Here is a 121889-nt window from a genome sequence, read left to right as displayed (position 1 = left end):
GTTGTTGCTTAATGGCTTTTTTTCTCTTTTTTTTTTTTGGAGCCAAAAGTGACCATGTTCAGACAAGAGTGCTGAGTTATTAATGCTAGCAAGGTTAGCAAGCTGCATACATAGCTAGCTGACACTGTCAGCATCCAACTTTCAATAGTGGCTAAAACTATCACTAAAGATGCTTTTTTCTGACTGTAAAATTGGGAATTTTAACATGGGAGTCTATGGGGATTGCTTTCGGAGCCAGCTTTATGTAATGGCATTAAAATATATATCTGTCTGCTAAATGTACATTTAGAGCCAGCATAGCCTTAGAAATCTGTTTTGCATACATAAAAGTTTTTAAAAATATGGCGTAACTGCCCTTTAGAAAACAAGGCTGTTCCCCTTATTTCCAGTCTTTATGCTAGGTCATGCTAACTGCCTACTAAAGCAAATAGTCATGTGAAAAAATGTCAGTAAATTCTTTTAGCACACCTGTGAAAATGACACGCATTTTCATTATAGCCTACAGAAGATTGATTCAGGTAGATGGTAAGGTGACTATAAACAGCAGCAATAATGTAAGTCATAATGAAACTACTGGGAAACATTTATTGAGTTTTGTTTTTTTTTCTTTACTGAAAAATCTTTGGAAAGCACTCAGTCATGTCAAAATGTTTAGCTTTACAAATGATTCGTACAGCGTTTTGAATACATTCTTATGTCAACACGTGAACACTGAAAGCGCCCGAACACTCTCCTTGGGGATCTACTATGTCACATCTGTCATTTTATTAATATATGAGATTATGGAACCACATCTGATCCTCATAACCTCCATCACACCCCTCACCCATCCATGACTCCACGGCCTTGTTTGGTCATCACAGTGATGGTTTACGGTTTCCTTGTTGGCGCCCTGCAGCAGCAGCGCCACCCAGCCCTGTGCCCTCCATCTGCCCCTGCTGGGGTGGCATCCACACGCATGACCTGAATACCACACTTGCATACAAACCTCACTCAAAGTGAGTTGATTGCAAGTTCTATGTTTGCATGCTTGTTTATCATGTGGTGGGTGTGGAGGGTGTGTTGCTCAGGTGTAAAAGTGACACCAGAGTGCTGTGCATGAGTGCTTTGACATCACAGTGACACACATGCATATATGATCTTATCCATATAAGTCTGCATATGTGTATATGTGTCTGTGGTTTCACCAGGTCCAGTGAATAAAACTGCCCGCTGCCATTCTTGAAGACTTTGCACCAGGTTGCTTCCTTCATTAATCTGTCTCCTTTCACCAGAGACGTTTGTATCTGTGCGCATGTGTGCGTGTGAGTATACATTTAAGCATATGTACTTGTACTGTACCTCAAAATGAGTTCATCATGTGTCTCTCATTGTCAGTGTGTGTGTGTGTGTGTGTGTGATTGCGCATGTGTGAGTGCACCATGTAATACTTCACTCTTTCCCCTTGAGGATTAGACCATTCATCTCCCGAAGCCCCTGTGTAGGTGTCTCACATGGTGCTAATGAGGAGAGGATGGAACAAGGGAGAGTCGGTGAGTGAGGAGGGAAAAAAGTAAAAATAGACTTTCAGGATGGAAGAAAAGAGGTGACAGTGATAGATAATCTCTCTGCCCAAAAATCGAACTATTGATGAATGAGGGATTGGGAGTGATGGGGACGTGGGCGGTTCTTTTAAAGAAGGACAGAGAAGGTAGAGATTTGTGTGCTTGCGATGCTGCAGGGAGGGAGAAGAACAGACGGCTTTTTTTTTTTCCCTGAAAGCAAAGGCAGGGACTCTTCCCATAGCACAAATCAATTTAAACCAGCATGAGACATTGATTATAGCTGGCTCATACCTCACATGGTAGCAGCAGACATCAAACAGACACTGTCAAACTTGTAAAACCACACGTGTGTGTGTGTGTGCATGTGCGTGTGTGTGTGTGTCTTCCTTCCCACTGTATATGTGTGTTGTTCGGAGGACCAGATATCTCTCCACTTCCCCAGTTACTCAAACAAGGGGATGGCTGCTAGGCAACAAAGCCACATCACATCACATCAGGCAAGCTGGGAGAGGGCGAGAGATATAGAGGGTGAGAGAGAAAGAGAAAGAGAGAGAGAGAGAGAGAGGTAAAGGAGGAGGGAGTTTGGAGGCAGAAAACTGTGCTGGCAGTATTACATAAGCCGGCAGCCCAGTCCCACTGCTCACATTTATGTGGTTAGGCACTCGGAAGTGATGTCCATTAGTCACAAGTGACAAGGCAGGTGAAGATGCAAAATCCAGCAGTGATTTTTAAAAGCCACCATTGTTTATAATGGAGGGCATTGTGAACAGATGAGTCAAAAAAAGAAAAAAGAGACACATATATGTGCATGGATGAGGGCCTACTGTACCGTACAAATGGAGCAAGCAGAAGATGGACCGACAACATCCCAGAGGGATCATTCAAAACAAACACACATGCATTAAAATGCTTCGTGTACGGACACATAATGATGCCTTATGGAATGACGCGTTAATGCTAGTTCCCATTTGAAGATGAACAGGAGGAAGTGTTTGTGCTTGCGTGTGTACATAAAAGCTATGCCAGTCAACGCCATCATCAAAAATACATCAAAGACCAAAATAATGATGAAGTGGAGCTGCTGCTGTGATGAACAGCACGCACATTATCCACCTATCTGCACTGCCACGTATATATGACACAATATACACTCCATCTCAAGATGTAACCAGCACATCTCTGAACTTATGAACCCAGTGACTGTGATCATTAAAAATATCCCTCATCGTGTCACTATTACTGATGTACTAATGACTCCATAGCAGATGCATGACATTACTTATGTCAGAATAGTAATTTTCTATACACCCCTCATTCACGTGCAAAGAGCTGAAGTCCTCTGTTTCTTTATGTGCACAAACTGCATTAATACCAATGTTGGTGTTTTCACATCAGTGCTATCATTTGATTATCAAAAATATGCTAGGAATGTTCATATAAGTACTGTGGGGCAGTTAAACTGATAATTACCAAAGTGACAAAGGAAAAAATTAAGAACTTTTTCCACTTGAAGTGAAACTGATTTGTTACATGCCTTCTTCTTTAAAATATACTTGAAGTAATACCTAAAATTTAGAAAAACACACTTCTTGTCAAAAGTTAGATGAGTCAAATATGAGCTAACCTTAGCTTAGCTACATGAGAAAAATATGAAGCACAGGGAGACAGCTACCCTGGCTCAAAAGCACTCAAAACAGCAAAGTAAATAAAAAAATAAATATCACACACTGCAGCTACAGGGATGGGTACACCAACAGGGCTTAGAGCAGAGGTATGGATTCAGGAGACAGACACCCTCTCTAGTTTTAAGATCAGATTTAAAACTTTCCTTTTTGATAAGATTTATAGCTGGTGCTTAATCTGGTGACCTTGAACCATGCCTTATGCAGTAAATTTGCACGCTCACTGAGGCTGGTTATGACGGAGGTTTCTTTCCGTTAAAAGGGAGTTCCTCCGTAGTGTTTTTAAGCTTCTATTTTTGTGTTCCTTTTCCTGTTTTAGATGAACATTTCCTGGCTCCAGAGCTGAGCATTTGGATGCACCGACTTGGTCAACTTTTTGTTGTTGTTGTTGAAAATAGATGCTGGCTTGTCTGCAAACACTTGCCATTTACTCACTGAACTGTCCTGAAACTTGAAAAAGTGTGACGCAAACCAGAAGTGAAGGACCACTCGAACCAATATGTTCCAAATCACACAAAGATGCACTTTTAATTTGAAGATAAACTTTCTCCACATCCAGGATGTGTCACACATTTCACAGTTTCACTCCCACTCAGCCCGTAGTTTGTGACTGTTTGCAGACAAATTGGCATCTTACATGCAAACCACAAGTGACCGTGACAACCTGATAACGATAGAGGCAAATTTCCTAATGGCAAAAAACCAGACCAAAAGTAATTATTGATTTAAAGCCCATTTTTACATTGTCTTTCTTCAGTTTATCATAAGATTTTGGCCTTTTGGCAAAAAGCCAAACCCAAAGTTTCAGTCCAACCAAGGCAGGAATTTCAGAGCTCTCTGGGGATAATGATGAAGGGCCGGATGGGACTGGAGGCCTCCAGCTCGAGGGCTGTCAAGAAGCAGTCAGGAGCCTGGCTGCAATTCCGAGACTGAAGAGCCTCACCGAGGCCACTCCACGCTTCGTGGGAGGTGCTGTGGATCTGAACCGCATCACGCAGAACCTTTTCACCTAGATAGACACGCCCAGTTTTCACCAGCAGACGGCCCTAAATGGACAGAGTGATGGAGACATGCAGGAAAAAACAATTTTAGAAATAATGTCACACTTAATAAGTTATATTCAAAGCTCTAAATATGCACAGAAAGAAATATCCTGTTTAGAAAACAAAACTGGATTCAGCAAAAAAAACCCTTTGGAATTAAAAAGTAATTAAGGAGTAAAATGTTATTTAAATGTTTGTTTTAAGGGGAAGATTGCTAGCTGAGTTTAACATGGTAAAACTAAATAATAATCACTTTGAAAGAGTCGCAGGATAAACGCTGACCTTTGGGTTGCTCTAATGTTCACAGAATGGAGATTTTACATTTAATTTTAGTACCTAGGCATATTTTGTTTTTATCCTAAATATCTACCATCAAAATGTTTTTATGGCATGATAAGATCAAGCTAGCAGATGGTGGCTTTTTGCTAAAAACCCAAATCTTGGATTAGAATGCCTGCTGTCCAGCAGACGAGTCGGGACGGCAAAAAACAAAAACGGAAACACAAGAGTCGTATTCAGCTGGGATTGTACAGCTGAAGGGAGAAAATCCACAAATGATGAGATTAGGAGCAACCTTCTACAGAAAGATGATGCAGTATGTTAGTATGCAGGCACACACGGTAACACATGCACAAAGAAACACATGCACTGATGAAAACTGGTAGCGTGCTTATGGTTAGAGAAAGACTGCCTGAAGGAATCCTTTAAGTAGATGCGAGTTATTTGCACTTCCTGCCCACGATTTGCTGACGCAGACTGTGGCTTTTTGAATGACTTAACTGATTTGGTTAGTGTAAATACAGAATAACAAATCCCAGACCATCACACTGCACTCCTTTCTTTTAGTAAAAGTTCAGTGTTTCCCATGGATTTCACATTCGTTCTTCTGCTCTGAAAATCTGCTGAGTTGAATGAACATAAAAAGGACTCTGCTGTCGACATCCATCTAAAGGACTTGCTGGAGAGGCAGGCAGCTATTGCTCTCTTATTCGTTTATTATAAAATATATTATAAAATAAAATATACAATTATAAAATAATTGTCACTTAAGACACTTTCAGAGGGGAACCTTAAAACTGTATTGTTTAGCATCTGTGTGCCTGCTTTTAAGCACATATGCAAACCCAACATCAATAATGCCACAAATAAAATTCAAATCTGTGAGAAATCTTTAGCTTGGTGTGGGCTAATTTGGACCCCATTTGGAATATAACAAAATTCACATATTCCCAGAGTGCTGCATTTAACTGGGTGAGTAAATGTCACAATAACAGACAAAAAAAACTTTGTAAATCAAAGTTACAGGGAACTGAAAAAAACAAAAGTTTATAATGCAGCCAGCCTGTAGCACTGGTAGTATTTGTTCATCAACAGCTAGCATAATGTTAGCCAGTGGCATCCCTCAGAGCAAGCAAGGCAATCAATGTTTGTCTAGTGAAATCTAAAAATAAAGATCAATTAAAACATACCAAAGTAAAACTGAAACAGTAGTCTGTCATAAAGCTTCTGGCCTGTTTGCATCCACCCTTAAACTAAATTACATCTTGTTGGCTATTGACTCTGGAAGCAAGATTAACTCTGCTTCACTATGATCCCACTAAAATCTGCATGTCACTAGTGTTTTGTAGGTGTATCTGTGTCTCACTGGGCTGTCCAAGCTGAGAGGTCAGCAGCCTTTTCTAGTTCTTTGCACATGTGGATAAACCTCTGGTCTTCAGCAGGACACTGATGGGAGACTAGCATGCTAATCTGGCATGCTAGACAAGCTGTCGAGATCAGTTACCATCTGCATATTGTGTGGAAACAGAGTAAGTAAATGAGCTTCTGTAATTTATCATCGTAACTGATATGTTTCCTCTTACTATCCACCTGGGAGAATATGTGTAGAGGAGTTGGGACACAGTGTGGGAAAAAAAAAAGAATAACTCCTTTAAATGTTACCAAGGAAAGCTTTGATGATGGAGAAAGGACTTCAACCATCGCGGGTTTAATAAAACAGACAAGTTGAACAGGTGCAGACTCCACCAAGACTTTAAGAGTAACTCTGTCTGAGAAATCAGTTGCTTGACTGAATGTACTATGTTAAACCAGCTGCTTTGCTAACGCACAGCCTTCATTTTTTTTTTTACTGTTTTTAATCCATCCATAGACATTGATGATTAACCATGTCACACAGTGTTCAAGCCTTTTAATTCAGCTGTATTTTTTTTATTATATATATATATATATATATATATATATATATTTTTTTTTTTTTTTTAATGTACTTTAAAATCAAAGTCATCACAAGCCACTGATGTTAGCCATGCTTATGTCTCACTACACACAAAAGTCCTGTTCTCTAAGTGAAACCACAGGTAAGTGCAACCTCAAGTGTTTTCTGATTATAGGTTTACTCATTGCCATTATCAAAGCATCAGTAAAAGACAGCTATAGGAGTTAGCTGCCTACATGCTGTGCCAAGCTGAATGCCTCATATAACCATTATTTGGGATATTCTTTCACTGATGTCAGGGGTAGGAAAAAACTGTCTGAGACCGCACATTTAGAGCAGGTTGAAGCCTTAACTTTGGGCTCACAAGGATTAGTTGCACATGTTGCACATACACTATATGAGAATATCTCCCTGTGTGTCATTCTCAAGCTTGGGTCCCCTTCCAGAGGCCTGGGAGTTCTGCGTAGTATCTGCAGTCTTCTGTTCAGAGACCTCAAATGTTGTGCCTGGAATGTGGTGGAGCCACTCTTCAAGTTTTAGGGTTACAGCTCCTAATGCTCCTTTGGACCACTTTGGACTTTATTTTCCACATTTGCTCCAGTTGTTCCTTCAGCCCTTGGTAGTTGTCTGTTTTCTCGTGCTCCTTCCTTCTGATGTTGCTGTCTGCCTGGATTGCCACATCTATCACAACTGCGGCCTTCTGCTCCTTGTCAACAACTACTATGTCTGGTTTGTTGGCCAGAACCTGCTTGTCTGTCTGGAATGTGAAGTCCTAATAGACCTTAGCCCTTTGGTGGGGTCTCCCATCAGGACATGGGGACTTTGGGACCATATATGGCACAGATATTCCTGTACACTATCGCAGCCACTTGGTTGCACCTCTAAATGTATGCAGTCCTAGCTTGCATCTTACATTCTGCTACTATGTACTGGATGGTCTCCAGCACACTTTTGCAGGTAACGCTTTCTTTTAAGGCCCGCCCTTAGGCCGTAACTATCCTTTAAGTAAATTTTAGTTATGTGTAATTACGCCGTAATTATTTTTACTACGGCAGAATTAAAAAATAATTACAGCGTAATTAAAAAATAATTATGGCGTAATTCCACATAACTAAAATTTACTTACAGGATAGTTACGGCCTAAGGGTGGGCTTTAAAAGAAAGCGTTACCCTTTTGCACAGTCTGCAACTTGGATCCTGTTGGCTGTGGTAGATGCCTGCCTCTATGAATCTTGTGCTTAGGGCCTGTTCATGTGCTGTCATGATCAGTGCCTCTTTGCTGACTTTTAAGCCAGTGTTTTTTAACCACTGGTAGGATTTCTTGATACCAGCCACTTCATTTATCTGTTGATTGTTCAGGACCCCATACAGGGGCTTGGTCATCCATATCGTTCCTTTTCCTGTTCCTCATCACAGTCTATCTTCAGGGGCCTGAAGAGGCATTCTTGGAGCAGCTGATCTTGGGGGGCCATTTTCCTGATAATATCCTGAATTCACAGATGCGCTGGGTTTCATCCTGAATTGTGTTCTGACACTGGCTAATCCTTGCCCTTGCTCTTTCTGTTGTTCATAGAGCCTCAGGGTGTTGAACTTTGGGTGGAGGCCTCCGTGCATTTGGAAGAGTTGTCGTGTCTAGATATCAGTAGCATCTGTCTCCTCCTGTGGCCAGCTTTTTATTCCAGCTGGGTATCTGATGACTGGTGGGGTGTGTGTATTGATGGCTTGGATCTTGTTCCTACTGTTCAGCTGGCTTCTCAGCACCTTCACAGCCAAATATGTCCAGAAGGTAAGACATGTCTTACCTTCTGGACGTATTTGGCTGTGACCAACCTTTGTGGGTCTTTATCATGGTTCCTGTTGGTCTGTGGGATACCAAGGTCCTAGTAGCTGTCCTGTATATCTGCTATTCTGCCTTCTGGTGACTCCACCCCTTCAGTCTGGATCGCCTTCCCTCTCTTTGCAACTGTTCAGCCACACTTATCCAATCTCACTGTACATTCTGTATAATGACAAATAAAGGCATTCTATTCTATTCTATTCTACACTGAAGTGTCCTCACTGTAGCTCCTGGTAAGGTGGATCAGTGAGTCAATGTCTTGCTCGCTCATGGGTGGCATACAGCTTGATGTCATCCATGTGTAGGAGGTGGCTGATGGCCACTCCACTCCAATCTTGTATCTGCTCTTAGTGAAGAGCTGGCTTTGGGGTTGAGGCCTATGCAGAACAGCAGCGAGGACAGTGCCTTGGTATATTCCATACTTGATGGTAACTTGTGTGACTGCCTTCGAGTTGGCCTCCAGTGTTGTCTTCCACAGTCCCACTGAGTTCCTGATGAATGTTATTAGCACAATATTAACCTTATACAATGCCGACCACTCCAGTATTCGTGTGTGGGGCACTGAGTCGAAGGCTTTCTGGTAGTCAATCCAGGCAGTGCTCAGGTTGGTCTGCCGGGTTTTAGCGTCTCAGTGTACTGCTCTATCAACCAGGAGCTGGTACTTTGGCCCCTCTGGTGTTATTTCCAATGTCTTTCTGAGCTGTGCTCATGTATTGACTCATGTGCCTACTCAGCTTGGTTACTACAATGCCTGAGAGGAGCTTCCATGTTATGAATAGGCAGGTAATCGGCCGGTAGTTTGATGGTGATAGTAACCTTGTGGGAATCCTTCATGATCTGTGTTAGCCACCCTGGATGGATTTTTGGAGAACAGGCCATTTATTTTCTTGGCCACTATTTCTCTGGTGTATCTTTTCAGTGTAGTTGCCAGAGCTGTGAGCCTTTGTTTGGTAGTTTCTCGAGCCTCAGTTATGGACATGATGTTGTACCCCTTTCAATCCGTCCGTGTCTCTCATGAGACCATTCTGCACCTAACTGACTAACATCCTTCTGGGCTACTCTGATTTTGACCTCCGGCCTTTTTCTCCACACATGTTCACATTTGCAAGGATCTCCTCTGGTGGGACCCTGTTAGTGAGCTGGGGAGGTTGTGCTCTTAGTTGAGTGGCTACCTTGAGTCTAGCCACAATCTTCATCCTCAGCTTAGTAGATGCATCTGTCATTGCAGGTGGCTGAGTATTATCTAGTTCATCAACTAAACTACTTGAACTACTGTTTGTACTGCAAATGGGTTTTTTTTTTGATATATTAGGCTGAAATAAACAAAAAATCATGCAATTGTTACATTTACACAGATGATACTAAATTGTTCAGAACATTCAAAGACATTGGCATGGTCCTTTACAAAACATGGTTTCCTGAAGAGCTTATTTACAGTGGAGTGATGGTTGACTATTGCCCTAGGCTAGGCCATGAGTGGTGGGTATGCATGCAATATTCACACTCACTGGTTTTACACTTTATGAATATACTGTATATACTATATATGCACAAAGCTGAAGGAGGAAGGAATGAGCAACAACTGTCATTACATGTAAACTCTAAGGATGTACAAACATAATAGGTGATTATAGTCATTGCAGCGAAACGCATATATTAAAAAAATGTATGTGAGAAAGAGAAGAACATTATGGATGATAACTTTTAACACCATGTTAAAGGTCATACCTCTTAATGCATAAGTTCTGTCTCTGTGGAGCAAAGCTCCACTGGGAGTCCAGCAGACTAGAATATCACACAACTGGCCAACAGCATGGAGTCAAGTCTGCCTCACACACAAACATCCTCTACAGGCGCACACACATAGGCAACCTACAGTGTCACATGCACACTCAAGGTGACAACAGGCAGCCAGTCTTGCACAATCATCCCTTGACTTACTTTGACTATCTGTTACACACACACAAACAGACACACACACACACGCATTCACTGAGCTGGCCTGAGGTCAGACAGACGAGTCTTGTTATGCAGTCTCTGCTCACAAGCTTGAGATTAATTGGGCTGAAATTCACAAAGCTGTCTAGGGGCTCTGATGCAACTTTCAATAAGAGTGCACACTCTGTCTTCCTTCTTTCCTCTGTTCTCATTTTTCTCACTGCTGCTCTGTGGAAAACATGGAGGAATAATAAAACTGTTGGTATGGAGAGAGCCTCTCACAGGATGTGCACACAGCTCTACAAGCTTGTGTGTGTGTGTGTGTGTGTGTGTGTGTGTGTGTGTGTGTGTGTGTGTGTGTGTGTGTGTGTGTGTGTGTGTGTGTGTGTGCGAACATATGTGTGCATGAATGCACACATGTGCGTGGGTGTATGATACATTCCTTGCTGCTGGTTTAGTCACTAGTTTCCACATTTCACTGTCTGTGCTCTTGTCTCTAAACTCACATGGGTTACATTGTTTCTACATTTTTGCTTACTGGACTAACACACACACACACACACACACACACACACACACACACACACACACACACACACACAGCCTTCCATTTGTACCCTCTATATCATGTAGACTGGTAACCATGGATTCTCCTAGGTCAGCAGCTCGATCAAATTAACTGTACTGTACTAGATATACTTACTGTACAGTATGTACAGTATAGTGTTTTACTGGAAGCCAATTCAATGTTGTTACGGGAAGTCACGGAAATAGTTCATCTTTTTCAGGAAACAATCATTGGTTTTCCTTTTTTTAAGTAAGCTCATAAGAGTTTTGTTCTTTTTTTTTGTACCAGAGCTGGCTATGGAACGTGGTAAGCTCAGCTTTGTCATGTCCTGGGCCGTTGGCCCAGCGTTTTGTGTTAATTTATTTCCTGAGTGTGTCCTCCCCAGTATGTTGTCATGTTCCCAGTGTTGTGACTCGTCTGCGTGTTCCTTGGTTTATCACTTCCTGTTTTATTCTGTCAGTATGATTTCCCTGTGCTTCGTGTCTAGTTTTGCTTCCCCCCCGTGTGATTAGTTTCATTTGCCTCACCTGTGTTCCCACCTGTTTCCTCTTCCCTCATTAGCCCCTTGTGTATTTAAGTCCTGTGTTTTCCATGCCTGTTGTCGCGTCGTTGATGTTTTGTGCCCGCATGTTCCTGTGTTCCCTGTGCCTGCCCTTCGTCTCCCTGTGCCTCCCTTCCAAGGTTTTTGTATTTGTGTTTCCCCCGTTGAAATAAATCCCCTTTTTAGTTATGTTTGCTTCTGGAGTCCTTCATGTGAGTCCTTCCTCGTCCGTTTCCTCCCCGGCCATGACAAGCTTAGCATATAGAGCTTGAGGTGATATGTGAGAACAATTTGTGATTCAGAGGAAGTTATGTTTCTAAGCTGTTTGTTGACAGTTTATCCATCCACCACTGATATTCCTGTATGGTGTCTCCGGCTACAGCAGGGGTTAACAGGAGAAACAGCCAATGACAGATTCTGGTTTTTCTCTCTGTATAGTTGATGAATAACCTGGCAACATTACGGCCCAGTCACCACATAATGGTGGATTTGCTTGTAAAGGCTATAAACTGAAATTCAACTTTTGACCAGTTGTCAAACTGACCTATTGCGTACTGTCTCTGCTGTTCTTTAAGGGTCTAATACACAGTAACTATGTGCACACACATGAACACAGAAGGGGAAAGAACAAGATCAGATGTGCGATTTTCACCAATTTATCACAGTTAATCACTGTATTATCACAAAGAGATTGCATGTAATTGCCAACTTGGCCCCTTTCGATTGCAAACCGGTAGCAGACTGACTCCATCATATTGCCATTTTATCTTCATCTTCACCAAACTTGCTTTGAAGACAGAAACTTGTTGCAAGTAGTCGCAAACCTGGCCCCCCATTTTCGAAGCAACCATTTCAAAGGCAACAAGATTGAATAGTCATTGTTCATTTTTGCAATAATTTTGACTGTGCTGCAGTCTCCAGTTACTGTTTTCCCTAGCATGACTGTAGCACTATTGGCCAGACAAGATTTTAGAAAAAAATTGGCAACATCCTCTTTGGCCGTGAATGCACAGATATGAGACTGAAATTAATGTCCTTGGAAAGGACTGAACTGTTCACAAGAAATAGTTTTAGGGAAAAAAGAACAGGACAGATTTCCACTGAATGTGAGAACAAGAAGAGAAATTCAGACACAGGACATCCACTAATCAAAGGCCTGGCACTCTCCCTGTCCACATGACTGAGAGAAACACATTGAAAAATGCTGATGGTTAAGCCATTGTTGCTCAGTGTCACTGGTGTTTGTGTGTGTGTGTGTGTGGGTAGGTGGGTGTAAATGAGGCAAAGTGTCTTTGGATCAAATTTGATTATAAATCCAGCCATTACAAATAATAAGGGAGTGGGAAAGTGAACAAACACATTAAAAAAAAAAAAAAAAGACATTTCAATTGCCACCAAATGTTTCTGGCATTCCACTGAGAAAACTGATATCTAATAGTTGGTCTTTAATTACACCCAGCCATCTGTCGTCGGTTTTACCTAAAGCTGATCCCAGTGAGCTTGGCAGCACAGGTTTGTTTCTTTTTGTGCCGTTTAAGTACAACCGAACTGAGCTGAGCCAAACTCTACGAGTGGGCACTAGTGTTTTCATCAGTCTTTCAAGCCAAATTTTTTTAAGCAAACTTTTGAAATGCTTCAAACTACAAACAACATTTAATTAAGTGCATTTCCATCAACTAGACTGAAGAGAATGAAAAGAGGCTTCCTGGATGTCACAAATAAACAAACCCAACAGAGATTTGATTATAGGATTGATTAGCATTGGGGAAATTAGTTTTTGTTCTTTGGTGTCAGCAGATATTATTCATATTCCATACTGTGCAAAGACAAGAAGAACACTTTGTAATATTCTACCATACCAGCAATAGCTAAGCAGCTCCGCAGAGATTTATTTAGAATAATATCCATCGAATAACTTCTTTATTACCAAAAACTTTTTCTGCCTCAAGTGACCATTACATTTTTTTGGTTACAATGTATTTTGCATACAAATACTTGGATGCAACTATAAAGCCACACATACGTAGATGAAAAGGGTTTCAGCAAAAGTGTCACTGGGTGTGGAGACACTCAGCAGAATAATAGTTGTATGCTTAAGAGATATAAACACAAAATCAGTTTGTGATAAGATGATCATATGGATTGTTTATCAGTTTAAAAGAAAAAAAAAATCAACATCTTCTAGACAGCGGAGAGACAACTGACCTCTAAATTTAGACTTGCAATCTGCTGCTGTCAACCATGCCGCCTACAGACCTGTGACTATCCACTATGACTATCCAGATGACTATATATATATATATATATATATATATATATATATATATATATATATATATCATGACTTAATCCCCTGCCTTTCAACCAAGAGGAGTGCTTTACTTGGACTTCTGATCCCATCAAATATTTAGTCTGGACGGGCAGGTGAGCCAAGGCTACTGTATTTACCTCAGCCATGTTGGCTTTGACTGTGTTTCATTGTTATTTCCTTAATATACAGTTTACTTTTTTTTTTTAGCAGTTCAGCATTTTCAGAACCATGTTTAATTTAATTATGTGAGAAGACCAATGTCACTCTCATAAGTGTCAGTAAAATATAAAGTTGTAGGCAATAGCTGAATAGCTTTAGCTTAACATACAAGAGGCTTCCAGACCACAATAATTTTTGCATTCAGTTCCAGCAGCTGTTCGAGGTTTTTAGATGTTTTTTCTGTCCACAACGCAGGAACTCTGGACCACTGCAGTTTTTATAACTATGCTCTGAGTATTACTTTGAGTGGTGTAACTGTATGTTGATTAGTCAAACAATTAATGTAGCACTGGTACCTATCACTAAAAATATCTAAACACTGATACACAAGAGCTCTTAATGTTACCCTTAAAAAAAATGAAAAAAAGAGCACAGAAAAACGAACCTCCAGTCCAATCCAGGTTTTATCAAGTCTATGTGAAGAAATAGAACTTGATATTTTCTAAGAGTAAAATATAAAACTCGTGCAGTTCCCTTCAACTTGCTAGGGGTCGTCCACCACTTGGAAAGGCAACGTAGAGTCAAAATGAAGAGCCTCAAATGTGATTATAAGAAAATAAAAGAGTAAAACAAGAAGTGTCGTTGCATTACCAACTGCTGGCCAGCCATTACATCACTTTATAGTGCGAATGCAAAAGGTCCACCAGGACCTCCACAGTGAGTATGTAACTTTTGGGAGTATAGTGTATGTTTGTCTGATACCACATACAGTCCAATAATTGGGGAACTCTTCAGACATGCACAGTGACTTTTCAGACAATACCTAACATAGGTGAAAATGTCTAGTTGGATCAGACACGAGCCGGTGTTTGTGGTTTTTGCTGATGTGTGAAAAATGCACCGATATTCTGCTAGAGTGTGGGTGCCACGCATGCTGCCCCCTGAATTCTAGGCATCTAGGCAGCTTCCTCAACTAAACTACGTGGAGTATTTCCAAACAAATCTGAGTTGGACTATTCTCTGTTGTGTTTTACATGTGCAAACTGTGGAAAATATTCTGACCTGATTCTCAATTCTCAATTGTCTAAAGTTCATGTGTGAAAAAGTCTTAAAATAACTCGGAATCTAAACACCCACCGGTTGTGATTTTATATTCAGTGTTTAAATACTGGAGTGGTAATTCCTATTCCTAGCTCTCAAAAAGAAAGGGAATAAGCAAGTTTTGCTAGAAGTGTTTCTTAAGGTGTCTAACACATACAGCACATACACTGAAGCTACAGTTGATTCCTTCAAGTGAATTCTCACCTTACTGCACATTACATCACCTAGATAAATATATATCAGAATAAAAGCCGACAAGGCACACACTAACTCGCACATCCACACTGACGTGGATAGAGAGCACCTGGAACGAAGAAGAATGAAAGGCAGAGTAGAAGTAAGTAAAGGGAAGAAAGAAAGGAAGGGAAGAAGTGCGAGTGAGCGAGAAAGAACTAAACTGAGAACAATGAACAGAGAGAGAGAGAGAGAGAGGAAGGGGGAAAAAAGGAGAGGCGTCAAAGAAAAAGGAAAAAATAAGTGAGTCCAGATGAGCCATACATAGCAACGGAGGTACCAGCCAACTCCCAATCGTCTTTCTGTTTGCAGCACCCTCCCGACTACCACCACCACCAACCCACCCAACCCTTGATTTTTTTTCATCTTCTCACTCTCTCACATAGATTCAGTCTCTCTCTCTCCCTCTCTCTCTCTCTCTCTCCATGGTTATCAGAGGTCGTGCTCAATAGAATATATTTCCCTGGTTGCTAGGCAATCCCATAAAGCGGCGAGAACGAGCAAAGTGATATAAATAATGTATTTGCATTATCTAATCAGCTGACAACCACCCCCACCCACACACAGAGGGTGAGAGAGAGAGAGAGAGAGAGAGAGCGAGTGAGACAGGGATGGGGGGGGGGCATTTGATAATTGGAACGCGATTAATTCAGTAAGCGCAAAGCCTTCGTCCTTGAGAGTATGCATGCATATGGGAAGCTGTGTGTGAATATGCTTTTGCTGGAGAGGGGCGAAAGTAAAGTGTGCGTTTGTGTGTGGCTGACTCAGAGCAGGCTTCACTACAGAACGAGAGAGATGAGATGTGGAGGATGTTGGGAATGGGTCAGATTCATTGCATACCAATGCCGGAAGCAAGGCTGGGCCATGTTTCAGGATCAGCTAACCATCAGAATACACACACACACACACACACACACACACACACACACACACACACACACACACACACACACACACACACACACACACACCAGCACAGATGTACCACGTGCCACACATAAGAACAAGTCGACCAAATGCTTACCGTAATGAGGTTAACAGCACAAACAGGCAAATGTGTAACAGCTACTCCCATGATAGACAAATATAATACATGCTGAGATGTAGCCAGTGGACTGTAGCGACCAAGAAATAACTGAAAATCCTTCGTGAACCACACACACACAATCACGCTTACACACACACAGCATACCATAGTCATATACTGCTTTCCCTCACTACCACACCCTCCATCCATCCAAAAATACTCTGAAACCGGCAGCTGACCAGAGCAGTGAGTCACTGTCTGATCACTGCATTTCTTTGCCTCTCTTACAGGGAAACCATGTGGACAAAGCTGATGCTAACATATAAATGTGGAGTGAGTAAAGTGGTGTGCAGTGAATAAGGGAAGATGGTAGCGGTGTGTCACTATGTACCACACTGCAGGGGTTGGTGAGCTTCTGCATGGCTTCCAGTAATGGGTTTCCCTTACTTTAACTTCCCTTTCCTCATCTAATGCAAGAACCGTGGAGAGAATTATGACTTCACCCCACTCTAGTTGGAATCGGAGAGTCTATCCGATGCTGTGTTACACCTCAAAAAGGCCTTTGGTGCTGTCATTGCTGATCTGCTCATATAAGAGTAACTTATAAAATTTTGAGGACTGATGTCAATCAAAATGTCTTTGGTTGGTAATTTTGATGATTTGGCTAATCAGACCTAATCACCTTTCAATTCTGGTGTAGTGCTCAGACATGCGAGTGGTATTGATGTTCTAAATAGCGTTGATGTTCTAAATCTCATAGGTTTTTTCGCAAAAACTTTGAGTGATGTGATTTCAAGTGGAACATCAGACTCCTGAAGACTCAATGTAGGATTCAGTGAGGCAGGACAAGAACCCACAGTGGAAACCTGGTGGGCTGTTAAAGACTTAAATTCTAACAGCAAACCATCTCTCTTAAGTGAATCACTATAAAATGTTATTTAATAGTGATTTTAAATTGTTCCATTCAGGGTACAGTAACAAACATATGTGAGAGGAGTCCAGTATGAACTTATGGGGCAAAGTCAGCAAACTTTTAAAAAAAAATTTTAAGCATTTTTTTTTTTTTTTTACAAATGTTTCTACACATGCAGTTTTAATGTCACAGTGACCTTTCAAATGAAAGTTATTCAGACAGTGCCTCAAAATAACTGCCTGGGGGACTTCAAGAAGCTGCTGATTGGTGAAACTAGCTTCCAGAAGCAATCACATGATAGACATACCCTGCGTTATCCTCTTTTTTGACTCAAAAGAGGACTATAACTTACAAAATTGACATCATGTTGTTTCAAATATGACGTGAAACTATTAGGCCATAAACCCGTCAGGCAAGTGTTTACTGAGGAGACAGATCAAGTGAGCATTTTCCAAAGATTTCAAAACATACACTCCTTTTTGCAATCAGAGGTGTCGCCCCCTACTGGATATAAGAAAGAAGGCAGGTTTAAGGCAGTTATGTATTGGCTTCACTTTTTAGGAAGTAACATATCTTTTGCAGTTCATATGACAGCCTGGACGCGCATGATAAACACACTAATAATAATGGTGTCATCATAATAACACTGCATTTTCACAATATATATGAGTTTTACTTTTAAGCCACAGAAAGAATGCATCTGTAGTGTCGGTACCATCAAAACATCTTCAGGACATTCAAGGAAAGTACAGTGCGTACTTTTGCAGAATAATAACTCAAGTGTAAGAATATCTACCAAGAATATCATCAGAATTCCCCTTAAGGCACAGCAAAAAATGGGCCACTGGCACACAAAATATCCACAGCAGATACTGTATAAAAATAAATGGATGAAAGAAGAGCCACACAGTAGCACAGAATAACTGTAGGTCGATTTCTGGCAGGCTGATGCAAGCCACAAATATGGGCAATGCTCCAAATAAAATGTCCCACACACTGTCCCACTTAGGCTCCATAACAATGCAAGAATGCAGCTATTTACCACATTCCCCCATTAGCATGACGAACATATACTCCACAAACTTTAGCATTCTATGTGCAGAATTTTTGTATTTGGGTCAGTTTGTGCCTCCTTTGTGCCTTTATTCAAGTGCACACATATAGTTTACTCCAAAAAAAAAAAAAAGCTCAAGTAGTCCACATGTGCTCCAAATCCATGGAGGAAGGCTGGCATACACAAACACAGTCATGCCTATACACATGCACATGCGTACACATCCTCAAACACTCAGACCGAGAGCACATCTGTCCTGTAAGAGACCCAGAGTAGGACACTGCCAGCTGGCTTTGTTTCAACTTCTCACCCCCTGGGATTGGTTCTCCCACAGGCCAAATATGGAAGAGATGCGTACCTCTGTCTAACCCAGTGGGACTGCACTTCTACACACACAGACACACTCACATGCATCCAAAAGTGTGCTGTAGGAGCAAAAGCACTAGCCTTATGTGGTCACAAGAAGGCTAAAGTGATATCAGCCAGCACATCTCTGGTCACTATGGAGACCACAGTCATTGTGTGTGCTTGTGCGTGTCAAGTGGTGCAAGTCTTGGATTTGAGGAATATCCCTCTCTGGTCCCTTCACCGTGACAACAGAGTAAGTTCAAAGGTCAGAGAAGCTGCGGTTAATCCTGTGGATCATCTGGAAGACAGACTGGGAGAGAGAGAGAGACCAAGCGAGAGAGTGGGTGGAAGTGGGCGAGAGAGGATCTTTACAGTGCAGCAGTGAGAGAGAAAAAGGATCTGCTGGGATGAAAGGAATGTGGGGGAGTGATCAGGAAAGAGAGAGCGAGTCTTTAAGCACTATTTTTCATTTGCTGGTGATGGACCAAAATTTGTTTGCTTCTATTTTCTGAAATTTTAGGTTTGCCTGCAACGAAGCAACACATCTCAGAGGATGACAGAGCTGTGCTGTGATAAATGAGACTGAAACTCACAGTACCGACACAGTATAGGGAAGAAAGAATACATGATTACAGTATGAACAGCCACTGCTGCAGACTATTATTAGCAGCAAATAGCAAACTTAAAAATAAATTGCTCAATTATACAAGAAAAATCCAAATTAATTCAATTCAATTCAATTTTATTTATGTAGCGCCAAATCACAACAAACAGTCGCCTCAAAGCGCTTTGTATTGTAGGTAAAGACCCTACAATAATACAGAGAAAACCCAACAGTCAAAACGACCCCCTATGAGCAAGCACTTAGTGACAGTGGGAAGGAAAAACTCCCTTTTAACAGGAAGAAACCTCCAGCAGAACCAGGCTGAGGGAGGGACAGTCATCTGCTGTGACCAGTTGGGGCTGAGGGGAGAGAGACAAGACAAAAGACATGCTGTGGAAGAGAAAGAAACAGCAGCCTAGGCCTATAGCAGCATAACTAAGGGATGGGTCAGGGTCACCTGATGGATGTTTCTAATTTTCGAAATATTACGCAAATGCAAAAAAGCGGTCCTACGTATTTGTTTAATATGTGCATTGAAGGACATATCCTGGTCAAAAATGACTCCAAGATTTCTCACAGTGTTACTGGAGGCCAAAGTAATGCCATCCAGAGTAAGTATCTGGTTTGACACCATGTTTCTAAGATTTGTGGGGCCGAGTACAAGAATTTCAGTTTTATCTGAATTTAGAAGCAGGAAATTAGAGGTCATCCAGGCCTTAATGTCTTTAAGACATTCCTGCAGTTTAACTAATTGATGTGCATCATCTGGCTTCATTGATAGGTAAAGCTGAGTATCATCTGCATAACCATGAAAATTGATGCAATGCATTCTAATAATACTGCCTAAAGGAAGCATGTATAATGTAAATAGAATTGGTCCTAGCACAGAACCCTGTGGAACTCCATAATTAACCTTAGTGTGTGAAGAAGACTCCCCATTTACATGAACAAATTGGAGTCTATGAGATAAATATGATTCAAACCACTGCAGTGCATTACCTTTAATACCTATAGTATGCTCTAATCTCTGTAATAAAATGTTATGGTCAACAGTATAAAAAGCTGCACTGAGGTCCAACAGGACAAGAACAGAGATGAGTCCACTGTCAGAGGCTCTAAGAAGATCATTGGTAACCTTCACTAATGCTGTTTCTGTACTGTGATGAATTCTGAAACCTGACTGAAACTCTTCAAATAAACCGTTCCTCTGCAGATGATCAGTTAGCTGTTTTACAACTACTCTTTCAAGAACTTTTGAGAGAAAAGGAAGGTTGGAGATTGGCCTATAATTAGCTAAGACAGCTGGGTCAGTGATGGCTTTTTAAGTAGAGGTTTAATTACAGCCACCTTGAAGGTCTGTGGTACATAGCCAACTAATAAAGACTGATTGATCATTTTTAAGATAGAAGCATCAATAATTGGAAAGACTTCTTTGAACAGTCTAGTAGGAATGGGATCTAATAAACATGTTGCTGGTTTGGAGGAAGTAACTATTGAAGTTAACTCTGAAAGATCAACTGGAGAGAAAGAGTCTAAACAAATACCAGCAGTGCTGAAAGCAGCCGAACATGAAGAATAATCTTTGAGATGGTTATGAATAATTTTTTCTCTAATGTCTAAAATTTTATTTGTAAAGAAATCCATGAAGTCACTACTAGTTAAAGTGAAAGGAATACTCGGCTCTACAGAGCTCTGACTCTTTGTCAGCCTGGCTACAGTGCTGAAAAGAAATCTGGGGTTGTTCTTATTTTCTTCAATTAATGATGAATAGTAAGATGTCCTAGCTTTACGGAGGGCTTTTTTACAGAGCAACAAACTCTTTTTCCAGGCTAAACGAGCATCTTCTAATTCAGTGAGACGCCATTCCCTCTCCAGCTTACGGGTTATCTGCTTTAAGCTGTGTGTTTGTGAATTATACCACGGAGTCAGGCACTTCTGATTTGAAGCTTTCCTTTTCAGAGGAGCCACAGTATCCAAAGTCGTACGCAGTGAGGATGTAAAACTATTGACGAGATAATCTACCTCACTGGGAGCAGAGTTTAGGTAGCCGCTCTGCACTGTGTTGGCACATGGCACTGAAGAGTATAACAATGAAGGAATTAGCTTCAGTATAACTAAATTTCTGAGGCTAACAATATAGAAATTAGGGATTTATTTTGGTTCAAAAAGAGCCAAGAAGCTGCCATTGCTAATATTAGCAGCTAATAAGTATCTGATGAAATTATAGCCTTTATATAAAGATTATATAAAGGCCACAACATCAACTTCTGGTTTGGAAAGTCCAGTTGCGAAGCCTCGAGCTGTTCAACTGAGTCCATAAAGTCATCATAAAAATGTTTACTGAGGTCATAGATGAAGGGAGCTGACGGCTGCGTTCACACAGATTTCTACTGCGGTCTTGCAGACACATGACCACCAATGACAGTACTTCTCTGCCATTTTGGATGTGTGACAATCATGGCGACAATGTGGGATTAATTGAATAAGGCCCCACACACAAAGCTATGGCCATATTATACACTGCTCTTAAAATGTGACATAAAGGATTTCATCCTGATACCTAATGGCAGTCAGGGTGCCGTTGCCTAACCTGTAGAGGTTTGTAGAGATCCCTGCATGGATATGCCGCCCCAGACCATCACTGACCCACCACCAAACCGGTTATGCTGAACAATGTTAGAGGCAGTATAATGTTCTCCACGGCTTCTCCAGACACTTTTGCATCTATCACATGTGCTCAGGGTGAACCTGATTTCATCTGGGAAAAGCACAGGGCACCAGTGGTGGACCTGACAATTCTGGTATTCTATGGCAAACGCCAATCAGGCTCCACAGTACCGAGCAGTGAGAGGACATTGGGCCCTCAGGCCACCCTCATGAAGTCTGCTGGAGGTCATTTTATAGCTCTGGCAGTGCTCACCTGTTCCTCCTTGCACAAAGGAGCAGATACCGGTCCTGTTGATGGGTTAAGGACCTTCTATGGTCCTGTTCAGCTCTAGAGTAACTGCCTGTCTCCTGGAGACACTGACCCCAGCCAAATGCAAAACTGGTGAAAAAACAGTCAGAAAAGATGATGATGTGTCCTCCACCTGTAAAATAATTCCTGTTTTGGGGGGGTTGTCTCACTGTTGCCCCTCAAGTGCGCCTGTTGTTAACTTCATTAACACCAAAACAGCTGAAACAGATTAACACCAGCTCTGCTGCTTAACTGACCAGATCAATATCCCAGAGGTTTAACTGACTTGATGCTAAACCCTGATTAAAAAGGGTTCCTTTAATTTTTTTTGAGCAGTTTATATAGTTTGTGGTTGAAATATACAACAACTACAAAAATGTCATTAAGTGGCATTAACATCATCATCTCAGAGCAGCACTACACTCGCTCCAATCCTGTGAATAACCTTAAAAACAAAATAGCCTAGGGATTTGTTGAGTCCACCCACAGTAACACCTGATTCAGATTAATTGATTGGAAATTGATCATTCATACCTGGAGATATTAAAACGTGTTACTCAGTGTAACAGTTGTTCTTCCATAGAACATCAGGAAAGAACATCACTGTATAATATTCTAAACAGCTTCTCACAACAGCATTTTTATCAAGAATTTATACTCAAAAATATAAAATGCAGAGATTCAAATTGTTGCTGTTGCTAATGTAGCTTATGTGACATAGTTTATTCAGACTGAAAAAGTATACAAGTATTGGTGTTAATGTGTCGTGGTGTGAAAGTGTAATCCTACCCTTTGGGTGGCATGTTTGTGAATATTAAAGACAGCTGATGTAATCTAATTGAGTAAATTTAGGAAAACATTTAACTTCATTTGACATTCCAACACAATCTGAGTCAGAATGCGCGAGCTAATCTATGGCAAGTCTAGTTTCATTCAAAAGCTCTCGCATGAAATACAATTTAATGTAATTTAGTGAAGCCAAGTAAAGCACTGCAAATGTTTCCATGAACGTGTGTGTTCAGCCGTATGCATCGATTAAGTGCACGCACATGTTCTGCCCGCATATTAGGTCAGTTTTGATTTAATTTACTCAAATAAAGTATTTAAACATGTAAGTGTAGCCATTTGTGCGTGTGTGCGTGCGTGTGTGTGTGTGTGTGTGTGTGTGTGTGTAGGTGTGTGTGTGAGAGAGAGCGAGAGAGAGAGAGAGAGCTTACTGACCACCATGTTTTTATGTGTGACACAGCATGTTATACAAGTCCTAACTTGATTTTCAGCATCTGAAGGATCCACTGTCTCTCACCATGTGCACCAGTATGCGTTCTCCTGTAGGATGGATAGCCAGGGCCTCGTCATACAGCCCTTTGGCTTCGTCCAGTTGGCCCCGGAGCTCGGCCAGGCGGCCACGCTGCAGCAGCACAGAGTGAGAGTTGGGGAAGATTGAGCTGGCCTCAGCTATACAGAACTGGGCCTCCTTTAACCGACTGTCTGCCATGAACAACTCTCCTGCAGGATGAGATGGACACAGAGGGAGAGACAGATAAGAAGGAAGCCAAGAAAGGGAGATGGGGTAAGACAGGAGGTGATCGCGGTAAAACAGAGAAAGTAAAGAAAGGAGAAGTATCATAGGTGGAAAAGTAAGAAAGGCCAGAATGACAACATGCAAAAGGAGGAAAAACAATGAAAGAAAGGAAGTGATGAAGCAAAGATGGAAAGGCAGAGAAAGAAAAGAGGAGAACAGCATTTAATCCCCTTAGTAACCATGTGACACTGACTGAGATGAACTTTGCTGTGAGTTCAGCTGCATGGTAAAATAATATCTGTACAGTACTCAAATAGTACACACACACACACACACACACACACACACACACACACACACACACACACACACACACACACACACACACACACACACACACACACACACACACACAAAAGGCAGCATGAAAGTGAGAGTCAGAGCAATGTATTGGCTGGGAAGTCATGAAGCTCTTGCCTAAATATGGCCATCACATATTAAAGCTGCCTGCCTCCTTTCTTTGCTGCTGGGAAGATGAGGACAAACCCCACACACAAATGTTTACACACACACACACACACACACACACACGCACACACACATATAGAGTCAGAATCACGCCCACAAGCACTTTATTCTCCAATAAGACCTCAAACACAGAGCTGACCAGAGGACCTGCCCCTTTAGCCTGGAGTAGACCAATGTGTAGAGCAGACGTTTTAGTGGGAGCTGTCAGTCATCTAGGTGAGAGGACATTGGGTCAACAGCCAGAGAAGGAAACCCTTCAGCTCCAAACACTGACAGCCTTGTGTGCCTATGCTACAGAGAGTGTGTTGTGCAAATATACTGAAAGAGCCGTCTGCTCCTGAGTCCAACGAACCCATGTGTGTGTTTGGTAGCGGATGTTTTGTTTGTTTACCTGTGTCTCAGAGATGCACAGATGGGAAATACTTAGTGCACGCATGCTACCTCTGTGAGATGAAAAAACAAACCAAAAAAAAAAAAAAACCAACCCCTTTTTTCTTGCCTCGGGGTTCCTTTTCATGGCTTCATTTTGGGGAAAGAGGTTTCAGTGAGTGGTTATGTAAGGCTTTCTCCTGCTGCTCACCCGAGCTTGTAGGAAAAAAACTATTACTGCCTGCATGCACAGAGAACATTTATACATTTAGAGCTAAGTATGTGTGTGTGTGTCATATACTGCTAAATGTATTCCTTTTAAAGAGCTCTGTTTGTGTGTGTGTGTGTGTGTGTGTGTGTGTGTGTGTGTGTGTGTGTGTGTGTGTGTGTGTGTGTGTGTGTGTGTGTGTGTGTTTGCTGTTGGGCCAAAGAGAATGCAAGATTAGGAGAGGAAGTGACCGATGAGAAGAGGAATGCTAGGAAAGAATGGGGGGGGGGGATTGGCGCCCAGTCTTGAGTTAGGGGACACACCCTTGGTTTCGCTGATACACACACACACACACACACACACACACACACACACACACACACACACACACACACACACACACACACTCAAGCAAGAATGTTCTCTTTTGCCTGTTCTCAGCAGAGAAAAAGCAGGGTTCAGAGGTTAGACATAGAAAATAACTGTCAAATTACACAAAGCCACAGGGGACACGACCCCTTGCCTGTTCCATCCGACTCCTTTTGCGTTGTAAAGCAGTAAATACAGTGAAGGCATCTTCGCTGTATGGATTCCCATTCTTGCTCTCATGGCTCATCCACAGAGTGTTAGTGTGGAGCACCTCTAGTCCTCTTCCATCATTTCTTGTTAATGCTCTGCTCTTCTGTGAGCTTCCACAGACAGACTGAAGGCCAGACAGGTGGAGGTAATAGCGGGATGCATCGCTGGCATTCTGTCCTTAACAGCATTGGCCAAATATATTTAAGTACTGAGCGCTCTCCTACACAAAGCAGGCAGTATTCGGCAACGATGAACCTCGCTCAGGTGATGGCTGTAGACACCCCAGTGATGAGATTAAATTATTTAATTTTAAACATAAACAAGGTCACAAACTGAGATTCTCTTCCCAAAGCTGTTTAATTAATCTGCTACACTATGACACTGCATTTTCCAGCCTTTAATATATAGCAAAATTAATATTCTCTGCGAATTTCTGCGACTGCTGTGCCCCAAACAAAAATGTGCGCTCACGTTGTACCAAGTGCATAAACAATGTCTCACTCCCTTGAGATATTGGAATTCATCTGAGCTGATAAGCAGGTCAACAAGCTGTGGAAGACAGTGAGGATGCAGCGCTTTCATTGTAACATCACACATTCATTAAAAGGTGCCATCAGAGATTGTATTTGTATTTAGGTTTAATCTGGATTTCTTTGGTGAGGCTTTTGCCGGCGCAGAGTGGAAGGTTTCCATCCATTTTTCCACGCTGGATCCGTGTCTTCCTGTTTGTGTAAGTGAGTTGTTCGCTGCCCCTTTTCTAGTTACTTCCTGTTTTATTTTGAAGAGTAGACCCTTTTGTGGCTTTTTTCTTTCTTGTTACTGTCTTCACTGAAAACACCTGTGCCGTATTATCCCCTTTGCTTGGAGGGTGTATTCAGTCCTCACGCTCCCCCTCAGTCTTTGTCAGATCCCCATCTTTTCTCCTGCCTGTCTGGGAGTCCTCTATTGTGTTTACTCCTGGCTCCCCATTTTTTGTTTGCTTAGGTTGTCTCTTTGCATATGCTTTAGTTTTCAGGGTTTCCTGCCAAGGACAGCTTTCTGTTTTACTGTAATGTTATTAAATGTTATTATCTGCATTCAGTCCTAAGGGATCAGGTCCCGGGTCTATTACAGAATGTTCTCTGCTCTGTGACACGACCAGAACGATCCATGTACAGTGTAGAATCTTTAATCAAAACGATGTTTTAATGCTAAAATATGATGACTGTTTTTTTATCCATGAATTACAAATAAGTCCTAATTTTAGTGGTTGACTGTTACGTTTGATCACTTTCTGATTTCTCAGAGAAGTTCAATGTACCGACTCAAATCTGGGTATAAGAACGTCAATTCAGTTTGTGATCGTTACACGTGTGCATCACCAATTCACAGATGGGACAATGAATAGTGTCAAAGTATAGTAGTAAAAACAAACTAATATGTCTGCACGTTGAACTTAAGGAGCCTTCAGCTTTCAGGTCCCTCTCCTGTGGAACCAGCTCCCAGTTTGGATTTGGGAGACAGACACCCTCTCTGCTTTTAAGATTAAACTTAAACTTTCCTTTTTGATCAAGCTTATAGTTAGAACCAGGTGACTCTGAACCATCCCTTAGTTATGCTGCAATAGGCCTAGGCTGTTGGGGGGTTCCCATGATGAGTGTTTCTTCTTCACTCACCTCTTTTCACTCTGTTTTAATCATTAGTTGTTAATAATCTCTGGCTCTCTTCCACAGCATGTCTTTTGTCCTGTCTCTCTCCCCTCAGCCCCAACCGGTCTCAGCAGATGACTGCCCCTCCCTGAGCCTGGTTCTGCTGGAGGTTTCTTCCTGTTAAAAGGGAGTTTTTCCTTCCCACTGTCACCAACTGCTTGCTCATAGGGGGTCGTCTGATTGTTGGGATTTCACTGTATTATTGTCTTTACCTTACAATTTAAAGCGCCTTGAGGTGACTGTTGTTGTGATTTGGCACTACATAAATAAAACTGAATTGAGTTGAATTGAATTGGATGTGGACTTAACAGCTGATATTTCCCTCACCATGAAGTCAGCACTTCATGGTGAGTATTAGGCCTCAGTGTAAATTTTCTTGTTATTTATTCATTTATTTTTGATTAAATATCAGCTAAACTAATTACATGAATTGCACAGAAGCTTTATTGCTTATTGATAAATGTTAGCATGCTAGCATACTGAACCAACAGCGTGAACAAGGTAAAGAATCTCCACCCATCCATCCATTTCCTTTCGCTTATCCAATTCACGGTTGTGGGAGGGCTGGACTGTATCCCAGCTGCTACAGGGCGGGAGGCAGAGCACACCCTGGTCAGGTCACCAGTCTGTTGCAGGGCTAACACAGAGACAGACAACCATTTGCACTCACAGTCACACCTATGGCCAATTTCAAAACACCAGTTAACCTAACCCAGCTAACTGTATTGGACTGTGGGAAGAAATCAGAGAGAAACCACACATACAAGAGGAGAACATGCAAACTCCACACAGACAGGCCCAGACCAGATGATGGATTCAAACCCAGGAACATCTTGCTGTGAGGTAACAGTGCTAACCACTGCACTGCCCAGTAAATACATTATCTACTAATAACATGTTTTTCATTGTCATTTCAAGTGTTTTAGCAGGCAGATGTGGCTGTGGCACCTTTTTCTACTTCAAAATTTGTATTTAAAAAAAATGAAACTGAATAACTGGAATGGTTTCATTGCCTGAAATCAAAGTCTTGTCTGTTTTGAAACTAAAAAAAAAAAAATAACTTATTAAGCTTAATAACACTTGGGTAAAATATGAAATCTGCTTCACTTGTCCAACAAAGTTAACGCAATATTTGCTGTTATTTCAGTTTCATTTCACCTCTAAATTAAAGCACATGGAACACAATATGGTTCAGGTAAGTGGCTGGCCTTGTATCTCAAATGAGGGTGAAAAGAGATTCCCTGCTAACAGAAGGAATTTCAGATCAAATTGTCCAAAACATTCCAAACCATAAAGTTTCTGAAATATTGCTTTGACTCATGTGTGCTGCTGTCATACCAGCCTGCAGCCAAATGCGTTCCAGGATGGTCCAAATGTAAGTGGGTCCCTGGCGACGCGTAGAGCTGAGGTCTGACACCTCAGACAAAGCCGCTTCTAGACGGGATAGCGCAATCGATGAAGGGCTCTGTGAACCTGAAGTAAACAGGTAAACATGGCAGCTGTTAGAGCTGCAAATGATTTCTCAACTTTGATATTAAAACAGCTAAACTCTGGTTGCAATGAATATGCATATGTTAGAAACACTGGATGATGATTTCTACTCCTGTAGAAAAAAACATTAAAATATTACAAAAACATTAATTGGTATTTTCTCAAAAAAAAAAAAAAAAACACCTAAAAACTTCCTGTGGCTAAAAAGCAACCTGTTCTAAGCACAGTTGTAAAGGTGAGTCACATCATTGATATTTAAACAGCACGTCTGCTTTCCAGAACTGGGTTGCAGACAGGCAAACAGGGTTTTAATCCAGAATAGGTCAAAAGCTGGGGGATTTAGACTGACCTACAAATTCACCTTTCTCACTGCTATTTACCCAAAGCCAAAGACAGAACAGGATGTGTTTAATTTAAACTAATCAATTCAGTATGCTGCAATCCAAATATGCACAGTGGCGTGTCCTCTAAAAGATTTGAGGGAGCAAGTAAACAGACCAGTGGAGGTGTCCTGGAAGTCAGGCAGGGTGAGGTGGATGGAAGGTTTCCTGCCGCTAGGGCTGACCTCTGTCCTGTCGGCCATCGGTATACTGCTGCTGTCATCTGTCTCACTGTAACACACCAGAGAAGTTTTATCTCCATGAGATTCCACCTGTGATTGCACTTAAATGAGAAGTCCATCTTTTTAAAAAATCAAGTCGATTTTTCTTTCCTATAATACACATTTGTGTGTTACAGGCCCCTCAGTAATAATGAAAAGAAAAAGCAAAGGTGGGGGATGGCCAGGTCCTCCACCTGCTTTATACCCTCTGTGGAAAAAAAGATAATTATTCATGCTAAAAGTTTCACTACTGGCGGACAATGTTTTGATCTCCAGATGCTCCAAAATATTATGACTTAACATTGTGAAAAATCACAAAATGATAAAACTCTAAAATTAGGATTTGAAATCAGAAACTGAGTTGGGAGTAATTTTTTAATATTATCTAAACTCTGTGAATAGCTAGGCAAGCATAAGTCACAGTGCTTTGAAAAAATATTTGCTTGTCCTGATTTTTATTTTATTTTTTTTTTTGCATATTTGCATATTTATCACGCTTACATCTTTTTGGATCATCAAAAAATAAAAAATGAAAAAATTAAACAAAAATAGCCCAAATGAATTTGAAATGCAGTTTTTAAACGATCATTTCATTTATTAAAGGAGAAAAGCTATCCAAGCCTACCTGGCCCTGTGTGAAAAATTCATTGCCTCCTAAACCTAATTACCAGTTGTGCCATCCTTGGCAGCAAGAACTACAGTCTAACATTTGTGATGACTGTCAATGAGGACTTTGACTAGGCTGCTCCAAAACCTTTTCTTTTTTAGAGTCATTTAGAGGTTCATTTGTTGAGTGTTTTGCACCATTGTCCAGCTGCATGATTTAATTGCACTTGTGCTTCAGGATTTTCTGGCAGAGAGCAGAATTCATGGTTCCATCAATTAAAGCACGTTCTTCACTTTCTGAAACAACAAAGCAGCTCCAGACCATCACACTACCACCACCATGTTTGACTATTTCTTTGATATTCTTTTTATGAAATGCCGTGTTAATTTTACACCAGTTTCAAATCAATTCAATTTTATTTGTATAGCGCCAAATCACAACAATCAGTCGTCCCAAGGCACTTTATATTGAAAGATAAAAACCCTACCAAGACCCTACAGACACCTGATCCAGCCCTAACTATAAGCTTGATCGAAAAGGAAAGTTTAAGTTTAATCTTAAGAATAGAGAGAGTGTCTGTCTGCCGAATCCAAGCTGGGAGCTGGTTCCACAGGAGTGGGGCCTGAAAGCTGAAGGCTCTGCCTCCCATTCTACTCTTAAGTATCCTAGAAACCACAAGTAAGCCAGCAGTCTGAGAGCAAAGTGCTCTATTGAGGTGATATGGTACAATGAGGTCTTTAAGATAAGGTGGGGCCTGATTATTCAAGGCCGTGTATGTGAGGAGAAAGATTTTAAATTCTATTCTAGATTTAACAGGGAGCCAATGAAGAGAAGCCAATATGGGAGAAATCTGCTCTCTCTTTCTAGTCCCTGTCAGTACTCTAGATGCAGCATTTTGGACCAGCTGAAGGCTTTTCAGGGAGCTTCCAGGACAACCTGATAGTAGTGAATTACAATCGTTCAAACGAAATAATTAAATAGCTCTTCAGCTTCACTCTGTGACAGGATGTTTCTAATTTTAAAATTTTGTGCAAATGCAAGAGAACAGTCCAACATATTTATTTAATATGGTAAGGTAACGCCATCCAGAGTAAGTATCTGGTTAGACCCCATGTTTCTAAGATTTTTGGACCAAGTACAATAACTTCAGTTTCATCTGAATTTAGAAGCAGGAAATTAAAAGTGATCCAGGGGTGCCTGGGTGGCTTAGTGGTGAAGCCAACAACCACATACATATGTTGTGCTGCGGTGCAGGCGGTGCGGGTTCGAGTCCCGGCCTGTCGCCAATTTGCCTGCGTGTCTTCCCCTGCATCTCTCCCCCATTTCCTGTCTCTCTCCACTACCAATAAAAAGCTGCTGTGGCAAAAAAATGCAATTAAAAAAAAAAAAAAGGTCATCCAGGCCTTTATGTCTTTAAGACATTCCTGCACTTTAACTAATTGGTGTGTGTCATCTGGCTTCATGGATAGATAAAGCTAGGTATAATCTACATAGCAATGAAAATGCATGCAATGCTTTCTAATAATACTGTCTAAAGGAAGCATGTATAGTGTAAATAGAAATGGTCCAAGTACGGAACCCTGTGGAATGCCATAATTAACTTTAGTGTGTGAAGAAGACTCCCTGAACCGGAGTGGGCTTGCCACCCTTTTCCTGCTCAGGACCATGGCCTCAGACTTTGAAATGCTAATCCTCATACCTCTTCACACTTGGCTGTGAACCGCTCCAGTACGAGCTGGAGGCCACCACCTACTGAAGCCAACAGGGCTACATCATCTGCAAAAAAGCAGAGATGAGATTCTGAGGCCACCAAGGTCGAAGCTTTCCACCACTTGTCTACACCTAGAAATTTCATCCATAAAAATTATGAACAGAATTGAGGAAATCGACAAAAGGCAGCCCTGGCGGAGTTCAACACCCACTGGAAACGAGTCTGACTTATTGCCGGCAATGCAGACCGAGCTCTCACTGCAGTAGTACAGGGACTGAATGGCCCGCAACAACAGGCCAGACACCCCATACTCCCGCAGCACCCTCCACTGGATACCTTGAGGGACACGGTCGAATGCCTTTGCCAGGTCCACGAAGCACATGTAGGCTGGATGGACAAACTCCCACACACTCAGATATCCTTGAGAGGATCAAGAGCTGGTCCAATGTTCTGCAACCAGGATAAAAACGGCATTGTTCTTCTTGAATCCGAGGTTTGACTAATGGATAAACTCTCCTTTCTAGCACCCTGGCATAGATCTCCCAGGGAGAGTGAGGTTGATCCCGATAGTTGGAGCACACCGTCCAGTCCCCCTTCTTGAAGATGGGAACCACCACTGCAGTCTACCAATCCAGTGGCACTGCCTCAGATCTTCATGTTACATTGCAGAGGCATGTCAATCAAGACAGCCCTACAACATCCAGAGCCTTCAGGAACTCAGGATGGATCTCATTCATCCTAGGGGCCCTCACCCCCAGTGATGGACAAGTCATCCTCTCTTCCCCAGACTCTGCTTCCTCTATGGAAGACATGTCAGTGGGATTAAGGAGGTCCTCTATGTATTTCTTCCACTGTCCTACTACATCCTCAAGTGAAGTCAGCAGCGCCCCACCCGCACTATACACCATGTGAGCAGAGCACCACTTTCCCCTCATGAGTCACCTGATGGTTTGCCAGAACTGCTTCAAGAAAGTACGAAAGTCTTTTTCCATGGTCTCACCAAACTGCTCCCAAACCCAAGTTTTTGCTTCAACCACCTGAAATGTGTTCTGCTTGGCCTGCCGGTACCCATCAGCTTCCCCTGAAGTCCCACAGGCTAACCAAACCCAATAGAACTCCTTCTTCAGCTTCATGGCTCGCTTCACCTCAGGTGTCCACCATCTGGTTCAGGGATGACCACCATGACAGGCACCAGTCGCCTTGCAGCCGCATCCTCATATCCCCTCAGCTTGCTGCCTGTATGTTGGAGTTTTCCCTGGTGGACAAAATGGTCGCTTCCCTGGACCTTTGGGCCAGGGAATGGGCCCTGGCTGCTGATTGCATTTATGCGCCAAATGACAGTTCAGAATACCCAGCCTTCTTGGAGTTGCTGGGTGGGGTGTTCGAGGGTGCTTCATCCGGCGACTTCGTTATACTACTGGGAGATTTCAATGCTCATGTGGGCAACGATAGTGAGACCTGGATGGGAGGATTGGGAAGAAGGGGCTGCCTGATCTCAACCCGAGTGGTATTCTGTTATTGGACTTCTGTGCAAACGACAGTTTGTCCATAACAAACACCATGTTCAAACATAAGGATGTCCATAAGTGCACCTGACACCAGGACACCCTAGGTCGCAGGTCGATGATCGATTTTGTAATCGTATCATCAGATCTGCAGCCGTATGTTCTGGACACTCGGGTGAAGAGAGGAGCTGAGCTGTCAGCTGATCACCACCTGGTGATGAGTTAGATCAGGTGGTGAGGGAGGGTGCTGGACAGACCTGGTGCACCTAAATGTATAGTGAGGGTGCGCTGGGAACGCCTGGCAGAGGCCCCAGTCCGCTAGATCTTCAACTCCCACCTCCGGCAGACCTTCAACCGCATTCCGAGGGAGGCTGAGGACATTGAGTCCGAATGGACCACGTTCCGCATCTCCATTGTTTTTTGATGATCTGCAACATGTAAGTGTGACATATATGCAAAAACATTAAGAAATCAAGAAGGGGGCAAATACTTGCATTGTACTGCAATTATCTAGTTTCACAAGCAGAAAGCTTCAAGGGTGAAAAATGAAGATAACCCTGAAGTGCAACAAATCTGCAGTTCCTTGAGTGGCCACTTGGAGCTGGCTTTTAAAGTGAGTTTGTTTGTTCCACTTGCCTCTGCATTTGGGTCCTTAACCTGCAAACCATGACTTGTGGGGTAGTAACCTTTATAACTCACTCTTTCAAACATGAAGCCTTAAAGTTATTGGGGTGGCCAGAGACATTATTAGAGTGAGACGTGAATAGAAACCTAGCAAAGACAAAAAAAACCAATAAGCAGATGAACAGTGAAATATGAGCTAATCACGTTGTAACACTGATGCATACATGCAGAGGTTCACAACAGAGTAACCAGTGTGGTGTCTACCATATTTGTTTGCAATCGTAGCAGAAAGTGCACTTCCTGAATTTCCACCAAGCCATTTATTCAAGTGCCCTGAGGGGATAAGCCAGAGACATTTATCAAATCAGCGCTCTTGACTGAGCCATTAGTGAAACCTCAGCTTTGTGGAGGAATAGTAAAAGCATAACTTGCAGGAGAAAAACATGTTTTAAACCTTAAAGTCCCAAAATGTTTGAAGCAGTTTTTGTCAGACTGAACTGGTGATTCGATACATGTAGTTTTTAATTCTGATGATTATTAAAGTCAAGTCAAGTTTATTTCTATAGCACATCTAAAAACAAACAACAGCTGCTATCCAAATAAACATTAAAATGACCTTGACAGCCCTTCTCCCTATTCATTTAAATAGAGATTTCAAAATAATTGCCCAAAAAAACTACTGGCGTTACCCACAAGCTTCTACAAGGAGTTTAGTGTGGAAGCTCTGACTGAGAGTTTGATGTAGACTCAGGCAGCTGTAGCAGGCAGTTGTTTGCAGCAATTCATCAGCTAATTTGAGCCATGGAAGTTGACCTCTCCAGTGTATTGGTTGTGATGTTGAATTATGGAGCATTTTAAGGAAATTATCTGACAAAATATTATCGCCTGTTGTGAGGTACAGACCTTCTAAAATGTTTTCCTTCTGTTTGCTTTTCTGGTGAGTGAACTTATGTTTAATGTTCAGTAGCTAGTAGTAGGTATAACTTTGTGTAATGTATCAATACCTGGCTAAACAAATTAGCTAGCATTAACTGATTAACCTAGCAACCCAAATATGGTCACTTCTGGTTCCAGAAAATAAACACAGTGAGAGCCAAAATCTCAATTCAAAATGGGGCTGTGCAAACCAGTGGGTAACTTCATGGTGGCTACATCTATCTTTTATGAACAGTGTATGGGAATTAAAGCCAACACACCTTTTCATAGTACATTTAATTCATTTGAGAAAACCTAAAAACCCCTAATTGACTATGTTAGATCCAATCTTTTTAAATCTCTGCATTCTTTTGAACGTCACTGACTGTGGCATCTAACATTTAGACATGTGCGCTAGTTAGCAAAAGAACGAAACATATATCAGAATTATTTGTTGTACTAGATGACTAGACTAGATCATCCTAGCTCAATTCAGGAACTCTATAAAGACATTTCTTTAAAAAAAATTTCATATTGAGAATGCCTTTAGTGTTCTGTTATTATGAAGGATAATAAAGAGCTTTGCTGTATGTCAGTTCTGCTACTCAAAACATGAAAAAGGTCAACATCTCAAAAGCACTCAGGTCACAGGTAGAAGAACATATCAGAAAAAGCATTAATGCATGAACACACAACCACACACACACACACTCAATAACACTGCAGCAGAGGAAGCCGCCCCCTCCCAGCCTCATCATGCACAGCGGTACAGAAAACCTTTGAGCTGAAAGGTAATGCACATTCTACAGTGCATGATAAGCAAAGTAGCACCAATGGATATCTCTCTTGTGCATGCTCACCTGGAGCGGCTGACGTCATAGCGGCTTTGCCAGTGTTGCAACATCTCCTCACAGGTCTGCAGGGCTACAGCCGGGCCGAGCAGCATCTGTTCAAGCTTCACCTTTGTGAACAGCAAACTGGAACGAGAAACAGACACAACTTATTTTTGTTTAAATTCAAGTATTTGTTTAAAGTTTTATTACTAGACCCATGTGCTTATATAACATTAACTCATACGGACAATAAATTGTACACTGAGTATGTTAAATTGGACGCCGTGAACCTCATCAAACCAGTTCTTATTGTTACTGATTGCATTAGCCATGAACATATAACAAACGTTCAAATATGGGAACACAAAAGAGCAGTAAAGCTACCAGATACCATCCCATGCAACAGACTTTAACCTTATTTGGTCACAAGAGTTGGAAAACACATCAAAAGACATAAATTTGCATGCAAGCACACACTCATGTAGTTGTGTGTTTGTGCCACTGCAGTAGCTGGATAAAGTGCTTAGAGCCCACAAATATCTTACATGTTGAATAATGCACATATGGATCAATAGAAACAGAGAGAGAGTAAAGATAGTCATCAACAACAAGAGTTGTGTGTGTGCATGTGCTGAGAGGCTATTGAGCAGAGGCTGTAGTGTTTCTCCTCGGCCCTTTTAGTTGAAGACAACTGGTTAAGTGATGTGGGAGTCTCTGATGTGTGTGTGTGTGTGTGTGTGTGTGTGTGTGTGTGTGTGTGTGTGTGTGTGTGTGTGTGTGTGTGTGTGTGTGTGTGTGTGTGTGTGTGTGTAGTAATTGCCAGAAGGGGCTCTCAGAGGATGTGGTCTGTCATGGGCATCATTCATCCATGAGTGTGAGGACAGAGAGAGAGAGAAAGAGGCAGAGAGACTATGGCGTTTGCCACATCTGACGCCTGGCTGTCCACTGCCTCTCTGCTGTTGAAGGCTCCTCCAATTATTCTGTGCTCTCCTGTCAGAGGGTGAGGGGGCTTAGGGGTGGAGAGGGGGAAGAGATGGATGAAGTGATGGAGGGAAGGTGAGGATCAATGGCTGAGTGAGAGGAGCTTGTGTCAGGGGAGAAAACTCTTGTTGAAATGCGCCTCGTTACTGACTCACGGGTCGGTGCACGACTGGGGGAAGGGAGTGTGTGTGGAGGGTGTGAAGCAATGATGGAGGGATTTTTGAAAAGAAAATGTATGAGTGTGGGAGGAAGGAGGCTGGATTTACTGACATGCAGATGACAAGTGCTGCTGAGGGACGCTGAGTTAAGGACACGCCTGCCAGTAGGAGTCCACCAGAGTGTGTATGTATGATTGTGTACATATCTCTAGGCTCCCCATTACCAGTGTGACAAAGCGTTTAGAAGCACTGTGATGATGTAAACCCATCTAAGTGTTGAGATGTGACAAAGTGTGTGTGTGGGTGTATATCACGTGAACAGAGAACTGGCTTTCTCCGTGTAACCTAGAAGTTTGTAATTATTTTCTAACAAAGCTGCTGTCCACATGGGTCTGGAGTTTCCAATGATAGATGTAAAACTTATATTGTGTAATGTTTGTAAAACAAACACAGATGAATTACAGTAATCTTGCATTTTTATTTTCCCAAACAGTTTCAAATTGTCATTAATGAAACCCACTTCAAAATAAAAAAGTTTCAAAATAAAAGTTTGCAACAAAATAACAAATGTACAAGTTTCCACTGAGCATCTGACCACTTGAACCTGCTGCATGAATATGGTTAATGTAGCTACACAACTAACACTAGAAGGACACTCAGTAAAGTGTATACCTCGCCGCCCACCCCAAATTTTCTATGTGCCAACACTACGCTGCAATAGATAGATAGATACACCCAGTGCTGTCATACTTCATCATCAAGTACTAGATCACAAAGAGTAGAATATATATATATATATATATATATATATATACATATATATATATATATATATATATATATATATATATATATATATATTATGGGTGGGACTTTAACGCGTTAATTTCGATTAATTAATTACGGGGAAAATAACGAATTAAAATTTTTAACGCATTTTAATCGCACTTTGCACCGTGGACGAGTGCACGAGTTCCAGGCATACAGATTATATCGACGCACGATGTCAAAAATTCAGGGGCCGCATCCTTCGAAGGACCCGGCCCACGTAGATGGGTCCTTCGCAGCCCACGAAGACCGCAAAGGCCAGAAGTGAGCGGCTGTGGAATTGGACGAGCTAGCCTTGATATCAGCGTCACCTGCTGTCACCTCTGCGTAGCTCATGCCATCTAGCAACCGTGAGTGTGAAGCACAGCTGTGTAAAAGCAGCTGGTTAAACGGAGAATGAACTTTTTCTTCTTTTTGTGGTTTAATTTTAAGTATTTAATTCAAAATAAGCTGTTAAAGCAAGCATAACACATTTCAACACCAAGGAATACAGCTGAGCTAATGATTAATTTCCAACTATATTAAGTGAGACATTAATGTTGACTAAAACTATCCAGTTATGATGCTTAACTTTAATTTCAGGAGTCTGCTTATCGCAGAACGAACAAAATTTTGAAGTTTAAGCTTATGTATATTGATTCATTCATGAACCAAACTTAAATTAATATTTCTCGTTAAATATTTAAATGTGATTAAAATGCGATTAATTTCAATTAATTAATTACAAAGCTAATTAATTAGATTAATTTTTTTATCGAGTCCCACCCCTAATATATATATATATATATATATATATATATATATACAGGATCCAGTTACCATCACAGTGGCAGACATCCAGGAAAGAGTCTCACATATGAAGAGCTGGACAGCACCAGGCACTGACATGATACACGCCTACTGGCTAAAAAAACTAACTGCACTCCACGAGCGCCTGGCAGCACAAATGAACCAGCTGCTAGAGGCTAAGACCCCCAGAAAGGACCGTTCTCATCCAACTGACAACCCATAACCTGCCTCAGTACAACATGGAAACTCCTGTCAGGCATCATAGCAGCTAAGATGAGTAGGCATGTGGCACAATACATGAGCAGGGCCCAGAAAGGAATAGGCAGAGATACCAGGGGAGCAAAACACCAGCTGCTGGTAGATAGAGCAGTCACTTGAGACTGTAAGATCCAACTGACCAACCTGTGCACCGCCTGGATTGACTACAAAAAAGCCTATGACTCGATGCCGCACACATGGATCCTGGAATGCCTAGAATTGTACAAGATCAACAGGACCCTAAGAGCCTTCATCAAGAACTCAATGGGTATGTGGAGAACAACAATAGAGGCCAACTTCAAGCCCATCGCACAAGTCAACATCAAATGCGGGATTTACCAATGAGATGTTCTGTCCCCACTACTGTTCTGCACAGGCCTGAATAACCTAAACCAGATCATCAACAAGACTAGCTTTGGATACCGGCTATGGAATGGAGCAAACATCAGCCACCTCCTCTACATGGATAACATTCGGAATGTCATTCGGACTGGAGAATTGTAGTTGGATGGTAACTAAGAGAGGAAAAGTAGTCAGAACTGAGGGGATTGCACTACCAGAAGGCAACATTGCAGACACTGAAGACAGCTACAAGTACCTTGGAATCCCACAGGCAAATGGGAACCATGAAGAGGCCGCTAGGAAAGCTGTAACCTCCAAGTACCTGCAGAGAGTAAGGCAAGTCCTGAGGAGTCAGCTGAATGGGAAGAACAAGATCCGGGCTATCAACACCTACACTCTGCCAGCTGTCAGATACCCTGCTGGGATAATAAGTTGGCCAAAGGAGGAAATAGAAGCCACTGATGTCAAGACAAGAAAGCTTGTTACAATGCATGGAGGGTTTCACCCCAAATCCAGCACCCTGAGACTGTATGCTAAGCGGAAGGAAGATGGCCGAGGACTAGTGAGTGTCAGAACCACTCTCCTAGATGAAACAACAAAGATCCATGAATAAGGAAGATGGCCACAAAAGGATCATGTGCTTAGTGAGTGCCTCAGGCAGCAGAAACCTGAGAAAGAAGTGGAGGAAGAACAGGAACCATCATGGAAGGACAGGCCTCTGCATGGCATGTACCACTGGCAGATAGAAGAAGTGGCTGATATAGAAAAATCCTACCAATGGCTGGACAAAGCTGGACTAACAGACAGCACAGAGGCACTAATCATGGCAGCACAGGAACAAGCTCTAAGCACATGATCGCTAGAGGCTGGGGTGTACCACACCAGGCAAGACCCCAGGTGCAGGCTGTGCAGAGATGCCTCTGAGACAATCCAGCACATAACAGCAGGGTGTACGATGCCAACAGACAGGGCATACATGGAACGCCATAACCAAGTGGCCAGCATAGTATACAGGAACATCTGTGTCGAGTATGACCTGGAAGTCCCGAGGTCAAAATGGGACACTCCCCCAAGGGTGGTTGAGAACAACAGAGCTAAGATCCTGTGGGACTTCCAGATACAGACAGACAAACTTGTGATGGCTAACCAACCGGACATCGTAGTGGTGGACAAACAAAGGAAGAACGTCGTAGTGATAGACGTTGCAATACCAACATCAAGAAAAAGGAACACAAGAAGCTCGTTAAAAAATACCAAGGGCTCCAAGAGGAGCTGGAAAGGATGTGGAAGATGAAGGTAACAGTTGTCCCCGTGGTAATCGGAACACTCGGGGCAGTGACCCCCAAACTGTGAGAGTGGCTCCAGCAGATTCCTGGAACGACATCTGAGATCTCTGTCCAGAAGAGTGCAACAGCTAAGATACTGCGCAGGACCCTCAAGCTCCCGGGCTTCTGTTAGAGGACCCGAGCTTGGAGGGAAAAAAGACCACAGGGGCAAGCTGGGACGGATGGATGGATGGATATATTTATTCACTTTATGTATCCTAATAGCAATTCTGGTTCAAAACCTTTTGAGTTATGTTGCAGACAGACAAACAAACAAAGAAACGGGTGAAAACATCATCTTCCTCCACCTAATGGTGGACCAGGTAAAAAGGCCTCTGAAGACAGCAAGGATATCCTGCTATACAACCCTTGTTTACTTTAATGAAGTTGAAGTTATTGTATATTGAATACACTCACCAGCCACTTTGTTAGGTGCACCTGTTCAGGGTGCTCTTTAATGGAAATCTCTTATCAGCCGTGACATGGTCAAGACGACCTGCTAAAGTTCAAACTGAGCATCAGAATGGGGGAGAAGGTGATTTAAGTGACTTTGAACCTGGTGTGGTTGTTGGTGCCAGATGTATTGCAGCTCTGCTGGGATTTTCCCACATGACATTTCCAATTATGGCAGGACCTCAGCTGATCTCTTGTGTCTTTTCTGCATGAATACAGTTCTTTTTCACTAATTTATTCCAATTGCTTTTGCTTGATGGTTTTGGGCAAATTAATGTATACTTTCAGATTAAAAGCTTGCCAGGAAAGGGACGTGATGCCCTTTGAGTTATGTTAGGTTTCAGTAGCACCAAACATCATGATGAACATCGTATGAAAAACAGCAATGTAAAGTCCAACTGTTATAAAGGAAACACTGAGAAAAATTGGAGTTTGCAATAAAAACATTTTTGACTAGCAGCAATCAGAAAACAGGGTGAGATCAAAATATAAAACTGGCAAAATTAGGACGAAATCTCGCCCCCACTTCAAATACAGCATTAACAGGAACATGTTTTACAGGATCAATTCACTGTGAACATCAAAAAAATATCAAACTGATCGAAGTCATCCAAGGATAGAGACTTTTCCTCTATTATAATCAGTGCTCTCCCTCACAGCTCCACAACAGACAGATTTCATCAAGATTACAACATTCAGAACTGCACATGAAATTACAAAGGCTGTCATTTCCAGCCTCCTGGGAATGAGCCTGGTGTGTGCAGAGTGGAGTGTTTGAGGATGCATAGCAGTGAGTAGTGTAGCTCAGAGTAAGAGCTCGGTGGTGGCTGGCTAAGAGCGGTGAGTGCCAGCGTAAACTCCATATAAAAATAGCTAATAATGTTCTTTTGAAAAAGTGGTACATGTACAGTATTACTCATTCTGCACTCCCACAGATCAGAGTGTGGATACTCTACAGGCAGATGGGTGCGCGCGCACGCACGCACACACACACACACACACACACACAGTGCACGTGTGCATCACACTCGAGTATATATGCACATACACATGTACACAGTATACACATCCATAGAGAATAACACCCAAGACCCTGGGCAGACATACTTGCTCAGAGCATACAGTAATCCAGGCATGCACGTGCAGGCAAACACACACTTGTGCAGAGTCATGCACACAAGCACGCACTCCTGCTGCAACATCCCGTTAGATGAATGCAGAATCAAAGGCTGGGATTAATCATTCTCTTTAGTACAAACTGTGAGACCACAATCACTGTCTCTACTTCTCTTTCTCCCTCTCTCTCTCTCACACGCACGCACGCACACACACACACAACCCTCCCCCTCTCTCCCTCTATTGCTTCAGCTCTCTCAATCTGTAGCAGAATCCCATTTCACATCGAAATGCATGCCTGTTTACTGAGTGATTATAATTTCAAAGAAAAGGGAGAAATGGAGATTTAAAAAACAGAAAGAAAGAAAGAAAGAAAAGAAAGAAAGAAAGAAAGAAAGAAAGAAAGAAAGAAAGAAAGAGGATGAGATGGAGAGAGAGAAGAAGGCAGAAGCCGGGGGTAGAGGATGTGGGAGAAAAAGGAGGAAGGAGAAATTGTGTATGCTACAGCGAGCTGACAGTTTGCTGTGGTGCAGAGAGGCAGTGGCAAACAAGAATCACACACATGCATGCACTCGTGCAGTGACACACAAACATGCGTGAGCAAGATTATGATCTCACACACATGTTTGCATCCCCTTCACCCACATCCCCTTCACACAGCAGACAAGTATGCACACAAACGCACACTGTCGCGGAATGCCCGGCACTATGCACGACGCGAGCTTTGATCTCTGATGCTCGCTCACGCATTCAAAGCAAATGATATTCAATGAGCTTGTTACTGAGAAAACACCTCCTTTCGTACCAACTCTGGATCTTGTTCTCTGACGCTGAGGTCTCTAACTGGGCCTCAGTCCAGATGGTCCTAAATGTTAGGATATATTCTAGCATGGATTTAAAAGCATGTTTATGTGTGCAGTGGTTGATTCCGTTACTTCAAGTAGTGCTATCATTACTGCAGCTTCAATGATACGTTGTTTGCAAAAGATGCTCACGATCTTGTTTTTTTTTGTCTCACTTGGACTATTCCTCTCAATCTGCATGAGGCATACATAGTCTGGTGGCTCACGTGGAGGCAATGATGCCTTATTATATAGATTTGAGGTATAGTGTTAGCATGCGTCTTTAAAACCTGAGCTAAAAAAAAAAGCTTCATTGACATGCATGGATGCAGACTGGTGTTAAGCCACTGCGCAGTCAAACAACAATGTCATCTGCATAGACATTTATTTTAATTTTCAGAAGAGTAGAAACTCAGTTCATCTAACTTAAGTCTTTCAAATCCCACCCCTCCCCAATTACCACAGGTGTACCTCAGGGTTCAGTTCTGGGGTGCCTCCTGTTTATTACTTATCTTCTTCCCCTCTTCTCAAATTTAGTATTAATTTTCACTGCTTCGCAGATGACACCCAGCTCTATTACCCACCAAGCGTAACTCGTCACTCCCACCCTCCTCCCTCACCACCTGCTTATCTGAAATCAAATCTTGGTTCACCACAAACTTTCTTAAATTAAACAGTGATAAAACTGAGTTCCTTCTTGTCGGAACAAAATCCATTCTAGCCAAAGCTGACAGTTTCTCCCTCACAACTGACAGTTCCTCAGTTTAGTCTGGGTGTCATCCTCAACAGCACTTTATCTTTCCACTCCCATATGAATAATAATACCCAAACTGCATATGTTCATCTCCGAAACATTAATCATCTCCACCCCTCTCTCTCCCCACATACTACCTCCATTCTTGTCCACAATCTTGTTACCTCCTGTATTGATTATTGTAATTCTCTTCTATTTAGCCTTCCTCTCAAATCCCTCCATAAGCTTCAGATGGTTCAGAATTCAGCTGTTCGCATTATTACCAAAACCCCCTCATTTCACCACATCACCGCAGTCCTACAGCAATTCCTCTGGCTCCCAGTTAAATTCCAAATTCAATTCCAAATTCTTTTGTATACATTCAAGGTCATCCATAACCTGGCTCCTCCCTATCTATCTGATCTTCTTCTCATCACCTCCTCCTCCCGCTTCCTTCGTTCTTCCTTTTCCATCTGCCTTACTGTACCCCCAGCCTGCCTCAGCACCATGGGGAATATAGCTTTATCCCACTCTGCTCCCAAACTGTGGAACTCTGTCCCGCCTGACATCCGTAATACCAACTCACTCCCTGTCTTCAAATCACAACTCAAAACTCACCTGTTTAAGATAGCCTACCCACTTTAGTTCCCAGGTCATTTTAATTCAATTTCTCATTCTTTGCTTTTATGTGATTGTGGGTTTTTATCTCTGTAAAGTGGCTTTGGGTGTTTTGAAAGGTGCTTACAAATAATTTTATTATTATTATTACTATTATTATTATTATAAAAGTACTTCCTGCTTTACACATACAGTCAACTCAATCACGCAACCTGGTTATAACTTGCTAGATACGTAGCTAACACTGTAACTAAATTTGCCAGGTTTTCCTCATTAACTCATTGCTTAAATGCCAGCTGGCTAAGCTTTTAGGTAAATTTGCCAGGTTTTCTGTATGTCATAGATTGAATTTTGATTGGGGAAAAGTTTACTGACTGAGGCAGATACAGGTCAGTGAGTTGTGCCTCTGGTAACTAGATAGAGTCTTCTTGTGGCTCCAATTTTGGTCTCCACCAACTCCATCTTAAGCTGTTAAATCTCTACTTAATTTGACTGACGTTTAATGCAACATCACTTTAAAAAAAAAGAAAGAAACAAAGAAATCTTTAAAAAAAAAAAAATCCAGCTCTGTTGACTAAAATCAAGGTAAGAGAGTGGAAAATAAGTAGTTTAATAGTTGCTACCTGCAAAACCATAATGTTGATGTGAAATACTCTAAAACGCTGCATTTAACTGAGGAGAGCACACTGTCATTGCAAATCCCTCAATATTACGCTGATGTAAAAATATCCATCAGCGCACAGCTCATAACTTTATCTCTGTAATCCAATTTACTCCAGCTATCACTTTAGCTGGAACGTTCTGTCTGCTATTATGTACTTAATAATTATTGAGTGGCTAATAGTTTGGGCTTAAGTCAGTAGAGCCAGGATAAGATTTCATGCCTGTCCACATCTCTACTGTATGCCCCTCTGTCCACTGATCTGCTGGCTCAGTTCCAATATGTATTACTGACATGGCAGTAAAATTATTGCTAGTAATTTATATCCATAAATCTTAGAGGGAATGATATGATTGGTAAACCACCATTAACAATTTCTGTTTTTCTTTCAGCAAATTACCAATAAATACATCTGCATCCCTCTTTCTCTCTTTTTTTCTCTGACTCAATGTCTTTGAAGCGATCCATAACAACAGTTTGGAAACAACAACTGATGCTGCCTGCTCTACCCATATGACCTCATGGTTACCGGGGCGATGGGGATTCCTGGCGCAGAGAGTGATGTGATTGGCTGAGCCCAGAAAAGAGCTCTTAAATGGGTCAAAGCAGTCAAGAGTCTCTACGGAGGAGGTGTGTGTGTCTGTGTGTGTCTGAGAGTGTGATTGTGCAGCTAGACGGTGAGAGAACGCGTTTGAGCTTCCAACTGTACCTACAGTACGGATCGGTAAATCAACTCTGTAATCACCAGCGTCTTTCCTGCATCCTCCCACTCTATCTGTGTGTTTTCTTCCTTCTGTCAGGCTCTTGTGTCCTTCCTTCCCTTTGTTGTTGGATCAAATTTCTTGTTTGTTTGTTTTTTTTTCCCTGCATTTCCTCTCTCTGTCCTGATGTATGGATGCACCCCATCTGTCTGTGCTGCGACCGTGGAGGCCAACACTGACCCCAAATGGCTGAATTCTGTAATGCTTGACTGGGCTTTGAAATAGAGAGAAAACACTTCAGAAAGATGATGCAACATGCTTCCATATTATTGTTAGTGTGAAATAATTGGCCGTGATAGTTAATGTTGTCTATGTCAGATACAATAGAGCTTTCTCCACTGCTAATGAGCATGTTTTTTTAGATGTTTTTGTTCCGGATGACTAGAATTATGTGTGTGAAATAATGTTAGCACAGAAAACAGAGTTGTAGGCTCATACTGCTCCTAACGCTTTCCTTTCAAGCTCGATTCTAATTAAAGATCTTAGACTTTCTTATGATCTTGAGTACTTTGCCTATTACTAAGCCTAAAATCCTCCAGGTATATTTTATCGATTAACTCTTGCATACTTTATAAGTCTTGATCAAAAAAGATTCTGCACAAAGGTGAAATAGTGCATGTGATTTTATGCTGTAGCTACCAGCCCTCAAACCAAAGGTCAAAGGTTCAAGCCCTTAAACCTGTGACACGTCCTTTCACTTCACTAAATTCCTCCATGCCCAAAATGACTTGACTTTAATTGTCAAAGTGTGTTTGCATAGCGCAGCAGACAGGTGGGTTTATGTGTTAGGACATCTAAGCACAGCCAGGACAGCAGTGCTGAAGCTTGGGTCAGAGCTGCAGTGTTAAAAGGGTAAGGGTGTATGAGGGGCATCAGTACCGCAATGCAGACTTCTACTCTGGCACGTCTAAATAAGGCTTCAAGTGTGTGTGTGTGTGTGTGTGTGTGTGTGTGTGTGTGTGTGTGTGTGTGTGGTGTGTGTGTGTGTGTGTGTGTGTGTGTGTGTGTGTGTGTGTGTGTGCGTGTGTGCTTGGCCTCCAGTGTGGTGGAGCAGACACCCTATCCCTACGGAGAGGACTGGTATTAGGACAGAACCTGGCTGCACTGCTCTCTGGAGCTACTCTTAAACGCGCACACACTTAAAAAACAATCTACAAAGTGTTATCGATTGTGTTATCCTCAGTCCACCAACATTTTCTGTTGCGTGTATGTGTGGGATGGTGTAGTAGGTTTTACTTGAAGTTGTCAGGGTGCTGGCTGAGGGCCAGGGTAAGGGTGTCCAGAGCATGACGGTGGTGTTTCTGGGCACTGAGCAGCAGGGTGAGCAGGTGGAGGGAGTGTAAGTCATCCCCACGGAGAGATAAAGCTGCTTGAAGGGGTTCCATAGCTGCTGATACCTGCCAGATACACATCTAATTTCAGCTGCAACCTGCAATCATCTGTGTTTTTATTAAATACGCAGTTTGTCAAGAAAAAAAAAAGCTGCAGTATTGTTTGCTCATACCTGACGTACGATGGCCAGCTGCAGAGCCAGGTACATGGCAATCTGTGCATCCTGAGGGTCCAATGAATGAGCTCTGCAGAGGAAGGACAAATAGGTCTTCAAATGATGTCAAAGACAAAGAAAGAAAAGTGAAAATGATGCTTTTCTGTAGATCGAACAGGATTTCTCTGTGAGGGTGGACTGTTCAGTTGCGTGGCTAAAACATGTGATGGATGATGAAAGAAGCCTGACTTACTTTTTCAAAGCATTCAGTGCTTTTTTGGTGAATTCGTTTCGATCTGCAGTCAGAGAAGCTGCAGAGAAAATGGGAAAATCTCAATTTTAGATTTTTAAAACATATTTTAGCAGTAAATAGGAGTATAAAGTGAAATATAATGGGTCAACAAAGGTAAAAAATGAGTTTTGAAATTTAGGGCACTTATGTGAGGGACTGGGTCCTGACCAGTAACTTGGACATTGCCGAGACAGTCACGGTTATCTTCCCATGGTTCAAGAGTTCCTTTATAAGTATATTTTTTTATAATGTCCAATGCTCCAACGACCTATTTCAGATGTCTCTGAACTCTGTATGATGTCAATGAGAGTGGATATCCCTAATTTGGTCATGGCAGCCACACAGTTCTGGATGTGACCGTGAATGCCCCGCCCACCTGTTGCTCAGTTCTTTTGTTTGGGAGCCATTCCAAAAAAGAAGAAAAAACAAAGAAAAAAATGAAAAATTGTTTCAGACAGTGGATGAACTGAGGAGCTGCATCAAGGCCCAATATAAGGCAAATATGAATTATTGAATTAGGCAGTGCTACTCTAGTAGAGTCCAAGAATGAAGAGATGCAGAGTAATAAGTCCCATTTAAGCTCTAATTATTACTAGACAACTAAACTATTCGCTATTGGAAGGAGACGGGATTTGGACTGTGTCCTCTGGAAATCAAGTGAATCCAGCATCACCCCTGAACTCAACTGAAGTTTTTCTGCTTGCCTTCACCTTTGAAAGACAACAGTCATTATTTGCATGGCCACAAGATTCAGTTTTTTTTTTTTTTTTACAGAGAATTGGACCAAATGACCATTGATGATTTTTGGACAATATATTTCCCATATATATGTGTTTTTTCAATTTGTGTGCTCAGATTTACCATCAGAGGCCTGCAGACTGCAGCAGAGTCCCAGAGCCAGGTAGGCCTTGGGCAGAAATTCTCCTGCTTCCTCCCCCATAGACACCACACTCTGGGACAGAGCCTCTGCCTCCTTGATCTGAACACATACATAAACACATTAGCCTCTTAAGGATGTTAGTTGAAATGAATATGCAGCAGAGGAATGAAGAAAAACACCCAAATTAAAACACCACCAGTCCTCCACTCTACATGCAGCTTTTCAAGCTACATGGAGATCGGGCTGCTCCAAACTGTCTTGTTGTCTTCTGTCTCTTCATGTAATCCCCAGCTGACTCCATGATGTGGAGATCAGTGCTGTAGGAGCCATACCATCTGTTACAGTTGACTCAGTTGACTTCTTGTTCTTTTTGTGGCTGAGGATAGCTCTTTGAGACTCTGACCGTGAGGTTGGGATCAATCAGACGCCTCCCTCATGGCTGAGCGTGATGTACAGGGATCTAGTAGAAAGACTAGGTTTGTTATCACGGTTAGAAAATCCGGTTAGACTATGAAACTGATAACAAACTTATAGCATAAAAAAAATTTACTGGGTGAACTGTGACGTTTTGTGCATGAAAACTTTGCCAGCAAAATGTGTCTGAGGTGCAGCAGGGACGGATGTGGGTTTTGTGTGAGGACAGTCAAACAGCTTCTGCTTGAAGGACGGCGCAGAGTTTGCTGAAGGACACACACGCTCGCCCACACAGGCAGCAGCAGACTGCAGGCGGTGTGTGGCTCAGCTGAGCCGAGGTACTCAAAGCTGAGGAAAAAGTGTGTCACTCCGTGTGAGGTATGGCTGTTGGCGGGTGGGCAGGTGGGTAGGTGGGTGTAAGGGGGGTAATGCCTTTGACAGCACACCAGTGCAACAGCAAGCAAACTGCTCTGACACCCTCCCTCCGCTTCACGTCCTCCTCCTCCCTTCATCCTCCTCCTCTGTTCTCTCTCTCTGTCTTTTCCTCTGAATCCAGTCCTCGCTAGTTTAAAGCCTGCACACAATAGCCAGCCATTTACACACAGAGCCTGTCTGTGCACGTTTTAGGAAGATTATGGGGTTGTTTTTTTTCCTCCTCCCCTGAATGCTGTGGAAAAAGAACATGTTACCGTTGTGGGTCAAAAACCTTGCATTTGCAAAACTGCTCTTCAGGAATTTAGAAAAGCAGCTTCACGTTGAAATCGTGAGCCACACGGTTCACGGTGATGTCACTGGTTTGGGGATTTCATATGTTTATATATCTATAAGAAAACTATGAAAAACTGAAAAAAGAGCAAATAAAATGTTGCCAGTGACAGTAAATATCAGCCCAGACTGTCCAGCGGAGCTGATGGTGGATAACTGTGGCACATTTATGTAATGCCACACTGCACTACAACCATAGTGTCCCATTGTGATTAAGGCTGTAAGCTCCTTAGTGTCTCCGGCCTGCCATGATCTCCAGCCACTGACAGATGTGCTCTCTCCATTTGCCTCTGTTAGCTCCTCTTTTCTAATCTCTGACCCCTTTCTCTCTCTAACTCCCTCTCTCCCTGCACACTAAATACCACTGTTGGTGTTACTTTCTCCCTCCTGCCTAGATCATGAACTAAAGGAGCGTCCAAGCTGGCACGAGTTTCACAGTGATGTGTAACTGCCTGAGTGACCCCAGTGTCAATCCTGAAACATTAAGGACCCAGTGATGCGTACACACTACCTCCAGTAGCTGCACTATCCCATCCTATGATGCAGCTCTACCTTTTATGTTATATTCTCATGAGTGCGAGCTGAAGCTAAGCTTGTGCGTGACGGGGAAAATGACATTTGAAAAAGAAAATCTTCACATGACTCTGCAGTGGTATGAAAAACTAAGCACAGCCTTAATGCTGCCATAGGAATTTAGAAGGTAGCAGCCAGGCGCTGCTAATCAAATGCACTTGATGAACTGATCATCAGCAAGTGTGAGCATCTCTTAACAGTTGCAGCCACAGGACCTGGGCAGCTTGCAGTCACTGAGTCAGCCATGAAGTGCTCTGTATACCAAAGTATTCTAGAGTCCAGGTCCTGCTGGGTCAGAATTGGGTCATACAGCAGGACAATGATCTCATCTATACCAGCAAATCTATAACAGAGTGGCTGAAAAAGAGAAGACTCAAAGTGATGCGATGGCAACAGGAGGTTAATGCAGCAGCCGATGTTGGATAGTTCTCGTGACCTGCTTTGGCAGTGAAATGAGTAGTTTTGAATGAAAATTATATGTTTTAATAAGTGATCTCTAACCAGGGATTTCTCAGCATTTTGGTTCTCCACGAATTGACTTCAATCTTTTCAAATCTTGATCACATGGGGTTCAAATTGCCTGTGATGTAATAATAGTGAGAAATAAATGCCTAATAATGACTGTGATTTCATGCATGAGGTAGGAAATTATATTTTCTAATATTAAAGTATTCCACTATTGGATTACCGTGGGTGATTAGACATACAATTATTTTAGGTGATTTTTTTTCCAAAGGGTCTGAGAGAATCACCCATTTTTAAGGTAATGTAGAAAATGGCCAATACTCTATACACAAGAGATCTGATCTGATCCACATATGCCAGTGGCTGACTGCTCATATTTATTATATATATATATATAACTCTTTGATAAATGCTTGTAATTTTTTAATTAAATATATCAATAAGAATTATGCATTTATTAAACAATTTTTAAAATAATGTGGTTTCACACGAGAGCTTCTTTTAAGTATAAAGTTCTCTGCTGTTTCACAATGTTCAGAGGTCTGTGGGGGCAGGCAGGGTCAGCAGCGGCCGACAGAGGAAGGAGAGCCCAAGCCAACAACAAATCAGCATCTCAGTTGCATATAAGCATTAATAATTATTATTATTACTACAGCCATTAATGATGCTTTCACAGTTTTCCTGAGGAAACAGCTGATGACTTTTCCAGTCCTTCTAGATCTTGTTGGCCAAAGGGTCTCTTTCCATTGTCTTGGCTTGAGCTTAAAATAAATTTTGTGTGACAAAAAAATAATTTTATCCGAATAATTTTATTTTCATAATTGTTGAAATCCAAAATTGTAATAGAAAATATTGCTAACCACCTAGCTCAGTTACAGAGCAGTAACTATTCACTCAGCCACAGGCGGCTTCAAGGATCTCACTGAGGATGTAAAAATGTTTTTAAGTAATGCCCACAAAGTAGGGAAAACAATAAAATGATATCAAATTGCTTCCAGCTTGTAATTCCCACTTTTCCAAATAACATTAAGAAACACCAGTTAAGGACACGATGACATGTCTGCTGGATAGAAAGGCAAACCCCCATATGACTGCACATTAGCTGCAAGAAGGTTTATCTGACATGAGCATCATAGCGTACCATTCCATCATGCAGCTCTGACGCACAAGCTGAAGCTTTTGGACGAGTCCCTGCAGGTTCATGACACTGAAAATCTGTGAGGAGATAAAGAGCTGTGCTTACTAGTCAAACTAAAACTATGGAAACGATCAAGAATCAATGACATATATAATTTGCCTGTGGCTTCCCACACTGGTACAGACTGTTTTGCAGACAAGCCCACATTCTGTCAGCATCTCTGTCAGTTATCAGCATTCACATTATCAACAAATAGCCCTCAGCCATGCTAGCTGCTCCTTGCCTTGAGCTAAATGCCAACATCAGATTGCTAATACACTCACAGGGGCGATGCTAACATGCAGGTGTTACCATGTTAAATGTTAAGCTTTGAGGGCTGATGCAAGGCTGCAAGAGACCGAATCTATGAGAGTAATTTAAAGAAGAAGCAGAATAACCACTGAGAGCAAAATAATAACAATTAATAATCTTTAAAACATTATACATTTGTTGAACATAAATAATATACTTGTTCTTCACTGGGCTCCTTAGAACCCGATTATGTCACCTGCAAAATGGTTATTTAATCTCAGTGATCTTGTTGTTGGAACTGCTGGAAGCCGTAATGGTAATTAAACATGTTTAAATTATTACACAGCCTTACTTATGACCTTTGACTTATGAGAGCTTACAAAGCTCATGAGCTCTCGTCTTATCATATCTTAAATGTTCTTATATTTCATTAAAAATGACGTCTATCATTGCTGGATGTCATCACTGACAGTCCAGTTTCCTGGCACTCTCCCGTGGGTGGTGGAGAAGTTGGATTGTTTTTTCACTGCAGTGAGTTTCTCATCTGGTGGTGACACGACCCTTGTCCTCCACCTGTTTTCTTCTTTTTCCCTGTAGTCTGTCAGTCTTTTTTAAATGAACTTTGATTCCAAATATATATATTTTTTTAACATGAGCCACACAAACTCATTTTTTGTGCAGGGTAAGAACGTCTCCATGCAGATATCACTAAATGAGACCTGATGTCCTGTCAGGCAGACAGCCTCACATTTGACTCTGGAATACTTTGGTATACAAAAGTGTGACTCAGTGACTCTGAGATGCAGCTCTTGGGTTTTTTTGCAGTTTCCTCCTTGGCATTGCGTTAATATGCACCTGAATACTCACAACCTGCAAACTCCCAAAATGTCTGCTTTTATACAGGTGCTCACGCTTGCTGATGATCAGTTAATCAAGTACTGACTAGCAGCAGTTGGCTACTACTTACCCTCTTAATTCCTATGGATGCAGTAAGGTTGTACGAAGCTTCTTACCTGCTGCTTTTGCATAGTTAATAAATAATGACACTATATAATATTTCATGTTTGTTGATTGTGTGGTTCTATGGACATTGTTCTTTTGTGTTTTTGCTTTTTTGTTTAACTGGAAGATTTTTGCTTAAAAAGTAGCACCAGAGAAAAAAGTAAATCAATCCAATTTAGTGTTTAATACTAATTTCTTTTGATGGTTATCTGGGAACCCTGGATACATCCCAGGCTGAGCATATACAGTATTTGCTATTCTCTGTATCTACTCTCTATAGTTAGGTAGAGCAGTCAAGGAAAAAACAGCTCCAATTACAGAAAAATATACATGCAAAATTTAAGCAGCAACAAGTATGGCTGGGAAATGTAGTCCAAACATCACAGCAACACTTTAACAACACACATATAGACAATATATACAATAATTATACTTATAATAATTATTCTAACTGTCTAAGCCTTATAGATTTGACCCTTAAACTCTGTGTTGGGGTGTTTCATGCATACAGAATCTTTGACCTTCCCAACAAAGGAAAATCAATAGATTTTTCTATCAAAACATCAGAAAAATAAATAGACTTCTGTCAAGTGAGGCTCTTTGAATCAGTGATCTGCAGACCAATCGTGCCTTCCATAAGTAACCCTCAAAAAGGCCTGTGCTGAGCCAGGAAGAAATGGATTTTAGTTGATGTTTGTGCATTTTTTGATTTATTTTTTATTTTGTAATTTATACATGTTGAGTAGATGTTATGTGTGTATTCACCCAGTGCAGCTGATCAATGCAGACTTTAGCTGCCAGCAGGGGGCAATGAAGGGTCCTCTGGTCTCATCCTGGCACATTCTTTAAACACAGACACAGCACCAACTCCCTGAAAACACACCACACACACACACACACACACACACACACACACACACACACACACACACACACACACACACACACACACACACACACACACACACACAAGGAAACGTCAATGACAAATTGTGATTAATGTGCACACAGCAGCCACTTATCATGCAGCCACAGATGACACGGATCACTTTTAAGTGAGTGTATCAAACATACATCAACCAGCCTTACACAGCCCTAATAGACCCATTTAGACACACAGTCACTTAATACATGTAGGTCAATCATTAATGGACCACGTGCACACGCATGTGCACACTCAAGCCTCTGGCCCTAAATAGAAGTAGATCTGACAACACTGAGGCAGCCCCCTCTCCTTCTAGGGAGCAGCCTATTTCTAGAGTTCCCCATTGATCTGCAGTCACTTTATCCTGCAGATCAATTTTTCACACACACACACACACACACACACACACACACACACACACACACACACACACACACACACACACACACACACACACACACTTAGAGACTCAGATGACTGTGAGGTATTCTGAGGACTCCTATTTGAAGAATGTGCCTTTTTAACATTACAATATCTCATTGCCATGTAGTTGCATACCTGCGTATGTCTCACATGTAAGAGATGGCTTACATTAAAAGATAGAGAGAACAGATAGATGCCAGGTATTCCCATGTCAGTTTAAACAGGAATATCTGAAGTGTGCAGATCTAACAGAAGTCAACTGATTTGCCAACCCAAGCAGACTCAGTTGTTATTGCGATGTGTTGCACGTGTGGACATGAGGGGGAGGAAGGAGCACCACAGTGTGTACAGGACAGAGGCATGGCAGGAGATAGATGTCTCCTCTGGGTGTGGTGTGCTGGATGATTTAAAAGGAGAAATGAGCTCACTTTCCGGGCCGCCATGAGTGAAAGGCCCAGCTGGTGCCACAGGTGAAACTCGCTGAATGAAAACTTCATGGCTCGTTCCAGACACTGCGAGGAGAAATGCAAACGCACAAATATGCTTTAGTTATGAAACTTTGTACAAGTAGGAAGTGTAAAGTGAACAGTTCAGGTTGGACATTAAATGTATGTCTATTTTTTTTTCTCCTTTACAGAGTCACTAAACTGAATGGCCACTGTTCGCAGCCGCGTTTCTCTAGCTTGAAATCGATTGTCAGTCAGCGCTTACCACCCACTCTGTGCTGTTTCAGTACATAATGATGTGAGTGATGTGTGTGTGTGGACAAGCACAGGATGGCGTGGAGCGCCGCTCAGTCAGATGTTGTCAGTCATGCAGACGTGAGCTAAACCAAGAAAAAGTAGTAGGATTAAATAATGTGCACTTATTAGAAAGGCTGCACACAAAGTAACATGCAGACAAAGATGCCATGCTGAATAGAGCATCGGCACACAATACCAGCCTCTGCAGGATTTAATTAACTAAGAGAGTGTGGAATATGTAGCTAATTGTAGTCCTGAATGGGCTCTATATTTTCAAACATGAACTGAAGCGTGTAAGAAATGTAATGGTTCAATGCAGGTCTTTATAAAGCTATATGAAGCTGCAATTGTCTCTCCTGCTTCATAGCGGTGCTGGCCCTTGTTAACCCTGCTAAATCAGGCCCCCAAACCATTACAAATCCCTATTTAACCTCTGTTTAGAAGGGTTAATGTGTAGAACTCAGAGGAAGGTTCAGCCAAACAGTAATTAGGAAACAGAGGTGAAAAGATACAAGTGCATTAACTCTCCTACTGTGCAGTACTTTGAGCTGCACTAGTCGATATCAACTGGCCTAAATGCCAATGTGCAAACTTAAGAGTTCTTTGCTATCAACAAACAATGAAATGATAATTAACCCCGTGACAGTTGTCAGCTCAGACAGGCCTCAGCTGCCCAACAAGCCTGGAAATTAGAATTGGAAAAGTGTTTAAGAAAATTGATGAAAATACTTAATTGATTAAAGATTCCTAACAGCTGGTTTGTTAATTCAGTTCAGTTCAATTCAGTTCAATTTTATTTATATAGCACCAAATCTCAACAAACAGTCACCTCAAGGCGCATGATATTATGAGATAAAGACCCTACAATAGTGACAGACAAAAACGATCCCTTATGAGCAGCACTTGGCGAAAGTGGGAAGGAAAAAACTCCCTTTCACAGGAAGAAACTTCCAGCAGAACCAGACTGGGGGAGAGCCAGAGATTAATAATAACTCATCATGGGAACCCCTCAGCAGCCTAGGCCTATTGCAGCATAACTAAGGTATGGTTCATGGTCACCTGATCCAGCCCTAACTATAAACCGTCTCTGAATGGTGCTTGGATGTATACACTTGTGTAAAGAGTGCACAAGTACGCAGGTGTGTCATTTACCCCACAATCGCCCGATTGTGGGGTAAATGACACAATCTTGATCCTGGAAACTGAGGCTCACGTTTGGCTTGACTCATTGCTTTGTGTTGTTTTCACTTTTTGTTTATGGTCACTTTCACCAGCTGTTTAGTCAGATCTAATCACCAAAACATGACTGGGTTAAAGAAAAGGTTTGGGTGGTTTAGAATAAAATTCAACAAGCTTGTCATGAGGCTGTCACATAAGGTGGGAGACGCCATCTGTGTCGACTTAAGGGCAGCATTTGAAGCCGTGGGACCGGCTGACTGACTGACCAACCGTCTGTCTGTCCTTCTGTCCATCCTCTTAACTGCTCATTCAACTCAGGGTCACGGGCGGATGGAGCCTATCCCAGCTGATTCTGGGTGAGAGGATGGGGATACACCCAGGACACTAGTCCATCCCAGTGACTGCCCTAATGACATAAATAAACATCAATAATAACATTACCAGTGACTAATTAATATTATTAAATACTATATTTTAAGTATGAAAAGTAAATTTACTAAATTTGACTGACTCCAAATTTACAGTTATGGTCATTATAATTTACAGTTTTTCAGTCCGGTGCGATACTGAAAATATTTCTGCTACTGCTCTCACTGGACATCAGGAGACAACCGTCTCCCTGCACCTCCATTAAAATTACATTGTTCTGAGCAGAGTAAGCAGATATCATTCAGTTTGTTTAACACAAAATTGTAACTTTGCGACTCAGATTGCTGAAGATCAGCTTCAGATAAACTTCTTAATGCATTTTGTGCACAGAGTGAGGACTGTGGCCATTGACTCTGACCTCCACTGAAAGGAAGGGAACTGAAATGCTTTGTGAGCAGGAAGAATGATTACAGGGCCGCGGGGGGGGGGGGGGGGGGGGGGGGTACTCTTTTGGATAAGGGGCTATCATTTTAATGCTTGGCCTATACTTTAAATCACCACATTTTACAACTAAAAGTACATTTTTGAAATCTACTACTAATAATATGAATACACTCTTTCATGGTGTGAAATTAAAACGTGATTTCTTACTGCAGTGACATCATGGACTGAATGATGCTACAGTAATGGCCTTATTCATGACGTCAAAGACGGAAGGTATTGACTGGCTGACACCTGATTTTAAATAAATGGCCCATGCAGGCCTCATACATCAGCAAATTGATCCACTCGTGTGGGTGGATCTACCGCAGTGTGTGTGTGTGTGTGGTGTGTGTGTGTGTGTCTGCTCTGTGTGTGTGTGTGTGTGTGTGTGTGTGTGGTGTGTGTGTGTGTGTGTGTGGTGTGTGTGTGTGTGTGTGTGTGTGTGTGGTCTCCCATATAAGATGACTGATGCTATGAATCAGTGAGACTGGTGGACAAACCTAATTTGAGACAACCCCACTAACCTCCGCCTCCCTAACGTCCCACATCTGGGTAGAAAGTCACATTAGAGGGGAAACAGAAAAAAAAAAGTGAGAAAATGGAGGAGGAATTCAAAGCCAGAAAAGGAGGAAGGAGCAGAAAAGAACAGGCAGTGTGGGGGATGGTGAGAGATGAGGAAAAGACTGAGAGGCAGTGAGAGAAAAAGACACATAATCCCTGTGCTCTAAGTGATAAGGACATTCATTAAAAAGTTTGGCAAAGGCAAAGCTCTCACTAACACATCTCATCTCTCCCTCTTTTTGCTTTTCTCCCCTTAGACCTCCAGCATAGTGTGTGTCTTTACTGTGTGTGTGTGTGTGTGTGTGTGTGTGTGTGTGTGTGTGTGTGTGTGTGTGTGTCAGCACACCTCAGAGAGCATGGCGTACTGCCCCCTCCTGACCATACCAATGGTGAGCAGGTCATAGACAGAGGTGGCGTCCTGCAGGCTGGCCTGGCGAGCCTCGGCCTGATCCGGTAGACGGCTGATCACTGCGTCACCACTGGCCTGGATAAAGAGAGACACTGGATGAGGAAGCGGATGGAAAGGAGGAAGACTAAGCAAGGAAAGGTGGGAGTAAGAGGCATCTATTCTGTGTGCGTTTTGAAAGAAAAATAAAACTGAGGACAGTGTGTGTGTGTGTGTGTGTGTGTGTGTGTATACCTTACCATGGACTCTGTGATGAGCAGCAGCAAAATGGCCTCCTCCACCACGTCCTGAGGACAGAAGCAACTGCAGGGACACAGGAAATAGTACCAAGAACAGGAAGTTTATCCCTTTCTCTCACACTGACACACACACACACACACACACACACACACACCACACACACCACACACACACACACACACAAACACACACACACACACACACACACACACACACACACCACCTTTTCCAAAGGTAGACTGTTGGGAGTGTCAAGTTCCTATCTCACCTGTGGAGCTGTAACATAATACAGACCACCCTGGATATATCACTATACAGCAACTATCTCAGATGTCTCTTTCTCTCGCCCTCTTTCACACACACACACACACACACACACACACACACACACTGCTCTCAGCTTTTTTCTTCCATTCATCACTTTCTTTGCCCCTCTCCCTCTCTTGACGGCTCCGTGTCCTATTAAAGGACACATTTACCAGACACCATTGAGGCCTTTTCAAAAGAGGTAACTGATGACAAAAGCCGTGAACAATACTGAAGCACAGCCTTTCCTCGGGGTGAAACCTCCTGTTCCTCCTCTCCTTCAAATCTCAGACGTGGATTTAGATCTTCACTCATGATAGTGTGGGCTGGATTAGTCATGTTGCGGTGACTAAGTATGGCTTACAGGGCCCAAGCAACGAGCACAGGATCCCTGCAAAGAGGGTGGTGCAGAAACTAGACAACTATATGGCCATGCATTGTTGTGTGCTGTTGCATATAACCAGTTTGTTGAGTCTGGATTGGGCGAGGGATTTTTCTGCTTTCTGTCATGACCTGTGTTACTATGCTGATATATTATGTTACATAAACATTATGATAAAAGAAGCTGCCTGTAACACAAACAAACAGCAGCCTGCCGTCTGTGTCAAAAATGAATTAATGAATGAACTGAACTTCAGAGCGCTGCTCTGTGCGCTTTAAACATCATCCGAAGCAGGTATTCAGCAAGTGTGAATTAAGCCTGGGATGTGATGACCTCTAGTGGCAGGACAGAGCTGAACCACAGGTGCACTGGAAACCACCTGGGCTCAGCTTCAGAGGACACAGAGGACTTAGAAGACCACATGATTCTTTTTTTTCCAGACAAAACTTGTTTAAATGTAAAATGACAAGTAATAGCCTTATTTGTCTCCCATGCTTACAAATCAGGTCAATTTATTAAAGAACACAAAAAGATTTGTAAAAGAAAAAGGAAAAGGGAAAGGGAAGAAAAGGAAAAATAAAGCAATGTCTGGGAAGATCAACAAAGGAGGTAGCCCATGTGCAAGACTGATTAACACGTAAGACATGTTAAACCAAAATAGCAAAATTTCATTAAAGGCATGACATTATTAGGTACACTTTTTCAATATTGTTTTTGTGGCCATTTTAATACCCAATAGAGTGTGATCCAACCAACATATAGTTTATTTTCCTATGTCACATTTGTCCCCTCACCCACATTCCCCCAGACCCTAAGAAGGATCAGCAGCTAAGAAAACGCAGGTGTATAATCCAAGCACCGTCAGACTGCTTCTACAAACACTTATGAAAGAACGAGTCGCTCTGAGAGCTCAGTGAATTCCAAAGTGGTGCCGTAATAGGATGCCAGTCCAGTTGTGAAATTTCCTTGTTACTAAATATTCCACAGTCAGCTGTTAGTGGTAATATAACAAAGTGGAAGCGATTGAGAATGACTGCAATGCAGCCACAAAGTGGTAGGCCATGTAAAATCACAGAGTGCAGTCACTGGATGCTGAGGCGCATTGTGTGAAGAGGTCACCAACTTTCTGCAGAATCAATCACTACAGACCTCCAAACTTCATGTGGCCTTCAGATTAGCTCAAGAACAGTGAATAGAGAGCTTCATAGAATGGGTTTCCGTGGCTGAACAGCTGCATCCAAGCTTTACATCACCAAGCACAATGCAGTGGTGTAAAGCACGCCACCACTGGATTCTAGAGCAGTGGACATGTGTTCTCCTCCAACGTGTTGAGTTTGGTGTGAAGAACTTGACTGGCCTGCACAGAGTCCTGACCTCAACCCAGTAGAATAACTTTGAGATGAATTAGAGCAGAGACTGTGAGCCAGGCCTTCTCATCCCAACATCAGTGTCTGACCTCACAAATGTGCTTCTTAAGAAATGGTCAAAAATTCCCATAAACACTCCTAAACCTTATGGAAGCCTTCCCAGAAGAGTTGAAGCTGTTAAAGCTACAAAGGGTGGACCAATATCATAGTTAAACCCCATGGGTTAAGAATGGGATGTTAAGTTCTTGTGTGTGTGAAGGCAGACGAGTGATACTTTTGGAAATACAGTGTATGTCAAAGTACTGCAAGTGCCAAGATTGTAATAGGATGGCAAATTAGACAAAAGAGATACTCATGGTCTCAAAGTAGTAAAACAGACACTCCTTAAATATTTAGCTTGACTAAAGTAATTGTGCTTAGTGCACTGACTAAGTGGTATAACAGGATTAGAAAGGACTGAAACGACATTGCAGCAGAAAACAAAGATACTGAAATAAAAAACAGACACTATACAAACCAGTCTGTGCTGTAGCGTTGTGGCGGTTTAACGGTGGGGTAGATGGCGTCTTTGGAGGCAGCAGCTCCTTCCCTGTGAAGCCAGGCTGAGGGTGGGGGGCCCAGCGGGGGCCAGTAGCTGTCCTCACTCACAGAGCTCAGCAACACTTCTGCAAGCTTTCTTGCTGCAGACTAGGATGGAACCACAATGAATAAATGTTGCATTAATGCAATAATGGGATACTGATACTGTGGGTCCTGTAAAATTTTAAAGAACACCTATTTTTCCAGCTCCATTTTTTTTCATTTTTGAACTCTGCTAGAACAGCTTTGTATGATTCACAGTTCAAACAACCTTTATTTATCTCGTACTGGAGCAGCAGTATGAGATAAATAAGTGTGTCTGAAAAAACCTGCTTCACTCGCAGTGGAACGGTTCGCAGCCGAGTGTGAAGAGGCTGGCATGAGAATCAGCACCTCTAGTCTGAGGCCATGATCCTCAGCTGCAAAAAGGGTGGAGTGCCGTCTTTGGTTCAGGGAAGAGTTCCTGCCCCAGGTGGATGAGTTTAAGTATCTTGGGGTCTTGTTCACGAGTGAAGGAGAAGGGAGCGGGAGATCGACAGACGGATCAAGGCAGTGATGGAGACGCTGCACGCTGCACCGGTCTGTCATGGTGAAGATGGAGCTGAGTGTAAAAGCGAAGCTGTCGATTTACCGTCAATCTACATCCCCACCCTCACCTATGGTCATGAGCTTTAGGCAGTGACTGAAAGAATAGGATGGCCAATACAAGCGGCAGAAATGAGCTTCCTCCTAAGGGTGGCTGACCTCTCCCTTAGAGATAAGGTGAGCTCAGTGTAGAGCCACTGCTCCTCCACATTGAGAGGAGCCAGTTGAGCTGGCTCAGGCATCTGACTAGGATGCCTACTGGGTGCCTCTTGGTGAGTGTTCCACTTCTGTCCCGTGGGGAGGACCCCGGGCTAACCCAGTCCTCCACTCTGGAGGATTATCTCTCGGCTGGCCTGGGAACCCTTGGGTCCTTCCAGATGGTGGAGGTGGCTGGGGAGAGGGAAGCCTGGGTTTCTCTGCTTGGGCTGCTGCCCCCCGCAACCCAGCCCCGGATAAGCGGAAAAGAATGGTTGGATGGATGGATGAACAAACTGTTTTTAACTCCCTTCTCCCTCCTGTTAAGTCAACTTTCTTCTGATTGGCTGCCCCTCGCAAACATGTTTGGTGAGGCTTCATTGCTTACGTCCACAATTGTGTAACTGAGATGATTGTATTTGGGAGATCTGCTCTCAATGGCATCATACAGATCCTGAACTTTGGCTCACATGGATTATTCATATCTAATTATATCCGATTTGAAACATTGGTCATGTTTAATATGATCATCCACCGCTGTACTGGTTTTATCATACAACAAAAAAAAGGGAAAAGAAGAATTAGTCCACTTTAAATTTCCATCATCTGTGTGTGTGTGTGTGTGTGTGTGTGTGTGTGTGTGTGTGTGTGTGTGTGTGTGTGTGTGTGTGTGTGTGTGTGTGTCTGTGTGTGTGTGTGTGAGACAGGTGGCTCACCTTTCTGAAGCTCTGAGACCCTCGTGACTCCACCACCCTAAGCACCCTGCGCAGCTGGTGAGCACCCTGTGCGAGATGACTGACACACACAGTAGGTGTGTATCAGTGTGATGTATAGGTTGTGAAAGAGTAACATTAAACAAAAATAAACGTGCAGAAGAAGACGCTAGCAGATCTAACTGTTAATATCATAGTGTTACAATGTTAAAGTCCTTCTGAATGTTTAAATTAGGATCCATGCTGCCAAAAGCTTTGCTTTGACTGAAACATTCAAACACTTCTTTAAATTTTCCCACCATATTTACATTATTGTCACTGGATGAGCAAGTAAAACGCAAATATTATAGTTTTCACAGAGGCAGGATTCACTGCAGAGATATGTGTACATATGTGACAACCAAACATTCATCCAAATGCTCCTTACTTTTTTATGTCTAAGAGCAACACTGCCACCTATTGATCACAGATAAAAATTCATCTGTGCTGCACTGAGGTCAAGTGGTGCTGAAAAGCTTTGCTTGATTTCTTCTCCTCCTCTTCGCTCTAAACAAGACTAAATGAGAGAGTGCTCACGATGAAGGGACGAAACTCTGCAGTGCACAAAACAAGTTCCAGTCTGTGACTACACAGGCCAAGTGCCAACTACACAAACAAAATCAAATGGTCTAACTTGCACTCGTGTCAAAAAGAGGTTTAAATAACACTGTCAGAAAGGGGATGAGCGTATCTACAGGTTTGTCTCCTGGTATATTTTAGCATTTCAACAGGAGGACAGTTGTTATGGTTGATACACTCACCCCCTGTGCAGCAGACAAAGGTAAGCACTCTGTAATGCAGCCTGCAGGAAGTAGCCCAGTTCAATTCAGTGGCTGAATGAAATACAGTGACTTTGGCTGACTTGACGTGGGGTGTTGTTGCAACCTGAAAATACAGATACAAAACAGTTTTAACAATGGAAATGAATATAAGTTACTGTACGTTAAGAGAAATACATTTAGCTTTCAGCAGCTCCAGTACGGTGCCAGTGGTGTTTGTGTCACACTGAATGAACACAGATGAAATCAGTCAAAAGGATTCAGTATAAGAGTCACAGTAAAAATGATCCACAACAGGTAATCACTGAAATAGTACAAGATATTCAGACATATGTGTACTGGCCCTTTTCACTGTATTAGGGGATCATTATTATAGATTCATTAGCACACAATCAGTGCTTTAGTTTTGAAAGTGGTTGAGATGAAGACCATTACAACAATTCAATATTCATGTGTTCAGTTAACAATGCAATGGTTCATCTTGACAGTTATACAGCCAGGAAACACTATCAAATATTGCATGTTTGTGCTGAAATAGTAAAGAAGTAAAATGACTAAAAGCTGAACTAAACACAGCTGTAAAGACCCACCTTATCCAGCTCCTGCAGGTAGGACAGAGCTGCGTCACAGGCCCTGAGGTAACAGGACAGGCACTCCTCTTCTCCTCAGAAGACGAACACGAGACACAGCAGACAGCGTCTGGTGATCCAGAGACAGACCTGAACACACGGCGAGACAGGGGTCAGTTTACCAGCACCTGCTTCCAGTGACTAACAAAGCAGGAAGCAGGCAGGAAAACATCACAGGAGTCACAGGAGTAAAATGTGCCATTAAAAATGTAACTGCTCTAGCTTTAAACTGCTCAGGTTAAGTTGAAAATGTAATGTAGGAGCTGTGGGTGACTGGAAGAAGCCGATTCAACTGAGACAATAAATCATTATTAGTATTACTCATAACAGCTTGATATTAAGAAACATTTTAAAATGTGTCTATCGGGCGTAAATACTGAGATCCATTATGTAAAATGTAGGAGCCAGAGACTGAGCACCATGACATGGAATAAAAGCGGTGATAACTCAGCCTCTACTGCTTCAATTTGATCCATTCTTGTTATTCTGTCTGCACCTGCAATACTCAATTGCTTAGAGAGGCTTCACTGAGATAGAAATGTTCCGAAAATAGTACATGAACTGCAAAAAGTAGAAAGCACGAAATAACTGAGTGACTTTTAATGACATTAGTCTGTTTAAATGAGCTCCGCTTGAAGGAACATGGCAACAGAGTCTGTCCAGACTGAAATGTTTCAGCGTGTGCTGGATGGCTTGACAGCATTCACGAGTCCCAGAGGATGAATCCGATCTTTGATGATCCCCCCGAATTTTCCTCAAGCACCACCATGACATTAATATTTGTGAGTTTCAAGTAAAATGTCTCAGCGGTATTTGGATGGAAATTTGTGCAAAGTTATTGTCTCCCTCAGGATAGATTCTGATAAACTATAGCCATCCCAGCTGTATGGTCATAGCGTTTGCAATTAAAAATAAGACATTACCTGGAGAACAGTAAGTGTCTTGCAGTGGAAGCTGAGTTTCTTTCTGCATTTCTAAATTCATGACGATCCCGCCTCAGAGTGATATTGACAGACATGTTACTTCTAGGCTGGACTATGTCATATTCCTAAAGGTCAGTTTTTCTCAGTAGCTCTCTGAAAAAGCCTCCAGCTGATCCAAAATAGTGCGGAGTATAACTCATATTTCTATTAGCTTCCTTTTACTGGCTCCCTGTAAAATCGGGAGTTGAATTCAAAACTTTTTCCCATACAGCGAGCTAAATCACCGACCTCTGTTACATCTTAAAGACCTCTCATTGCCATGTTATCCCGATAGAACGCTTTGCACTCAGAGAGCAGGCTTACCTGTGGTTCCTAGAGTTCCAAAGGTAATGAGATGCGGAGGCTCCTCTCCTGTGGAACCAGCTCCCGGTTTGGGTTCGGGAAGCAGACACCCTCTCTGTTTCTAAGATTAGGCGTACAACTGTAATTCTACATTTAGAGTTAGCTTATGGGACACTGAAACATCCCTTAGTTGTGCTGCTATCAGCACAGGCTGCGTGGATAATCCCTGAGGTGTGCCGCACACCTCATCTTCTCGTCTCTCCCTTCGCCGTCTGTGCACATCACTCTTAGATGCCTTTAGCTTTGTGTCTCTTCTCCCCCATGGTCTCTGTTTCTTCCTCTTTCTCTGCAGGTGTCTCTGGCTCCTGAAATACATTATTCTCTGTCTAACCCACCCCCAAAACTAGTCATGGTAGATAGCTGCTCCTTCCTAAGCCTGGTTCCACCAGAGGTTTCTTCCTGTTAAAAGGGAGTTCTTCCTTCCTGTTGTCGCCAAGTGCTTTGCTCAGAGGGAATCATTTGCTTGTGTATTCTCTCTAATGTTGTGGGGTCTTCACCTTAAAGTGACTACTGCAGTAAGCTGGTACTGTAGACATAAAACTTTATTTGAACACTGTGTTTTACCTATAAATGCATTGCTGATGCATGATTACAGAAGGGCTGTTCTGTCCAGATGACGTCTTCTAGTGGAGCTAATTGTACAAACAACTGGAGGGAGCAGGAACTATTCTAGAGCGCAGGAGGCAGTGATGGACAGCAGCTCAGGCCAGGCGCCAGGCTAATCAATAAGTAGACATCATCATCCAAATATTCACATCTGACTTCATTTATAAAGCAATAGATGGAAAAGCGCAGGGAGGAGCTATGCAGCCCCACAGGATTGGATCTGTTTTCTAAGTGTTTGTGATTAATATCATTCAGTGGGCTTCAAACCAATCAAAGGAATCTGACAGTTATTGCCACAAATTCTCTTTAGTTTCATGAGCACGAGGTCACGTCCGATCATCAGGAAACAGGGAGTGTAGCCACATAATGATGATGATTATGATGAGTGAAACAAGATTATCCCGTCCTCCAGTGTAATGTTCTGTGAATGTGATCTTTGACCTTTAGTAATGCTGGTGTTCAGTGAGTCACAAAAGACAAAAATACTTAAAACTGTATCTGACTGGAAAGAGCATATTTTTAAAATGACTCCAAATTAAAATGGGATGGGGGGGGGGGGGGGGGGGGGGGGGGGGGGGGGGGGGATGCGTGTTTGGGCTTGAGGCAGCTTGACTGCATGTGTGACTGTGACTAACTGTAAATTCCTCCTTCACATATGACTCACAATTGTCGTGTTTAAAAAACAAGCATCTGTATGGAAACTGTCGAGACAAAGACCAGAGGTGGGAAATCCGTTCCAGGAGAGCGTTACGTTGTTAATTTATTCCGAATCTTCTCCCTGAAGGTGTCTCCAGGACAGTGCAGGCAGTTGGAAAGAAAATGCACGAGGAAGGGCAGGACCGCTTCGTCGGCGTCATCTGCAAGCTGAAGTTAAAAACTCAACCAAGAACACCGAACGTTACCGACGTAACTCTGTGCCCAATCAAGCTGATGTTTTCCAGCCATGTAACATTTGAATCCACAGTTTGGCCTGCTGCTTCCATTTCCACTTCCAAGCCCCATAAAAGGTCATTGTGATTTAGGGCTGTAACAACTCCTATCAGTGGAGTTAGATAAGGGATCATTAAGGAAATGTATGAAGAGAGTAGGTCAGGCTTGCTGCTGGTGTTTTTCAGGAAACCTGCCAGTTCTCAGTGCTGCCTTTGCTTACTGAAGGTCCAGGAGATGTGCTGTAAATGTAAACTGTGCAGAGGTGTAGCAGACGTCCAGAAGCCATACTGAAATACTGACGCTTTATGAAGCGCAGTTTATTTCATGTAGATCGCTTTAAAGTGAGACCACTGCACAGCTTTCTGCTCTCTACATGATGATATGGCTCAGTAGAATCCCCTATCTAATAAGCAGTAACATGAGACTATATATAATGTATGCTTGCCACCTGGCAAGCATTGGTTAGAACTGCAGGTCTGTCTCAGCACTCATACCTGGCAGTGCAAGTAGTCAAGTTTCTCCTGTGTGACATTTTTATAGTGACTGTGGCAGTGCCAGAGTGCCGGCTATTACTCCAAGGATTTGGAGGTTTATGGGAGCTCACTGGGACAGGCTTCTTTAATAAGGACATATCATCACTCTTTCACACAAGCACTGTAGGCACAGCCAAGCTCCAGTGACAGTTACAACCAGCTGGCATTAAAATCCCACATTCAGGAGCGGCGAGACGAGTGATTACAGTCAACGAAGCGTTAAAGTAGAGCTATCTAGAGGCATGTTTATAAGAGGAAAAATGACATTTTTTTTGTGGATTTTGTCAGATATATTTTTGAATAATGATCTTATTTCTAAATTAAGAGAAACGTTTTTGCTGTTAATTCCTGCTGAGTCCAAACAAATCAATTAAGGTCCGAGCAGTTGGAGTTCAGAGACTTTACAGCAGTATTGTGTGTCCTCGGCACAGACTCTACACTTGGCGGCTAGCAGTCTTCTGCTGCTGGTGCACTGCTGCCACCAACCGTCAATTAGTCAAATAGTGTAAAACCAGTAGCAAGGTTGTACAGCATGTACACGCTGATCACCCACAACTCAAATCCACTGAAAGGTGACGAGAATAACACTCACTATCACCTTACAGTGAGATGCAATGGGCTGCCCTGTGTCCTTGTATTCATATGTTTGTTACTTAGACACATCCCACTCACCTACATATTGTTGCAGATGAGGGGCATGCCTAACATGACGAAGAGTCCAACATGTTGACCTGGCCTCCAAACTCCCAATGATCTACACCCCGCAACCCACTGGACCCAAAGGAGCTGCTGCCAACATCCTTTAAAATTAAGTTAAAATTATCAGGCAGATCATTTTAATGTTAGATCTAATTGGTATATATTTGCCCTACTAGATCTTAAGTCCTGGTCCAAACTGAGTTAGTTCAAAATACTGAGTTTCTCTTTGATGCACCTGTCAAAAAAATCTGGCTTTGCAAGTCTCTTTTTTTTAATGGTACCCATTAAAACAGCTGCTGATCATGGCAACATGAAGAAACAAATCACCCAGCAGATAGTAGTATAGGACAGGAGGTGCAGAAAGATTCTGTACACCACTTTATTCAGGTAAAACTAAGGGAGGAGCATGCACAGAAAAACTGCACATGCATCATTGTGCATCCTACAGATGCAGACAGGATTCTGAGGAGAGCTTATCTTTGTTTTCTCTAAATAAGTTTGTTAAAACCTTTGATATGTTTGACTTCTTGTTTTTTTTTTTTTTATCTTTCCTGATACCAAAAAATGAACCTATTAAAATAGAAAAAAAGGAAGTTTTTGGTTTGTTTTTTTTTGTTTTTATTTTACCTTTAATCACGAATGCCTCAGCCAGCAGGCGGAGGTGGTAGGTCGGCTGGTCATCCTGCGTCAGCTCCTCCAGCCCCACCCTGGCACACATTCCCTGGGCGTCGCGGTAGCGTCCCTGCACGTAGTGCACTTTTGCCATCAGCAGCAGAGCCTCATTCAAGTACCTGGGCTGCAGGACAACAATAAAAACAAATGAAGAAGCCACACAAAGTGAAGGCTTTATAGAAGAAGCTTTCAGTGCTCTGTGCAAAAATGGTTTTAGGACTTTATTTGATTTAATGAGGAAAGTAATTTTCTACAACTACGATGACCCAAAGTAACTGAGATTGGACTAACTGTTAGATGGCCTCGGCTCAGGATGGTGTTGAGGTGGCCTTTGGCCTTGCACAGTTTGGGCTGGGTTTTGTCCACCAAAGGCTTGGACCTGCGTAACAGATCCATGTTTTCCTGCAGGCACTCCTCCAGCAGCGCCTCGGCCATCAGCAGTGTCCCATAATCATCTAAAAAAGGCGGGGGGTGGGGGGGTTGGGATTGAAAAAGTTCACAACGAGCTGAGTATGCTGAGGGTCTAAGCTAAAGGTCGCAGGTCATTTGTTTCTGTAGCCAAAGCAAACCTCCTTCAGTCCATTCAAAACAGCAATTCCCAGGGACGGCAGTTCAAAATGCCTGAGTCCTTAGGTCTATTTAGAATCTACAGTTTCCATTTCCCTAATATTTTTCTTAAATAGCTTCAACCTTGGAATAGCAGATAAACACTCCCATCCACCTACAGTCAATTCAAGTTTACATGAAACAACCCTTCTCCTGATAGGGCCTTGCCACTCAGTACTGTCCAGTAGTAAACCTCAGTTTCTGTGTACACACACACTCGATTAAAGCTTTCCTGTTTGGCTTTTTCACTGTGTGTCTGTTTTCCAGTGCCAACTCCATGAGCAGTGTTTATGCCCCGATATACTTGACATATTTTCAAGTTTGTTTTATCAGTACAGTCAAGGCTGAGCAATCTGCGAGGGGAAAACAGCAGGATGTGTTTCAGCTTGTGAGCACAGTAAGAGCTATTTAATGACTGCACACTAGTTGAGCCAAGACTTTGGCAAGAGTCAGTGTTGCAGTAAAGTAACAAAGTGCCGAGATTAAAAAAAAAAAATTCTTGTTTCAGTGGAAGAAAAAATAGAATTTAGCCTGGAGTTTGCCTCACACTCTCTCGAACATCATCGGTGCTCTGATTATCTGATTCTCTCTATTGTCATTTTAGGAACAGTCTTATCATCTCCCACTAACTGCCTCCTCTTCAGTCAGCAATTTCCTTAGATTGCAATAAACATTTGACTCTCCAGAGAAAAGGAAGAAAGGGCTTCGTTGTTCTTACTGATGAGTTTTACTTTGTGTGAAACTGGAGAAGAGTAATAAGTCTGGCTTCAATATGTTAACAATGGATCTATTTATGAAGAGGACCTCACAGTGATAAACACAAAGAGAGTGAGCTTTTTTAGTCGAATTTCCATGTTTTCAGCTCATTGCTTGTTCTTTTAATGAAAAGCTCTGTTGGCTGTTCTGTCCCCAGTTTGTCCCTCTCAAACACCTCCCTCTGGGAGTTCACATTCATCACTGTTTTTGGTTTTTGTTTCCTTCCAAAAAGCTAATCATGATTGTTTAAAACACTGAAGTTGTTCCAAATATAAAAGTAAAGACTTTTAAAGGTTACCCATTTCCTTCATGTTAACTCTGTTATAAGTGGAGGTAGTTTCAAACACTGATGGCCAGCTGATGGTTAGCCCTGTAACCAGAGTGTATATGCTAATATGTGCAGGGTATAAACTGAGGGTTTTTGGTGCCAAACAGGCAGATAAAGTATAGCTAGTAGCTAGCCAGCTAGCTAAAGTGGTAGAGCATTTGGCAGCTTAGCAGGCAGATAGTCCCTTCAGAAGTCAGTGGAGGCCGAGGCAGGACTAAATGGATGGCACACACTGCACCTACATTAAGGTGGATAGAAACACCACTCTAAATGTTTGCTAACACATTAGCTGTTTGAATGTCAGGACTGTGTAATTTGACCTGTGTAAACTTTCCAGCTGAGTTGATGGGCTCAGTCACTCGTTTTTGGTCATACTGTCTATTTATTAATCTTGGCCATGCTTTGCCTAAAAAAGGAGCATGATCATTGTTTAACGAGTTGTGATTGATGACAAGTTGTTAGCCAATGAGTGAGGGGTTTCAAAGTCTGACCCATACCTCCTCATCACATCTAGATCTTTTGAAACCAAGATGGTGATTCGCAGACCAATGGATGATGTCACGGTAGGTACGTCCACCTTTGATACCGTCTGTAGTGCTGTCCCATATGCAGTACACAGTTAGTCTCTGCTTCACACAATGTGAAGAGACAATGGCTATCGGAGATATGCACTGTGTTGCAGACATCAACTGAAATTGAAATGAAGATGGCTGCATAGTGCCACTTTGAAGCACAAGATGAGGCAACGAGTCAGTACAGTGTCCGGTCTGCGCAGAGTCCAACGTTATGCAGTTTTTTAATCAAGTTAGAAACGTGAGATTAGTTAGAAGCTATTTTCAACACTGTAATATGAAATAATTTCATATGTATATAGGAGAATATATATTATGCTACATTCGAACTTTCTGTTAGAATTGGGACACCTTGTGGTGAAGGTTTCATTACAGCTTACACAGGGTCCTTACAAAAGTAGCTTTAAGAATACACATGACTCATTTTGGAAGAAAAAAAAATGAATGTTCTTAAAATGTATTCTTAAAATGTATTTAAATAGTAGAATATGTGGTACTTCCTGTAGATTACTAAAAGCCCCAAATTCCATCTGTCTTACATGCCTGATCTAAGTAGCATTTTCTTTGATATGAGATCAATCAGACTCTGACATCTTCATCACAACATCATCAAAAGCAAATTCACCAAAGAAAAACACTCGAAACCTTGAACGCAGAGTGCAACCACCTATTGCTGTTTTTTTTTTTTTACCAGTTTTACAGTGGGTGGAAGTTAAACACCTTATTGCTTTACCTGAAACAAAGTTCCTTTATCTCAATCTAATATATATATATATATATATATATATATATATATATATATTATATATATATATATATATATATAATATATATATATATATATATATATATATATATATATACACACACACACACATATATAATATATATATACACACACACACATATATATATATATATATATATTATATATCTTTCCTGCTCCAACACACACACTCCTGTCAGATCAGCTACAGTGTGAGTCATGCATGCACACAGCAATACCAGATTAATTTAACACATGAGCGCGTGTGCAGGCAAGGAGAAACTGCTGGTCTGCACTATCAGCCAGACCTCAACCCATATTTACTCTGCTAAGGTAATGGGGGAGGCAGGTGCATTAGAGATCTACCAAATGAATGCTTTATGAGGCCCAGAACGATACGTGTGTTTGCATTTCTTTGAGCACATGTACAGCATGGAGTGATTTCAAGGGCAGAGGCAGGCAGTTAATAGCCTGTTGAAAAAAACTGTGTTTTGCATAAGCTGTGCAGGTGACACTGCTCATCGTACAGGTGGAAGGTCACTCACTTCCTTTAATCACGCATGTGCTCTTTCACTGTGTGTCCTGTAAACTTTCAGGGAGTAACATTTTAGTATTGAGGCCATCCTACTGCCCCTCTCCACACATCACACTGGGACACATAAACAATGTATTACTATAATTTTATTGATTAGATAGATTGCCTGTGTTGAGAGGTCAAGGTCCAACCTGTGTGCAGTGCTGTCCCTGTGCTGCAAAAAAACACCCACGCTTGACAAACATTTTGGAGTGTTTTGTGTTAAGTTAAAGCTGCTGTAAAACTAAAGTTGCTGGTTATTATCGCTATATAACAAATCTCATCAAATGCAATTTTTTTAAGAGAATTTCTCAGTACTTCTCAAACGTCCTGAAACTTTAACTTTTTTTTTTTTTTTTTTTACAGTGTACAGCGCAATGAACAATAATAATAAAAAAATAAAAAAAACAGTCAGGAAGTGACAACAGCCACCTCAACTTAAAACCCAGGTGCATACCACCTTAAACTCACCGTCTTCGTGGATCCGCGCAGCCTGCATCTGCTCAACTGTCGTCGGTATCCTGTCCACTGGCACTCGGCCCGGTAGCGCTCCAGCTCCGCTTCCAGCCGGACCTGAGTGAAGGAGACCCGGGATGCCATCGGTGCTCTGTCCCGGTGGTGACTGTACTCCCCGGACACGATGGGAGTAACTGCAGACTAGGACCAGGAGAAATAAATGTGTAATCACTGAGTGCGGAGGGAGGTTGGTGGGGAGGTGGGGTGTGGGTTATTACGGGCACAGAAAGTCAACAGCAACAAAGTCCAGAGAATATAAGAAGAGAAATAATCTAAGGTTTAATGTGTTTTATTGTTGTTACATAATTACAGTAGAGACACACATCTGTAGGAACCCCAAGAACACGGACCCCCTATTTGTGCAGGAATTATTAGCATGTTTAATATAATATAAGATTCCCATTCCCTCTTTTATGCATTAGCGATTTCTATCAAAAGGTTTTTTGTTTAGTTTTTTTCTTCAGTGACTGTGGCATTTTGCGAGGGCTTGATCTGGAGCTGTTTGAAGGAAGGAAGTCCTCCTCTTTAAAGCCATGTCCCTAATCTTATGCCGTCAACGCTTTAACTGGATCAGGTAGAGCTTAAGAAACAGCAATGCAAAGAATGCTGCAGCAAAGTGGCAACGCAGCTGAGGCAGGATATGTGCACAGAAAGCGCTGCCTGGTTTGTATATTTACATATGGTGCTTTTCTTAATAATGTTCATTTAATAAATGAGTTTTTTAAAAAGTCTGTCTGTAATTCCTTGGCTTGCCTCCCTGATCTGGGTTCAGCAACGCTGCCAGGCTGACGCTGGTTAACCTCCCTGGATCAGCAAAATACATCTGTTAACTACCGCACTGTGTAATTGCACTTTATCAAGAACAGGAATGTGCAAACCAGTGGTTGCATTGTATGCAGAGGAATCTAATTAAATTAAATGGGGAGGGGGGTTGTGCCAGCGCTGAGGGAATCACACAGTGAACATTTACCCATTACCACTACAGCACAGGGAGTACGCACAGGGAAACAAGGGTCACTGACTACCCACAGTCTATATCAGCTACTTTACGACATTAAAAACCTCAAGCCTCCTGAACAGAGATTTAGCAGCTTCATTTTCTCTCTGGAAAGTTGACATTTGCCTGACGTAAACGACGCGCGTCCGTCTTGTCTACCGCACAGCAGCGGATCCCTGTGCGGGGCTGAGCCGCCCGCTGAGCGGCCGCTCCACGCCCCCTGCTGACGTAAAGAAGCTGCCACCTCAAAGTGCCCCGATAAGATAGGCCCACCACCGTGGGCGTAGGTTTCGTTTGAGCATAAAGGAGTGAGTGTGTGTGTGTGTTTATTTCATGTATTATTTTGGATTTATCTTCACGGTGGAATGGAATGGTTTAATTCGATAATATCTGGAAAGGCTTGTCCAATCAAGACAGGGATGATATCATTAGATTCAAGGCACCGGACCCCCCTACCTCCATGTTTCCAGGCCTCTGTGACTCTTTGGAGGTTTTAGCCACCCCCCCAAAACTGCTTGAGTCGCTCCATTTTAACACATTTTTCTTCCCGTGAAAGATTTGTGGTTCAAGTCCAGGAAGAAACACTCAAGAAAAGCCCACCCCCAGAGGTTCCTCGTGCTGGTCAGTCCCAAGCCGGTAGATGGAGGGTTGTGTCAGGATGGGCATCTGGTGTAAAATGGTAAAGCCGATTAAATAATGAATTAAATTATTTAATTTTGATCAAACCGTGAATTTTAACGGTTTCAGCAAGATTTGTTCACATTCAAACCTTAATTTACAACACGACTTTAAGGAAATCACGTACAACAAAGATTTTGGCAGTTTGCTGGTCTGGAGCATTCAGGTGTGTGTTACACACACACAGTCTTTTCAGGAGTGGATGTCTGAGCAGTTTCACCCCAATTTTCATGAAATGCTGAGAGAAACTGCAAAAACTGCAAAAAAAAAAGCGAGGATCTCAGCTCGTATAGGCCTCTGTTAGCATGTTAAATTTTGAAGCTCATGACAGTACAGTTAGAAAAACACTGAACATATATGGCTGTTTGGAAGGATTGCCGGGAGAAAGATTCTTCTCTCTGTGGCATGAACATGGCAACACGGCTTAGGTTTGCAAAGTTGCATCTGAACAAACCACCAAACAAAACAAAACAAAACAAAAAAATTCTGCTGTCATTGAGTTGACCGTGAACTCCGTATACCAAAGTTTTCTAGAGTCAAGTCAGTGAAATCAGCTGTCAAACAACTAAAGCGTGTCCCAAACTAAATGATGATCTCAATCACAGCATCAAATCTACAACAGACTGACTGAGAAAGAAAAGAATGAAAGTGTTGCAATGGCCAGGTCAAAGTCCAGATTAAATGCTGTGGTGGACCTTAAGAGAAGCTGTGCATAACCGAATGCCTGCAACCTCAATTAACTGAAGCAAACGCTGTAAAGAGGAATGGGCCAAAATTCCTCCACAATCATGTGAAAGACTAATAGTCATACAGAAAATGATTACTTCAAGTTATTGCTGCTAAAGGTGCCTCTACAGTTGTGTGTTTAATTTTTCACAGGATGGTAAGTCCATGCCGTCACATAAATCTATAAATTCTGTTAAATGAACAAAACGCTAGTTCGTGTCAACAGGAAGCACCAGAGACGTATAAAATTATTTTATAAGGACTTTGGAAAGCATAGTTTACTTAGGTACACCTATAAGCATTTCTGGACCTGTATGTTACTATAAACTGCAACACTATAATAAAAAATGTAATTCTTTTCAGAGTAGAGTAAAAGTGTAAAGAATTAAATTCAATTAGAGAGACAGATGTGGCAAATGTAGTGTTAGTGGAGGGAATTATCTTGGCTCAGTTGTGCGCTCTCGGATAGCTGTGACCAATCACAGTGAGCTGTCGTGTCAAATTGAAGCTACGGAAAGCCGCTCGGTCCAGGAAAGCTCTGATTGAGCAACTACGAAAACAACATAAGTGTTCACGGAGACTGTCGAAGATACACAATATTTAAAAGTAGGTACTTTTATTTAGATCTTTTACCAGTTATACCATGTAAGTCATGACGCATGAAACGGGCTTTTTTTTTTTTTTGAAATCATGGTTAGCCCTGAAATGCAGTTCTGTGCTATAATCTTGTTATCTGGCTTTTAAGCTAACGGTCATGCATGTCTCCTTTAATTTGGGTGTTTAACTGAGTTAGCGGAGCAATGTCACCTCTCAGTAGACAGAAGAAAGAGCCCTGTTAATGCAGTCCATGTAATTATATTGCGTCTCTTTGGTATATTTTGTCAAAACTGACCATTTTCAATCACATGAGAACAACATATGGTGCTGTTTTGTAGCACCGTGTTGTTTTTGTCTCATAGAGCCAGCTGTCAAACTTATAAAACGGATATAGCTGTAATTAGATAAAGATAATATGGGAATCCGTAAGAAGAACAACCAAATGTATATGATGCTATAGATGGGGGCTATAGATGGGACATATGAGTAGAAAGTGAGGGTAAAGCTGAATTACAGATGGTTAGACTTTGTATACGGTGATATCCACGTTAGATTTTTCACTTGCTGTCTGTCTCTGTCTTTGTCTTTTAACAGGCAGAATGAGGAGTAGCAGGGTTGTAGTGTGCAGTGGGGTGCTCTGCTCCTCTCTTTGTCCTGCTGTCTGCTCTGCGTTCACACTCAGGTGAATCCAGACCAGTATCAGGAGCAGGTCGTAGATACTGCAGCCGATGTATCCAGCCACCATCGCCTGGATAAAAACATGGTGCAAGACAAAGAGTGAGCGATATCTCCTCATTTGTAGCCGTGCAGATACATGATTCAGGACGGGGTGAACTTTGAGCTCTGTAGCGTTCTTTTTAATCTAAAGCTGTGTTTGTGTATTATTCCTCTGATGGCAGCCACATCATGGAGCATTTAGACGGAGTGATAGACAAACCAGAGAAAGACATGTCACCCCAGGAGCTTCAGCTGCATTATTTCAAAATGCACGATTACGATGGAAACAACCTGCTGGACGGGCTGGAGCTCGCCACAGCGATTTCACATGTACACAGAGAGGTGAGTATGCATGTGTGTAAGCAGGTATTTTTGTCCTAGTTGGCATAAAAAGCATACTTAGTGTGAGATTTCAAGCCAAGAGTTGAAACCCAGGGATGCTCAATAAAACAGTGTGCGACATACAAAACCTTCAGGTAGTAAATATTTGCCGCTTTTTACTTTTACTTTTTTACTCAGATTTGCAGTTGATGGCTCCCCTTTCTTCCCTAAAATCCTCTCTCTCCTAAATTTAGGCAAAATGATAAAGTTTTTGATAGCTGATGAGTTTCCTGATAACACATTTTTGTCACGGCGATACGTTTGCTCAGAGTCAACTATCCGGTCATTTTTGTTGTGCTGTTTTGTCTCTGTTCAGGAGAGAGGCGAGAACAGCCCGCCAATGAAAGAGGAGGAACTTATCGCTCTCATTGACGATGTTCTCAGGGACGATGACAAAAACAATGACGGCTACATAGATTACGCAGAGTTTGCCAAATCGCTGGAGTAGAGCGCCTTCCTGTCGCTTCCCGTCCACAACGGCAGCAAGGATTCTGCAGAGAGGGGGAGAGTGTGCGTGCATGGAGCCAAATTGAGAAGTTGCACCACTTTTTAGAGGACTGTCTTTGATTTCTTTCTTACAGGTTATCAATCAGGGGTGTTGATCATTTATAAAAGTTGCGACGGTTTAATTTTCCAAGCTGGTAGGAGCAGAGGCAGCAGTAATTTAATAAATGACAAAAAGGGTGGAAGGCAGGAAACGCCTCGTTTCAGTCTGACTCTGGTGTGTGCTTACAGTTCAGTGGGACTTTTTTTTTGTAGATGCCATTTTAAAGGGTCAGTTCACCCAAATTACTACATTTGTCCCCTATTTAACCCTTAGCAGTATTTCATAGTATAGCAATACTTTCAGTTCTGAATATTAGAAATTTCAATGCGAGAACAGAGAGTGAGAGACACTGGTGCGTTTAATTTCCCACTTCCAGCTGACCTCCTTCACAGCCCCCAATGATTTAACCTGCAGCACCGAGTGGACATGAGTGGATGGATGTCAGCTGACAGGCAAAAACAGTATTAAGTCATAACATTCGCCTGGTTCTTTATTCCCTTCTTTTAAACTTCTTTATAGTTTTGCTTTTTCTTAAGCTGTTTTTAGTGCCGTAAGCCAGTAAAATACATTAGCAAACCCAACGGTTCAGCTGTTTTGTTTGAAAAAGCACAGGCAGGTGGTGAACTGAGGCCTGGCGGGGGTACGTGGGTGGGGTTAATACACTTGAAGAGACTTGCAGAAAAATGCAGCAGCCAGTACCCAAATGAAGTCTGGGGTTTACCCAAAGGCACTGCACACTGAGCACTGACTGTACGCTGACACTCACCAGCGCTGTGCTGGCAGCAGGTCTAAACGAACCTATGAAGTATTTTGGGTGAACTGATCCTTTATCTGTACAAAAGCTTTGGTAGTGTTTTCTTTTAGTGGTGCTGCACTTCATTCACTCTGGTAGCACAATAGCACGTAAAGAGTGTTCTCACTTTAAAGGGGACCTATTCTACTCATTTCCAGTTCTCTATTTTTATTCCGGGACTCGAGAGAGTTGCTTTGCATTATTCAGAGATCAGAATATTCTTTATTGATCTTTTGATTGACTGGCCCAGCAGGGGTGTGCGGTTGCTGTGCTCACAGCACGGACCATGTTATGGAAATCTGAGCTTTACTTTAATATACACTGACCTCATTCTTTGACACTTTGGCCGTGTTTGATATGAACTGTAAAAGTGCATTTATATGACAGAAAAGCAGAGTAGGTCCCCTTTAAATGAAATAGTTCCATTTCAGATGGACGCACTCGTTTACAAGCGCACACATGCTGTTTGATACTTAACATAGTGGACCAAATGATTCCTCCTGTGAATCTGTTTGATTTGCTGTTTCTGGTGACAATGATGAGACCGACGGGTTGTTCCCATGATAACAGAAAGTGACCTTGACTTGATCAGATTCACAGCACAGTCTGTATGTTTGTGTAGAGTGAGTCGGTATAATGTGAAACCCGAGGCTGCAGGTAGGATAAGCAGCACTGTCAGTCTGTCAGCGTTACACCTTCTCACTGTCGTCTTTGTGATTATTAAAGCTACAAAATGAGCCAACGTGATAATCATTAAGTCAGCAGGAACTTGACACACAGTGCATTGCAGTCATTTATCACTGGATAAGCTAGACTGAATGCACAGCGGCCGCCGCTGCCGTTTCTACTCTGTTTCGTGGGTTTTCAGTAAAGCACTTGAACGCAACACGTTTGCTTCAGACGTTATAGCTGCCTTTAAAACAGACATGAGTAAAACATGTCAGGTTAGGTTCAATTCATCTGTGATTTCTTCTGAAGTAGAGTCTTTTTTTTCATACATGGATGATTTCTATATTTTTTTGCCATCTAGTATTAACTCATCAGTCAGTTCAGGTTGTTGAGTGCAAATCTTCAAAAAGCAGAACAGATGCAACTGCGTTGTCTCTGGAATGTGAAATATTAAAAAAACTATTCTGCACACGTTGTTCCATGTGATGCCTTCTCTGTTGTTATTAGATATCAGTTACTTTTGTGAAACCACATATAGAAGCCGTCTGTTTGTGTATGAAGAGAAATATTTCACACCACGGTGCTTTATCCTGAATCACATTAAATTCGAGTTTGACTGAGAGAGCGAGGGACGTCGGTCACTCACGCTGTAGCAGCTTGTCAGTCACGCCCTAAAACAACTTTCTCTTTTTTGTGTCTAATAGCGACAGTAATTTACAAAATGAGCGTCATGTTGTGTTTTCTGAGGTCATAGAGTAAAGGAGCAGCACAATCAGATTCCCAACCACAGCGCTGGCCCCCTGCTGGCCATGAGAAAGAATGCAGTTTGAAAGTGTTTTAAACTGGCTTTTCTGTCCACAGTTTATACAGGACATGATTATAATTATATTATTTATGTCTTGAAGACATAAATCTGTCTACATAGTCACATTGTGGGGACTCCACCTTCTTTATGGGGAGAACAAGCAAGTCTCCGTAGTGCAGTTATTACATTTTAGGTCAAAGGTCAAACAGCCTGCTGGAGAGCAGCAGTGTACTCCATAGACTAAAAATAAGTTATTTCTGAGTTTTGAGTGGGTGTAGCTCAGGAGGCAGAGCAGGTCGTCCATTAACTGGAAGGTTGGTGGTTCGATCCCTGGCTGCTTCATGCCAAAGTATCCATTGAAGCCCTGCTCACCCAGGTGAAAGTATTTGCTTAACCACTTGCACCATTGTGTTACCACCACCGCAAGCACTTTTTGGATCTTTGTGTTTCTTTCTGCTGTTGAGTTGTTCTAAAAAGACCAGTGTATTAGCCAAAGGCTCCCATCACAGGCTAACAGAATCCAGAGGAGGTGCGAGTGCAGGAGTCTACAAAGGTTATTAAGGATTCATTTTTTTTGTCCAATAAGCCAAAACATGTTGCTTTAAACAGATGGTTTAAAAGTAAGAGTCAAGAAAACTGTGACTGAAATGTCCTTTGAACAATGTGTGAGTGTGGCCCTCCCCGATAAAGACACCATCTGGATGGAAGCATATCTTCCTCTAAAACCTTTCAGAGTTGATGGTGCCTTTCCAGATGCCAGTAGGCACTGATGCACCCCACATACCATCAGAGATGATAACATGTCGGATGGTCCCTCTCCTCTTTAGTCTGGAGAATCCGGCGTCCGTGTTTTCCAAAAAGAAAGTCAGAGTTTGATTCTTCTGACCACAGAACAGCTTTCCGCTTTGCCTCGGTCCATTTTAAATGAACTTTAGTCCAAAGAAGATGTGAGTTTCTGGATCATGTTCACATGTGGCTTTTTCTTTGCATGATGGAGCTTTAACCTGCATGTGTGGATGGCACGGTGAATAATCAGAGTACCATCAACAGCCAACACTCTGACATATTTTTTATATCTGTCCCAAATTACAGATCCTGATTCATTTTGATGGTGAGCAAGGACATTGAACATTTCAGGCTTTTATCTTTATTTTTGAGATATTCATGTTTAAACACAGAAATAATTATATGGAGGTGTAATATGGAACTATGATACCATGACATGCAGCTGAAAGGTTTATAAAGTTAATTTCTCTATCTTCCAAAGTAAAAAAAAAAAGAACCTCAAAGATACTTAAAGAACCTTTTAATAAAGTTCTACAAATCTAACATGGATTGTTTCCAGCCTAGAGACTGGGGAAGCTCACTGGTGACAAAACTTAAATTAACAGACTAGTTGTAAAATTCAAAGAGCACACAGAATGTGCGTAACTATATGAAGATGAAATAGAGGTTTTTTTTTAGCATTTTATTTTGAAACATCTGGTGCTTCTTAGCTCCAGTGAGAGGTGGGATCCAGAGGCTGCATGGAGGTCAGCGAGAACATCGGCGAGGTGAGGTTGCTCCTCAGTGAGCCGTACCATTCATCATGCTGGCGCTGGGAGGTTGACTGGGTGGAGGCGCTGGGACAGGGGCACTGGCTACCCGGGCCTGGGTGGCGGGCGTATGCCCCTGAGGGCAGCATGGGAGAGAGGCGGGGGATGTGGGGCAGGGGCTGGGGGTAGTACTGTCGAGCCATGCCGGATGGCTGGATGTGTATGCCTCCCAGAAGCGCCCTCTGGCCCGGCATCACACCCAGTGGGAGGACCTTCTGCGAGGCCCGCTCCTGCTTACGCTGTTTGGCTCTTCTGTTCTGAAACCACACCTGGCGACAGAACGATGGGCTGGTTAACACTTTCACAGGAAATACAAAAAAAGGTGGGTTCAGCAGCACAGAGATGTTTAAATATGGCCTCCAATGAACTAGACTGAGCCAGCATCGGGTGGTTTTCTAATGATCACTGTTGTTTGTGTAGCACCATCATTATGAATTTAAGCCAGATTCATTACAGACATTAAATTTATGACTTTTACACTGTGTTTTTGGCATTTTTGAACTGCAACTCAAAGATGGTTAATAGTAACAGTCTGCGCTGGTTCAGCTTTAAGCTCCTAGAATAGCTTTTATTGGCTGACTGCTGAGACACTGTTAAGAATGAAGCAGAGTTATTTATAATGTTTTTAATCAGAGGTGTTCTTTCCTTTACTGCTATGACAAATAGAGAATAATTTATGCCTAAAATGCACATCCCAACTCCCCAAAAAGCCGGAGAACTCTAATCGGCAGACTGTCCCACCTGTATGCGAGCCTCATTGAGTTTGTGATGCGAGCCAGCTCCTCTCTAGTAGATGTCAGGATATTGATTTTGTCCAAAGGCCACTTCCAGCTGTTCCAGCTGCTTGTGGCTGAAGGTGGTGCGGTGGCGTCTCCTGGCTGGGGAGGGGTATGCTCTGCTCCGTCTGTTGAGGCCTACAGCCACGGTCTCGCACAGTGTCCCCTTCCTCACCGACTCTCCTATATCTGTTTTCGGGAGCAAGAAGGAAAGGGGGTTGCGTGGATGCTGACCTTCACTGTTTTTGTTTCTGAGGAACAATTCCCCAGCTCTTATTTCTTCACTTCCTCAGCATGATACAAAAAAGTGGCCTCAACTGAAAAAGCAGCAATTCACCAATGACTGTCTCAGAAAAGGAAGGATTACCCGACTTTCTGGTTCCCACTGCCGTCAGGCAACCTGAGAGCCAGAGAGCTTTAGCTGCCAAACACAAGCTCGTGAGAAACAGATACCAGAAACTGCAGGATTTGTCCAAGATTATTACCACAATCGCCAGCAAAGTGACTCATTTTCTTTAAAATGGTTGAGCTGAGCTGACTTGGTCTGTTGGTATTAGATGGCATTATAAAACAGTTGGACGCTGAATGGCAAAAGGCAATTATTATGATTACATGAGCAAATTTGGTAATTTATGAAACTTTGGTTTTGCATCAGGAAGGAAAACCTGTCAAATCAGACACGCAGAGCTACCCGCTGCGCTGACCCCCTGTGAATAAGGGAGCACCCGGACGGGGGAGGATTTATGAAACAATTATGTTCCTGGTGCAAAGTGTGAAGCTTTGAACGTAGATATTTAGTGATCATCTTGTTTGATCAGTCGGCACTGTACGCCTCCATTCATTCACCTCAAGTATTGCAACAAATTAAACAATTCATTAATGATAAACATGCAAAATACTGGCCTAAAGCTAAGAAGGTAATTAGTGTAGTCAGCAGTGGATGACATGACAGTTTAATTAACATAATACAATTTCTTTACATAAAGCGATTTGGTAACTCTTTATAACAAAGCTCATGTTATAAATGTGCAAATCATTTATCAATCAAATTATAACTCATTTAATGCAGGTGCTGCTGAGGAGCACAAAAACGGAGCGTTCAGATGTTATTGGACTCACCTGCACTGGAGCTGACAGTGGCCATGTCCGAGTAAAGATCCGTGCTGTCCTGGTGGATGCTCACATTCTCACCTGCTGCCTTTACCTGAGCCATCTCTCCAGTTCTGATCCCCCTACACAGACACAGCTGAACTTACAGCTGCATGTCCCACCCATCAGGGTTACCTTCACCTGTGTTGGTGGGCCAGATGAGTGAAAGGTGCCATACGTTTCTGTTGGTACGGCACAAAAAAACACCATAACTGTGTTCTAGGAGCTTCGTGCTTTGTAAGCTCAGATTATCAGATAAATTATTTTCAGATCCAGTATTTTCACTGATTTGGTTTTCCGTACAATTGTTCATCTACAGTTTTGTAGTGCAAGGGCTTGAAATATGCACAGAATTATATATATATATACAAATGTGATTAGAAAGTGGGGGAAAATTGAATATATGGAAAGAAAGGTGAGTGTTTAGGATAGGAATCGAATGCATAGAAAGAAATGTCAATATATGCAAAGAAACCTGAAGATATGGAAAGAAAGTTTAGGATATAAATAAAAACTTCAAAAATATTGAAAGAAAAGTGAATATGAGGTCTATTTCGGGCTGTGTGATGTGACCACCAGGTGGCACTGTTATGTCAAATTGTGGCAAAATTCAAACTGTATCATAAAGATGTTTGCATATGGATTTATATGATGTGGGTTGGGTGGAGGGGGTGGGAGCCTATACCCCCAGTTTTCCACAAATCCAGCCTCTTTGTGGTGACCTCCAGCTTTTGCTTCAGTATCCTAACTGACAGATCACCCCGTCAGCTGGATTAACTCAGCTGAACTCCAGCGTAACCTCCCGGGACCCCCAGCTGCTATCAGAAATTCCCATGCTAAACTCAGTCCAGGGCCAGGGTAGAGGAATGGCCCTGATACCAAGAAGAGATCCACTAATGTCCCACTCAGCACTGAGTCATGTCAGGGCAGCACTGAAGGCAGCTCACATAGCTGAGAGCAGCAGCTGGCCCTTTATCAGCACTCCATTAAGACAGTAATTCATCGTGCACTATATCTGCTAAACAATGGTATTTGCTCATGTGTGTATGCAGTATATACATATAGCGGTAGTAATGTCCACTCACTGCACATGCTGAGCAGCTTATGCAAGAGGATTGTAGGAGTGTGTGTTGGAGGGCAGACCCTCTCTTTGTGGAATAATCTAAGATGCCATTTGACCTGATGGATACATGTGATTCCCAGGAGCCGGTAAATCAGAAGTTCAAACACGGACTGCAGTCCTGCCTGGGACAAACTACAGAGCCTGAATAGCTCGCTGTGTAAGCAGGCCTGCATGATCATCTGAACCAACTTTTCCTCGAGAAAGTCCCTCGCCTTGTTCTGGGTTCTCTGCATACTAATATCTAATTTGATTCCTTGTGACATGCCGTCTGCCGTGGCCAAATCCTGTGTGTCCAGGAAGAGCTTCCATCCTGCCTGCATTGTGTGTGTGTGTGTGTTTGTGCGCGCACATCTGCCAAGCCTCTTCGGAGCTCACATGTTTCCTGATCCAAACAACCCCAGCCACCACCCCCACCCCACCCCACCCCCAGAAAAAACCCAAGCCTGTCTGTGTGTTTTATTTGCAACTGCACTTCCCTTTATCTTCTTAATAAATTTAATTCCTAGAAATGTGAAAAAAGGTCTTAAAATCCATCATCTTTTTTCCTTCCTTTTGATTTTGCATTTCCAAAATGTAAAGATTTCTAATCTGAGGACAAGTTTGCCTAACAAAGAAAAACAACTACTGGGTTGGTTAAGTACACAAAGCACAAAGTCCAAACCATAGTTCAGAGAAAAAGAGGATCTTACCATATGTCTTCTTCTTTGTCCCAGACGCTGACCTTCAGGAATTTAGTTCAAGGCACAAAAAATAACTTTTAACCACTTGGGTGGAACTGAAGTGAATTTTAAATTAGTTATTTGCTGTTTTGCTTGTTTTCAATAATGCATATGAGAAAGACCAGGCTGACAAACCTACAGATAGTTTTCCACTAACTCAGCTTCTACACACACACACACACACACACACACACACACACACACACACACACACACACACACACACACACACACACACACACACACACACACACACACACACCAGCTGCTGAATGTGGAAATAAGCCAACATCTGCTAACAAGTTTCTTGTATCCAGTTTAAAGTTGTTAATCTTGCGTTTACGGCGAGCATCTACTGAGGACGAAAAAATCAAACGATTAATATGAGTTTTACATGACATTTTCTTGTAAAATCAACAACCAAATCTACTTACAACTAGACACAGTTACAATCACACACACCACCACTTACATGAACTAACCCACTGCTCTTTGATCTAAAGTTCTTTCAGGAAAACTGGCTTCCAAAACATTTGAATTCCAGAGGAACTGTATTGGTGTTCTTATCACAAACAGATTACTTCAGGCAGAGTTTGTCCAGCGTTCACTAACCTTCTTCATAAATAGCTTAGCTCGCTTTAATGTAACACTGGCTGATTATTAATTTATGTTTGTACAATTGCACGAGCTCCAAACACCCAAACACGGCATATTCATAATCCTCTCTGTGTAAAGTTAATTTGTAGTGATGATTTATCCACTTGATGATGAAGTTCTAACACTGACCGTCCTTTTCACTTCGTTTTGGAGCTGCTCTGGAATCAGTTACTTTCTGTTCAGTGTTAAATTGGCAGTCAGTTAATCCGGGCTCCTTTGCTCTAAGACCTCTGCAGCAGCGCTTTTTACTACAAGCCTCACTCACCCAGTCACACACACATTAGTACAAGTGATCTCTTTTGTACCTAAGCACCTTGTTTAACAATTTGTGCGCACACTCCAGCGGTTTAGTATCTTGCACAAGGATACTTCAACATGCAGACTGCAGGGGAGCCGGGGAATTGAACCACCAACCTTCCAACTGTTGGATGACCACCTCCTGAGCCACAGCCACCCCCAATCAAAAGTAAATGAAAGTAATTATTCTGACATGCTTCAAAAGCTGTTTATTTTTTCTAGAAGTCCCCAACCCTCTGTTTGTTCTCCAAAACAGAACGCTGGGGTTGTCACCAGCAATGCGTTAGACCACAGAGGGTTAATGAGAACAATAAGGCTGACGTTTTAAAGCCTCGAGTTTATATTTTTCATTATTCCCATTTGCACAAAGGGTCGATTTGATCAGTTAATACCAGCACTGGCTTGTTATAGCTGCCTCTGTAATTCACAATGATATTATGTGTGCTACAAATTTTAGCTATTGAAAACTGAACAAACTGAAGAGCTGATTCCTTATATTATATATATTTTAGTAGAACAGAATACTGAACGAGTGAAGGACGGCTCTGAGAAGCACCTCAAGGACACTGAATAGCTCAGGATAATGACTTGTTAATCACAGAGTAGCACTCTCTGCTGCATCATTTACAACATGAACGACATTATGTATTTAAAAATCCAGCAGTTGATACCATAAGCATATTTGCAAAATATTTACTGAGATCAAGTAAAAAGTATTTTCTCATGGACAGCTTCTCCTGGCAAGCAGAGTCGCTCTCTGCTGACCATTAAAAGGAAAGCATGTTAAGGCCCCTCTGCACTGGCTACAGAGGCCTTTCATGTAAAGCCTTGTTTGGGGGCATTAAAGTAAGTCAGTGGGCTAAAATAAAAGAAGCTTCATTTTGGTGAGTTAAAGTACAAACTCAAGGATAATTGTCTACAGGTTTGTCACAAGAACAGACGTCCTTCAGATTAGATATCATCATTTTAATGGTTTTTGATAGTTTCCACCACTCGTCTCAATGCCGCCGATCAGTCGCTGTGGTGCAGATATCCCGAGAAGTCCACAATCGCGATGGTAAGCGAGGATGATCCACCAGAAGGTGACGGCCGTGACAAATTGCAGACGGCGTGTAACTGGGATCTTGTGTGTGAAATGGCTTGTGCACACTTTGGAGACCAGTGCCAGTGCGTATCATTTTATCTGCAAACATGTCATTTTTGTTTGCGCACGTTGCATGATTCATGCCTCTCTTATGTCACAGCAAATGCAATATTGAACACTGCTATCACTCTTGACCTATTGCAACATGTGTTTAATGCAACACAAACCAATAGCAAACAAAGAACAAACTTCACCCCCTTTTCTGTTCCCGTAAGTTTATCTTTCCATCTTTCTATTATTGGGCTGCAGCGTGTGCCAGAGGACTTGGAATCTTTTGGGAGTATCTATCATCTGTGTGCTGTTGTGCATTGTGTGAATTGTGTGAATGTGGGGAACAGGAGATAAGCTGTAGTGATTTCCAATGAGAAAGAACAACAAATATACAGTCGTCTTGAGTTCTTGTCAAAACAGAGGTCAGAGGAGGTCATCGATGTGAGCAACGCAGCACATATTGTGACAAGTTCTGTAGATATAGTTGAAGGAGAGTACACACAATCCCATACAATTGATACTGTCCAAACATGTACACACTTACACACCACATACAACTGCACGTCTCCTGCAGGGTAAGAAAATAACATGCAAGTCATATTATACTGGGTGCTCAGTTTCAAGCATTACACATGCATGCACACATGTGCCCCCAGCACATACAGGCCTCTGTGTGGCCGTGTCCAGCACGGACACAGAGGAAATTCTTCCTCCCAATTTCCTGGGACTGAACTGGGAGTGACCTGGTTGGCAGACACACAGCCCCGATGGAAGGAATGTAACTCAACTCCCCCAGCCCCAGCCCCATCTCACTCTCAGCCCCCCCCCCATCCAGCAGTGTGGCCCAGCTGTGTGAGGACAGGCAGAGAAACATACAGTATTATAGGGTGACGAGGAGAGCTTTTATCCCCCCAGTGAGTTGAGAAGCACTGCATCAATCTTTACTTTTTGTTTTTTGGTGAATTTTAATCCATGAGGACCTCGAGACACTTTGGAACAGCAGCATAGCTGGAACACCTGCTGTCATGTCAAAAACTACAAACAGGAGTCACAATTAGGAAAAATGCTAACAAAAAAACTCCATAATAATGAAAGCAGCAATAGCCCAATTAATAACTCTTTAACAATAATATGTTAGTTTTAGCTAATTAAACTGGTGTAACATTCAGTGTGATCTTGCATCATTACCTGGGATGTTGGTACAAATCAGTATTCTGTTAATATTTAAATAAGCTTTGAATGTGACAAGTATATACCCTCATTGAAAGCTAATCTGTTAAACTAGCACCACCCCTTGTTCCTGATTTGGGGTGGCTGTGGCTCAGGAGGCAGAGGAGGTCACCTACTAATTGTAAGGTTGTGGTTTGATTCCTGGTTGCTCCACTCTGCATGCCAAAGTATCCTTGGGCAAGATACTGAACCCCAAGTTGCTCTGTGATGCAACTGTTGGAGTATGAATGTGTGTGAATGTTAGATAGAAAGCACTTGGCTGTAGGAATTAGTGCTTATGTGAATGAGACATGTTGTACAAAGCCCTTTAAATGCTCAAAGTAATGTTGATGGCTATAATGCTTAATTTGAGGCAGTCTATGATTATCTGAACAGCAAAGAAAACCAGTAAAATTAGCTAAAGGCAACAAAACTTGTGGGGGGAAAAAAAAAAAGCCTACACTTAAAAGCAGAGGTCACTCACTGCTTTGTAGCACACCATTTGTTACTAAGAAGCCTTCCAGCATGTAGCTGCATAGTTAACGTCTTGTATATATCAAATGCCAAATGTTTTCGAGAGAAAAGTGGTAATGGAATCACATGTCAGTCAATGGTATCCTTCCATCTGATTGGTAGCGGGCTCGGCTGCATCAGTGCAAAGCTGAAATTAGCTTCATGGATGCTTTTTGAGCCACAGCAGATCTGATCTCTGTGTTTGGAATATAGTTGTTAATATAGATGTCTTTTTTAAGAGGCAGAAATTAAAGCTGCTTTAATTAACAGTCATACATTTATACAAAAATTCTTCAAATGAGGGGGTCACTTTTAATGATAACCCAACAGACTATTGACACAAACTTCCAGTTACCCTCAGCTTTCCAGAGCATTTTAGCATCTTTCAGCGTGCTGTTCTGGTTTCAGCTTTGGTTTGTTATCGTTTTGCTTCATTCTACTTCTTCTGAGTGGAGACCAAAACAGAGCTAAAAAGGAACAGTTACTGTTGGTGGCACATTCAGCACACCGTGTCAGCTGCAGAAGACAGACGTGTTAGGCCTCACTCACACAGGCCTTTTGACCGGTCAGTGAAACCCCTGGCAACCTCCAGTCGCTAGGGAAAAATTTGTATTCCCCACCCAGCTGGCAAGTGGTTGCTGGAGGTTACTGGCTGTCACTGGGTGACATCAGTCACAAAGAGGGTGCTGCACTGAAACCCATCTTGTGATTGTTTTGGTTGCTAGCAAATTGCTGCGGTCACCCATAGTTTGCATGGAAGACGGCGACTTACCTGCAAATATTTACTAACCAACCACCAAGTGGCCGTGAAACTTGAAAAAGTGCAAAGCAAGCAGGAAAAAGAGAATGTTTGCTTTTAAAGTAAAAGTCGTGCCTTTACTACTGAAACCAAAAGTTACATCAAAAGATGCAACTTTAACTTTGAACAGTTTCTATTTCCAGTATTTCACAGTTTTACTATCGCAAGTAGTTGCTAAGTGTTTGCAAACCAGTTGGCAAACTACGGGCAACTGAAGCAATCTGCGACAGAGCAAGGAGAATTTCAGTGCAACACTGTACTCCTCCTTGCAAACAATTTCACCCAGTGACAGCAAGCAACTGTGGGGGAATGCACATTTTTCCTGAGTGACCAGCGGCTGCCAGGAGTCACTGACCAGTCTTTAGGTCTGCACGAGTGGGGCCTTAACAGCTTTTACATCTCACACCTGTCTCGACACAAAATGAATTCATTTGGGTTTTAGGTTTAAATTAAAATTTCCTATTCTATTCTGGTGCTATTACTTCTTCTGTAACCGTTTAGAGTTAGCTTTTCGTTTTGGAGGTCATCATGAGGTGTCCAGTGTTTCCATGGGAAAATGTATGAACACTATCATTCATCCCACATGATACAAATGCAGAAGAACTGCCATAAAGCTAATAAAATAAAGTTGATTTGATTCAATTTTCTTTTAGACATATACTTGGCCTTTCCTCTTGGCACCATCCTTTGGCCAAACTTTCCAGTTTTTTTACCTCCCAAGTAGAATCAAAGCATAGCAAAGTCATTTCAGTTTTGTTTTCTCTTCATTCCAGCCTCATCAGGTGTGTTAAGAACTTACAGTCCTGTTCTTTTACAGCTTCTCAGTGTAAAATATCTTCGTAGTCTATTTTATACAGGCGGATTTACAGCTTGTTACACTTGGAAAGTGCATGCGGTTACTCACGTAATTCTCGTGGCTGTTCCTAACCAGACAGCTACAACCTGGACCATTTTGGGAATTAGGCTGTCTTTCTGGCCACTGGGCCACTCTGCAGGGTGAAGTGGGAACCACTGAGCCCATTATGATTCAGCAGATGGCACGCAGCACCACCCTCTTAGTGCTCAAGTGCTTTCAGCAGTACTGTATGTTCTGTAATGATACTTAACTCATCTAGGACATCATATTACCCTTCGCCTTGGGATTCTCATCTTTCCAGCTTCAAATATGAAGCCAAATAAGCCAGGTTTGTTCTGGACTGGTTGTCCTGGCCACTGCAGTGACGTCCCATTCAGAAAGTTATACAATACAGCTTTGACAAACAAACTCAAATATAATAAAAACAAAGCGCTTTTTGACTGCGTTCAGTGTCTCTCTCCTTTTTCTTTTCTTTTTTCGCTGTGTCTGTCACGCTTCCATGGAAATGTCAGCTTTATTGTAGAGTGATTGAGATAATGGTGGTGTGTGGCAGACTGCCCTGTGTGAGGTTTTCGAGGTTCAGCTGTTTGGCGGGGAGGGCCCGTAGATTTGCAGAGTTGTTGTCTGGATGCCTCCTCCAGCTCCAGACTCCCTAGGTGGTGTCCTCTTTCCTCCACGACAGCCTTTTATTGGCTCCACGGGCCTCTTGTGCTCAAAGGCACTCCGACCTCAAGCACGATTATCTGCCCCCGCCCCATCACCTCTTTCTTGCCCTTATTCACCACTAAGGGGGAGGAAATGGCCTGGAGGAGGTATAGAGTGGCATGGTATAATTATCTTCTTTCTACATCGCTCTCTCCACCTTGGTTTTCTCATAACACCTCTCATGGCTCAACTTTGCAACCTAAGCAGGATTGGTGTGCTTAACGAGGGCATCAGCTCCCTCGACTCTAAGCTATGTCAGAGACGGAGGCTAATGAACCCTACTTATATCAGATTAGCGTGTGACAGATTGATGGGATATTATTACTTAGTTGCTATTATAACAGACCATTTGCTATATTAGCAACAGTTGCTATATTACATATGCAAAGTACAAATTTTATAACTAAAAACATATTGATAATGATGTGAAGTAGCAAAATGTGGCCTATTATCGTCACACTTTTACCTTTACCAGTAATGGTTTCAGTTTATGGGGCAGCAGAACGGAAATGGCAGGACTGGTGAGTTAAGCAAGAGAAGGTCACATAGCACACTGTGTAGCCCATTTTAATTCACCAAGTAAAAAAAAAAAAAAAGTAGAATGTTAATAATAGCTGTTTTTGCCAAATGCTCCACAGTAGAACTTTAAATCTAGCAACGCCCCTGCCGATAAATGTCTAACTACTGCTAACTAATACCAGCATCAGATGTTAAAAGGTATTAATATTACATGTATTGTGGTGTTGTTTGGTGATTATGTGCATTAAACTGTTGGTAAATAATTTGTTGCCAAGGGTTCAAAATACAGCTGCTGTGTGTTTAAATATTGTCAGCAACTACACAAGTAGTACATTTACTACTTTGTGAAAAAGGAAGTTTTCACAGGACTCTATGCAGTCCTGTGAAAAACTAAGTATACTGTTACTGCATCCATGGGAATAAAGAAGGTAAGCAGCAGCCAGGTGCTGATAATCAAATGCACTTGATTAACTGATCATCAGCAAGTGTGAGCACCTCTGTAAAAGTAGAAGTTTTGGCAGTTTGGCAGTTTGCCGGTCTGGAGCATTCAGGTGTGTGTTAACACACTCAGTGACACAATCTTCTCAGGCGGATGTCTAAGCAAATTATCCCCAAGATCAGACCGTGCAATGCTCTCAGAAACTGCCAAAAACCCTGAGCGACAACTCAGATTCTTTAGGCCTCAATTAGCATGTTAAATGTTATTTTCCTTTGAACAGATGAGGCCAAAGTGGAGATGTTTAGTCATAATGCACAGTGCCATGTTTGATGAAAACTAAACACAGCTTATCAGCACAAACACCTCATACCAACTGTCAGCACGGTGTTGGAGGAGTGATGACCTCGGCACCTTGCAGTCAGAGTCGACCTTGAGCTCCTCTGTATACCAAAGTATGCTAGAGTCAAAATGAGGCCATCTGTCTGACAGCTAAAGTCTGGCCAAAATTGGGCCATCATGACATCCTGACATCCATCTTTTATGTACAATTCATGCCCACATCCCAGAATTTTTCTATTTACTTATTTTTTTATTTCAAAAATATTTCTAATAGGATTATTTCTGATTTCTAAAAAAACTCACTCTACACGAATCTCTCTTGTGCAACTTTGTTTCCAAGCATTTTATTTGATGAGTATCGAGCACTTCCTCTTGTGCAACAAGTTACTTTTCAAAGCAGCACGTGTCAGCGTAGCCATGATGACAAAGACCGGTCTAGACGGGCTGCTTCCAGTCTTTCTTATCAGAGAGAGGCTGCAGGCAGCCCTTATATATTGCTCTCTGATATATGATGGTCATCAGTGAGCCCTGTTCTGACCCTCCTGCTTACAGGTCATCATACACTATAGTGCCATATACATATCCTCATGTAGACATGCATGCTTCCCAACTTAACATGTATTGCAGACTATAGTTTGCCTCACAAACTCATATGTGCCCTCTCAAGTTAGACCAGCACTTGCTTGAACACTGTGTGACCTCTGGTTGAGTGTTGGATTTCTACTGCTATTACAGTGCATATTGTAGTCTGGTCTGCAGGCTATTCTTAGCAGCACCATAAGTGAAAACATGAGGAGGAAAGCTAGAGGACTTTTAAAGACTTCGGATCACATATGTGCTGCACATTTCAACAAATCATCATCTGACGCACCAAGAGATGAATTCTTTTATGTTGTCAAGGTCTGTTTCTGTTGATTTTTGTTAAAGACACAAAAGGTTTACAGCTTTTGGCTGAAGTGAACCCAAAAAGTCAAAGGCAGATGCACTGATAACCCATAACTAAATGTACTGTTGGTCCTTCATGTATCAGTATAACTGAGACACCTAAACTCAACCAGAGCTCTGAAGGTGCCCTGTGGTCCACAGTTTGTATTGATTGATGGGCACTCACCACTGCTCACTGGGAGCACCTCTCAGCCCTTACAGATTCAGAAATGCTCTGACCCAGTCATTTGGCTCCAAACACATGGCCCTTGTCAAAGTCAATAAGGTTTTTACACTCGCCCATTTCTCCTGCATCCAACAAGCTGACCAGAAAAACTGACTGTTGTGCTAACCATTTTTACTGCCTTTCCAGAGCTAGAAGCCAACCTCACAAACTAGCAACATCATTCACACAAAACAGAAGATACAGAAACATCTGGCTGTGGAAATGTACAGTGTGAAGGGATTTGGCAATTCCATAAATAAAGAAAAAACACAGTGAAGTAATAATAAAAAAAGAGGGAACACCCACAAAAGGCATTTAATTTGACACTGCATCACAACTGACTGCGACTCATACCACTAATCTTTTGTACTACAGTTTTTACACTGCCAGAAGAGAATCTTATAAAACTGAATGAGCTGGATGACTTCTAGCATTTTGGACTGCACAGTCTGACCACCCAATGCGAGGTAACGAAAATCAGGCTAGCTCTGCTGCTGGTGATGACTACGGCTATAAAAAGACCACCAAAGTTTAACTGGACGTGACAGCAAAGCTGGAGTTCCATTCAAAGGACAAATGTATTCCCGTCATAGTGTAACTACAGGTATAATGTGTTCTAAATATTCTGTTGTCCCGATAAAACTCACATTTAAACACAATTATTTTTAGAAGTTCTTTGTTTAAAAGGGGGCCTTGGTTCCTCCATGTTAGCGAAAAATTGCTTGTTAAAGCATCAGCGAGCAACATTAGAATTTCGTTCATGACGACCTAAAGAACACGAGTCCAACGTTCACTCTCCTTTTAGCTCCTTTGAACTTTTCGTTTGCTTAATTAATTTGCCAATGACCTTCTTATGGCAGCTGATTCTGGACTGCTCTCCATCCTCATCCTCCTTGATCTGAGTGCAGCCTTTGACACCATCTCCCACAACATCCTCCTCAATAGATTATCTTCCACTGGCATCACCCACACCCCTCTTGGCTGGTTTCAATCTTATCTCACAGGCCGCACTCAGTTCATCTGACTTACAGTAAGTCTTTCAAATCCCACCCCTCCCCTGTTACCACAGGTGTGCCTCAGGGTTCTGTCCTGGGGCCCCTCCTCTTTATTACTTATCTTCTTCCCCTTACCAATATCTTTCGTAAATTTAGTATTAATTTTCACTGTTTCGCAGATGACACCAGCTCTATTATCCACCAAACCTAACTCGTCATTCCCACCCTCCTCCTTCACCAACTGCTTGTCTGAAATCAAATCTTGGTTCACCACAAATTTTCTTAAATTAAACAGTGATAAAACTGAGTTCCTGCTTGTCAGAACAAAATCCATTCTATCGAAGGCAGACAGTTTCTCCTCACAAGTGTCAGCTCCTCAGTTTTCCCCTCCCATCAGGTTAAGAGTCTGGGTGTTATCCTCAACAGCACTTTATCTTTCCACTCCCATATCAATAATATTACCCGGACTGCATACTTTCATCTCCGAAACATAAATCCTCTCCACCCCTCCCTCTCCCCACACACTACCTCCATCCTTGTTCATAGTCTCGTTAACTCCCGTTTTGATTATTGTAATTCTCTTCTATTTGGCCTCCCTCTCAAATACCTTCATAAGCGTCAAAAGGTTCAAAATTCAGCCGCTTGCATTATCACTAAAACCCCCTCATTTCACCACATCACCCCAGTCCTACAGCAACCACACTGCCTCCCAGTTCAATTCCGAATTCAATTCAAAAATTCTTCTAATTACATTCAAAGCCATCCACGACCTGGCTCCTCCCTATCTATCTGATCTTCTTCTCATCGCATCCTCCTCCCGCTTCCTTTGTTCTTCTTCTTCCATCTGTCTTACTGTATCCCCTGCCCGCCTCAGCACCACGGGGAACAGAGCTTTTTCTCGCTCCACTCCCCGACTGTGGAACTTTGTTTGCTTGGAGATGGGAAGTGAACAGAACCAGAATAATTTTGTAGCGCTAGCGCTAACTGTGCAATGAAGAAGCACTGGACCTAAGGCGTTTGCCTCTGGGGCTAAAAGAATAAAGTCAAAAGCTGCAGTTCCTCAAGTGACACGTTTTAGGCTGGCTCCAAAAGTGAGTCACTATAGATTTCAGTGTTAAAATACGATTTTACAGCAGAAATAAAACATATTTATTGTCTGGTATTAAAAAACAGTTTTAGTCTCTTTAGTTACATTCTGATAATTTCACACTCACTTCTGGCTACAAAAGAAGAAGAAGAAGAAGTTCACAGATGTACAGATGTTACATGAGGCCCTGGACAGTATAAAGCTCAAATTCAGTGAATGAATCTCACCAGCTTAAATTTAAATTGGTGTCTGCTACACTTGATGTAACTAAACACTGGCCATGAACACCATGAACAATACTGTGGACTAACCAGTTTACACTGGACTAATACATGCAATGCAACCTTTGAAGGACACAAAATTATTAAGTTTCACAAAAAAAAAAAAAGAAAGAAACATCATTTATGGATCCAATATGTGATTTTAAAAACTCAGAATGTATCAAAATTCACTTGCTGAGAAGGAACAAAGGATGTGATGAGGGTGTAAGCAGGAATGTGTCAGTATTACTGAGCAAGTATCTCCATGCCGTCAGCTGGAAGGACCGCCAGGCTGCAACACGTGAAAAATTAAGTCACTTAACAGTATTGCCTAATCTGCCTATGAGATTTAATTGCTCATTAACTGAAGGTGCCAAATTGTTCCAGCCCACTTTAACTCCTGGCCATAATGCTAAAACTGAGCATTCCAAACGAGACTTAGCAAAATACTGGTTGACTTAATGGTGTTTACATCCATCTTTTACATACAATTTATAGTTTAATATAATTTGTCTTTTTTGGGGGGGGTGGGGGGGTAAGAGGTACAAATTATCTTTATTGTCACTGTGTCACTCTAGTCATTTGACCCTTTGTTAATACAAAATTACTGATTAGTGCAGCCTTAATTACAGTATTACCAAATCTTGCAACAGTTGGTTACTTTGTGCGTTTGTGCGGCGTGTGTGTGTTGAATCCATTAATCTAAAGTATCTGTAGCCTGACTCTCCTCTCACAACCTAGTCTCCAGCAGTCAGTTAATGAGCATAACTTTCCTGTGTTTGTGTAGCTTTTTCATGGTGCCAGCAGCAGCAGCCACACCCAAACAGCTGGAAAGACGACAGAAGCACACAGCTGGGAGGGAGAGCATATGAGAGGTGGGTGTCAACCCATCTTAAGAGTGTTAACACCACCAGACAGGGAGAGGGCCTAGAAAACATACACTGTGGAGGTTCAGTGGCTTAACTGCTCTCCTAATTCTGGCTGAGTCGCAGTTTTAACTGCAAATTTAGAGGCACATTATGAGTAATTCAGAATAGAATAAAAAAGCCTCAGTTCATGTGTGTGTGTGTGTGTGTATGAACTGGAACAATGTGGTCATTTATGGGGTGAATACCACAGCCTTTAACAAGAGCCCTTAACATATTAACCATGTGACTGTTAACATGTAACCATGTGATAAAACTTTGCATGCTAGGCTAAAATGAAGCTCCTAACCTTAAATGACATATGATTCAGAAAATGTCATTATGTTCCTCCTAAAGTGTTTCATAAAATTGCATCACGCTATCAAAAAGTAGGATTAAGTACGTGTGAACGAGTGAGAGCAGCCCTGACTTTTGCCCTTCAGAGTACGAGCTAGGCCACCTTTGCCCCATTGAGGCTGTGATGTCACCCTGACTACAGAACAGGCCGTGCTGGAAAAGGAGGCTTGAAAAAAGAAGCGAGAAACACGGTCCAGCAGAATAATTATATGAGAGAGGGAGTGAATCAGGAAATAGCTTTTGGTTTGGGAAACTCAAGAGTTCGAGGGAGCGCTGCCATGTGCTAAATGAAAACATGATTTTACAAAAAAGAGAGAGCGAGAGAGAGAGAGGAGTGCGAGAGAAGGCAAAAGAAGCCAAAATGTTTTTGTTTTTTTCACCAAAGAGTGGCAGGGTAGCCAGTGGTCAGCAAAGAGAATATCCCTCGTCCTCCAACTTTCCTCTTCCATGAACCTCTGCTGCTGCCCTCCTTCTCCTCCTCTTGTTTGCCTTCTCATTCTTTGTTAGCTGGCAGCCATTCGACTCTTTCCTCTTTCCTCACACATTTTAATGGGTATCTTCCCAATCACATTTTTATTGCAGGAAATTTCAGCCACACCACATTGCGTGAGCCGAAGGAGTGCTCCATTCTTAGCTCGGCACCGCTGAGTACCAGGGTGTGTTATGCATGCCAGTGTATATGCACACACGTGTGTGTGTGTGTGTGAGTGGGGGAAGTGAAGTGGAGTGGTGTTAGTGTCAGCTTGATGCCAACATTACAGGACTCCATGCCCCCCTCCTCTTTCTTTTGGCAACAATTATAAATTCAGGGAAAGAGGCGGAGGAAGCCATTGCGAAAAGACCCTCAAAAAAGCACAATGTCGTCTCTGACTCAGTGCACTGTGGCATAACTTCACAGGAATTTTACTCAGAAAGCCCCCTCACCCCACCCAGATCCACCATCGTCACCAAAGCCCAACCTTTGTCTCAGTTTGTGAAAGCTTCAACTCCTCACCTCTCCCTCTCCTCACTTTATTTTTTCCCCTGGCATCCACCTGGGTTTTTACGTGGTTTTGGGCCTGTGGTTTAATTGAAATAATATTTGCTGTACTCCATTGCCTCTCTAGCTCTATTCTTCCTTAACAACGGGCATTATATTTTTAGCCTCTGCACCAAGTTCTGTCATTTCCTGTTGCAGGGCTTGCTTTGTTTTTGACCACAAGCAGACTCAGACTGCTCTTCTTCTACTGTCACACTATTCCTCATACACCCAGGCACGGCGCTTCCCCAGTGAACCGTCTGTGTTTTAACTCACTTTTCAAGACACTTGCACTGGATTTCTACACTCCATTACATGAAGGAATACACTGTTCTGAAATTGTCCAGCCAATATAAGAAAGATAGGGTGGTGAAACACATTCTGAGAACAGCCCCAAGATAAAAATGTTTACTCCTACCAGACAAGTTACACACAATCTTCTGAACTTCCATGTTTTCACAAACATCAAAATCTCTGATGTTAGAAGTATTAGTCTGACCTAAACTGCAGAAATCAGCCTCAAGCTTTTGCACATGGACAGAACATTCAGGATGTTATTCTGGACTATATGGCACAAAGACCTCACATGCAGTGCAAAGACATGCTGCAGGATAAGTTTGGACAGTAGAACTTTCTACAAACATTCAGCAAGAAAGCAGCGTGGCTTCCAGCATGGCTGCAGATGTTGCGGGAAATGCTGGAAGTGCAGATCATCAGCGACTCAATAGAATACAGTGAAATACCTACCAAGGGTTGGTGCAGTAATATAAAGGAGTACATCTTATTCTGTGCATGCACATATTTCATACATATCCAAGGGCTTAGATTTGGTATTAACATTGGTAGGGACCGAGTCGGGTTCCCCTCACCCCCCACCGTTTACTGTCATAAATTACACTGTAGCTTGAGGACCCCAAAGCAGGACTCAGGACAGAACTGAACTTTAATATCAGCTTTTATTTTCCTGGGAAACTCTGGACAGACAGAAACAGCACACAAACTGATGGAGAGCACAGAGCATACAGGACGCAACAACAACAGCAGACAACGTGACAGAGAACTAGGAAAGCACAGACAATATGTACACACACAGGCAATCAGGGAACTAGGACACACCAGGGAGCACAGCTGAACAGAATCTAACTAACAAGAAGAAGGAAGTAAATCTGAATACAGAGCACAAGATACAAAGGACTGTAAAAGTAAAACAGGAAATGACTAAATACAGAGACCAGGACTAAGAACTTAGACACCTGAACTTGACACAGAAACCAGACAGACACAGGGTCACAGACAGACAAAATCAGACAGAAACATCAGGGAGTCAGGCAAAAACACTCACAGAAAAACATAACCAGAACCTGCAAAAAAAAAAAAACTAGGAAACCCAGGATCATGACATTTATTTAGAGCCTTTCTCTCCTATCAGTGTTTCTGAGTTGACTTCAATAATGTCTTCCTTTAAACCAGTGTTTCTCAAACTGTTGGGTGCATCCCACTGGTGGGGCACCAACAACCTGGAAGAAAAGTCATGCGGAACAAATTAATCCATCAGATTAGTCCATTGAGTCCATTCGGACTCAATGTCCTCAACCTCCCTCAGAATGGTAAATGGTAAATGGACTAGCTCTTATATAGTGCTTTTCTACTCAGTCAGAGCACTCAAAGCGCTTTCACAACATGTTTACATTTACCCATGCACTCACATTCATACAAGCACTTCCATGTTTATACTAAGCTAAGTGCTTTTTAATTAACTAGCATTCACACACATTCATACTCCGACAGGATGGTCGGAGAGCAACTTGGGGTTAAGTCAAAGTTCTGCCGGAGGTGGGAGTTGAAGATCTTGCAGGCTGGGCCTCTGCCAGGCGTTTCTAGCGCATCTTCACAATATGTTTAGGTGTGCTGGGTCTGTCCAGTATCCCCCCCCCCCATCACCTGATCCAACTCACCACCAAGTAGTGATCAGTTGACAGCTCAGCTGGTCTCTTCACCCGGGTGTCCAGAACATACAGCCGCAGATCTGATAATATGAATACAAAATTGATCACTGACCTCCGACCTAGGGTGTCCTGGTGCCACGTGCACTTATGGACATCCTTATGTTTGAACATGGTGTTCGTTATGGACAAGCTGTGGTTTGCACAGAAGTCCAATAACAAAACACCATTCGGGTTCAGATCGGGCAGGCTGTTCCTCCCAAACATGACCCCTTCAGGTCTCACTGTCATTGCCAACGTGAGCGTTGAAGTCTCCCAGCAGGACAATGGAGTCACTGGATGGAGCACTCTCCAGCACCCCGCCCAACAACTCCAAGAAGGCTGGGTACTCTGAACTATCATTCGGCTCATAAGTGCAAACAACAGTAAGGACCAATTCCCCGGCCTGAAGGCACAGGGAAGCAACCCTCTCGTCTACCAGTGAAAGCTCCAATGTACAGGCAGCAAGCCGAGGGGATACAAGAATACCCACCCCAGCTCGCCGCCTCTCACCGAGGGCAACTCCACACTGGAACAGAGTCCAGCCCCCCTCCAGGACACTGGTTCCAGAGCCCATGCCATGCGTTGAGGTGAGCCCGACTATATCTAGCCAGTATCTCTCAACCTCACGCACTAGCACAAGCTCCTTCCCCACCTGAGAGGTGACATTCCATGTCCCAATAGCACGTCTCAATAGCCGGGGATCGGCCTCCACCCTTGGCCACCACCCGACACACATTCCATCCGACACCTATGGTGTCTCCTGCAAGTGGTGGGCCTACAGGAGGGCGGGCCCATGTCTTCTCTTCGGGCTGCACTTGGCCGGGCTTCACGGGCTAATGCCCGGCCAGCAGGTGCTCTCCCTCGAGCTCCCACCCCAGGCCTAGCTCCAGGGTGGGGCCTCAGTAATCCTATCCTGGGCAGGGTAAACAGGTCCCTTGATGATTCTTCCATACAGGTCTTTGGAATCGCTCTTCATCTGGCCCCTCACCCAGGACCAATTTGCCATGAGAGACCCTAAAAGGGGGACAAGCCCTCAGACAACATAGCTTCTTGGGATCAATGGGACACACAAACCCTTCCACCATGATAATGTGGTGATTCATGGAGGCAAGCTATATTTACATAACCAAAAATAGAGGAAAATATATTCAGTTCCCTTTCAGTTCTTTTGATTTTGATATTATACTGTTCAGTCATTGCTGTTATACTGTAATATCATGGCAGCATGGCTACAATACAGTGGTGGTCAGGCAGACTGTAAATTAGCAGACAGTTTAACCAGATGTTAAAAAAAAAAACACTACATTTAGGGCTGAACTGGTAAAGTCTGATTGCAGTGAATCAATGTTGAACCATAAAGCTGAGAAAATGTGATGTAATTGTATGTAATTACTCCATTGTTTGTAAGCACCCACAAAATTTGGATAAAAAAAAAAAATGAAACTAATGATACTCTACATTTTTCTTACCGTTAACAAATCCTATTAAGAGACCAAACTCAGTGGTGCCGTTTATACCTTCTTTTTTTCCTGCCCTTTAATAAACACAATGAATTATTTTCATCGGAGTGCCAGTGTTTTCTCATTTTTCTGTTGTCTGTACTTTCCCAGTTTCATTCCTCAAACGGGAAAAAGTAGTGCAACTGTTGGCGACTATTTTCAGCTGTAACTGAATCCACATTCATTTCTAGAAGCAGGACAAAGTAACTCAAATGACACCGACTCCAAATAAGCTCACAATGTGTGGTTTCATGATAACAAAGCAACGTGTTACATGTCATGTCGATCAGTACCAGATTGTTCCTCTTTCTTGGCCTACTGGGCTGACAGTAACTTAGTGACTGCAAAGTCTCAGCAACCATCAAAATTGATAGGATTGCCCCTAAATATTCTCTTTTCTTCCAAAAATTCTCTCATAGATTTCCATAGATGTCTCTGATAATCTGAAAGGCATTTGAACTATCCATAGTGATGATCACAAACTACTACTATTTACAAAGTAAAGCTTGAGGGAACCAGCATAACATCTGGATTTTGCTTATAGTCCAAAGTAAACGTTTGTGTGCTGAGTCACACTGTCTTAGAATAAGACAGGAATTGATGTGACCAGAAATCAAAGGTTAACCATAGCGCGATGCCCCAGAACAAGTTACCCAATAAGCAACAACTTCATCCGAGTTGCTCAATGAGCTGTGGTTGTTTTGGGCAGCTCTCATGCAGGATGTGAAGCTGAGCCTTGCAGAGAAAAGAGCAACGAGCTCCAAGAACATTTTCTAGTGAAACAGAGATTACAAGAAATGGCAGTAAAAATCCCAGAAAAGCACGGTTGATTTTTAAGAAAAATGTGTTTCTATCTAAAGCAAATGCCTCAGCGTTGTCTATAACATCTCGGTAGGATTATTCAGATGGCGTTTCTTAAAAACATACATAATTTATTTGATATAGATTAAAAAAAATAAGGTAGAAAACTAGAAGCTGTGGCGAGCAAACAAATGTTCAAGGTGCAGCACCAACATCCATAGTGGATCTATTTGAGCTGGTCAAAAACAATCACTCAGCACGGCAGGAGCTCAAGCAGCGTTGCACGTGTGACGGTTGCCAGGCAAAATGAAACGCACGTCAGCAGCATGTAAACAGTGTATGTAGACTTGAGGCCAGATCTGCCAGTGAAAATATGTCAACACATTAACAAATCAAGTGAACCTTGCACAACCTGGGTGGGTTGCGGTCATATAACTAGTGCCCAGTGGTGTGACAACAGCTGTGTGAGTCACTGGGAAACTGAGAGACTTCTCCAATAATCCTAGAAGAGACCCCAGGGCCCAGATGAAAAGCCTCTGGTCTCCTTGTGGTCACCCTTCACTGATTCACTCTTCTGGGAAAGCCAACTCAAAAAGGAAACCGCACAGCAGCCTTGATTCTCACTCTCTTTTCTAGTTTCCCCCTCATTCTTTTCTCTTTGTTTCTTTTGTGTTGTTTTTGTCTTGAAGACAGAGAGAGTGATGCTTTACATTGATTAAGCTGTTCACGCTCTGGCATCCATGTGGTTCCTATGATTAAACACTAAGTGATTGCAGCGAGCCTTCAAGAACCAAATGCATGTGGTATTTAGCAGATTTTAAGTCGGTCCCATCAATATTGTTACATTTATAATGCATCAGATGACTGAGTGTGAAAGAACTCAACTCTGCAGTCCCCCTCAGCTCTACAAAGCAATTTTCAGCTCATTATTATGCCTTTACAGGCTAACAACTTCACAGGTTTTGGTGCGCTCGTTAGTCTCTGCAGTTTCCAGACACATGAGGCAGCTTTTCTTCAGTGAAAAAGCCCTGACAAACACACAGCAAACCTCCTGCCAAGCAGCAAGACAAATTTTCTGACTAGTGAGAGAACGCAGCCATGTATAATGCAGCTAAAAGGATATTTCTCTCAGGATTTGGTGGGGAATAAAAATAATAATAAAAAAAAAGAATAGTGAGAATCAGACTAAAATTCATCAGGTCACCTCCAGATAAATTAATTTCCAGCTTTCCAAAAATTACCTTTGTTATTCGGATAGTTCCCAGTTTCCACTTCCAAAATTCATCGTCCATGTTTTTCACCACCACTATTTAAGAGTCTTTGAGTTGACTGATGAAACAGGTTATTTAAAGATGTTAACTTACTCTCTGGTTGAAAAAGACTTCCAATTGTATAGAAGTCTATGGGACAACAACCCTCAGCTTCCTTCCTTCATGACCTCAGTAAACTCTTTTGTGATGGTGTTACGGTCTCAATTGCCAGTTTCAGGACAAATGAAATAAAACACGAAGCTCACTTTGTAATTTATCGTTCATTATTGGAGTGACCCATCGCCCCTCTTTAGCCACACCTCTTCAAATTTCCAGACACGGAAGGAGGCACCCGCTGTTTTACAGCATCGTGGACGTTTTAACTAATGATTCACGCAGTACAGCATTGTGGCTGCCTCTTTGTATCAGCCCATCAATATCGGCTGCACAGCCAGCGAGCATCAAACATCACATTTCTTCAGAGATGTCCAGCATATGAAGGCTTTCTCGCATCTCAGATAGCAACCCCTGTGCCACACTGCGATTCAACGAGTTGAAATAAGTTGCAGATCTCACCTTTATTGGGAATTCTGATCTTCTGTGTGTTTCCCACCCATCAGTAATATTTCTAAGATTTATTTCATTTAATTATTTTTTTAGGGTCCTGAAAATATAACTCTCTGCTGCTTCAAATCCTTTTCATTTTTCTTTCACTGGAGAACCCAATACTCAGTAAAGGGTAATACCATATTTATACTTCAATTAATTACAGAGTAACCAGTATTCTCAATGCCAATGACCCAGGCAATACTGAGCCATAAGAAAATACAGCTTTACCACATATCCCATAGCTCTACCACAAGAACGATCAGAACCATCGCTCGCCTGTCCTGCTACCTCCATAATGGTGCACCAGCCACCGCAGAGGCCATGGCTCCAGCTCCAGGCCCCATAGCTCCTCCACCACACTGCCTCTGCCTGCACGAGGAATGAAGGATTAAATATAATGCTCGCATGTCAAGTCTCCAAAGCAAGAGCGGGAGCATGGAGGAAGGAATTTGTCAGAACTTCATAAACACATACCTGGATTCGTCTCCCGATGCCAGTGCTCTGAGCGAGGAGAACTTTCTGGAAGATGGTTGAGCTGAGGGGTGAGAGTAAGCAGGGCTGCTAAACGAGCCCAGGGTTTACACAGAGGCCAGCCAAGCAGCAATGATACACTGCACCGGAGGAGAAGGACACAGGGGAGCAGGCGAGAAGAAAAGTGGTAGAAATAAAAGCAGAGAGCCAGAGAGAAAGAAAAAGAAGAGGTTGGATAGAGCCCCTGCAACGTGAACAGGATATGTTCAGAGTTTGTGTATATATATATATATATATATATGTGATATGCACACATACATATACAAAGAGGAATGGGGCAGGGTTAAGGGAGAATGAAAGAGTAAAGGAGGAGGGAAAGAAAGAGGAATTAACAAGACATGCCCACTGAATTTTCCAGGGTCTCTGCCAGAGAAAAAAATAACTGTTCAAATGTGGTCCAGCTTTTCTTGAACTGACGGGTGGAGGCATTGATGAAGAAAAGGGGTGTTAAAGAATGTTAATCACGGTTTGGATAAGGATTTGGTTTTCATCAGATTATGCTGAACAAAACCCAGACATCTGGCTTGAAGATAATGGACAGGTGGCAAGTCAACTTTCCAGGTCTTAGAACGGTCTAAGGGTAAAAATCACCTCTACACTGCTTGGAAGATTTTGCATTGAAGATCTAATGCTAGCTGATACCGTCAGAGTTACTGACCATAAAATTTAAAGCGTAAAAAGGCAAAACAGAGGCCAGAAAATGGGGCAGGTTGAACTTCCTCTTTAAGTCCCTCTAGCCGCGTCGACTCTTCTGCACCAGATGATTGTGTGATTGGCCCTGTTTCTCTTGGCTCAGTTGGTGGAAGAGGAGCAGGCTCCAGGCCCGGCCCTATTCAGCCCTCTCAGCCACTGGGAGGTGAGCTCCACAGTGGGTGTAAAATACTGTGAGGCAGATATATTTCTGCTATGAAATATGGATGTGAGCCTTGTGTGAGCGCGTGCCTGTCTGTGCTTGTGCATTTGCGTAAGGTTAACTGGAGGTCAATGCTGACTTTGCCACCAGAGACTTGGCAGCACTCCAGAGCTGGGAAAGCAGCAGCAGTAGCTCTTACTCACTCCCTGTCCTATGTCTTGCTCTCCATGCTCCTCTTCTTCGTCATCCTCTTCTTCTTGCCAGTGCTATTGCAGTTTGCGTGCAGATAGCATGCAGGGAGCCATGTGGTGTGTATCTGTGTTGAGCTCTGGGCTTAGCACTGTATGTGTGAGGAAAAAAGTAGGCTCACTGAGCATGAGAAGTTGAGGAAATGAAAAGCCTAACTAGTTCACAAGTGAAACAGGAGTCAGATGAGCCCGAGAGAATGTAAGGGGAGCAAAGTTTTTCCCCATGCATTGCAGATGATTCAGAAAATTGGGCTGTAAAAAAGCCCCTCAGGTATTACTGGTACAGTAAAAGCTAAAAATACAAATAACAGTGACCTCATTAACAAATATGTTACAATTTGAGCAGAGGCATGAGAATGATCCCAAGCACACTGTCTATGCAGTAAAAGCACACATCTGCAAAGAAGTACTATCGGGGGGTATCGGCCTCCCCTTCACTAATGTTGGGATCCTCTACAAGACTTCAGTATTATTCAGTGTGGAATCATTGTGAAAGAGAGCAGAACAAAAGGCAGCCAAAATCCAAAAAAAGAGCCTTGAATTTCCTTCAAGAAGCCTGGAGAACTATTCCTGATGACTACTTCAAGAAATTCCAACAAAGCTGCCTGAGTGACTTTCAAGCTCGTTAGAACTGTACAGACTCTGTTTTTGCCTGATATGCTGCATTTCCATGCATGTTTGCACATACCGTCATTCAACAAACCTATTTTTCTAACAATACAAAGAAATGAGGGGTGGCTCAAGACTTTTAGTATTTTGGTAATGTAATTAATTAGTTGGGGATGTTTCATGGTGATATGCAATCATCAAGGTTTTTAGGTGTAACAGAAGTTTCTAGTAAAAGTGTATGGAATTTTACAGCAAATACACTTTCTTTAGAAAGGTTCAGAATCTCATCTGTAAAACTGTTTAACTCTAATGTATCAATAAAAACAGAGTATTTTGAACTTGGCTTCATTCAGCAGTCACATCTGTTCCAGAAATGTGTGCAAATCGGCAGATAGCTCAGCAGACATTACATCCTTTGTTTAAACATTTCTGAAATCTTTTAATACAAAAGCAGTAACAAGTGGGAGAAGGTTCATGGTGATATGTTAATTGAACTTTATTCTCCTAGTGCACTAAAGTGAGAAAAAAAAAATCAGTATTTAGGGATATATTTATTCTGTCTTGGTTAAATATAAAAATTAAATACACAGATTTAGCAAGCAATTAGGTAGCTTACTTTAGCACTGACCCTAGTGTAATTGAGCTGAATATAAAAGCATTGGCCATATTTGCGTTTCTTTACTAAGGTTCACTTTTCTCTAATTAACATGTTATATGATATTAGTAACAATAAAGGAATAAAGGAAAATGAAGGGCCAACTTTGTTGCTAGATTTAGTGACTTTTCAGACTCCTCCAGTGATTTTTTTTTTTCTTTTTTAAAGCGACTAGTGACAAATCTAGCAACTTTCTCCAATGTTAATGGAAACTTTTGGAGCCCCAAAGCAAACCCAGGTGGCATCCCCAGTTTTTGTAGTTGTACGTATTAAGGTTGCTTTTTTTACTCTCCTACAGCCTCGATTAGAACTATGCAATGACCAGTTATGCATATTTGGTGGTGAAGTCATGTAGCGACTTTTAAGACTGCCAATAGCAACTTTCCTTATGGAGGCACTGGCAACACAGGGGCCTACAGGCATTTCCCCCTTTATTTAGGAAACAAGAAAGGGGAGGACCTGGCACTGGATTAATTAGCTTGCCTATTTATATTATATTCTGGCTTACAGGTAAATTTGGCTACAAGCAGGTGCAGCTGATAACGAGGCCTTACCTCCACTTGTCAAGTCAGCAAATTGTTCTTTGTGCTGTTTGGAGTATTTTGTGACAAACAGTACGGTCTACAGTGAAGTACAGCCTTTCAAAGTTTGTGCTTCATTTCTGGTCAGTGAAATCTTAGTATTTTATTACTCTTTAACTTAGCACTAATTGGCAGCTGTGTGTTCCACCCATGCAATCTACGGCTGCAGCTTGCCAACACTATTCAGTAACTTATACCCTCACATCTAAATACAATCACTTCTAGTAGCTGTATTTCCCAAATGGCAAACTCTTGCTAAACTGAAACATTTTCCACTTTGACTCACTAAAGCATGCAGAACAGTGTATGTAAAACTAGGCTATTCAAGTGTGGCCTAAAAAAAAAAAAAAAAAAAAGTGCTGTTTTAACATGTGAACCCTTATTTTCAAATGACATAAAAACATGTTTTCAGCAGAGAACAGCAGACAAAAAAAAAAAAAACAAGAAAAAAAAACATTTAAATCTTGATAGCAGCATGGTGGTTCTCACCCTTGACGTGTCTCTTGATGTTGCTGCCAACAAAAACTGCTTATTGCAGCTCAACGTGCCGGCAGGGATGGAGCCGTGTGTACAGTGGAGGCCAGCACACTGGGCTGATAAGGAGGCAGCGTCTCAGATGGAGTTGACTGGGCAACACAGAGATAAAAATCTGGAAGGTTTGGCTTGTTGATAAACTGACAAGACCTTCATCATCTGCACTTTCATCCCCATCCTCCCTCCCCTTGTCAGTGACCCACATCTAACTCCAGATTCCACAACTTATTGCTGGAGACTTTTTGCTTGGTATCTATTCTGGTAACACCAGAGGGTTGAACAGGGGAGCTGAGGGTATGTTTTGACAGCTTCATAGCAGGTTTTATGAGTTTGTTACTCAGTTTGGTTAGTTGTCCGCTCTGAGCCGGCACGAACTTGCTAGAGCTGCACGGCGGCTTGCCCTCGCCCTGTCTCTCCTCCTGGGTGAGCGTCAATTATTCACAAGCGTTGGGTAGCTAACTTGAAACCGATAACCCACATGCTATTTATACTTCATTTCAAATGAACAAATACTTGACTGTGAAGTTCCAGGCGGCTTGACCATGCCTGTCTGCATAGCTTCTGCCGGGCACAGCGAGGGTGGTAGGCTTGTGGGCATAGTGTAGGGGCCAGTTGGGAGAGTGCCGGGGTCGTCCACTCATTGGGAAAAAGGTTGAATCAGCAGGTGCACACCAAAGGTGAGGGTAAAGCTTAAACTAGTTTTGCCCGTTTTGGGGTCCACAAACTGAAAGCCCACTTTATGTGCCATTTCTTCAGCTTCTACCAATCTATGAACACACATTCTCAGCACCCTTGTAGCTTTCAACAAGCTGAAACAAGATGCAGCACATGAGTGTATTCATGTGTAAAGATTTTTAAATGCTTGGAATTCAGATAATTTAACTGGAGTATGTTATTTATTTTTTCACTTTTTTTGGTATCAATTTGGTGTTTAAATCCTTAAAGGAAAACTGGATCTACATGGTGATAATATGAAATGATGTACAACCTACTGAAAAAAATGACCCCATGAAGTTGAAAGTACACGTCTATGCATGCCAATATTTTGCTGCTTCGTGGTGATGCATCACCTAGAAGGATTTTCAGGAAAACGTTACAATGTGTTTACTCAGTTCATAGTGGTTATTATTTTAACCATTTCTCTGTTTCACTGCCTGCTATGGGCAGAAGCATGCAACTTAATAGCTCTCAATGATAGTCCTTTTCTGTGGAACCAAGTACATCACATTCTGATTTATCTGTAGTTATCAATACTTCTTGTTCAGATCAAACAATTCACTGTGGGGGTCGTTCTGTGATGAAGCAGCAAATGCCTCCCTCCTGACCCCTGCAGAATCGGCTTATTTCTCTAATGTACATTTCATTAAATTGTTTATCTTCATACTACTAAAATCAACTACAGGTCCTCAAAGTTCATGGGGGTGGAGCAAAATTTGGCGCTTTTCCACGCCCACACCAAGTATCACAATCTAAATCTCAAAACTAAATCTAATTTTTGTTCATAATTATTTCTAAAACCAAGCAACATCACAAGTTAGATTATGGCTTCAATAGCAAAACTGCACCAATTTAATGTCTGTGATGGAGTTAAACACTGGTGTGTTGGATGTTTGATCTGTTTTCTAGTAATTCACTGGAGAAAACCTCAAAAAGCGCTCCCTGAGTAAACCCACAAAACACGACAGGTAACTGGTCAAAAGGAGCATACCGGTGAGTACATTTTGATACCAGGATCATCTTCTAGCAGTTATTCCCTCTGAGACAGAATATTTTTTTTAAATGAACATTTTTTTATATATTTGAGACATGCCCAATACTGAGATTTTAATTCATTTCTTTGTGTAATGGACCAAACATATCATCTATACCAAGAGACAAGGACATAAACTGCAGCTGAACAAGACGCGGGCTTTGATAAACAGGTCGGCCTATAAACTGCTGGGGCTTCCATACACAAACTCTGCCTCGAATAAGTGAATAAGGGAAATTCTGGAGTTTCTGGATCTGTTAACGCTGTCCCTGTAAGGCATCCGTCACTGGATTCGGCAGGTGGGACAACACCAAGATCAGGAGTAGGAAGTGTAGTGGAAGAAATAATACACAAACTAAACTGTATTGTGAGCTCCAGTAAATCCACTTTTGGCTAATCCTGACATGCATTATGGAATAATAAAGACATGAATAAATAAACACAAACAATATTATGTCATGGGCCAGTGTGGATTACACTTAACAGTTTTATTTGGAATATTAAGACAATGAAGCATAAGCCAAGCACCAAGAGTGACAGCTACAAGTGTTGCATCATACGGCTCTTAAAAATGAACAAGTTATACTGGAAAACAAACTTTTTTTTTTTTTTCCTCTTTGAATGGTGATGCAGATACACAGAACCGACAGTGAAATGTGAACATGATTATGCCATTTACACGCTCCAAATTCTACCTGACAGCAGAAAAAAAAAAAAAAAAAAAAGATGGTGAGGAAAAGCAGAAAAGAACAGAACAGCGATATTCGTCTGACGACAGCTTGGTCAGCCCCGTGGCAGCGGCTGTGGCCCCGGATTTAAAGGGCTTTTGTGATTGGCCAAAACGAATAGGGCAGTCTGGGAACATGTCGGTGCTGCAGAGTGACAACCATTAGTTCCCATCATTGTCAAGTCCTGTTGCCTCAGCACCCACATCCACACAGCAACCAATGTGCACATACAGCATTAAAGTGACAGAGGATTGCAACCATTGTTACACTACACTCCATTGCATATTAGGGAGAAGTTATAAGGAAAAATAATTCTTTCATACTTTAACTTTCAGACTTCTGTTTGCATAAAGCACTTAACCCAGCTTTCTAAAATATATATGGGAACAAGAAAAAATTAAATATCTTCTGAAACCTCGAGTCGTACCGTGGTGGTGGGGGTGGGGGGGTATGTGTCCTACTTCCAGGGATATTGCTGTAAGGAGACAACCGTCTCATCCAGCCACACATGAGGCTTTCATAGCGCAGCTGAATAGTGTTACACTAATGAAATGTTAAGTTTTATTGTGGCATTTTGCTTGTCTTAAGAAAGTAGAATATACACACACCCAGTTTTACCTTCCCTTTTTTTTTTGTGGGTGTGTTGCACAGAAACATGGTGCTGGCTAAATGTGGTCCATGTTTAAACATCCCTGGTTTAGGGTGCGGAGGTGTGTGTGTGTGTGTGTATACCTGGGGTAGTGCATGTGTTAAAAGAAGTGTTGATTGTGTGCAAATCTGTGTGTGTGTTCCAGACAGTTTATGCACCACGGAAGAATAAAATGTCTTTTCATCAGGCTATTACACATCATCATTCATACATATTTTTTTTTCTCTCCTAAATCTACGGGTTATATGGCAAACATGTGCTACGGTTAACGTCAGATATTTCCCATGGGGAAAATTGGGTTGAGAGGGTCCTGGGACTCTCCTTGCAATGGGCCTGCCTGAGAATAAGTGGAGAGGTGGGGGGAACAAGGGCAGAGAGGCGTCGTTCATAGGAGTCACTGTCGTCACCCCTCACACTCAACTCTGCTCGCCTCCCCACGGGAAACTCTCCCTGTGTGGCTCTGTCCGTACGCTAACATACACACACAACACACCCACACAGTCTGCAGCAAGGTGGCGAACACAGCTCCCATCAACACGCCTTTGGGACCAACACATTTTTTCCCCTTCAAAACACCCACCCAAGTCTTGCCATCCTGACACACACACAGGGCCACCCGCAAAAATGTGGACAGTGGAACATTTTCAGTTGTTTTGGATCTTTAATTCAGCAAATTGGTATAACAATAAAATAAAAACTAGGTTTCGGGGTATTTAATCCCTGCTGGGTTTGGATAGTGCAATTCCTGTTTTAGAGCAAGGCAAACAAAGTGATCCTCAACATAAAAGTGAAAGCAATTCAGCAGGGATTCATTGCAGAAGACTAAATCTGATGACTTCAGGTGTAAAGTTTGTTCTGAGAAGTTGACTAAAAGGCCAACAACTCCAAAAACAGTTGGCTGTTGCTAAGCTTGTTTTAAATCCAATATGCTGAACTAAAGAGAAAAGAAAAAAAAAAAGAACCATGTCGCTGTCCAACACTTGCAGGCTATTCTGCATAAAACAAATACACAATTAAAGTGCTATTTTACTTGGACAAATCCTTTGCCCTCTCTGTGAGCATACTGTTGCAGCAACAGGAAGCCAGGGCTCTCAGCAAGCCAGCTACACCTCTCCTCCTCCCTACTCCTCATTGTTCACTTCAGCCTAAACAGGACACTATAGCCACCTCCACATCGGCACAGTGATGTCAGGGATATGGCTAGATGGTGAGAGACAGCTGGGACATAATAAAGAAAAGGCCTCCCTCACTCATACAGCAGCCATAAAGCAACACAGACCAGCCCTTACAATACCCGGCGAATGTGGATTCCAAAATGGCAACGCTGGCCTTTTATCAGTGTCTGCAGGTAGGATGCAGCACCTCTACTGTAGGAGTTATGTGCTATTGCTAGGCTGCAGCATGAGAGACTGGATACAGTGAGATTGGTGGCCTGATGTATGCATAGTGTGTGTGTGTGTGTGTGTGTGTGTGTGGGGGGGGGGGGGGGGGGGGGGGGTTCTCTTTTATAATTTCAGCGTGAAAGCTAAAAATCCTAAAACACAGAAGTGCACATGCAAGAAAACTTAATGTCAGCCTTATTCCATTCCTCCTAACAGTCACGCCGGCCACTTTAGCTAGCACAGGTACATGCAGAAGGAAGTGCAAGGCTGTGGGAAATGTACCAGACGTTTATGTGAGGACATAAGTAAACTGATCAGTTCACAACATGGCTGAGAAAACTAATACTGGTTGGTAAAATCCTTTAATAACCATTTATCTTTTACCACCTGCATAAAAATATCTCCTGATAAATGCATGGGAATTGGACAACAGATTAACAGAGGAAAGGAACTTCATACTGAATTAAGGATGTAGATCTACGTCTAACGTACTACAGAACTAGCCATTAATTGTTTGTAAAACAAAATCTAATCTAGCTTAAGTCTAGCTACTGGATACAACAATATAAGCTTTAAAGTACTAGTTAATACACGTAGGTGTGTGCAAGAACTTTGGTCACAGATGCAGATATTCACGGACAAAAATGATATTTGTTCATGATTCATCCTTACTGGAGGGAACTAAAACATCCTCTAACAGATGAGCGGGCGGACGCCAGGACACGAAAACACGAGTTTGAGAACTCGACAGAGTAGCCTCCTCAGAGATCATAATCTCATTTGTATTTCAAATTAAAATTTTTAGTTTGAAACATTAGCCAGGGGTTACATCTGTAATTAAACTACTCAAGTTTCCACCAGTTTCATCCTTCTTCAGTCATTTACAAATTTTATTAAAAGTTCAACTAAAGTAATTTACTTAAAAGCCAGTTAACACATGTTAACAGCTACTCGACACTGAAAAAATTCTGGTGATGACGACCTGCTTTTAATACTGATGGCTAAGTTAGCTCATTCATGCTCTCAGTAAATCGTAAAGCTTCCAGTCTCTCATTACAGCTGTTTGACAAGCTGAAGACTAGAAAGTACATGTGATGGACATCTAAACTGAAATATCCTAAGCAGCGCAGCTGAATCTGGACCCACCAACAACCTAGTATTACAATAGAAAGACTAATGCACACCTCACACATCTTGTTTCAATAATCTGCAATAGCTTAATCAACATAGCACCACTAAAACATTATCGGTTATAAAATCTTTAATATGCACCGTAAGTATTGAGCTTAGAGTTCCTCAACTCTTCATTATGACCATCTTCAGTCTCATTTGATGGCAGCTGAGTGGACTGTGCTGAGGCACCTCCTACTCGTTTGGACAAAAAAGGAACACATTACTGGTTATCTACGAGGCACATAGGTCACACTTAATGAGACATAATGAAAATGGCAGGCCAGCCAATAGTGGGTTTGCACCAAGCGACAACTAAAATCAGAATATGCCCACCTCTCGAGAGTTGAGGATTGTCGTCATTTAATACTGTAACTATGACAATGAATGTAACTGGGAAAATGAGGAAACAGAGTACAGAGTAGTATCAATTCCCAGTTAAAGCCTACACTGTTTTGTGGCAATGTTTTTCATAAAGTAAATCAGGAGTGCAGTCTAACACTGGGAGTTCTAGTTTCCAATTTTAGAAGATTGTTGTCTTTCAAGTATCAAAAAAATATCGTGAGGTTGGCTGCCCTCTTCATTCATCGTCTTTGACTATATGAATTCCAATCCTGAACAAGCCACACTGCTGCCTCACAACACTGTAGATCAACTTATTTAAAGAGATACATTCTTCACCCAACCGCTCTCATATGTGCCTCTTTATTGTAACCAAAAGGACACTAGACCTAGCTGCACTAATGTTTCAAATGTCTTAAGGAGGCACCTATAAAACAAAGTAAAATGTTAATCTCAGTTTCATACAGGAAGAACTGAAGTGTGTGTGTCTGTGTGCATACATTTTCACACTGGCATGCACAATGTCAAACTGCCTATGGTGCATGAAATGACAGGCTGCTTTCACAATTGTACCAATGGCAAGAATTTCCTCACAATCTGTCCGTCACGTTTGAAAAGCAATGCCACACAGGTGGAATAAAGCTGACAAGTTTGCTTACTAAACAGAAAATAGTCAACTGATTTATTAATCATCACTCACAGTTACAACTAATGTGGAGTCCTTAGAAAGCACTTGTTTTCCCTCATCTCTGGCTTCACTGATGCATGCAACAAGATGGCAAAGAATATGCCGTATGTAGCTCTATCCATGGGACAAGCTCTGACTGCAATATACACCAATAGCACCTCCAAATACCCTCTCAACCCACACACACACACACACACACACACACACACACACACACACACACACACACACACACACACACACACACACACACACACACACACACACACACACACACACACACACACCTTCTCTTTGGAAGGTGCTTCACTAGATGCTTTGACAAGCTAAGGAAGAAAAATAAGAGAGCACAAAGTGAGCTGTACAACATAGCTACATAGGCCTAAATAGCAATTTGGGATGAACAGGGGAGACATGCAGGTCTACAGCCAGGGTGACGTTGTGGGATCAGGCAGACATTTAGCACGAAGCAGGAGAGGAAAAAAATAAAAAATAAAATAAAAGACTCAAAGCACTGATATTTGTCACTTCCCTCCCTGTCAAAACAACCTGTTCAACACAAAAACATGTGCTTGCCAGACAGCATTATACTGAATATAATATGTATTTTTTGTGATGTAAGTAATAACTAAAACAAAGTTTAGAATGAATCTTGTATAGCTTGTTACACTTAAACTCCATCCCCCACCAGTAAGAAAGCCATATCAGTATAGCCTCCAATTTGCTAATGAGGAATTTCTAAAGTTATGTAATTCTCCTGCAGCATGTCTACAAGCAATGGAGACACCGCCCTATTTGACTTTGAGTGGCGGTTCCCTCTCCAGCCAGCGAACTCGTACTTTCTGTTTATAGTGATACTCCTTGAGGAAGTCCTGCAGGGCAGGAGGCAATGGCAGAGAGCCTATACCATCATAAGTGGTCCAGCGGCAGATGGCAGCCCGTGCCAGGTGCTGCAGGCCAAAGGGAAAAGTCCGATGAAGAGGCGCTGTAAGCAGAGGTTCAAAAAACATGCAGGCGCTGGGGTCTTTGTAGTGCTCCAGCAGTCCTGTGACAGTGGAAGAGTGGAAAACGCAAGGGTCGTGAGCATCAAAGCTGAAGTTGTGGTTCCACTGCTCGATGCGTGCATGCAAGGAGCGATTGTAACGGCGGAAGCTAACGGAGAATAGGTAGTCCTCCTGGGCTGAGTCACGCAGCAGGAAGGTGCCCTCAGGCCGCCCGTCCAACAGCGCCTCGGCCTCGTAGCGGTCCATTACACCCCAGTAACAGGGCAAAGCTGTAATCTCTAACAGATCTGGCACCAGACAATGGATGTAGTCTATCTGAGTGTGAACCTTCCAGGGACCAGGTTGTTGTCGGCTTAGGTGACCATCCCCTGAAGCATGCCTCTGCTTGGGCCTCCTGGCCTGCAGACATAGGGTGGTTGAATCCTCCTCAGAGTCACAGTCCTGGGCTGCTGCTGCTGCAGCCCCTAACACCTGCCCACAGGCCCCTGATGATCCAGCAGCCACAGAGCTCCCAGCCGCTGTGACCCGGCCTTCCCCAGAGGCCTCTCCCATGCCAGGAGCCATCTTTGGTCCCAGTTTGTAGAGAGAGGATCCTGGCACTGAGGCCTCCAGGGTGTGGATCTGTGCATTGGGTGGCGGGTCCACACCTTCCTCGATGCTGAGCCTGCGGCGCTCACGCAGACGTTCTTCCTCATCCTCAGGAGAGGGGTGGGCTGGGTCAAAAGCATCCAGGAGGGCAGTAGAGGAATGCGGGCTGACTGGTGCTGTGTGCTGTTTGATCAAGTGCCATTTGTGAGCAAGGTCTGAGCCTGGTGGGAAGGGGCAGGTCTCCAACATCAGCTCTGTGAGGTGAATCTTACGTTTGGAGGTGACGGGGTTCTTCGAGGAACGTGAGCACCTGCGAGCAGGTAGGGGCAAGCACAACCCAACTGTATCACTTAGCCGCTGGCGCAGAGACCGGGCATTTAGACTGCGTCCTCCTGAAACAGAGTCATTTGTCTCCTGGATAGAGCTGACTCCATAGCGCCTGTCCCTACGATTCCCACTCCCCCGTAAGCGGCCAGACCGCCTATCTGCCTCCAAAGAGCTTTGGGTTTTGGTGGAACATGAGTGTTTTTTCTTGCCCCCCCATGGAGCATGACGGGAATAGGAGTCTCTACGGGCCAGAGGAACACCCCCTGACCCACCCCGCACATCCTCAGCATCCTTGTCGATAGTTATCTCTACAATCTGAGGTATGTCTGACACACAATTATGATGACGGCGCCCTGCTGTTACCATTGGCACTGGTAGGAGGCTCCGTGACAGGCTGGATGCCTGTGCTCCACCTGAGCTGCCTCCTTGACCAATATCCACCACACAGTGGACGGTGTCTGCTTCAATCCTGCTTTCATGGGGTCCTGAACTGTTGTGGAAGAGTGTCTGGCATCTGCTCTTCAGGTTGCTCCACATGGTGCCCACTTTCTTATTAATAGGAGCCCCCGGGACCTGAATATAACAAAAGACAAAACTGATTAACTCACAGATGAAGAAATCCAACAGCAACAATGGCACCTACATTTAACACTGATGTACAAGATACACAAAGAATGTCCTACATTTAAATTCCCCAGACTAATGTGTATCTAGTAATTAGACATGGTGAGAGTATAATGGGGCCAGAGTGTCTGAGAGGTGGGTGAGCTTGAGCTGTTGGAACAGCAGTGCTAGGAGTTGCCAGGCAGATGAGCAGGGACACAAGGCCACAGCTATAAATGAACCCAGGATCTGCTCACAGCTGATCTGCTGGTATGTACTGTATTACAGAGCCAGTCTAGACCTGACCAAAAACTTTCCCTGTAACAGCAGCAGTCAGGGCACATGTATATTCACATACACACACTCACATAAGCTGTTGATTTATCACTCTAGTAAAATTTGACAGGGATTTGGAAGTTGTAGCAGTAGAGTCCATTCTAATGATACAAATTTTACAGTGAGCAGAGACACCACTGGTAGGTGGCCTGCCAAAGCCCCAAAGAAAACATAACGCAACATTTCTGCAGCTTTTCCTTTCCCGTTTCAGGTGAGTTTTTGGGACATCATGGCTTTGTTGGTGTCCACACAATTAGCAAATTCTAAGATGCTTCTGCGGAAACAGAATAATCAACCAAACAACTTTGCAACTTTGGGCCAATCTATCAGCTGATATTAGCTAATTTGCAGATATACTGGTATCAGCATTTATAGCAGAGAGAGGAGAAACACCCTCAACCACATTATGAGTGTTGATGTTGCATAGTTTGACCACCAGAGGACACGCTACAAATTCATTGTTGGCAACATGCTTGGAAGGCCACAAACAACCAGATGGTCTGAGAAGAGGCCTGTCCTACAAAGCTGGATTTAGTCTTATTCAGGTAACTTCGGGGTTAACCTTGGGTCTTCAGTACTACAAAGGTGGCTCACTTCTTACTGGGGTATACTGCCTTGGTAACTTATCTGTGAAGGTAACCTACCCTAAAGCAGGTTAGCAGGTTAGCAGATTAGCGATACACAGGTATGAAATCACCACTTACTGACTAATCAATTTTCTGGAAAAATAGCATGACCATTCCAGAAAGATCCCTCCATCTCTGTGAATGAAGAGTAGGAGGGTCTAAAGGTTTTTTAATTCCTCTAAAGTCTTTGCATTTCCCCCATGACCATCGGTATTGAATCGAGATTATTTTACGCAACTTTAGGCTGTCTGCTGCAAGCATTAAAACAATCCTATTGCTCTACCAGCATAAATATATAATCCTAAAATGGAGCTCTTATTTGCATGTAGTCTAAGCCTATGTTTAAACTTTATTTTTGTATTAATTCTTTACTCAGACTGTTAAAGTCGATTATAATCGATCAGATTCTCCAGTGTCTTAAAGATTGAGCTGTTATTCTAATAAGCCTGTTAACTTACAGAATTGGCATTTTAACTGGCTCTCCTTCCTGGCTTCAAATAGGCTAAAGTTTATTAATATAGTGGCTCTTTTCCAGTCTTACTGAACAAAGTGCTTAAAGCTTCTACAGCACTTTCCCTCACACACACACACACTGCTGTGTTCTTTTCAGTCTCTATTGTGTGTTTAACCTCCATATTTTTCCTGTAGTGTAGTTTCATTTTCCTTTAAAAAAAAAGAAAAAAAAAGCTGCTAGCCAACCATTATGAAACACTATGCCAACCAGCATGCAAAGTGAAATTTGCCTGTAAATACTAATGAGCACATTATGGTTTAACACTATCAGCTGTAACAGAAAATCTTATGTAAGGCATAGCAAACCACGCTGGAATTCAACACATCACATTTGCTATAGTCATCCCACTTATGGATTTGCTTTGTCAGAAAAAAATAAAGGACAATGTCTCTATTTAGCAGCCATTTTTGGTTCCTACACCTGGACAACAGCCTGCAACATTAGCACAGCTCATACAACCCAGCTGCATTACCCAGAGAGTTTACACTAAACTTCAATATGTCCGTAAATATTTCAGAATCCAGGCCGTGTAGAACAACTACCAGACAAATATTATAAATAGCCACATAATAGTGTCCATTTAAAATTCAGTACAACACCAAATCAATCTACATCTCCTTTAAGGAGGATGCCAACTCCAGAGTGTGTACCTGTCATGACACTGGCTCCATTAGATTCTAGACCTGTCAGTTGGCTGATACATTTCTGTCCTTGAGGCCATTCAGCACTTTGTTGTAAATGCACTGTGCTTCCCAAGAATAAACATTCTAGTTACCCAGGAAATATATTTCAGTCTACCTTTCATTTTCCAATTTGTGACCCTATTTGCACATGACTGCTATAACCAGGGGACCTCATGTGATTTAGACCAGCTCTTGTCTATGTTTTGTCCTTTGTGTTTACATGGGATAAGCAAAGTCTACTTTATTCTTTGAAATATTATTCCCCACATATACAGATACTGATTGGGAACTGTTGCTTGCTATTAACCTAATGTTAGGATGCCCCAATAATAATTCTTAAGCCTTTTGAAAAACAGCTAAATATTTCTTAATGCTGCCAAACATTTGCTAATGCCGCTTCCATAATTGAAGCAGAAGAGAGACAGAAGAGACAGACCTCTCTGTCTCTTGTGAGGTAGTTCAATTATAGTGTAATTTCAATTTTTAATGACAAAATAAATAAGGGCTATAATCAAGAATAAAAAAAAAAAATACTGAAGAACAACAAGTCATATTTTTAAAAAAACTGATGTTCGCTGTGTAAGGAACAGATAACTTAAATGACCAACAGTAAAACTCTTAACTCTTTTAAACATGCATTTCTGTACAACTTGCTCCTTGGCCAAACTAAAGTGATGTAAAGAGCAAGTGATGATACTGAAATAAATTCACAAAAACATCTGCAGATGCAAATGCAAAAACACAAAAACGCCCCCAAAGGTTTGACATTCTTGGGGGACAACCCAAGTTGGCAAAGTGATGTACCTTAGATTTAGCAACTTTTCGCACAGTTTAAACATTTTTTCTCTTTTCTGTTTTGTTTGTTTTCCCCAAAAAAGGCCTATTAACACTACCTTGCAATGAAATCTGGCTGTTGGCACAGATTTTGCTGCACTCTTCACTGGATAAGCAAGCAGCAATGCTAAAGAGGCTGACAGACGGCAGAGGTGTTGTTGCTTTTAGAAGTGCACCTTATCTGTGCACTGAATTTGTTATGATTATTGAAAGTAGAAATTAAAAATTAGACACCCCACTAATTTTCCACAGATAGTCATTTCTTCTTCCTGCCAACACTGATCTGTACATGTTTTTAATTATTAAGTACATATTAATTAGTAATAGGTGAATGAAAAAAAACTCAAAATTATGATCAATATGAGAGGAGTAGGGATTAAAGGTAAATATCAATGTACAGTATTTCTAAAAAAAAAAAAAAATTCATAAAATTCATTTTAAAAAATTAAAATAAAAAAGGTGTCTCCCCTATTTTGTAGTCTAACCCAAAGAGTATTTGTGCCAATTTTCAGAATATTTCAAAAATAAATGACCAAGGAGTAGTGAATTTAGCAAAAAGTTGACAGACAATGGACGTCTCAGTATTAGATTAAAAAAAAAAATTTTTTTTTTATATATACACAGTTTAGATAATTGTGCACACACCAGGCTGTTAGCATTACATACCTGGAGCAACAGCAGATGAACTACGAGCTGGGCAGTCAAAAACTGCATTTCTTCATCTGAATGTGATGTGCTTGTGCTAAATGTTTCAACATTTTGTTTCAGCCTTTACAAGCAAAACACTGTTGCAACTGTCGCAACAAGCAGTGTCAGCATGAACTCTAGCGAAGTTCAACCATACTTTTGAGCATTTATTTCCTATGCAGGGTTATAACCAGAAAAAAAAAGCAAGGTTCAGGCAATGCTGAAGCATACAATGGGATGCAGTACAAGTGCTGTGTGTACGCCAGGGGTGTCAAACTCAATCACAGAATGGGCCAAAATTGAAAACACAGCATAAAATTGTCGCTTTTTGGGGAAAAAGTGGCTAAATCTAGCGACAAAGTCGTCAAGTTGGCAACACCGAGCTTCCGGAAATTTATGTTTAATAGGAAGCTCAGAATTGTCATTTGTGCTCCCCATTTCCACTTCTTCCCCCTCGCTTTAATGATGGTTGCCATTTTGCTTTCTGTAGCCACATGAAATCAAATGTGAACAGAGCTGTCGCGAGATCACGCGTGCACGTTGTGAACAAAACTGGCCGTCCCCAGTGATACACTGCAGATAGCAGTGAAATAATACTATAGTGGCGCGATATAGTGGGACAAAACAAATCAGTCTGGTATAAGCGACGGAGGGTGCAGGACGTGCACCCGCTTGCTAATTGCAGTGATAGCGAAGAGTTCCAACAGCGATCCAGTGAAATTCTCAGCCCGGCACAAGATGACCTCAACATGGCACAGCGCCGGGCGATCAACCGCTGGCTAGAACCTGGCTATGTGTGAGACAGAGGTGACCTTGCATGCAAGCTCTGAAAGCAACAGAACTCTTCTGGATAGGGAACAGCAAAAATGCACCACAGATGAACGTCTTAATCAGCAACAGCTCAGAAAGACATTTTTTATGTACGAATAATTTTTTTAAATTTTATTTATAAAGCATTAACGATAACATCAGAGCTTACTGATAGTCTGGTCTTTAATAATTTAGTTCTAGCACTTGTTTAATATTGGGTTTTGGTACCCACCCTTACTCTATGTTCCATATACGTCTGCAAAACAACCCTGAACAAGTTTTCTACAT

The 121889-nt window shown here is 42.2% G+C and overlaps 4 protein-coding genes across 4 annotated transcripts in view; 1 reads left to right on the top strand and 3 right to left on the bottom strand.

The window, feature by feature from the left end:
- Nucleotides 1–583: 583 nt before the first annotated feature.
- ttc7a (tetratricopeptide repeat domain 7A) lies at nucleotides 584–73401 on the bottom strand. Its single transcript, XM_030747583.1, is given in 25 exon segments — nucleotides 584–4272; nucleotides 23379–23581; nucleotides 28308–28442; nucleotides 28959–29071; nucleotides 35284–35400; nucleotides 46358–46518; nucleotides 46626–46698; nucleotides 46861–46918; nucleotides 47761–47878; nucleotides 53193–53234; nucleotides 53236–53298; nucleotides 54204–54287; nucleotides 57457–57594; nucleotides 57756–57819; nucleotides 60329–60498; nucleotides 61887–61965; nucleotides 62684–62750; nucleotides 62753–62807; nucleotides 63292–63364; nucleotides 63366–63420; nucleotides 68051–68219; nucleotides 68387–68550; nucleotides 72169–72222; nucleotides 72225–72354; nucleotides 73276–73401. Coding segments are annotated over 25 exon segments (2661 nt in total). The 5' UTR covers nucleotides 73333–73401; the 3' UTR covers nucleotides 584–4053.
- A 2410-nt stretch (nucleotides 73402–75811) lies between these two features.
- Nucleotides 75812–78787, top strand: mcfd2 (multiple coagulation factor deficiency 2, ER cargo receptor complex subunit). The gene is made up of 3 exons (XM_030747584.1): nucleotides 75812–75988; nucleotides 76111–76270; nucleotides 76626–78787. The coding sequence occupies exons 1-3, from the start codon at nucleotides 75972–75974 to the stop codon at nucleotides 76755–76757; spliced, it is 309 nt and encodes a 102-aa protein (XP_030603444.1). The 5' UTR covers nucleotides 75812–75971; the 3' UTR covers nucleotides 76758–78787.
- Nucleotides 78788–80615: 1828 nt separating this feature from the next.
- prop1 (PROP paired-like homeobox 1) lies at nucleotides 80616–82822 on the bottom strand. The gene is given in 3 exon segments (XM_030748760.1): nucleotides 80616–80987; nucleotides 81460–81683; nucleotides 82614–82822. Coding segments are annotated over 3 exon segments (690 nt in total). The 5' UTR covers nucleotides 82708–82822.
- A 29691-nt stretch (nucleotides 82823–112513) lies between these two features.
- The window catches only part of socs5b (suppressor of cytokine signaling 5b), a 15197-nt gene continuing 5821 nt past the window's right edge, over nucleotides 112514–121889 (bottom strand). The window contains exon 2 of the mRNA XM_030747694.1: nucleotides 112514–117081. Coding sequence (XP_030603554.1) covers nucleotides 115381–117045 — 1665 coding nt within the window. The 5' untranslated portion in view covers nucleotides 117046–117081 and the 3' untranslated portion in view covers nucleotides 112514–115380. The remainder of the gene's footprint in view (nucleotides 117082–121889) is intronic.

The sequence above is a fragment of the Archocentrus centrarchus genome, chromosome 15 (assembly GCF_007364275.1).
Source record: "Archocentrus centrarchus isolate MPI-CPG fArcCen1 chromosome 15, fArcCen1, whole genome shotgun sequence".
Classification (NCBI taxonomy): domain Eukaryota; kingdom Metazoa; phylum Chordata; class Actinopteri; order Cichliformes; family Cichlidae; genus Archocentrus; species Archocentrus centrarchus.
The sequence above is the reverse complement of the archived record's forward strand: the minus strand, read 5'-3'. Positions and strand labels throughout refer to the sequence as shown.

What these genes read in the sequence shown, in the direction of transcription:
- mcfd2 (XM_030747584.1), top strand. An exon ending in TTTCACATGTACACAGAGAG is followed by an intron (nt 76,271 to 76,625) that starts GTGAGTATGCAT and finishes GTCTCTGTTCAG; the next exon opens with GAGAGAGGCGAGAACAGCCC.